The sequence below is a fragment of the Erpetoichthys calabaricus genome, chromosome 11, assembly GCF_900747795.2.
Source record: "Erpetoichthys calabaricus chromosome 11, fErpCal1.3, whole genome shotgun sequence".
NCBI classification, from domain to species: Eukaryota; Metazoa; Chordata; class Cladistia; order Polypteriformes; family Polypteridae; genus Erpetoichthys; species Erpetoichthys calabaricus.
This window is the reverse complement of record NC_041404.2, coordinates 67723431-67867609: the sequence shown is the minus strand read 5'-3', so window position 1 is coordinate 67867609 and position 144179 is coordinate 67723431. Positions and strand designations below refer to the sequence as shown.

General features: G+C 38.5%; 2 protein-coding genes across 2 annotated transcripts in view; both read left to right on the top strand.

Annotated features, from left to right (window-relative positions):
* plxnb3 (plexin B3) overlaps nt 1-20049 on the top strand; it is a 249749-nt gene extending 229700 nt beyond the window's left edge. Inside the window, exons 35-36 of the mRNA XM_051933522.1 lie at nt 3605-3679; nt 17598-20049. Coding sequence (XP_051789482.1) covers nt 3605-3679; nt 17598-17702 — 180 coding nt within the window. The 3' untranslated portion in view covers nt 17703-20049. The remainder of the gene's footprint in view (nt 1-3604; nt 3680-17597) is intronic.
* An 8478-nt stretch (nt 20050-28527) lies between these two features.
* On the top strand, nt 28528-137337 carry srpk3 (SRSF protein kinase 3). Its single transcript, XM_028813277.2, has 16 exons — nt 28528-29089; nt 29314-29419; nt 83343-83599; nt 87433-87541; nt 93090-93177; nt 93514-93601; nt 101087-101193; nt 104720-104885; nt 106033-106058; nt 120691-121006; nt 123295-123582; nt 124294-124391; nt 127575-127682; nt 135046-135115; nt 135207-135299; nt 136227-137337. Exons 1-16 carry the CDS (start codon nt 29074-29076, stop codon nt 136409-136411), a joined length of 2121 nt encoding a protein of 706 aa, XP_028669110.1. The 5' UTR covers nt 28528-29073; the 3' UTR covers nt 136412-137337.
* Nucleotides 137338-144179: the final 6842 nt, after the last annotated feature.

Genomic DNA, 144179 nt, shown 5'->3' with positions numbered 1-144179 from the left:
CAACAAATATTTTTTTAAAAAATGCCATAAAGGGTAAAGGGGGCAATGCACAAAATAACACAATGGTGATGATGGTCCTGCTTGTAGTCCCTAGCTACTTGATGTTATTTTCAGATTAAAGGAAAAAAAGGCAGACCTCAGTTTGTGAGACTCAGACTGCATCTCTGATGTGAATTTGAGCAACACTGGAGGAACCATCCTTTCTCCTTTTCTCTTTACTGTGTACACCTTGCACTATAAATATAACACAAGGACATGTTACTTGCAGAAATTCATAGATGATTCTGCACTAATGGGGTGTGTTGATAAGGTGGATGAGACAGAGTATAAGAGTCAGGTGGAGAACTTTATTGGTGCAGAAAGAATTTTGATTTCTCCAGTGCCCTCAATACCATCAAGCCATCCCTGTTAGGAGATAACCTCAGTAAACTCAAGGAACTGGATACCAACGTTTGCCACACCAAACAGCCTCTGTGCCTGGTCATTAGTGAATATCAAGGAGGTGCACTGCTACTGATATGTGGGGGTTCACATCAGTGATAGGCTGTTCTGGTAACACAGAGGAACTATATAAAAAGAGCACAACATACTTTTTTTTGTAAGAGAGACTGTGCTCCTTTAATGAGGGTAGTAACATCCTTTACATGTCCTAGAACTGTATGATGGCCAGTGTGATATTCTACACTGTGGTGTGCTGGGATGGTAAAATCATTCACTAAATGAACAAGCTGATTAGAAAGGGAGGTTCAATTATGGGATACACTATTGATCTGCTGGAAGTAGTAGTGAAGGAAAGAATGAAAGAAAAAAAAACTGAGTGCCATTATGAACAATGTTCTTATCCTTTCTCGGACACATTAGTATTAAGCACTTTCAGACAAAGGATTATTCAGCAAATGTGTGTTAAGAAATGCTACTGGAGCTCTTTTATAAGAATGACAATATGCCTTTATAATGCCTCACTATGGCTTTGGCTACTTGTTTTATCTTTGGCTAATTCAGAAGTTTTTCCATCATTTTAGCAATTCTGGTATGTATTGGTATGGGATGTTTGTTATATTATTTGTTGGACTTTTGTTAAAAAATAAATTAATAAGGGGATATCTGTCTGCATATTGCACATTTCATATCTATCTATATCTATCTATATTCCTTTGATCATCTGGGGCCTCATGTATAATACCGTGCATAGAATTCACTCTAAAACATGGCATACGGACAAAAACAGAAATATGTATACACAGAAAAATCCAGATGCATAAATCTGTGCATACGCCAACTTCCACTTTCTTCCGCTACATAAATCCTGGTCAGCATGAAATGTAATGCACATGCACGCGCCGGCCTCCCTGACTCCCCCCAGAATTATGCCTCTTTAAATATGCAAATCAGTATAAATAGCCTGAAATAAAAAAAAAAGTGGTCAGATATCAAACTGCCATGAAAAGGCAAGTTGTAGCTCACCGACTGAGTGTTATATGGAAGCGTATTACAGTACTGAGAAAAGAAAAAAAAAAAATAGGGACACAGTGGGGTAAAAAAGGTCAAAATGTCAACTTTAATCTCGAAATTTCCACTTTAATCACGTAGTTTATTCTGTCATTAAAGTAGAACGTCATAAACTTCATCTTAAAATTGTTTCATTTACTAGTTTCTCAGATCCCATTGTAACTAACGTGGCATGCTAAATGCTCTGTAATAAATGTCAAGTCATCTGTAAGCTCAGAACGCTGATTCTTCAACACTTTTAAGGAACACTGGAATATCTTTGTAGTACATGTTTTAACTTTTCAATCAATCTAAGGTCGCGCCAGTCCAAGTAAGCATACAGCGTGAGGCAGGAAAAATCCGTGAACTCCCTCATCGCTACCGCTGCGCCACTGTGCCCACATATTTAATTATTAACAGTATACATTATTTAAATGCAGTGAATTTCCCATTGGGATTAATAAAGTATCTATCTATCTATCTATCTATCTATCTATCTATCTATCTATCTATCTATCTATCTAAAAAATGTATCTGTATAATATACATACTTTACTGTATTTCATCTTAAAATGATATCAAGAACTCCAAGAAGATAGCCCTTCAAAATCTAAATTGACTTAACATCATATGTAAATATGTAAAAAATTGAATTCCTTTGTTATTGCATGGTACAAGGAGATTCAATATGCAAATCCTCCATAAATGTATTTTTCTATAAAATGATGATGATAATAATACGATAAAAAACAATGAAAAATATACAATATGAAAACATAATTACAATATACATGTACATAGAGGACAGATAGTGCAAAAGGTTCATAAAGTGGCCCAGGCAATATTACAACTGTAGTGCAAGTTTACAGTGAGGTAATTGTACTTATAAGTACAAACACTTCTACCAGGAGCACTTGATGGAATGATTGAGTGCATTTAGAGCTGTTGGGATGAAACTGTTTCTGAACCATGAGGTCCCTACAGGAAAGGCACTGAAGCATTTGCCGTATGGAAGAGTTCAAATAGACTGTGTGCATGGCTGAGGCAGCATGTGCTAGATGCTGTATCCTGATAATCCTCTTTCTGATCAGTTGCTGTAGAGCTGTGATTCCACACTCAGATACAGTGTGTTAAAATACCCGGAGTGGTACACTGAGAGTAACAATGCTGAAGCAGCTATGGCATTTGGAATAGTTTGGCCATTCCTTGGACCATTATAGTGTTACATGTTGATTACAATCAGATGCCTTAAACTAATAAACAATATCCAGTTAATTTCAGTGTATTTGATAAAGCTGCATCAGGGATATGAATCTAAAAAATTAAGGGAAATCACACAGGAACAGTAGCACTGCTTTGACACTGGGTGCCACAGTTTGCAAAATCGAGCCAAAAACTTGTGTATGCAATAGATTGAGCTGGCATGCGAATGTGCGTGGCTTTATGCCAAGTTTACTTTTGTGAGCGTGGAAACTGGCATATGCAACATTCTTGTGCATACGCACCATTTATACATGAGGCTCCTGGTTTCATTTTTGGCCTCTTTGCTGAGAATATATAAATGGAGGCAAAGGTCTGTGATACAGGTTTCATATTTGTAGCTGGAAATCCACAAAGGGAGAAAATTAATCCTGTATCTTAAACTAGTTTTTTATTCCTAAGCTTTCAAATCCTACCAGGAATCATCAGAGGAAAATAATTAGACTTACATTTAAATGTGTATGTGGTTGAATTTGTATGTGTGTAAATCAGAGACCATTGGTCTTGAAAAAAAAAAAAAAAAAAAAATATATATATATATATATATATATATATATATATATATATATATATATATATATATATAAAATATAATTTTATACTGTACAGAGCCATGTAATATTGCATGCATTTTTGTAAAACTAACATTTAACTTTCTCTGTGCTTTTAACATTCCTCCTTCCACAGACTTAAAATGTGCTCCTTTATGCAATTGTGTAGGCATATCTTATTCTAGCAGCATTCGGGAACATTTACATGAACTGGAATAGCAGAAAAAGAATCCTATGCAGGTAACCACTTTATACTCTCAGAACACCCGCTTAAATCATCTTTTTCTTTTTTCTTATATTTTCAGAATTTTGGCTCTGAAATGAACAGCCTGGTGGCTCTACATGAGCTGTACAAATACATCAACAAATATTATGACAAGGTAATAATAAAAATTAAGTTGTAAAAAACTATTCATTCATCTTTAACCTAATATTAATATTTTCAAAAATATGTGCCTTATTATAGGCAAATAATTTATTGATTGATTATAATCAACTATAATCAATGCCTGATTATTGTGCTAAATTATTAAGGTACAACCCAGGATTATGAGGTGGGATGATTATTTGCCTAAATTATTCTTTGAGCTATACAGTCTTGGTAATATTTCTCTTTGAAAACAGTGATAGTGAGAGGAGTTAATAAAACAAAATTAGACTCCCATGGTGATTATCAGTTAATTAAAGTAAACCCAAAACCAAGAAAACATACCAAAACCCAGTCCAAAGCAATAGTAGAGTTATATTCTCTAGTGAGTGCTTGGTGACCAACATAACTTGATGTAACTTACCCCAATTCCGTGTAGTGTGTTTGTTTTTTAGCCATCTGAATAGAAACGAGTTTGGTTAAAGTGTTGATGCCAGTCAAATGACAGGTCTATGTAGGATAGGGCATAGAGATACTAGACATTGGTAATAAATATTTACTTACTGAGATGTTACAGTAAAGGAGCTAGTAATGGTTGCTGAAAAATACCAACTAGACATAGCTAGACTCGGCTCTGCAGTCAACATTAATAATAATACTAATTGTAATTAAACAATTGCACATTTCATGTATGGGACCCGAAGTGCTTTATTAAAACTATATCTCTTTAAGATAAATAAGATAAAAAGATACTAGTTTTAAAAAAACAAAAGCTACTGAAATTACATATAAAAGTGAGTATTTACATCAACAAATATCCACATAGTAACTTAAAACTTGTTAAAATCATTACCTTATTTTCTTAAAAATGTATATGTTGTAGAGTCACTGATTTATTATGTTAGCTTTTACATTGAATATGGCCAGATGGCAACAGAAAAGAGAAAACCACACCTATTCTAGATTACAAAATTCTGGAGAAAATAAACATCTGGCGACTGCAGGCTAAAATAGCTTAAAAACACAAAGACTTGTTAACCTAGGTCAAATGGATCCACTACTTTCCTTTGGAATTTTGGAATATGCTACATTATCCAAATTACTGTCTGTCATGAATTCCTTGATCTCTGATAATGAAAGAGTGTCTGTAAAATTGCTGGGAAATGTGACACCATTCACCACTGTAAAAATCAGAATAACAAGAAGGAACAGGCGAATATGTTTATAGGTGATGATAATATTAACTGCGACAATGTTTTACATATAAATAGATGTCATACATTAGTACACATATGTTAAGCAAACTTTAAGCCAAAATAATTTAAGTGTTATAATTGAATATTTATAACCCTAAATATTACCTAACCATAATAATACCAAAATTAAAAAGTATATTGTTGTTGTTATACTTTTAAAATTTTATATATAAACTTTTTTGCACTTGATGTATCTCACATGGCAAAACATTCTACATTTTTGGTACATAAAATAATTTGCTTCCCCAGTCTTTTAAAACTTTTTTACTGTAAATCAAGAATGCCAACTTGTAAGGATCAGAGAGAATGATTTATAGTGCATATAGACAACCATTCTGAAATAAACACAGGTGTGAAACTGTGCTTTGTATATAGTTATCAGTACTTTAAAATCAATTGCAAAAGATACTGGAAGCCAATGAAGTGTGGCTAAAACTGTTACATACTCGAATACTTTTTTTTTTGTTATTATTGATTTAATTATTTTTTATTACAACTCTTGGAGGTATATTTTGAACAAGCAGCAACATCACATAAAAGCATGTGTCAGATTCTCAGCCTAGGTAATGGAGTTCAGCAAAAAATCAACAATAACACCTATATTCTTTCTATCTGGTTTTACACATAGGCCAAGATGGTCAAATTTTCTCAATTAATCTGTTTTTTCATTATAGCCAATAATTAGAATTTCTATTTTTTCATTTTTAGTTTTAGTAAATTTACTGTTCATTCACTCTGTAATTCTAAATAGACATTCCATCATGATGCTGTTATACAACATAAAAATCTAACAAATGAGAGAAGACTATTCAGTTCATCAAGCTGATTTATTTAGAGGAAGAGAGAGCTGCTGAATTTTCAGCTGATACTTGATGGTGAACTGGCAAACAATGACAGATTGCCTGCTTGGCATCCTGACAAGAGCACATAGAGCATCCAGAGATCTGGCAGTCGATGCATTTGATTGGGAGAGGCTCAGCTCACTGCCAAAAAACCTTCTTTAATGTCTTGGGAGTGTGTCAGGGACAGAGAGTCTGAATGGATTCTATTCAAGACCTTCAAGATTGAAGATTTATGTGTGGGAAGGGGCTAGTGATACGTCAAGGGGAATGAATTTCAGTTAACCTCTGACAGTTCTGGCAAACCATTCAACAGTTTTGTGAAATGTGGGCTGGATGCAGCTAAACCCATTTTCAATAAGAATGAGTAAATGTTCTCAAAAGAATCCTTTTCAGTGACTCCTACATCTGGAAGAAACACCTTTTTCAAAGGGAGTGAGCATCAGAAGCATCTTGTGATATTGTGTCAGATTCTGTAGATGAGATATATAGCCTGTAAATGCTGTTAGTAGATATTATAGGGTATCTTATTCAACATGCCCAATCAGTATTGCATGGAAGGGGGTTAACTACTTAAAGATGAGCACAGTATGGTGTGGGTGCCTGTTTATAAATGGCAGATCCTTTAGTTACTGGAACAACACTCTAAGCCTCCCTGGGAAACTTAATTGTTGTAGAGCTAAAACTCTGACTGATACTCAGACCAGGTGATGCAATGTACTACTCTAGCCAGTAAATAATAGATCAGCTCTTTATCTTTACAGAGATATTTGTGGGGTCAAAGTAGTTTTCTATTTCTGCCTTCGCTTGTTTTGTGGACTTTTTTTGGGGGGGGGGGAATTGTACATGAATGTGGAGTCTCAAAGCTACTATTGTGTCATTTCATTTATGCATTTGTGGAACAAGAGTTGTGTTTGCATACTTGGCATCAAATAAACCTTCTTAAAGTGAGTATAGAACTCTGCCAAGAGAATATCTCCTTTCCTATGTATTATCTTCAGATTAAGAATATATGGCCTCATGTGCTTGTGATCATAGATGTTGAGTTGCTCACAGCTAAATACAGCATTATTAGGAAGAGTTCATGGTCCTCTCCTGGAAAAGACTAGGTTACTACTTGTTGATCTTAACATGGTGATTGGGAGATGGAGCAAGGAATTGGAGCAGTGGCACTATTACTGTGAAAGTTAAACAATGCAATAGTGATAATGCAGGTACCATGTTCTTTGAATAAGCTTTTGATTTACTGGTCACTGCATGTCCTCATCTCCTCTTCTGCTCACAAGTTTTCAGTATAGACAAACATGAGTTATGGGCACAACCAGCTAAAATAATGTTCCCAAGCAGGGTTACTTGGTTTATGTTATATAACATGCTAAGAGCTTAATGGTGCTGGAGAAACAATGAGTAGAGCAACTGCTCCACTGGTTTGAGAGGAGTCAATATTTGGCCTCTAGTGAAGATGCATACTAGACAAAACCAGCTATGAGGAGAAACCCAAGACAAAGCCAGAATCTAAGATTGAGACTGACCAAAATGTCTGATGCAAACAAAATGAAATTTGAGTTTTCTGTCACATTTCTTATTTGATAAAACAAGTACAATATTTCATTTTCATGAGGAAATTAGGCATTTTATGCCGTCAGTTAAAAAAAAATATAGGGAAAAGATGAAAATGTTTTACTATTATTTTTTATACTCTGTGAAGGCAAGCAAATAATGTTTTGACCTCTGTATTTCAAGTGTCTGTTCTTTACTCTTTGCTGTAATAACTGCCATGTCATCTTAGATGTCTATCAGCCTGATTGTTAATTTTGAAAATGAAATGGAATAAGAACAAGCACACCAGGTACAATATCTTCAGGCAGACATACTGAGAGTGAAAAACTGTTTTGAGTTAGAAAAACAAGTGATCATTGGGCAACTTGAGATCAAAATGTTTTGGGTCTGACTCTGTATTTTGAATTCAGTGTTATAGCAAGATTTTGTTCATCTGCAGATACTATGAATCAGGGCTGCAGTGTCCTACTTTCTGTGTTCCAATGTATTTTAAAAACAGTAATTTTACTGGGCTTTTTAAAGATTTCTTCAATTGGGACAGCATTCTTAAATTCTTAATGATATTCTTTAAACCCCTCTGCTATAAAAAGAAAAAAGCATCTCCTATAACATGGCCCTAACTTGAACCACTTTGTAAACTGTTAAAAAATTATATTTTGTGTAATTTTCATACAGATGTATGTGTCATTATTTGCCAAGGGATCAGACTGTGAGCATGTAAAAAGTATAATTTGCCAGTATATAGTAATATTTTCTCTACATGTGCAAGGGTATCAATTTGCAAAAGCAGTTTATTTGTAATCTTCTTCAAACAAGAACATAATTAAAATGACTTTATTTTTCTTTATGTCCTTAACAATGTGTGTTGTATTTAAAAATGTTTTGGATTGATTTGTCTGTTAGATGATGGTTTAAATGAGGAAGCTGCTTAATATTGATGCATTTCTTATAGTAAAAGTAAAATAGTCATGTGGGTTTCATTCAGACGCACATGCACACACACATGCAGAAAAAAATACAGTTTTCATTCAGAGTCTGAAGATGTGAAGTCAGTTGATCTCTGAACCTTAATTTTGTTGTTTTGCAATTCATTTGATGCTACAAGACCTGCGTGAAAGTATGTGTACAACAAAAGGCAAGTAAATTAATATACTGTATATTTGTATGCAGTTTACCTTTTGTAAATCACAATTATCTTGTAAATGTGCATACATGAACACGCCTCAAGCCCTGCCTGGTTGCCAGCTTGCAACAACCATATATGGACTATGTTAATCAACCTCTTACATATGCAACCACGATAGCATGTCTTGCCAATATAAAAAGGCAATTTGCAGCAGTGTCTGGTTCTTCTAATATAATTGGAGCAATTTATTACACTTGTTAATGGTGAGAAGTTTCTTTTTTTTCTAATTTTATTGATTTTATTGTAATTATTCCATACAAACAGATCAATTTGTACAAAAATTAGGATTGAAAACATCAACCCCCACCCCTGAGAAAGAGAGCATGGCCAACGGAGTAAAACAAAGCTAGTAAAAATAAATAAATTGATGAGTTTAATAGGAGGATAAAGATAAATGGAGGAGAAAAAGAAATGGGAAGAGAATCTGCTTCCTCAGTGCTTTAAGAGCTTATTCTAAAATAGCTGTTTCATTTTAATAATGCACAAGTCATCGGTGATAATATGATGTGGCTGAGAAACGTTGTGTCTCTGTGGCCTGGGTCAGCTCATGATTCATTTATTTTGTGGCAAAGTAGCTTTGACAAGTGTGATAGTGCTGTATGTGTTGACTGGCTTGTTGATAAGGTAACTGGCTGAACCTTCAGTTTTTCATATGGCCTGTACTATTCATTGTAACTGCAATTGTGTCGTTACATGTGCCAGGGAATAAAGTTGGTTTTCTTGAAGCCTTTGGACTCCGCATCTTCCCTCAGGTACAAGACAGTGACTTGTGCTTCACAGTATGCATGAGGTTGATTAACATGCTCCATATGTGGATGTTTCAGGGTGGTGTTTGACACACTTTCCTGTACGCATATTCACATGGGGTATGTGATTTATAAAGGGTTGTGTAGAAATGTGGTCATCTTCTAAAACGCCAGGTTTTAGAAATCCATACACCCCCGTGTATTTTCCCATTTTTTTGGCATGCACAGATGTTTACAAGTTTTTTTTTTTTTTTATAAATTTGGCTCCAGGCACTTTATCCTGCCTAGAACAAACCTCAATCCAATCAGTATGACCTCCCTGTTCCTCAATGGAGGCTTTGGCCTTCTTAGACTGAAAATAAGGAACTGGCTTTCAAAGTTTCAAAACAATGTCTTAAATGTCCCAAAAATATAATATATACAAAAATACCCTCCTAGGAAAAGGAAACATAAAACCTTTGGCTAGAAAGGACTAGTCACAGAGGAGAATCATTATAAATGAGAATATTTATTAAGAAAAGGCAATTCCAGTTGAACAAGTCCCAATACACAATACAAATATCAAAAACCAAGAACAGAAGCAATAATCCCAGTAAACAAGAAAATACAATATTCACTGCAGTGTAATCGAAAGAACTTCAGTGGAATACTGAAGGATTTACTCTCAGTCACTGAAGGCAAAAGCTGTGAGTGGACCCACCTCTTGGGGCTTCACCCACAAAGTACTAAAAACATACAAGAACACATGACTACAGGTAGAAACTAAATTGCGTACTGATTAAATATTATCAATAAAACATAAAAGAACTTAATAAACATGAAAAATACTTGAATTTAAACAACAAAGGTATAAATAAGGAACTTGAACAGAAATGTAACACTATCCCAAGTTTTCTAAATCAGAATCCTAGCGATGGTCTATGAGAGCTTAATCTTTAAAAACAGAGAATGGTTGGCTGTTAAGTTATTTTCTTTTTCACCGTGTATTTTCATTCAGTGGCAGGTTGTTTCTATATAACAGGCAGAGTGGTGGCTCTGAGGCTAGGGATCTGCACTGGCAATTGGAAGGTTGCCGGTTCGAATCCCGTAAATGCCAAAGGGGACTCTGCTCTGTTGGGCCCTTAAGCAAGGCCCTTAACCTGCAATTGCTAAGCGCTTTGAGTAGTGAGAAAAGCGCTATATAAATGCAAAAAATTATTATTAAAATTATACTCATGCTTTTGTTTGTTTAGATTTTGAATAGTTATGTGTTGACCTTGAAAATGTGTTTAATAGGCTGTGCGTCTGGAGGCAACAGAATTATGTTCTACACACACAATTATGTGTAGAGCTAATGAAAATCATGTTAATCTGCTACAATACAACTTAATTTTACTATATATTTACGTGAAATGCAGTGATAGTTTGATTAAGCTGTCTTCATAATGGTCATTTAAAAATTGTTTGATAGTCAGTTTGAGGCCCCACTCACACTATTACTTTTTTGGTTAAAAAAGCAGAAAATAGTCTGTGTTTTCACCTTTCATCGACACTTACCTCTCAGCATTTTCAACCCCTGAAAATTGAAACTTTTGAAAACGCTCTCCAGGGCCTTATACTACAGCCTAACCATTATAATGAGGATGGGCTAAAATGTAGATTTTTGAAAACGCAGACACTAATCTCAAACTGATTGGTTTGTACAATTTTGTGGCCCTTCCCTGATTGGATCCTGGGACCTCATGCATAACGCCGTGCATAGAATTCACACTAAAACATGGCGTAAGGACAAAAGCGGAAATGTGTGTACAGTAATCCCTCCTCCATCGCGGGGATTGCGTTCCAGAGCCACCCGCGAAATAAGAAAATCCGCGAAGTAGAAACCATATGTTTATATGGTTATTTTTATATTGTCATGCTTGGGTCACAGATTTGCACAGAAACACAGGAGGTTGTAGAGAGACAGGAACGTTATTCAAACACTGCAAACAAACATTTGTCTCTTTTTCAAAAGTTTAAACTGTGCTCCATGACAAGACAGAGATGACAGTTCCGTCTCAAAATTAAAAGAATGCAAACATATCTTCCTCTTCAAAGGAGTGGGCGTCAGGAGCACAGACTGTCAGAAAGACAGAGGAAAGCAAACATATCAATAGGGCTGTTTGGCTTTTAAGTATGCGAAGCACCGCGGCACAAAGCTGTTGAAGGCGGCAGCTCACACCCCCTCCGTCAGGAGCAGAGAGAGAGACAGAGAAAATCAAAAATCAATACGTGCCCTTCGAGCTTTTAAGTATGCGAAGCACCGTGCAGCAGAAGGTAGCAACGTGAAGATAATCTTTCAGCATTTTTAGACAAGCGTCCGTATCGTCTAGGTGTGTGAACAGCCCCCCTGCTCAATCCCCCTACGTCAGGATCAGAGAAAGTCAGCACAAGAGAGAGAGAGAGAGAGAGAGAAAAGTAAGCTGGGTAGCTTCTCAGCCATCTGCCAATAGCGTCCCTTGTATGAAATCAAATGGGCAAACCAACTGAGGAAGCATGTACCAGAAATTAAAAGACCCATTGTCCGCAGAAATCTGCGAACCAGCAAAAAATCCGCGATATATATTTAAATATGCTTACATATAAAATCCACGATAGAGTGAAGCCGCGAAAGGCGAAGCGCAATATAGCGAGGGATTACTGTACACACAAAAAAATCCAGATGCATAAATCTGTGCGTTCGCCAGCTTCTATGTTCTTCCGTTCCATAAATCCCGGTCAGCATGAAAAGTAACGCACGTGCACTCTCCTGCTGCCCCACCCAAACTCCTCCCAGAATTATGCCTCTTTCAATATGCAAATCAATATACAGTGGGGCAAAAAAGTATTTAGTCAGCCACCAATTGTGCAACTTCTCCCACTTAAAAAGATGAGAGAGGCCTGTAATTTTCATCATAGGTATACCTCAACTATGAGAGACAAAATGAGAAAAAAAATCCAGAAAATCACATTGTCTGATTTTTGAAGAATTTATTTGCAAATTATGGTGGAAAAAAAGTATTTGGTCAATAACAAAAGTTCATCTCAATACCATCCATCCATCCATCCTCTTCCGCTTATCCGAGGTCGGGTCACGGGGGCAGCAGCTTGAGCAGAGATGCCCAGACTTCCCTCTCCCCGGCCACTTCTTCTAGCTCTTCCGGGAGAATCCCGAGGCGTTCCCAGGCCAGCCGGGAGACATAGTCCCTCCAGCGTGTCCTGGGTCTTCCCCGGGGCCTCCTCCCGGTTGGACGTGCCCAGAACACCTCACCAGGGAGGCGTCCAGGAGGCATCCTGATCAGATGCCCGAGCCACCTCATCTGACTCCTCTCGATGCGGTTGAGCAGCGGCTCTACTCTGAGCCCCTCCCGGATGACTGAGCTTCTCACCCTATCTTTAAGGGAGAGCCCAGACACCCTGCGGAGGAAACTCATTTCAGCCGTTTGTATTCGCGATCTCGTTCTTTCGGTCACTACCCATAGCTCATGACCATAGGTGAGGGTAGCAACATAGATCGACTGGTAAATTGAGAGCTTTGCCTTATGGCTCAGCTCCTTTTTCACCACAACAGACCGATGCAGAGCCCGCATCACTGCGGACGCCGCACCGATCCGTCTGTTGATCTCACGCTCCATTCTTCCCTCACTCGTGAACAAGACCCCAAGATACTTGAACTCCTCCACTTGAGGCAGGATCTCGCTCCCAACCCTGAGAGGGCACTCCACCCTTTTCCGGCTGAGGACCATGGTCTCGGATTTGGAGGTGCTGATTCCCATCCCAGCCGCTTCACACTCAGCTGCAAACCGATCCAGAGAGAGCTGAAGATCACGGCCTGATGAAGCAAACAGGACAACATCATCTGCAAAAAGCAGTGACCCAATCCTGAGTCCACCAAACCGGACCCCCTCAACACCCTGGCTGCGCCTAGAAATTCTGTCCATAAAAGTTATAAACAGAATCGGTGACAATGGGCAGCCCTGGCAGAGTCCAACTCTCACTGGGAACGGGTTCGACTTACTGCCGGCAATGCGGACCAAGCTCTGACACCGGTTGTATAGGGACCGAACCGCCCTTATCAGGGGGTCCGGTACTCCATACTCCCGGAGCACCCCCCACAGGATTCCCCGAGGGACACGGTCGAACGCCTTTTCCAAGTCCACAAAACACATGTAGACTGGTTGGGCGAACTCCCATGCACCCTCCAGGACCCTGCTAAGGGTGTAGAGCTGGTCCACTGTTCCGCGACCAGGACAAAAACCACACTGTTCCTCCTGAATCCGAGGTTCAACTATCCGACGGACCCTCCTCTCCAGAACCCCCGAATAGACTTTTCCAGGGAGGCTGAAGAGTGTGATCCCTCTGTAGTTGGAACACACCCTCCGGTCCCCCTTCTTAAAGAGGGGGACCACCACCCCGGTCTGCCAATCCAGAGGCACTGTCCCTGATGTCCATGCGATGTTGTAGAGATGTGTCAACCAAGACAGTCCTACAACATCCAGAGCCTTTAGGAACTCCGGGCATATCTCATCCACCGGTGACCTCAGTCCCAGAGATGGGGGAGCCCACCTCCGAGTCCCGAGGCTCTGCTTCCTCATTGGAAGGCATATTATTGGGATTGAGGAGGTCTTCGAAGTACTCCCCCCACCGACCCACAACGTCCCGAGTCGAGGTCAGCAGCGCACCATCCCCACCATATACAGTGTTGACACTGCACTGCTTCCCCCTCCTGAGACGCCGGACGGTGGACCAGAATCTCCTCGAAGCCGTCCGAAAGTCGTTCTCCATGGCCTCCCCAAACTCCTCCCATGCCCGAGTTTTTGCCTCAGCAACCACCGAAGCTGCATTCCGCTTGGCCTGCCGGTACCTATTAGCTGCCTCCAGAGTCCCACAGGACAATAGGGACCGGTAGGACTCCTTCTTCAGCTTGATGGCATCCTTGACCGCCGGTGTCCACCAACAGGTTCGGGGATTGCCGCCACAACAGGCACCGACCACCTTACGGCCACAGCTCCGGTCAGCCGCCTCAACAATAGAGGCACGGAACATGGCCCATTCGGACTCAATGTCCCCCACCTCCCTCGGGACATGGTCAAAGTTCTGCCGGAGGTGGGAGTTGAAGCTACTTCTGACAGGGGGCTCTGCCAGACGTTCCCAGCAGACCCTCACAACACGTTTGGGCCTACCACGCCTGGCCGGCATCCTCCCCCCACCATCGAAGCCAACTCACCACCAGGTGGTGATCAGTTGATAGCTCCGCCCCTCTCTTCACCCGAGTGTCCAAGACATGTGGCCGCAAGTCCGACGACACGACCACAAAGTCGATCATCGAACTGAGGCCTAGGGTGTCCTGGTGCCAAGTGCACATATGAACACCCCTATGCTTGAACATGGTGTTTGTTATGGACAATCCGTGATGAGCACAGAAGTCCAATAACAAAACACCACTCGGGTTCAGATCGGGGGGGCCATTCCTCCCAATCATGCCCTTCCAGGTCTCACTGTCATTGCCCACGTGAGCATTGAAGTCTCCCAGCAGTACGAGGGAGTCCCCAGATGGTATGCCCTCTAGCACACCCTCCAGGGACTCCAAAAAGGGTGGGTACTCCGAACTGCTGTTTGGTGCATACGCACAAACAACAGTTAGGACCCGTCCCCCCACCCGAAGGCGGAGGGAGGCTAACTTCTCGTCCACCGGGGTAAACCCCAATGTACAGGCTCCAAGTCGGGCGGCAATAAGTATACCCACACCCGCTCGGCGCCTCTCACCGGGGGCAACTACAGAGTGGTAGAGAGTCCAGCCCCTCTCAAGGAGATTGGTTCCAGAGTCCAAGCTGTGCGTCGAGGTGAGCCCGACTATATCTAGCCGGAACCTCTCAACCTCACGCACAAGCTCAGGCTCCTTCCCCTTCAGAGAGGTGACATTCCACGTCCCAAGAGCCAGCTTTTCTGGATTTTTTTTTCTCATTTTGTCTTTCATAGTTGAGGCAAACCTATGATGAAAATTACAGGCCTCTCTCATCTTTTTAAGTGGGAGAACTTGCACAATTGGTGGCTGACTAAATACTTTTTTGCCCCACTGTAAATGGCCCTTAAGCTCTGCGTTCTGTGAAAAGGCAATAGCAAAAGCATGGGGAAAATAAAACCAAGTGGAGGCAAGGAAAAACTTACTATTTGTTGGTTTAAACAGTGGTATAAACAACAAAAGGAAGTTGATTGAGTAACACAGAGTGTCAGAGAAACTTGAAAGCTCAAGTTCTCAAAGTCACACAGTGCCTGAAATAAAAAAGAAGTTGTCAGATATCAAAGTCGCCGTGAAAAGGCGAGTCGTAGCCCACTGCCTGAGTGTCATATGAAAGCTTATCAGGGTACAGAGAAAAGAAAAAAAAAATAGGGACACAGTGAGAAAAAAGCTCAATGTCAACTTTAATCTCGAAATTTCCACTTTAATCACATAGTTTATTTTGTCATTAAAGTAGAACATCATAAACTTCATCTTAAAATCGTTTAATTTACTAGTTTCTCAAATACCATCATAATTAAAGTAGCACGTTAAATGCTTTGTTTTGTATTTGATCTTCTATGTGCTCTATGTGTGTGAATCACTACGTGCTTCCGGGCTTTCTCTTCCTCCGAAAGGACACAGAATCCATTACATTCGTGATATTACAGCTCTCTGAATAATTAAAATACTGAGATGTATACTTGATATCATTTTCACGATGATAGGAGTTAAAGCATGTTATTAAACATGAGAACACGGTGAGGCAGTGATAGTGACGAGCTGGCGCCCTGTCCATAGATTGTTCATACCTCCCGCAAGATGCTTGCTGCGCCATGCGCGACCTTTGATGAAATAATTTATTGCAGCAGTACTGTCTCTTTCAAACGTACTAACCTCCAATTCCTGTCCTTCCTTTTCTTTCTCCAAGTAACCAATCTCCACACAATCAGCTCTGTAATAGTTGTTAAGCCATCTGTAAGCTTAGAACGGCAGTTCTTCAAAATTTTAAGTAACACTGAAATATCTTTGTAATACTCTACATGTTTAATTATTCTGTCCATCTATCCTTCCAGTGTCGCGCCAGCCCCAGCAAGAATACAGTGCAAGGCAGGAACAATCCCTGAACTAGCTATCTGTGTGCCACTGTGTCCTCACATGTTTAATTATTAACAATATAGATTATTTAAATGATGTTAACATTTTATCTGTATAATGTAATAAACATATTTTGCTGCATTTCATCTTAAAAATGATATTGTCATCATATGTAAATACGCGCTTTATAAAGTGGCTCAGGTTTTGCAATATTATAACTATCGTAAGTTTACAGTGAGGTGATTGTACTAATAAGTACAAACAGTTCTACAAGGATCACTTGATGGACTGATAAGAATGCGTTTATAGTTCTTGGGATGAAACTGTTTCTGAACTGCGAGGGCTGTACAGGAATGGCTCTGAAGCGTTTGCCGTATGATAGCAGTTCAATAGACAGTATGGCTGAGGCAGCTTGTGCTTACCTGTATGCATCTAAGATGTGTTTTGTACAGTTTTGAATGTTACCTACGTGTGCAAAACACAAATAATTTACTGGTTAATAGTTTTGTTATACATCCCATGGCCAGTGGCATTACCACCCCTTCAAGGATTTTTCTACCGATGTGCACATTCCCAGTTTAGGAAAACGTCTATATCGTGCATTTTTGGAAGTTTTAATGTGGACAAAGATAATTTTGTAAGTCATGTGAAAATGGTAGTATGGCTGGAGCTTGTTTTCATTTAAAAACACAGTTTTTAAATGAAAATGTAGTAGTGTTGACCTATTGTAACTTTGGTGCTGAGTAGTAGGTAATCTTGTAAGTGGTAGCTTCATTCCAGATTGCATATTTGTTGCTCTTTTCCTTAATGTACAAAGATGGTTTTCATTTTTGTTTTGTTTTTTAATCTACAGCAAAGCATGTATGTTTTATCATTTTACTTAAGAAGGAATTATGAGAATACATTTTTCGGTTTTAGTCTCAGACCTTTACTATAGTTATTTTCGTTTTTTTTTTTTTTTTTTCTTCATTTTAGCCATTTAGTTATTTTATGTTTTTAACTTGTATTTGGTTGAGGGAAAACAAAAACACATCCACACATCTTAGATCAGTCTGTAATCTCAAGCACAGCCAGGTCAATCAGAAATTCCCAGGAGTGCACTGCAAACTTTTTACGGAGCTAAGAGAAGTCTGGTGTGATCATCTCAGTCTGTTACACTAAGACCCACATACAAGAGGAAAAGCAAATTCCATGCCATGTTTAATGGATTTACTTGCTGCATGTTTAGTCTTTGCCTGTCCTTTCTTTCAGATAATTATGGCACTGGAAGAAGATCCAGTTGGACAGAAAATGCAACTAGCATGTCGTCTTCAGCAGTTGGCAGCACTTGTGGAGAACAAAGTAACAGATTTATGATATTACTGTTCTACTGGGACCGGTCTCTCGCTTGTACAGCCACTGAAAAGGTTAATCTGGAAATATGCAGCTACTGGAGTTGCAGAGTGCAAGTTTGCTGCTCAAAAAAGACTTCCAGTTATCTCCAAGCTTGCAATATCATCACAGAGTATTTGACTTGACCTTGAGCTTTGAAATTTGGGAACAATGTAACAAAGCAGCTGCAGTGGATTCACAACCTTTGTATCCTGACCTCTGATGTCTCATACAGTGCTCTTGGTGAGCATTTTTTCTTCCTTATAAGTGTTTGGATCTCCAGTTATAACTTGGATTTCTGTATTTGCATTCAGGGCTTATTAATGACTGCCCAGTAGCCTAGGATTTTGTACGCATTTGTGAAATACCATTGGGATTTTATCATCTTACATTAGTGGCAACACTGATCTTCAAAGTTTACAATGCAAAGGGTTCAAAAATTTCCTTTTTGTTAATATATGTATAAATATTTGTTGCAGTCTATGTCAACACAAAGTGCCTTTGTGTGTGTGTGAATTCCTGTATTTCATATGGGAGATGGCAAATTGTTTAAAACTACATTTTTAATAGCAGATTTTGTAATATGAAATTTTCCAAAAATGCCTCTTTTAAGAAACATTTTTAAAGAACTTTTGTATAAAAAAATCTATTTAAAATTATGTAGTTTCTGTGCTGGACCATACTGTGCAGCTATCTAGTGTAATTAATGTTTGTTTTTTCTCATTTTTGTAAGTGTCAGATGGCAATATTTTGAAATTTAGAAGCACTGCATAAGTACATGGTTCTATAATTTGACATAACTAAACATTTTTACTATTGTATCAAATATGGTGTAATAGTTTAATATAATGAACAAAAGAACTGTGGAATGAATTAGGGCGAGAGGTTATTAGTTGGCATCACAACTAATTCTTACATTTCTCTTCTGGTTATCTTACAGTATAATGTGTGTTTTAACAGTTGTATTCCTCCTTGAATATTGTGCAGTTATGTTCATGCCAACATCCCTTAGGCCTCCCATGTTGATTCCACAGTATATTGGACAACAATGTTTTGTCACCACATTAATTGTACTCAATTCTTTGTTGTATGGTGTGCTGTCACATTCTATGTAGTTATGTAATCCCATACTTTAAAAAAAAAAAAACATAGCTTATGTTAAAGATCTTGGATTTCTATGGAAAACTATTGAGCTTTGCCCTAAAAAGATCTTAGAGGTGCAAGTTGCTACATAATTGGAAATGTATCCTGTTTATTACCTATTGTATTCAGCTTTGGGATGTCTGTTTTTGCACATCTTATTTTTCTTCAGTCTAAGACGCTTGCTGGTCTACCAAACGGACTGTAGGCTCTAAGGGATTTCACTATAAACTCATGGTGATACAGTGCCTTTTTTCCTATAGAAAGCTGGCTTAGTTTATTGAAGACCCCTCAGAGCTTGTGCTCCATTAGAAAATGTCTAGTCAGTCCATTTATAGTAATACACAAGGATTTTGCCAAGTTGATAAATCGATGATTTGTGAACACCAGATACACATGAATCTTGCCTGTTAATATGTAAGCACTTTTTTCTTTTTAAATATATTAAGCAACCCTGATAAGATGTTTGCAAACTAGAATTGCTTTACAGTCCTCTGTTCTTTGCACTTTTTAAAGTGGAAAACATGAAATAACTTTATGTGCAAAAGAGGACTGAATGAGGAATAACTGAACTGTGTTTTTCCATTTATTGGACGGGTTAAATCCAGTTCTCTGGCATTACACTTCTGAAAATCTTTCCCCAACAAATAAGCATAGTTGTACTTTTTGCCTTCCTAATAAATTAAAGATCAATGGCAGGGAAGGGAGAAGGACTGTATTGTATACTTGTTGTAGTGGTTGGAGTCCAAAATCAGTACCTGATGCCTGTCTGTAGTGTACGCCAGCAGCATTCTAACATGGTTTACCTAAAGGTATCTACACCCAAAACTGAGACCTGTGGAATGTGAATTCAGAACTCTTTTTGTGCCAAAGCCCTGTCAACCTAGATGTGTGACTGGAGAGTTTTAACAATAAGGTACTAGTCATTAAGTGTAAAGTCAGTTGGAAATTTATGTTGTCAGTTTTTTTTATTTATTGTGTGTCTTTCTCCTTTTGATGTTGATGAGAATTTTGTTTGCTACTCTTTTACTTTGTAAATTTATGCTATTTAATTATTTTGTACAGTAAATACACCCAGTGTATAGTTTGTCTGTATATGTATGTACTGTATATAACACATTAAATTGCCTGTGTATCTGGATGTATTTATTTACTGCTAAATTGTATAATAAAGAAATATATTGTTAGAATACTTTTACAGCCTTTCTCAAAAGTAAAAAGGTAATCGGCCAAAGCCGCACACATTCTAGGTCTGTTTATTAAATCAGGTTTGGCCATGATTCTTGTCAAATAAGATGAGATTATAGTGCACAATAAGAGTAATACCTGCTAGAATTATTGTCATTGTTAAAAACTCCTACATGTGCTTAATGAAACCAGTTAATTTCAAATTTCAGTGAGTCATAAAGCTGTGAGCTTGTAGGCAACTGTCAAAATAAAGGCAGCATCTAGATAATAAAGGCAGAGGCTAGATAAATTGCAGCCCTGGGCTGCTGGAATGACCTCAGTTGTCTTCACATAGATTCTTCAACCATATGGAACTGCATCAGAAATGTGCAACACTAATCTTCCATGAGAAAATCCATTACTTGGTATTTTGATTATTTTGGGGAGTAATGTTTTCTGAGGCACTGCTCCAGAATCTCCCGTAATGATGAAGTGGATTAAGATTGGGTGAGTGGGACAGCCATATTATATGATTTACATCACTCCAGTCTTCAATCCATTTTATTAAATGTGATTGCCCTACAGATGTTGCATACTCATCCTGTATAAAATCCTACTACTATTGATATGATGAACATGATTATGGTTTTGCATTTGCCCACCTTGCCCTCTATAGAAATAGTTGGAACTAAATCATACTAGGAAAATGTATCTTAAGAGAGTCTCGAGAAACCTTCATGAATCTTCACCTTCATGGGGAGCTTGCAGATGTATTTACTAAATATCACATCCAGTATGTTCTTGTGTAGTAATTGGCAAGAAGGGAAATTATGTCTTCTTTGTGATCTGTTTATTCTCATGTCTACTTGACTTTGTATTCACCACTTTCCATAGAAATCCAACTTTTGGTGTAATTTGAGCCTTCCATAGTATCCTTCAGTGTGACACCAGACTGCTCTTGATTCTAGGTGGAGTGTAAATGAGTCTGTCATATATTTTACATTGATTACTGAATCAATGCACAGACATTGTGGCTACAAGTTTGCACCATCTATTCATTGGACCCTAGCCCATGCTGTTCTCTTCTACTTCCATTCCATCACCAATGTAGCCAGTGTTTTCTCACCAGTAAAGCACCTGCCAATGATCAGCCCCTTCTCAAAGTTTGGAAGATCTGTACTTTGAGCCATGGTATCTAACATACAGTGCATCCGGAAAGTATTCACAGCGCATCACTTTTTCCACATTTTGTTATGTTACAGCCTTATTCCAAAATGGATTAAATTCATTTTTTTCCTCAGAATTCTACACACAACACTGCATAATGACAACGTGAAAAAAGTTTACTTGAGGTTTTTGCAAATTTATTAAAAATAAAAACTGAGAAATCACATGTACATAAGTATTCACAGCCTTTGCTCAATACTTTGTTGATGCATCTTTGGCAGCAATTACAGCCTCAAGTCTTTTTGAATATGATGCCACAAGCTTGGCCCACCTATCCTTGGCCAGTTTCGCCCATTCCTCTTTGCAGCACCTCTCAAGCTCCATCAGGTTGGATGGGAAGCGTTGGTGCACAGCCATTTTAAGATCTCTCCAGAGATGTTCAATCGGATTCAAGTCTGGGCTCTGGCTGGGCCACTCAAGGACATTCACAGAGTTGTCCTGAAGCCACTCCTTTGATATCTTGGCTGTGTGCTTCGGGTCGTTGTCTTGCTGAAAGATGAACCGTCGCCCCAGTCTGAGGTCAAGAGCACTCTGGAGCAGATTTTCATTTAGGATGTCTCTGTACATTGCTGCAGTCATCTTTCCCTTTATCCTGACTAGTTTCCCAGTTCCTGCCACTGAAAAACATCCCCACAGCATAATGCTGCCACCACCATGCTTCACTGTAGGGATGGTATTGGCCTGGTGATGAGCAGTGCCTGGTTTCCTCCAAACGTGACGCCTGGCATTCACACCAAATAGTTCAATCTTTGTCTCATCAGACCAGATAATTTTGTTTCTCATGGTCTGAGAGTTCTTCAGGTGCCTTTTGGCAAACTCCAGGCGGGCTGCCCATGTGCCTTTTACTAAGGAGTGGCTTCCATCTGACCACTCTACCATACAGGCCCGATTGGTGAATTGCAGCAGAGATGGTTGTCCTTCTGGAAGGTTCTCCTCTCTCCACAGAGGACCTCTGGAGCTCTGACAGAGTGACCATCGGGTTCTTGGTCACCTCCCTGACTAATGCCCTTCTCCCCCGATCGCTCAGTTTAGATGGCCGGCCAGCTCTAGAAAGAGTCCTGGTGGTTTCGAACTTCTTCCACTTACGGATGATGGAGGCCACTGTGCTCATTGGGACCTTCAAAGCACCAGAACTTTTTCTGTAACCTTCCCCAGATTTGTGCCTTGAGACAACCCTGTCTCGGAGGTCTACAGACAATTCCTTTGACTTCATGCTTGGTTTGTGCTCTGACATGAACTGTCAACTGTGGGACCTTATATAGACAGGGGTGTGCCTTTCCAAATCATGTCCACCCAACTGAATTTACCACAGGTGGACTCCAATTAAGCTGCAGAAACATCTCAAGGATGATCAGGGGAAACAGGATGCACCTGATCTCAATTTTGAGCTTCATGGCAAAGGCTGTGAATACTTATGTACATGTGCTTTCTCAATTTTATTTATTTTTAATAAATTTGCAAAAATCTCAAGTAGACTTTTTTCATGTTGACATTATGGGGTGTTGTGTGTAGAATTCTGAGGAAAAAAATGAATTAATTTAATCCATTTTGGAATAAGGCTGTAACATAACAAATTGTGGAAAAAGTGGTGCGCTGTGAATACTTTCCAGATGCACTGTACAACTGAGTTAACCCAGCATGTTGAAGGAATCAAACCTCTTGTACAGCCATTCCTAAAATAGGGCTGCATCACAGAGAGTGTGGTGTTAAGGCTAAGGCATTGGGGCTTAAACACCAAGCCTGTTGGTTCAACTCCCACTTGTGATACATTTTCTGTAAGCCTGAGGAAGTCACTTAACCTGCTGTGTCCAGAAGGTAGCACTTGTTTCACAAATGGACCAGGTTCAAGGCTGGAAATTGCACTGTGGAAAAGTTGTTCTGCTCACAGTGCTGACTTAAAGCCACAGAAACAACACAATCCTTGCAGCATTACAAAGCAATCACAACACAAATAGTCCTTTTAAACTTTGCTTTCATTTAAAAATCTTTCTAGTATACAAATACAAACATGCTCTTTTGGGAGGCCAAAGATAAAAGTAGACAAAGACAAATGCACCAGGTAGCTAACATACTCTGACTATTATGCTCTCAAGATGTTGTAGGAGTGTGTGGAAGACTGAAATGTGGAAAGTCATGAATGAGCAGAGGCTGTGGGGCCTCAACATGCTGGGATGTGGTAGTGCTTAAGGACAGTGCTTTTTTGATACAATAAATCTGTCCGTGTCTACCTGGGAGTTTTTGTCTCTATAAAATAACTTTCTCTAGACAAGCCTCAAAAAATGCTTTCTCATGGATTTATACAGTACAAACAATGCATTAGAAAATAATAATCCTCACAAATAAGCTACGTATTTATAAGAGTACAAATCATATTAAATACTCTTACCACAAGTGATACAGTGAAAATCATTATTCTTCACTGCTGTCCACTCCTGCCTGTGAACATTTTTTAGCTGTCAATTATAGTTTGTTAAATTGTTTTTGCACTATAATTATTGAAATGTCAATATTTTATTTTAATGATAACTTGCTTGAAATTAAATTTCAAATAAAATCTTTGCTTGAAGCTTTGAAAATCTTCTCCAGAAAATGAAATACAATGAGCACCTTTGGTTCATATGTAGGAATCTAGGTCAGCAATTAGGGGACACCCAATTTCCACATTTCCTATGTGAGTGGGACAGCAGAGCCAAGAGTTGACATTAGATACAGAAAGAATGGCCAGCTAGGAAAAAGGCTACAGGTTTGTGCTAAAAACATCATCAGACCTAGCTTGGTGGATCCAGATAAAGTGCTGTTACCGCTGCTTCATATTAAGCTTGGTTTGATGACGCAGTTTGTCAAACTCCAATCAAAAGACGGAGCCTGTCTGATATGTTTGTACCAAAAGTTTCATGTTTGTTTTGAGACTAAATTGAAAGAGGTGAAACCGATAAAGCTGATTTCTGATGCAGAATTTAATGGTGCAATAAATAAAAAGGAACAAGAGGCTTGTATATCATTCAAAGAAATTATTTTTAAGTTTTCAGGTAAGAAGATCCTAATTATAAAGCGAAAATTCTGAATTAACATAAAATGCTCTAATCTGGGGTATTCATATGAAATGTAATGATTTACTGTACTTCATGAGGTAGAAGTACATAATAAAGAAGAATAGTTGCATCATATATTTGAAATACTAAAATGTGTGATTCAATGTAAATGTTTAAAGGTCCTTAGAGGGCTAGACCCATAGTAACAAATCAAAAATAACACTATATTTGTAATCACTGACCTTAAAATATTCCACGTCCCAAGAGCCAGCTTCTGTAGCCGAGGATCGGACCGCCAAGGTCCCCGCCTTCGGCCACCACCCAACTCACACTGCACCCGACCTCCTTGGCCCCTCCCATAGGTGGTGAGCCCATGGGAAGGGGGACCCACGTTGCCTCTTCGGGCTGTGCCCGGCCGAGCCCCATGGGTGCAGGCCCGGCCACCAGGCGCTCGCCATCGAGCCCCACCTCCAGGCCTGGCTCCAGAGTGGGTGACCCGCGTCCGGGCAAGGGAAAACGCCGTCCAAAATTGTTTTCCATCATAGGAGGTTTTGTTTAACCACTCTTTGTCTCATCCCTCACCTAGGACCAGTTTGCCTTGGGTGGCCCTACCAGGGGCATAAAGCCCCGGACAACAGAGCTCCTAGGATCATTGGGACACGCAAACCCCTCCACCACGATAAGGTGGCGGTTAAAGGAGGGGATGGTAGCGAGATCCTGCCCCAAGTGGAGGAGTTCAAGTATCTCGGGGTCTTGTTCACGAGTGAGGGAAGAATGGAGTGTGAGATCGACAGGCGGATCGGTGCGGCATCTGCATCGGTCTGTCGTGGTGAAAAAGGAGCTGAGCCGCAAGGCGAAGCTCTCAATTTACCAGTCGATCTATGTTCCTACCCTCACCTATGGTCATGAGCTATGGGTAGTGACCGAAAGAACGAGATCGCGAATACAAGTGGCTGAAATGAGTTTCCTCCGCAGGGTGTCTGGGCTTTCCCTTAAAGATAGGGTGAGAAGCTCAGTCATCCGGGAGGGGCTCAGAGTAGAGCCGCTGCTCCTCCGCATCGAGAGGAGTCAGATGAGGTGGCTCGGGCATCTGATCAGGATGCCTCCTGGACGCCTCCCTGGTGAGGTGTTCCGGGCACGTCTAACCGGGAGGAGGCCCCGGGGAAGACCCAGGACACGCTGGAGGGACTATGTCTCTCGACTGGCCTGGGAACGCCTTGGGATTCTCCCGGAAGAGCTAGAAGAAGTGGCCGGGGAGAGGGAAGTCTGGGCATCTCTGCTCAAGCTGCTGCCCCCGCGACCCGACCTCGGATAAGCGGGAGACAATGGATGGATGGACCTTAAAATAGTCTAAAATGATACCTCACAAGCTTATGTTTGGAATTTGTCATTTTTAATCTGCAAGTGGCTCTTGGGGTGCAAGGACCACCAGTAAAGAATCAAATATCAAAAATATTTTCACATTTGAAATCGGCAACCTCAAAGTAGAATAAAATACACGCCACAGGCCTATATTACCAATCAAAAGATGGAGCCTGTCTGATGTGTTTGTACCAAAAGTTCCATGTGTATTCTGGGACAAAATTGAAATGTCTTTTTTTCAAAGCTTTGTGAAAAGGAATAACTTTGACACCCAGTATTCCATTAGGAGGTGAACCTTCTGATCAGTTTGGCTGAAGACACCTATTGGTTTATGCCTTATCATGAGGGTGTAATTTCTTGCACAAAATGTGGTCCAAAATGGATTTTCCAGATCTACAGAGCCAAAAATATGGGGGAACCTCAAAAAGCTTGAAGTATTGCATAATGGGGTGAGAATTTAATTCTCAGAACAGCTGTGTAGTGTCACCTGTGCTACAAAATGCTGCTAAAATGTTGGAGATGTTGAAAGTGGCACATGGTGAGAATGTTCTGAAAAAGTCCAGCATCTTTGAGTGGCATAAAAGGTTCAATAAGGCATGAGAAGATGTGAACAACAATGCCAAAAATGGATTATCTATCATGAAAATACACCAAGCCATGATGAGCTCAGTATCTACAACTTCCTGGCTAAAATATCAGTTACCAAATTGGTTTATCCACCTAGATCACCTGAGATTTCTGGCTCATTTGAAAAAAAAAAAAAGACTGCTATGAAGGGACACAGGTTTTCAGGCATTTCTGACATCCAGTGTAATGTGGTAAAGGAACTCAAGGGTATTTCAGAAACTGAGTTCCAGATGCATTATGTTTCTAGAAATGGCAATGTGGTCTAACTAAATGCAAAGCTGCGAAAGAAGATTACTTTGAAGGTGACTGGCAGCTAGTGCACAGGTACACACACATTTTTTCTACAGGTTCATTCTGGGAATTAAACTATCAAATCTCATATGTGTGGATTTTCTTGTACTGGTGAGTTAGGAGACCCTGGATTAAAACAAAAAAAAAAACATGACATTGGAGTGTTCATAAGTAACTCAATTAATTTTTTGTGTTCCATTGTAGTGGAATATAATTTTAAAAAATGAATTAAAAGGGTAAATAAAATAGTAATTTGTTGAACAACATGCCGTAGTGAAATTTCTTTGGGCAGAGGCAGTGAAACCTGCTAAAATTTACCATAGGATGTTGCCTCAGTATGCAAGTGAAAACAGCAATACTCAACGAAGCATTTATGAATGGCTAAAAATTTTTAAAGATAAGAAGCTCAATCTGGTCCACCATAAACACAATGCACACCGAAGTCTGCATCAACATGGCAAATGCCTTGAGTAGACTGACAAACTACTTTGTCCGCTATTCCTGCATATTTGAATATCTGCTGGATCGGCACATGCCATTGTGACTTAGGGTACAGTAAAGATTGCACAAGGTGGATACCCAAAGAGCTTACTGATCTGCACAAGCAACAATGTGTGGAGGCTGCAACCAAATTCCTGAAACAGAAGATCCAAGTGTTTTGGAAGGAATTATCATCAGAGATGAGACATGGGTCCAGCACTGTGAGTCAGAAAGCAAGAGACAAAAGCATGCAGTGGAAACACCTGTCTTCTCCAGTAAATATAAAAGTCAAATGGCAGCCCTCTGCCAAGAAAATCATAATCGGCTTCTTTTGGGACATGAAGGGTCCTACTCTGGCACATTTTCAGGAACATGGACAATCAGTGATCAGTTTGGTGTACTGCGCTACACTTAGAAAGAAACTGAAACATGGAATTCGTAGAAAAAGAAATGCATTACTGCTACATGACAACACATATCCCCAATGCAGCAACCACAACAGCTGTGTTTTCAACATCTTCCACATGCCCCTTACAGCCCTGATCTAACACCATCCACGCAACTATCACATCCACAGTCCACTTAAAGAGGCTCAATGCGGTTGCAGGTTCAGCTCTGAACTTTAGATTAAGGTAGTGGTGCAGACCTGGATTTGGAAAAAGGTTCTTCTCCCAGGGAATAAAGAAGTTAGTGGAACCATATAAGACGTGTATTGACCTGCAGAGAGACTATGGAGAAGTAATAACTTATGTTCATGTGTTCACAACGACTGGTATTAAAGGGTAAGTTGCCTTTACTTTTTTATTCTCCCTTGTAGTTAAATTTAAGGAACTGGATTGCAATATGTGTCTCAAAGTTCACTTTTTGCATTTGTACTTGAAATATTTCCCTTAAAAATCTTGGGAGCAGTGGGTAATGAACTGGTGAAAGATTCCGTCAAGATGTCAAGGACATGGAAAGAAGGTACCAGGGATGTTGGTTAGTGATGGAGGACTACTACTGGATGATTCATGGGGACACCAAAAAAAGTGTATAAAGGAAGGGCCACCAAACTAAGTTTTGGATTAAGAAAAACTAAAAAGTGGCAAGAACTAGAGAAGTTAAATACAAGTCAATAAATGCATATTGTTGTTTTCTTTACAGTCATTCGTGTTGAATTAACTAAATATTTTCATGTTAATTTACAATGGTGTGTATGTGAATAAACTTATTTAAATTTTAATTAAATTTCTTTTCAGTTTTCAGCTGACAGCAAATGTGTCGTGATGGAAAAATTATAATTTCATTTTTATGTTCATAAATGCGAACAAAAATAACAAAAAAAAATTATGAAATACATTTTTCAGACCTCTGTTATATAAAGATGGACGAGGGTCAGGGCGGCGCAGTGGTTGGTAAATGCAGTCGCGCTCTGCGTGGAGCTCCCACGCTCTCCATTAGGTCAGATCTGGGCTGCGAGTCTTGTTCGTGAGTGACCAGATGATGAGATGGCAGAGGATCCTCGAAGCGAGTCGTTTGCCTTTCACCAACAGCCTCAGATAGACGACGGCTCGAGTTGAGGTTCCGACGCAGGGGCTGCTGGGTCACTCCATGGAAATTCCAGTACCTCGGGGCTCTACTTGAGGCTACATGGACGTGCGGTAAGGACTGGCAGCCAACTGGGAGGAGATGCAAAGGCAACCCCATCCCACACTGCACGGATTATAACGCAGTGACACCCTGGGAATAGCCAGAAATAACCGATGAATGCTGCTGGGGGTTTACACCAAACCCGGTGTGCGTGCTATCTAAATTCGACGAAAAATGAAGAGGGACTTAATTGTCTATACTAGAAATACGAAACTTAATATCGACGTCCGCAGCACTTGCAGATTTGGAGGAGTAAAATAAATAAACCGAGCCGGTAAAAACTTGCTCTCCTAGCCAATGGGATTTTTTTTTCGCCCTCTACCGGCCTTCCTGAACGGACTTTGTGCCCACTGCGCATGCGCCCACCGTCAGCCTCGCACGGTTAGCAGACAGCAGGCGAAATGATCTCTGTGAAAGGTAAGGGAGTTTAATATTAAATGAAAAAGAGCGTTAAGGGAGATCGAAAATGTTTATAGCTTTCTGCTTAATTTAACAGTATTATCTGTAACAAAACAAGCCGACTAGATGTCAGGGATGAGGTGGGTTCAGAGGGTCCGGCGTGGTGCTACACGGAGGCTAAAGCAATTGCACCAGATACATGCCTGCCTCATTTACTGTTCTCTCTTTCCCATCCACTGTAGTTTCTGCTATCCCCAACTCCAACCCTAACGGCCACGGCAAGAAAACCAAACGAAAAGGCAAAAAGGACCGCAAGACAGTGGGAGACCTCTCGAACCTTCAGCCTGAGTAAGTGTCAACCACCCATTATAAAACCTGGGGGGCGAAAGGAATGGGAGTGGCGGGGTTACTTCAGAAGAATACAGAAATGAAAAGTGACAGTCCGCGTCCGCGTGTGCGTGAGTGAGAGGCTTGCTGATTCCGGCTAAGTGCTGCGCTAAAAATAATATATAGGCGACCTGCTTTCAGAGCTGCTGGTGACTTGCTTTTTCCACAAATACTCACGACCGCTCGGCAAAGGATCGTGTGACCTGGGGGGAAATGTGCTGCCAGCATTACACAGACGACCGGGTGTTTGCCGTTCTTTCGGGTTTCATATTTATGACACCTGCAATAAAGTTAACACCTGGAGCTTCTTTAAGGTCACCGTTCTTTAAATAAATAAGCTGCCCTCTGAATTTAGAGACGCCTTACTCACCTCAGTGGACGTGCCACGAGACACTGTCGGGGTCCACGTCGGTTGGTTATGAGACCCCCCCTCTCATCGTTTGCCAGGACAGTCCAGCGCCTTCTGTCTAGCTGCATGAAACGTTTCTTTTTTAAGTAATGATAGCAAACAAAATTAACAAAAAATGTGTCACCTCAGTAAAATTGGACTTTTTCCCTTTGTAAGTATCCTTGTATATATTTTCCTCTCTCTCTCTCTCCGTATAGCTAGACAGATGAATACAGTCTTCAAAGCTAGCAACACTGGGTGCATGGCAGGAAGAAATCCACCACAGGTCCCACACCCCCATACACTGGAGGTGGCATGGATAGTTAGCCTAACATGCACATATTTTGGAATGAGGGAAAATAACATACTAATCCATAAATTGAGGTTTCTCACCAGGTTGTTGTTCTTTACGTATCCCTGTCTGTCAGAGATTTGGTTTGCGTACTAATGTCTAGGTTGAGTATTTTAAGGTTTTATCCAAGGGCACCACACTTTGGCCCTTACTGTTGGTTTCTCAGTTTTATCACATATACAGGTACAGCACCACTGTCCTCCCACAATGGTTTGCAGAGGTCCAGTCCAGGAAAGGTTTTCTTCTGGACCACCTGTATCTTGTTGTCTGTTTAGCAGTGCCCGTAGCAGCAGGGCAATTTTAATTTTGTCCATATGCGAACAAATTATATGTTTCCATTCATTATAGAAGAGATACTGAAAGCATTTGTCTGCAAAATGAAAAAAGTGAAGGCTAGACAGGAAAAGATTCAGCTGTGTAGCCTTCCTCATCATAACCTTCACCGCTTTTTTCCTGTACTTCTATACACTGTTTCATCCCCCTTATCAATACACCCCATAAGTGCAGAATCATCAGAGAATTTCTGCAAGTGACATGACCTTGTGTTATATTTATTGTCTGAGGTGTACAAAGTGAAGAGAAATGGAGACAGGACTGTTCCTTGTGGTTCTCCAGTGTTGCTCACATCCACATCAGAAACACAGTTCTTGAGTTTCACAAACTGCGGTCTGCCCGACAGATAGTCCATTATCCAGGACACCATAGGTTCATCTGCCTGCATATCTCTGAGTTTACCCCTTAACAGGGATGGCTGGGTAGTATTCAAGGTGCTGGAGAAATCAAAATACATAATCCTCACAGTGCTGCCAGCTTTGTTCAGGTTAGAGTAAGTGTTGTGGAGCAGATAGATAATCTTTGTCTAATAGGCAAACTGCAGAGGGTCCAGGTGGTCTACCACCAGAGGACGCATACAGTCCGGGACCATTCTCTCAAGCTTATGCAAGTAGACACCTTATATAGTTTATGAATACAGATGGGTCTCAAGTTACAAAAGTCTGTTCCTGTGGACATTTGTAGCTTCATTTTTTTGTATTCAAGTTACTTTAACTTTGATTTTTCTAAGTTGAAAATATATAGGAAAATGTGCATTAATGGGCAATTGCCAAAATGCCTACTGTTTTATTACTTATTTAGCAGAAGAATGTTTTAAATCTACTCTGTATATATAAAAGCGTTAGCTAGATTGTGCAACATTTTCATGCAATGCTCATTTTATGTCATATACTGTAGTATACATCTATATATCATTTTTTTGTCTTCATTAGGAGAATACAACAATAATATTCTCAAGTCAATACAACAAAGTTAAATATATATAAAAAAAACAGTAGAGGTTAAGTTGTGTGTTAGTAGTCGACAAGCCACATAGATAGCGCAATGATAGTGCAGCTGTCTCACAGTAAGGAGATTTTGAGTTTGTGTCCTGGGACTCACTTGTGTGAAATATTGTTAAAAGGCTTTTTTTTCTCCTTGTTTAAGATAACATTCTACTGTGCACTTATCAACAGGGGAGGGGGGCACACTACTAGCTTAATAATAAAAGACTGAAGAAATAGTATTATACTTTAAATCAACTAAGAGTCTGAGCCACAAGTAGGCCTATGTACTGTATAATATGTTGACCTTCTGCTTAAAAATCCTACAGCTTTTGATAATGACACAGTACCTCCTCATACTGGAGTTACAAAAAGCATCACTAACTGAGACACATGCTGTACCTGCTGAGGAGTCTCTCAGAGAATCATTCTAATAATAATAATAATATTCATTATTATTATTTCAGCTTATTATATTGTTATATACCATTATTTCCTTTCTTGGCTACATGCTTTTGTGAATTTGAATTTCTATTACATTACCTTATCTTGTTTTATCCAACAGAAATTTGATAAGATGCAGTTATGCATTTTTTGCTATTTGATAGAAAGTGCAAATCATTTATTTAGTACTACTTTCTTGTTCAATGACCTTCCCATATATATTGTATATATACACACATGCACACATAGAACAGAATTAATGAATTCTTGCCATATTCTGAAAAGCTTTGGACTTTTATTGTAAACTTGGGAGTTTTTCCAGTGTTTAGATAATATAAGACATAACTCTTATTGTTATTGAGTTGTGGCAGGTGTGTTATATTAAGGTATATGAGCTCATTGATGTACTGAATTGGGTAAGTTGACTTTCAAATCTTGTCAGTTCTTAACAGTTTTTTTTATTATTATTATATAGTGTTATCCCAGCTGGTGTTATTCTGTATAATATTGTATAATATTTAAAGGTGACACAGTCAAACCTTCTATTTGTTTTATGTGAATTTCAGATTTTATTTGAAATGATCTATAAAGACCACATAACAGTTGAGAGATTTACAAAATATGCCAAGATATGGTGGGCCCTAATTTAGCTTATGTACTGTTTATAGTAATTTGAAGGCTTTGTGATCTATTTACTACGAGCTCTTTAATCCAGTTTTAGCCTCACGGTTATCTGGTCCCATTCTCAGCAGTACTGGCTTCTAAGTAGAAAGCAGCTGTAGGTAGGGATGCCACTCTAAATTTTAACACTTATATTATTTTATTTTATTTTTTAGGAGTCAATTGCTGTTTAACATATGAATGTTTTAAATAAAAGGCAAATGAGAGAGGCATCTCACTCAGCTCTGCACATCTTTCCACGTAGTCACCTCTTATATTTCATTCTAATGTGATGTCACCGTTTATAGTTGTCCTACTCCGCAAGGGTCTCACCACTGGATTTTTTGTGTTCCTCATTTTAAGCTATTTTCCTAGTTAGATTATACATAAAATCACATTGTTAAAATACTTTTTCTCCCCTGAAGCTATCTAGACACCAAGTTTTGTTTCACCTTCTATATCTCTATATAGTCCTCAGTAACAGGCAACTTGGAGTACACAACAGGAAGCATTTTGAAATCCCTGCTCTAAGGCCATAATGGGGAGAAGTCCTTTAGATAATGCAACCTAAACTCTCACATGGTTTTCTTTGACTCATAATTTACATTTTATCTTTAAACATTTACAAATAAGTGTGTTAGTGTGTGTGTTCTGTTCCTGAATATTGGCTTTGAGTCATCACTGAAAAAAAAAATAACGATTTGCTATACTCTGTTCAAGCTTTACACCCCCTTACTTATTAAAGTTTTTCATAACCTTTTCTGTTGTGTTCCTTCACTCATTTCATCTTGTCTAACAGTTTCATGTCCTGTTGAAAGGCTGTCGTGTTTTATACTGTAGTTTTGATTAAGTAAATAAATATGACTGCCACATCCTTTGGCTAGATATGTGATAAGAATACAGAGAAAGGAAATGTTTGATGGTTGTTAAGGTGGAGAGTACAGTATGTGCTTGGTGTTGTAATGGCAGTGATTTTTATGTTTCACTTTGTCTGTAGACTTACACATTTTAATTCAAACCAGTGCACCAAGGCAGTTGGAAAGACACATTGTGTGGCAGTGAATATGCCTGAGCTGAAATTAGCAAGCTGACATGCCTCCGTGTGTTGCAAAGAGGAGGAGGGGATGTGGTGACATGTTAGCCAAGGACAGCATATGGTTGGAGTTCTGATGAGAGCATATGTGTACTTTTGTATATAAACTGTATAGGTATGAGAATGTGTGGGGGTGTGTGTTTATGTATATGAGTAATGACCAGCTTCCACAATGTTCCCTGTGGATCAAGTGTATGTAAAACACAGAGACGAGCGAGCATGTATCTGTGTGCGTATTTGTTTGTATATTTATAGTGCATGTACATTATAACCTAGAGGTGGGTAATGTCGGTCCTGGAGAGCTGCAGTGGCTGCAGGTTTCCATTCCAACCCAATTGCTTAATTAGAAACCAGTCCTTGCCAGTCTCGGACCTTATTTAATTTTACGGCTTATTAGTCTGCATTGTTATGTTCTTATATTGTAGATTTTTTCTTTTCCAAGGATATAATCCAAATGATTTGAAGCCTAAAATAGATCATTTTCAGTCTGTCACATTCAGTTTAATAAAACACTTAAAAGAAAAATAGATCAAACAGTGCACAATGTATCCACCCAGGTGTAAATGGAAACAAGTTAGATGGACAACTGCTTATTACTAATACAGGGCCATTAAAAACAGTGAATACAACTGTTGAAGACTGAAATAAGCAATTACAGTGGTGTGAAAAACTATTTGCCCCCTTCCTGATTTCTTATTCTTTTGCATGTTTGTCACACAAAATGTTTCTGATCATCAAACACATTTAACCATTAGTCAAATATAACACAAGTAAACACAAAATGCAGTTTTTAAATGATGGTTTTTATTATTTAGGGAGAAAAGAAATCCAAACCTACATGGCCCTGTGTGAAAAAGTAATTGCCCCCTTGTTAAAAAATAACCTAACTGTGGTGTATCACACCTGAGTTCAATTTCCGTAGCCACCCCCAGGCCTGATTACTGCCACACCTGTTTCAATCAAGAAATCACTTAAATAGGAGCTGCCTGACACAGAGAAGTAGACCAAAAGCACCTCAAAAGCTAGACATCATGCAAAGATCCAAAGAAATTCAGGAACAAATGAGAACAGAAGTAATTGAGATCTATCAGTCTGGTAAAGGTTATAAAGCCATTTCTAAAGCTTTGGGACTCCAGCGAACCACAGTGAGAGCCATTATCCACAAATGGCAAAAACATGGAACAGTGGTGAACCTTCCCAGGAGTGGCCGGCCGACCAAAATTACCCCAAGAGCGCAGAGACGACTCATCCGAGAGGTCACAAAAGACCCCAGGACAACGTCTAAAGAACTGCAGGCCTCACTTGCCTCAATTAAGGTCAGTGTTCACGACTCCACCATAAGAAAGAGACTGGGCAAAAACGGCCTGCATGGCAGATTTCCAAGACGCAAACCACTGTTAAGCAAATAGAACATTAGGGCTCGTCTCAATTTTGCTAAGAAACATCTCAATGATTGCCAAGACTTTTGGGAAAATACCTTGTGGACTGATGAGTCAAAAGTTGAACTTTTTGGAAGGCAAATGTCCCGTTACATCTGGCGTAAAAGGAACACAGCATTTCAGAAAAAGAACATCATACCAACAGTAAAATATGGTGGTGGTAGTGTGATGGTCTGGGGTTGTTTTGCTGCTTCAGGACCTGGAAGGCTTGCTGTGATAGATGGAACCATGAATTCTACTGTCTACCAAAAAACCTGAAGGAGAATGTCCGGCCATCTGTTCGTCAACTCAAGCTGAAGCGATCTTGGGTGCTGCAACAGGACAATGACCCAAAACACACCAGGAAATCCACCTCTGAATGGCTGAAGAAAAACAAAATGAAGACTTTGGAGTGGCCTAGTCAAAGTCCTGACCTGAATCCAATTGAGATGCTATGGCATGACCTTAAAAAGGCGGTTCATGCTAGAAAACCCTCAAATAAAGCTGAATTACAACAATTTTGCAAAGATGAGTGGGCCAAAATTCCTCCAGAGCGCTGTATAAGACTCATTGCAAGTTATCGCAAACGCTTGATTGCAGTTATTGCTGCTAAGGGTGGCCCAACCAGTTATTAGGTTCAGGGGGCAATTACTTTTTCACACAGGGCCATGTAGGTTTGGATTTTTTTTTCTCCCTAAATAATAAAAACCACCATTTACAAACTGCATTTTGTGTTTACTTGTGTTATATTTGACTAATGGTTAAATGTGTTAGATGATCAGAAACATTTTGTGTGACAAACATGCAAAAGAATAAGAAATCAGGAAGGGGGCAAATAGTTTTTCACACCACTGTAAGTGTTGGCAACCTTAACAAGTGAGACCACTAAAATGAAGCATCAAAATGTCATTTGAGCAATAAGTGCTTCATAAGCAATAACCAATTTCTCATTAAGTAGTAGGGTTGGAACCAAAATTTGCAGCCACTGCGGCCCTCCAGGACTGATATTGCCCAACTCTGGTATAATTTGTCATCATGTTATAGGAAAGACATGATCAGCCACCACACTGTACCAACTCCTTGAATTCACATGTATCAGGCTGGCATTAATTTGTATGAGAGGCAAGTCAGACTTAAGTATACAGTCTATGCGGCTTAACGTTTAATGAAATGGCCATTCAGAAAGTGAAGCAGACACAGGTTAGAATCTGGGGAGCCGGACAGAGACCTGCATCAAGCTAAACTGAAGTGGTTGAGTCTATGTCTGCTGTCAGGATCAGCATCTATTTATGACAAGTGTGACACTTTCAAGTGGGAGGTGCCATCACTGCATTTGGCATTTTAAGCACCATGTTAAAGAGTTCTTGTTTAAGGTTAAACAGATTTAGTATCAACAGTAGACATTCCTTGTTTTCAGTCCAGCTGTGACTGTTAGATGCATCTGAAAAATTAAATCTTTCTGAAAGTGTTAGGTCTATATTGATTAATTATTTAAAATTATTATTTAATTGGTGTAGCCTAGTGTCGCTGTGGCTGGTTCTGCTGCCACTTTACAGCTCTAGAGTCTTGGGTTCAAATCCTTGTCAACATTACTGTGTGAAATTTGAATATTCTCCCTGTGTCTGTATGGGTTTTTTGTCCGGCATCCCCATAGATGTATAGGTTTGGTTATTTGGCAATTCTACATTCTCCCTATATAAGTGGTGTCAGTGCCTACTTTAATGTGCCCTAAATTTAAATGAAACGCCCCATCTAGGCCTAGTCCCAGTTTTGTGTCCATTGATATCAGGGGAAGTGGATGGGTGTATCATGTAAACAGTTACATTGTAAATGTACTTGCATGCTTTCAAATGCTTCTAAACTAACCTATTTAAAACTAGAAATAAGATAGTTAGAAAGGGGAATAATTACGCGTCTAAGTAAGGAATCGGTTAGAATGAGAGCACCAATGGATTGTTGTTCACCAGGAGCTCAATTTTGGAATTTCAGAGAAAGGACCCCATAAGTTCTGAAAAATTCCCTTTTTCCAGATGCTCTCTTTAACAAGTAGTATAATTAGTTTTGTTTTCTTTCATCCATTTTTCAACATTCAGTTCATTTCAGGGTTGTGTCCAGAGCCTTTCTTTGAAGCATCAGACTCTGTGCTCACACACAACTGGCCTGTTGGTCTAACCTCCACCAAGAAGTAGAGAGTTTGCTCCAGCTGCACTTTTAGCTGTTTTGAGGTTTTCTTTGTGTCACATAGAAATGTTACTTTTATTACTTTATCGTAAAGTCAAGCCTGTTTGTTGTGATAGCATATGACAATATAGCTTAGGACGTTGGGGAATCCATTAGCAGTGTGCAAAGTGCAAGCTTGAAATTGCATCATGAAACCACATATAACTTTTATGGACAGAATTTCTAGGCGGAGCCAGGGTGTTGAGGGGGTCCGGTTTGGTGGACTCAGGATTGGGTCACTGCTTTTTGCAGATGATGTTGTCCTGTTTGCTTCATCAGGCCGTGATCTTCAGCTCTCTCTGGATCGGTTCGAGGCTGAGTGTGAAGCGGCTGGGATGGGAATCAGCACCTCCAAATCCAAGACCATGGTCCTCAGCCGGAAAAGGGTGGAGTGCCCTCTCAGGGTTGGGAGTGAGATCCTGCCTCAAGTGGAGGAGTTCAAGTATCTTGGGGTCTTGTTCACGAGTGAGGGAAGAATGGAACGTGAGATCGACAGGCGGATCGGTGCGGCGTCTGCAGTGATGCGGGCTCTGCATCGGTCTGTCGTGGTGAAAAAGGAGCTGAGCCATAAGGCAAAGCTCTCAATTTACCGGTCGATCTATGTTCCTACCCTTACCTATGGTCATGAGCTATGGGTAGTGACCGAAAGAACGAGATTGTGAATACAAGCGGCTGAAATGAGTTTCCTCCGTAGGGTGTCTGGGCTCTCCCTTAAAGATAGGGTGAGAAGCTCAGTCATCCGGGAGGGGCTCAGAGTAGAGCCGCTGCTCCTCCGCATCGAGAGGAGTCAGATGAGGTGGCTCGGGCATCTGATCAGGATGCCTCCTGGACGCCTCCCTGGTGAGGTGTTCCGGGCACGTCCAACCGGGAGGAGGCCCCGGGGAAGACCCAGGAGACGCTGGAGGGACTATGTCTCCCGGGTGGCCTGGGAACGCCTCGGGATTCTCCCGGAAGAGCTAGAAGAAGTGGCCGGGGAGAGGGAAGTCTGGGCATCTCTGCTCAAGCTGCTACCCCTGCGACCCGACCTCGGATAAGCGGAAGAGAATGGATGGATGGATGGATGGAAACCACATATATCATCAGAATGCAAATCTTTGTAATGTGTTTGAAGCAGTGTCAGAATTAAAATATCAGTGAATCAGTAGCAGTGTAGAATTAAAGTATTAAAAGAGAGGAACTCAGAGTAATTGTTCTTTTGATGGTAGAAGGAAGGCAGACCTTTTATTTTTTTCTCCTCAGTGTTAGATGCTAGTAATTTATTAGAAGAAAATTAAAAATTAAAAAAAAAAATGAAAAAAGAAAAGTTAATTTTGGGACTGGGAGTTGGCTGTATTAGTAACAGAAGGCTAGTATGGCTGTTTTATGATGGGTTTACTCAACAGCAACTTGTCTTGCAATCGTATGTAGGTCCTCTATGTGTGAGCAGTGTTTGTTTTTGCAGTAATCCTCCAATATCAAACATAAGTAATCAGACTTTATACTGTATATCACATCAAAACCTGCTTTACAAAGCACACAAAATCAAAGTGCTGTGTCAGAATGGGAATTTAAACAGAGGGGTCTCTTCCTAGAAAGAGTGAATTAAACCAGAGGTGTAGGTACTTTGTTTTCATGCACAATCAGGCTCAGTGATTTGTAGTGTAATAATGAAATTATTTTGGATTTTATAATGTTGATTTTCAACCAGGATACTCCCACAAGTCTTTCAGATAGCATTTCTGTTCCTAGGTGTTTTGCTGCTGGTCCTGTGGCTTGACAACCAGCTCAAAGAAAGAAAAATACCAACTTTCCTGCCTAGTTATTTGGGTGTACCCTATAATGGACTAGCACACCACCCAGAGTTGCTCCCTTCCTTGCACCCACTAGTTTTGGAGAGGGCTGTGTCTTTGCTCATGAAATAACGCTTTATTCAGTCATTCTTTTATTATTTTTAATTTTAGATCGGAAATGAAGTTGCATTCAAAAACCTCATTATCTGCATGTAAAAGTGATGATTCCTGTTTAGCAAGTGATCACTGCATCTCTTGTGAGTCATCCAGACAATCCTGCCCACCCCATCCCCCAACACTACACAGCAGTCCACTGAGTCACCGCTTTTCAGAGGCTCAAGCTTGAATGAGCCCGTTCACAGCCGCCGTCTGCTTGCACTTGGCACCTAATCACTGGGCAAAAGCAACAGGTGACTGACTGACTATGACTCATTCCTGGCAGCATTGCCATGTCTTTTAATTGACTGCTAATGTTGTTCTACTCATCCTGTTGTTTTTGTTCAGGTGAGGTCCTGTAAAAAGAATGAGTATCCAATAGGGTAGGCTGCCTTCAGTTGTGTTAAGCGCTAACAAGAAATACTTTAGCTTGTATACTGATATTTGCTTCATTTTATCATGTTCTAATAACAAAATGTTTCCTTGGCAGCAGTTTGTTGATATGCAGACATTGGTCAAATGTGCCATTGCATTTACTGCTGAGATTTAAATTCCATAATATCCAGGTTTTATGCATTTGACTTCAAGTTGGCATTTCCAAATAGTATGGAATAGTTCTAGTTAGGCAACACATTTTTACAGATCCTGGAATGCAGGAATGTTTCAAGCCTTTTTGGTGCCTTAAGTGATATCCTGTTTTGAGTCCTCAACTTTTCAGCCACTAGTAATGTTCCTCTAACCAACAAAAAAAGAACATTATTAATAAATTCACATCACAGAAACAAAGTTTGTGGGCCTAGTCAGATTATCATGGTGATTTGCTGGGTAACTATGTCTATATCTAAAAAGAACAGCTCTGTATTTTAAGCCACAGATGTGGAGTGTGGCAAACTGCTGCTACTTACTGTAGTCAGGCCTTTGATATACAACTTTAATCCTTGGAGGTTGTAGGGGCAGCTTGTGTTTGGAGTGAATGACAAGAAATACTACTGTGAAATACCACCAAGTGAGCTGTGATGGGGATGTGAGGATTAGCATGCTTGCCTTTCAACCAACAAGTCATATTTTAATCCCTGTCCATCACATTTAACTTTTCTTATCAAGTATTTCTCTTACTATCTTTGTCATGGCTTCAAGCCACGTCAGGTGGTTTGAAGCAACATAAATCAGGCTTTTGATATACAATTTTTTGCACCCCTGAAGAGCTTGTCATGGTCAGAGTGAGTGGTCCTCACCAGTGTATGAAATACCCACTGGTAATCAGGGGTCCTGCTAGGTTCTCCAAAATTGTTTATTGAAATTTTCAGTTTTTGCATTAGAAGGGGAAAAAAAACTATGGTATATAAACGAGCATTCCAGTACTAACAAAAGTTATATACTGTACTATGTATAACAAGTTTAATTGTAGTATATATCAGGGGTAGGCAACGTCGGTCCTGGAGTGCCACAGTATGTGCAGGTTTTTGTTCCAACCCAGTTCCTTAACGAGAACTCAATTATTGCTGATGAAGCACATATTGCTTAAGTGACATTTTGATGCTTCATTTTAGTGGTCTCGCTTGTTAAGGTTCTCCAACCTTAATTGCTTATTTCAATCTTAAACTGCTGCATTCAGTGTTTTAATTGCTCCTTATTAGCAATAAGATGTAAAACAGGGGAGGCAATGTCGGTCCTGGTGAGCCACAGTGGCTACAGGTTTTCATTCAACCCAATTGCTTAATTAGAAACCAATCATTGCCAATCTCAGACCTTATTTAATTTTATGGCTTGTTAGTCTGTGCAATGTAAGGCTTTTATATCGTAGATTTTTTTCCTTTCCAATGATATCATCCAAATGATTTGAAGCCTAAAACAGATCATTTTCAGTCTGTCACATTTTTCTATTAAGTGTTTTATTAAATCAAACCGTGCATGATGAACACACACAGATGTAATTGGAAAAAAGCTAGCTGGAGAACTGCTGGCTGCTTTGTCTTTTACATCTTATTGCTAATAAGGAGCAATTAAAACACTGAATGCAGCAGTTTAAGATTGAAATAAGCAATTAAGGTTGGAGAACCTTAACAAGCGAGACCACTAAAATGAAGCATTAAAATGTCACTTAAGCAATATGTGCTTCATCAGCAATAATTGAGTTCTCGTTAAGGAACTGGGTTGGAACAAAAACCTGCACATACTGTGGCACTCCAGGACCGACGTTGCCTACCCCTGGTATATATCATTTGTAAGAACTATTTTACATATCCACCTTTTTAGTTTCTTACGCAAGAAACATTGGGTAGCTCAGCTACTTTGTTAAAGAAAAACATTGGCATACAGGTGCTGGTCATAAAATTAGAATATCATTACAAAGTTGATTTATTTCAGTAATTCCATTCAAAAAGTGAAACTTGTATATTAGATTCATTCATTACACACAGACTGATGTATTTCAAATGTTTATTTCTTTTAATGTTGATGATTATAACTGACAACTAATGAAAGTCCCAAATTCAGTATTTCGGAAAATTAGAATATCAATTAAGACCAATGCAAAAAAAGAATTTTTAGAAATGTTGGCCAACTGAAAGGTATGAACATGAAAAGTATGAGCATGTACAGCACTCAATATTTAGTTGGGGCTCCTTTGGCCAGGATTACTGCAGCAATGCGGCGTGGCATGGAGTTGATCAGTCTATGGCACTGCTCAGGTGTTATGAGAGCCCATGTTGCTCTGATAGTGGCCTTCAGCTCTTCTGAATTGTTGGGTCTGGCATATTGCATCTTCCTCTTCACAATACGGGGTTAAGGTCAGGCGAGTTTGCTGGCCAATCAAGAACAGGGATACCATGGTCCTTAAACCAGGTACTGGTAAATTTGGCACTGTGTGCAGGTGCAAGGTCCTGTTGGAAAATGAAATCTGCATCTCCATAAAGTTCGTCAGCAGCAGGAAGCATGAAGTTCTCTAAAACTTCCTGGTAGATGGCTGCGTTGACATTGGACCTCAGAAAACACAATGAACCAACACCAGCAGATGACATGGCACCCCAAACCATCACTGACACTGACACTGAAACTTTACACTGGACCTCACGCAACGTGGATTCTGTGCCTCTCCTCTCTTCCTCCAGACTCTGGGACCTTGATTTCCAAAGGAAATGCAAAATTTACTTTCATCAGAAAGCAGCAGGTCCAGTCTTTTTGTCTTTAGACCAGGCGAGACGCTTCTGACGCTGTCTCTTGTTCAAGAGTGGCTTGACACAAGGAATGCGACAGCTGAAACCCATGTTTTGCATACGTTTGTGCGTGGTGGTTCTTGAAGCACTGACTCCAGCTGCAGTCCACTCTTTGTGAATCTCCTCCACATTTTTGAACAGGTTTTGTTTCACAATCCTCTCCAGGGTGCGGTTATCCTTATTGCTTGTACACTTTTTTCTACCACATCTTGTCCTTCCCTTCGCCTCTCTATTAATGTGCTTGGACACAGAGCTCTGTGAACAGCCAGCCTCTTTAGCAATGACCTTTTGTGTCTTGCCTTCCTTGTGCAAGGTGTCAATGGTCGTCTTTTGGACAACTGTCAAGTCAGCAGTCTTCCCCGTGATTGTGTAGCCTGCAGAACTAGATTGAGAGACCATTTAAAGGCTTTTGCAGGTGTTTTGAGTTAATTAGCTGATTAGAGTGTGGCACCAGGTGTTTTCAATACTGAACCTTTTCACAATATTCTAATTTTCCGAGATACTGAATTTGGGACTTTCATTAGTTGTCAGTTATAATCATCAACATTAAAAGAAGTAAACATTTGAAACACATCAGTCTGTGTGTAATGAATGAATCTAATATACAAGTTTCACTTTTTGAATGGAATTACTGAAATAAATCAACTTTGTCATGATATTCTAATTTTATGACCAGCACCTGTATATAACCTGCTTCTTCTCAGGGGAATCGCAAAGTTGTCGTAGCTAAGTGTTCTTTTCTTCTTGCAGCTATACACTAGCAATGTAATGAGTGTTTACTGTCCTCACTCCTCACATGTGGGTCATTACAAAACACCATTTTACAAGAAAGATTTTTATGAATTTTATTTGTTTATCCCATTCACTAAAGTACAATATTTATTTTGTCTTTTTTTTTGTCAGTTGTATGTGGTCCCCTTTTAACGTCCTAAGATGTGAATTTATAAGCAAAGCATTGCTTGAGGTGGATATACATAAGTGCCAGTACCCTACGTTTTATGCTGACATGTCACTGTGAAGCACAAGGAGCGCAGAGCAGTAGCTTTGAGCACCACAACACAATTTCTTGGGCTTCCGTATTAGAAATTCAAGGACCACTATCTAAGACCAACATTTCTCCCATAATGTTTTAAGTGCTGTGATCAAAGAGCAGGGGTGGGATGTAGGGTTGATTTTCAGCAACACAAACCGATAACTAAGGTAAGAGCCGGTACACAACTAAAAGTGCTGGTGGTCAACAGCAAAGAGTGCTTGCTAATCGTTGAGCTTTGCATCTTCTTGAGCTTCGATTAAATTTCACTTTCTGTTTCACAGTATGATCGTGTCTCTTTTTTCCTGTCCAGGACAACGACCTGTCTTCAGTCATCTGTCCATCCTATTTCTTAGTGGTGTTATCTGTGTGGCCTGTCAATCACTTCTGCTGTGTCCTTCATATACATAAAGCATGCATGTAAGATAGCATTATATTAATAAATATTGACAAATAAAAAATCTGGAGTGGTCTCCCCTAGACTTTCTCGTATACTCAGATATGGGGATGAATATTTGAGAAGTAAACTGCAAGACAATGATTATATTTTTATATTATGTACATTAAAGAACCATCAACAACAAATCAAATTAAGAATATATCGAACAATTATTATAAAAGTAAAAGTGAATAAATCGGACTCTGTAGCTGCATGAATAAAAGGTAAAGTACCACTTCCGGTTAGTGGAAATAGGTCAAAAGTTGATAGAAATCTATGTTTTGTACCTAATACTTGTATACATAATTTGGTTGACCTAAGTGAAAGTGTTCTCAAGTTATCGTGTTTACATATACACACACACACACACACAGACATAATTCTAAAAGTGGTATTTTTGGACTCGGGGAGGCCTAAAACATGGAGATTCATCAACATCTCGAAATGGAATTTTTGGACGATTACTATACTTTCCCTATACTTCATATATGAGAAAGTAGAAAAAAGAAAATTAACAGACATGCATTTTTTGTGTCACCAAATTTCAATTAAATCTCTCAAGACATACAGTATGTGAGATTTAGGGGTATTTAGTTTTTCTGTTGTGGTTGGGACATTATACCTCTAAATATTGATGTATTAACATGTCCTTTCATAGTGGATACCTACTGGCCTCGATGGTACCATCCTGACAAATTTCAACTTTTTAACTAAGCATGAAATTGTGTTTTTGTTGATGAATGAGTAAATGAGTCTGAATTTTCTCATGCTTCATTTTGTTTTCTTTTAAGCCAGTGATCCTCAAACTCAGTCCAGGGGACAACATGTAGACACTCGTATTTATTCTAACCAAATTCTGAATATAAGTGGACTCCTATCCAAATTAAGCAATTATTTCCCAGTTTCTATTTTTTGATGTCAATGTAGAAATTATTAAATGAAGTTTGATATTTTTTATTAGAAAGAACAAAGCATTTACTGTATGTATGTTAAATGTGGATAATTTAATATTTTTTTAAACTTGGTTTATAAATTTTCAAATCATTTTGCTTTTCCTGGTTTTATGGTTATTTAATCCATTATTTACTAATGAGCATGTTAGTTAGGCATTGATGCTGAAATAGTTAATAGCCATTCAGCATTTAGTATTGTTTGTCTGGCTATCTGCTCTTTTTGTTGTTGATATACACATTTTTAAATGTTGTAAATTTAAAATCGCATTGTTGTGCTTTGTTGAGCACAGAATAAGAACAGAGAAAAATGTCCAGCTAAATAATCAAGATCAGCTAAAGGTAAAATGACTGATTGTAAAACTGGTTGGAACAAAAACCTGCAACCATAGGAGGGTTCCAAGTTTGAGAACCACCACCCTATTGTCTTGTGTAGCAGTTTTACAATCATGACACTGTTCACTATCTTCTTTTTTATTTTTATTTTAAAAATTGCTTGTATTGTTAGTGCTCACTGTACTGCGGCTTGGGGTTTGCTGTGCATGAAACATTCTGGTACAAGACAAGAATGTAGACTTCCACTTTTACCTCTCCTTTTTCTGTTGTGCAGTAGCCCATATGTGATTTTGTATAAGGTTTAACTCAGAATAAAAGGTTTTATTGTGCATAGATAGAAGGTCAAGGTGGTGTGTGTTGGTCTGAATTTGAAGTGTCAGTTTCGTATTAACTTATTTAAACAGAATTGTGTAGGTTATGAAGCTGGACATTTTTCCCCTACTTGAATTTACACTTACTGCTAAAGGGAAAATTTCAGGAAAAAGGATATTGTTTTGAAAATGTATAGGTATATATTTTTTATATGGTCTACTTTCTAAAGATGGCTTTTTTGCTTTGCACCCTCCCCCACCATAACCTTTTGTCTAAGAGTTCTCTGGTTTTCAATGGATGTCAACGTTTTAGGGTCCCCTGTTACCAAAAACATTGATACCTCGATGATGGGTGTGTGTCTGTGTGTCAATTTCATGAGGATGGTCTAGAGCTAAAACGGCTGGATGGAAAAATACCAAACTTGAAACTTAAGCCTGTTAATGAGATGACGATGTGCTGATTAGTTTTTGAGCCAAATCATGCAAGAGAAAGAGGGATTGTATAGGAACCCTCAAATACTGCAATTCTTCTTATCAGTTACTATTGTAATAACCTATTTTATGATCAGAATTATCAGCATCAGAGCCATAAATGATTACTGAAATGTTACAGAATTGTTCCGGTAACTTGGTTCTTAGGGCACAAAGCCTACTCGACGCTCCTGTCCAAACTTTTTTTATTATTATTTTTTTTTGTGAATGTAGACATTTTGTATACTAATTTATATCAAGCTAGCTGTTTTAACAGGCTTTACCTGAGAAATTTAAGCCTTGGTTATAAAGCTGTTTGTTAATTGGGTGACTCAGAAGTACTGTGAAACTAAGTAAGTACATTTCTGTTTACATTTTTTTTTGTTCTTGATATTTCCTTTTGCAAATATAACAGCCTCTAGACGCCTCCTATAGCCTTTGATGAGTGTCTGGATTCTAGATGGAGGTATTTTTGACCATTCTTCCATATAAAATCTCTCCAGTTCAGTTAAATTTGATGGCTGTCGAGCATGGACAGCCTGCTTTAAAGGTTTTCAATGATATTCAAGTCAGGGGACTGTGACGGCCATTCCAGAACATTGTATTTTTCCCTCTGACGGCCATTCCAGAACATTGTATTTTTCCCTCTGCATGAATGCCTTTGTAGATTTCAAACTGTGTTTTGGGTCATTGTCTTGTTGGAATATCCAACCCCTGTGTAACTTCAACTTTGTAACTGATGCTTGAACATTATCCTGAAGTATTTGTTGATATTGGGTTGAATTCATCCGACCCTCGACTTTAACAAGGGCCCCAGTCCCTGAACTAGCCACACAGCCCCACAGCATGATGGAACCTCCACCAAATGTGACAGTAGGTAGCAGGTGTTTTTCTTGGAATGTGGTGTTCTTCTTCCGCCATGCAAAGCGCTTTTTGTTATGACCAAATAACTCAATTTTTGTCTCATCAGTCCAAAGCACTTTGTTCCAAAATGAATCTGGCTTGTCTAAATGAGTATTTACATACAACATGCGACTCTGTTTGTGGTGTGAGTGCAGAAAGGGTTTCTTTCTCATCACCCTGCCATACAGATGTTCTTTGTGCAAATTGCGCTGAATTGTAGAATGATGTACAGATACACCATCTGCAGCAAGATGTTCTTGCAGGTCTTTGGAGGTGATCTGTTGGTTGTCTGTAACCATTCTCACAATCCTGCGCATATTCTGCTCCTGTATTTTTCTTGGCCTGACAGACCTGGGTTTAACAGCAACTGTGCCTGTGGCCTTCCATTTCCTGATTACATTCCTTACACTTGAAACTGACAGTTTAAACCTCTGAGATAGCTTTTTGTAGCCTTCCCCTAAACCATGATACTGAACAATCTTTGTTTTTAGATCTTTTGAGAGTTGCTTTGAGGATCCCATGCTGCTACTCTTCAGAGGATAGTCAAAGGGAAGCACAACTTTTCTCATGATTGGACACACCTGTTGTGATACTGGTGCTTGGTTGGCGCCTGCCCTACACAGACTGACAACGGAGGCACGGGTAAAATAAACAAAAGAACTTTTAATTTCTTCTTCACCTGTGGGGCACGTCTTCCCCATGAAACCCACAGGCACAACACAGTCCCAAAATACAAAGAAATATCACCTCAAACCACACTCTTCCCAGGGCAGCTTCGTCCTCCTCCTCCTCTCAAAACTGGTGCCCTGAGTAGTGTTTGCAGATTCCCTTTGTAGCCCACCCAGAAGTGCTTCAGGTGGTAATTAACCTCAGTTGGGCTGCACTTCCGGGTGTGACTGCGTTGCTGTCCACATGGACTCGGGAAGCCTTGCAACTCCCCCTGAGGGTTGGCCACGGAGCCCAACCAAGATGAGCTCCGGTGTTCCATATTACTGGCCCCGATGCAACCCGGGGGGGCTGCCATCAAGTGTTCCGGGGATCGTAACGTGCATCCCGTGGCTGCTCCCCCAGATCCAGTGTTGAAGGGGCGCCACACTATGAAGTTCAAGGCTTGACAAGCTAATCCAAGCAATTTGGTGTTGCAAGTAATCGGTATTGAGCAGTTACATGCATTCAAATCAGCAAAATTACAAGGGTACCCAAATTTTTGCACATTTGATTTAATTTCATACAACTAAATACTGCTTCACTAAAAATCTTTGTTTGGAAAACAACCCAGTACTCAGATGTTCCTAGGAAATGAAAGACATAGCACTGTTATCTTTTTTTGTTGAAAGTAGAGTAAATTATTATGCAGGCTGAAAGGGGTTCCTAAACTTTTTCATATGACCGTAAAGATTTCGCCTTGCAGCACATCCTCTAAAAATGGCAGTTTCAGTCATTTAACGCTTTGATCTGTAATCTTTGTACCATTACAAAATTTTGGAGGGTTTAGATCAAAAACAGTTTATGCTGGATCATGGTTTATTTTGTTACTACATACAGCATTGATGTGTGCAGGCTAGCACATTTACGTGGCCTATGCAATAAATAGAACATTATGATTATGGTACAAAATGGAACAGGTAAAAAAAAATATTGTTGTGAACTATGTACAATGTCTACCCTTCTCTGTGTTCTGTTCTTGGAGGATTCCTTTTCTGAGCTTTGCATGCATTTAGGTAAAGGGAGTTTCAGTTTCTGTTTTGTGAAACTGAACATAGCACAACATTGTGCTCTAAATTCTAAGTCGACATTCTAGTTCTCTGCAATATTATGTTAATTTTACTTCCAGTGGAGAAATTAATTACAAAATTACCCTCTTCATCTTCTACAGCACTGGTTCTCAAAGTGTGGTCTATGAGCATGTGCCAGGCGGTCCAGGGTCTGACCTAATCATATTTTTTTTAGAATAACTTTCTCGCTGATAAGGCTACATGAAAAGGCTTTGAGACACTGACCACTAGCCCCAGTCTGGGTTTCTTGCAGACAATAGCATGTTTTATTTCTACACTACTCCTTCCTGCTCCTGTGCGGTTATACAGGTGCTGGTCATAAAATTAGAATATCATGACAAAGTTGATTTATTTCAGTAATTCCATTCAAAAAGTGTAACTTGTATATTAGATTCATTCATTACACACAGACTGATGTGTTTCAAATGTTTATTTCTTTTAATTTTGATGAGTATAACTGACAACTAATGAAAGTCCCAAATTCAGTATCTCGGAAAATTAGAATATTGTGAAAAGGTTCGATATTGAAGACACCTGGTGCCACACTCTAATCAGCTAATTAACTCAAAACACCTGCAAAAGCCTTTAAATGGTCTCTCAGTCTAGTTCTGTAGGCTACACAATCATGGGGAAGACTGCTGACTTGACAGTTGTCCAAAAGACGACCATTGACACCTTATACAAGGAGGGCAAGACACAAAAGGTCATTGCTAAAGAGGCTGGCTGTTCACAGAGCTCTGTGTCCAAGCACATTAATAGAGAGGAAAAGGAAAGAACAAGATGTGGTAGAAAAAAGTGTACAAGCAATAGGGATAACCGCACCCTGGAGAGGATTGTGAAACAAAACCCATTCAAAAATATGGGGGAGATTCACAAAGAGTGGACTGCAGCTGGAGTCAGTGCTTCAAGAACCACCACGCACAGACGTACGCAAGACATGGGTTTCAGCTGTTGTATTCCTTGTGTCAAGCCACTCTTGAACAAGAGACAGCGTCAGAAGCGTCTCACCTTTGGACTGCTGCTGAGTGGTCCAAAGTTATGTTCTCTGATGAAAGTAAATTTTGCATTTCCTTTGGAAATCAAGGTCCCAGAGTCTGGAGGAAGAGAGGAGAGGCACAGAATCCACGTTGCTTGAGGTCCAGTGTAAAGTTTCCACAGTCAGTGATAGTTTGGGGTGCCATGTCATCTGCTGGTGTTGGTCCATTGTGTTTTCTGAGGTCCAAGGTCAACACAGCCGTCTACCAGGAAGTTTTAGAGCACTTCATGCTTCTTGCTGCTGATGAACTTTATGGAGATGCAGATTTCATTTTCCAACAGGACCTGGCACCTGCACACAGTGCCAAAGCTACCAGTACCCGGTTTAAGGACCATGGTATCCCTGTTCTTGATTGGCCAGCAAACTTGCCTGACCTTAACCCCATAGAAAATCTATGGGGTATTGTGAAGAGGAAGATGCAATACGCCAGACCCAACAATTCAGAAGAGCTGAAGGCCACTATCAGAGCAACATGGGCTCTCATAACACCTGAGCAGTGCCACAGACTGATCGACTCCATGCCACGCCGCATTGCTGCAGTAATCCAGGCCAAAGGAGCCCCAACTAAATATTGAGTGCTGTACATGCTCATACTTTTCATGTTCATACCTTTCAGTTGGCCAACATTTCTAAAAAATCCTTTTTTTGCATTGGCCTTAATTGATATTCTAATTTTCCGAGATACAGAATTTGGGACTTTCATTAGTTGTCAGTTATAATCATCAACATTAAAAGAAATAAACATTTGAAATACATCAGTCTGTGTGTAATGAATGAATCTAATTTACAAGTTTCACTTTTTGAATGGAATTACTGAAATTTAATCAACTTTGTCATGATATTCTAATTTTATGACCTGCACCTGTAGTACCCGGATCTCCTGGTAGGCAAGAGTTTCAAATATAGACTGTATGCCACCCAGACCTAAGAGAAGACACCATGTGAGAGATGGGGACATGCAGGTAAAACCAACAGAAAAAAAAACTAGCATGTTAGCTCAGAGACTAGCAGTTTGGGAATTAGTTTGCAATATAGAAAGGGCTTGAGGAACAGATTGAGTTTGACAGAATTTTGTTAATGTATGTTTGTGTTGTCAGACTTAGATTACCTTCCAAAGGCATACCATCTGGATTAGCACACACACTGAACGTAAGAAGGTGCTTTCCAATAAACAGCCCATTAGGCCTACTAACTCAGTATTTGAGTCTGTGTACCAATTATTATTCTCTGTACATTTGGTCATTATTTTTCACAAGTTTCTATAGAGTAAGGAATGTGATCATTGTAATGCAAAATTTATGATAACGAATGGCTGTTGGCCTTAGGTGGACCAACATTTCTTTTGATGTTTACAAATGGGCTCCTTAGGCCAAAAACATTTTGAGAACCACACTACAGAGACTGTGCTGTTGGAAAGTTCTGCAAGTAACAGACAACATCTCTACAGTATTATGGCAGCATGTACAAAAAAACAACTGACTTTAAATCTCACTGAATTAAAGATGAAGGGAATATCTTGTCTCATAGTCACTGACGATGACTGGAAAGCCACTCTTTGAAGAATAATTTGCTTTTTATTTTATAGCAGACATGGATTTATAAAGTGACATTCTCAAACCCGCCTAATCCAATATAGGTTTATAACTTTGCATACTGTGATATTTTGTAATTTTTTTTTTATAGCACACTGGGTGCATCAGTAAAAGTGCATTAATACAGATCCCTGAATTGAACAGGTTCAGCCAGTTTAGAATGTCTGGTTGACCTAATCAACATGCCTTTTTAGAATAGGAAGAATACTAGAATATCCAGAAATAAACATATAGGCTCATACAGGCTTGGTGAGAACATATAAATTCAACACAGAAAGTGACTGGATATGAATATAAATTTTAGACAGGAAGTGACTGGATGTGAGATTCAAATGCAAGACATTCAATATGTGATTTCTAAACCTGACTATCAAATGTTGACTTGATCATGCCTATGAAAGGTATCCTTAAGCTCCAGATACCTTTAGCCATATATTTTAGCTTTACTGTATTATGAGACTTGACTAGACATGTATTTTTACTTCACTTTTGGTGACTTTGGTATTTCAGTAGACACTCATCCTTTAACTGTATGTTTTAGAAATGCACTTGTTGAAGCAGCCCTTCTCCATAATAATTCCAATGTACTGCCCTTTCTCATGTTGTGAGCGTACCATCAACTGGAAGAAAAGTACACAGTCTGGTTTGCAAAGACTAAATGATGTGTTACAGTATCTGGTGTAACAAAAATTGATCTCCCAATGGGATCTACTCGTTTTCTCTGTAAAATATGGCAGCATTTCTTTGACAAGATCCAGTTTCTTTCTCCTTACAGTTTCTCTAATATATAGTATTTATATAGAGGATATCAAAAGAAGGAAATTAATATTGTGCATCATGTAAGCAATGTAATGTGTTACTGTGACGTTTTACTATTTAAGAACTCATGAAATTTAATGAAGCTTAACAAAAAGTAAATATACAGTGGTGTGAAAAACTATTTGCCCCCTTCCTGATTTCTTATTCTTTTGCATGTTTGTCACACAAAATGTTTCTGATCATCAAACACATTTAACCATTAGTCAAATATAACACAAGTAAACACAAAATGCAGTTTGTAAATGGTGGTTTTTATTATTTAGGGAGAAAAAAAAAGCCAAACCTACATGGCCCTGTGTGAAAAAGTAATTGCCCCCTGAACCTAATAACTGGTTGGGCCACCCTTAGCAGCAATAACTGCAATCAAGCATTTGCGATAACTTGCAATGTGTCTTTTACAGCGCTCTGGAGGAATTTTGGCCCACTCATCTTTGCAAAATTGTTGTAATTCAGCTTTATTTGAGGGTTTTCTAGCATGAACCGCCTTTTTAAGGTCATGCCATAGCATCTCAATTGGATTCAGGTCAGGACTTTGACTAGGCCACTCCAAAGTCTTCATTTTGTTTTTCTTCAGCCATTCAGAGGTGGATTTGCTAGTGTGTTTTGGGTCATTGTCCTGTTGCAGCACCCAAGATCGCTTCAGCTTGAGTTGACGAACAGATGGCCGGACATTCTCCTTCAGGATTTTTTGGTAGACAGTAGAATTCATGGTTCCATCTATCACAGCAAGCCTTCCAGGTCCTGAAGCAGCAAAACAACCCCAGACCATCACACTACCACCACCATATTTTACTGTTGGTATGATGTTCTTTTTCTGAAATGCTGTGTTCCTTTTACGCCAGATGTAACGGGACATTTGCCTTCCAAAAAGTTCAACTTTTGTCTCATCAGTCCACAAGGTATTTTCCCAAAAGTCTTGGCAATCATTGAGATGTTTCTTAGCAAAATTGAGACGAGCCCTAGTGTTCTTTTTGCTTAACAGTGGTTTGTGTCTTGGAAATCTGCCATGCAGGCCGTTTTTGCCCAGTCTCTTTCTTATGGTGGAGTCGTGAACACTGACCTCAATTGAGGCAAGTGAGGCCTGCAGTTCTTTAGACGTTGTCCTGGGGTCTTTTGTGACCTCTCGGATGAGTCGTCTCTGCGCTCTTGGGGTAATTTTGGTCGGCCGGCCACTCCTGGGAAGGTTCACCACTGTTCCATGTTTTTGCCATTTGTGGATAATGGCTCTCACTGTGGTTCGCTGGAGTCCCAAAGCTTTAGAAATGGCTTTATAACCTTTACCAGACTGATAGATCTCAATTACTTCTGTTCTCATTTGTTCCTGAATTTCTTTGGATCTTGGCATGATGTCTAGCTTTTGAGGTGCTTTTGGTCTACTTCTCTGTGTCAGGCAGCTCCTATTGAAGTGATTTCTTGATTGAAACAGGTGTGGCAGTAATCAGGCCTGGGGGTGGCTACGGAAATTGAACTTAGGTGTGATACACCACAGTTAGGTTATTTTTTAACAAGGGGGCAATTACTTTTTCACACAGGGCCATGTAGGTTTGGATTTTTTTTCTCCCTAAATAATAAAAACCATCATTTAAAAACTGCATTTTGTGTTTACTTGTGTTATATTTGACTAATGGTTAAATGTGTTTGATGATCAGAAACATTTTGTGTGACAAACATGCAAAAGAATAAGAAATCAGGAAGGGGGCAAATAGTTTTTCACACCACTGTATATTGGGGACTCTTCTGGTATGGTTCATTTTTGTCACTTAGGCATGACCTTCATGTACAGTATCCTTGATTTACCTTATTTTAGTAAAAACTGTACATGTCAAAGACAGTAAGCTAGTTGAACACATTAAATTAATGGGTTTTTGTGAGGCTTTAGGCTTGATATCACTAGTGTTACAGGCTCTTTCTTGTGTCTTTTCTCCCTTAATGTCTATACCTGGGTGTATGAGAGCTGTCCTAATGAACTTTGCATCTGTCATGTTTCATCAAGTTTTGGTTATTTTTGGAAATTTTTGACTGACCCTTCCCACCATTAAACCAAATCAAATGGTTGGTTTGTGTGAGAAAACCAGAGCGAGCTGGCCCTGAGCCCAGCCCCCTACCCAGGAGCTGTCACAGCTGTACCCTATAAATAGCTTCTCTTGTTACAGCTCTGTCCAGCCTCTCTGTGTTGAACAGAGCCAGATCAGGAATGAGATCAGGGCATAAATAAATAGCTGGCAGCCACCCGCACAGAAATTGGTGTGGCGTGTGAGCTCTCATTCTCCTCCAGGCCTGACACTTGGAATCGATGAGACACGGCTTCAGCTTGTCAGGAATCCCTGAGTGAGGAAGGAGACTTTTTTTTTTTTTTTTTTTACCCTCCCATGGCAGAGCAGCTGCTCATAAAAATCAAGCAATTAAAATAATGAAGTGTGTTTAATTTCTTTGGTAAAATTTAAGGCTCAATTAATTTAGATTTCAGCAGCATACCATACAGCAGTTGAAATCTGTCTGTGTCTAATTATTTTTTACTGTTCATTTTGTTATCAGCATCATTGTCTTTGGCAAAGTGATTGTCCTCAAATCTCTGCTTTTTCAAAAACTTAAAAAAAAAAAATCAAAACTGTTTGTTCTGCTGGTCTACCCAGAATTACAAATAGCTACTTTACAAACATTTGAATAAACAAATAAGGTCATTTTAATTCGCCTTCTCAGTTTACATATCACAAAGAAACAGAATTTTTGCAGTTATAAAAACCGAAATTGGGACAATTATGAAACGTGTGTGCTTCATAGTCATTATAAGTACACCTCACTGCCAGAAGAATGGAGTGAGACTGGATGTTGGTTACATGCAAAAACAGTTTTTTTTTTTGTTTTTTTTTTATATCACAGTTGATGCTCAGCTTGTCAGTCAGCCTGTTATGTGCTCACATCTCTTCATTCTTTATCTTGTATATCACTATTCTAAAAAAGATCATGGAAAAAGTTATAATAATCCCAGGAAAGGCTTTTCCCTTGAATATTGACCCTGAAGTGATACAAAATAAGAAAACACCTTTATTATTCGGTATTTAATGAAGAGAATTGTCCTGATGGGGTTTGTTTTGATGAGTAGTTATTAAACTAATTCTATCAATTTTCATGTAGTTTTGGTGATATCTGAGCAACAATGGAGGTCATTTTTGTGCCACTTCAAATTTTCTTACCATTTTAATTAATCAAAATTATATGTTTATATAATTTAATCTGTGCAGTTGTATGAATTACTATATACCATATGAAAATATGTGCATTTTAACAGTACTTTACAATACAATGTGGTTAAAAACATAGTCCAGACATGCTTATGGTGGCATAATAGTTTTCATAGACAGCAGAGTCCAGCATCAATTGTTGTGTTGTTTTTAGTTGTGGGGAGCATGTGACTATTGTTCAAATTTCTTAAAAATAACATTTTTATAAGGAGTACCGAAAGTCTCTGTTAAAGCCTCGAGATAAAATTGTTGACTGCTTCAGACGGGGAAGGAGAGCAGATCTTGAGCTTTGCTGATAATTTGTAGTGTCAGAGAAATGTAGTGTGTGTGTGTGTGTGTGTGTGTGTGTGTGTGTTTTTGTTTTTTTTTTTTTTTTTTATAAATAACAACAAAAGTAATCCCCAGTAACCACCCCAGTAAATAGTGTGGTAAATACAATCCCCTCTTTCTAAACTTTAGTAATATCTCTCTGACATTCTCTGCTCCTGACGGAGGGAGTGTGAGCAGAGGGGCTGTTTGCACACTGGCCTAGAGGATACGGACGCTCCTGTAAAAAATGCTGAAAGACAACCTTTACATTGTACATCCTTGCAGCTGCTTTGTCCGGCGGTGCTTCGCATACTTAAAAGCCAAACAGCCCTATTGATTTTTGTTTGCTTTTTTCTCTCTCTCTGTGACATTCTCTGCTCCTGACGCGTACTCCTTTGAAGAGGAAGATATGACATTCTTTTAATTGTGAGACGGAACTGTCATCTCTGTCTTGTCATGGAGCACAGTTTAAACTTTTGAAAAAGAGACAAATGTTTGTTTGCAGTGTTTGAATAAAGTTCCTGTCTCTCTACAACCTCCTGTGTTTCTGTGCAAATCTGTGACCCAAGCATGACAATATAAAAATAACCATATAAACATTGTGGCACCCGGACGGGGCTCACGCCCGGCCGGGACGCCCAGGAGGACAGGAGGAGGGCTCATTCCTCCTCCAGAACGCGAGGGGGCGTCCGCCCTGGTTGTATTGGGGAGCTTGGAAGCTCTACCCTGTAGGGGCCCGTGGCCACCGCCAGGGGGTGCCCTGATGCCTTGGGGACCCTGGACCCCAGCGCTTCCACCACACCCGGAAGTGCTGGGGGGAAGAGAAGAAGGGACACCCGGAGTGCTTCCAGGTACACAGCCGACACTTCCGCCACACTGGGGAGTGCCGGTGGAAGATTGCCAGGGAGCACCTGGAGCACATCTGGGTGTGTATAAAAGGGGCCGCCTCCCTCCAGTCATTGACAAGAGTCGGGAGGAAGGAAGATGATGTCGGGAGGACGGCAAGGAGGCGGCCTGAAGAGAGAGAAGGCATTGTGTTGTGGCCAGGACTTTGGGGTTTGTGAGCACAGTAAGACTTTACATAATAATGTAAATAAACGTGTGGTGGGTGACATGAGCGTGTCTGCCTGTCTGTGTCCGAGCCAGTTTCCACAACATATTGTTTCTACTTCGCGGATTTTCACCTTTCGCGGGGGGGTCTGGAACGCAACCCCCGCGATAGAGGAGGGATTATTGTAGTCAGTTCAGCATATCAACAATAAAAAAAAATTACCAGAAGAAATAGTTATACATGTAAAATGACCAACATTAGAATAAAATCACAATCAATATTACTCCATGGAACTAGAGAAGCAACTTCACAAAGGTCCCCATCTAGTTATTACTATTAATAAAAACCCAGTAATTCATTAAAAGTATCTAAAGCAACTAAGCACTTGGAAATGGGCTAATTTATTGTATAATTGATATACCAAAGGAGACACTGTTCTTAAAGATTTTAATTTCATTCTCAAGGTACTCAGAAGCAAAAGCATCTCTTCGGGCACAAATAAACTGTAACCCCAACTCAGTCTTGGTCATACTGTCCTGACTCAGCAGGAAAACAGGAGGGCTGATTTTTTGAGTAAACCAGGAGAAACAGCAAAAGGCCAAAACAAAAGAAAATAAACTGTAGCAACCGTAACACAGATGAGAGATAAAATCAAAGGCAAATAACAGGTAGTAAGTTGTAACCAGGCAATACAAGAAAAGAAAGAACACAATATCAAAATGAAAGTAAGGAATTCTATCTGCAGATCAGATAAAGTGCCAAGTGAAAGGTTGACCTTTCATGCCAAGTATTGACCAAGTCAAGGTCATGACCCTGGATACTCTAGAGATGAGGGAGATGACCCTGACAACGGTACACAAATGGCTTCTCTTAAAGAAACAAGCTATGAAGCATCAGTTTACAGCCTAAATCACGACACATACATTTTACCACTAGGCAGCTCTTTCAGCACACTGAGATCACTGTAGTTCTCCCCAGTCCTTGTTATTTGTACAGTTACAGTACAGTACAGTTTATTTTTGTATAGCCCAAAATCACACAGAAAGTGCCGCAATGGGCTTTAACAGGCCCTGCACCTTGACAGCCCCCCAGCCTTGACTCTCTAAGAAGACAGGGAAAAACTCCCAAAAAAAATCTAGTAGGGAAAAAAATGGAAGAAACCTTGGGAAAGGTAGTTCAAAGAGAGACCCCTTTCCAGGTAGGTTGGGCGTGCAGTGGGTGTCAAAAGAAGGGGGTCAATACAATACAATACAATACAATACACAGAACAGAACAAATCCTCAATAAAAAAATGTAAAAAATTTTTTAGAAGTACGGAGCAGAATTTAACAGTAGATGATATCACATAATAAGATTTAGATAATTTTAGACTCCTGGAGACCTCATCCATCAAGCTGCCTCCCCCATTTGGCCATTCCACGGCTGAAACAGTGTTGGGCCATCCAATCCGATGAAAGGACCCCTCTTTCTCATGATTCCTGCGATCCTCCATCAGGGATGACTTTACCTTAGGCAGGCAAAACAACTTGGCAGGTGGGCCGTGGCACCAAGTGCCACATTTGAGTACTGAGAAGAGAAACGGAAGAGGTGAGGGTTAGTATCCAATTCTAACTATCATGTTACTTATGTTTTAGTGCTAATGACTAACAACAGAGATGCAGTATGTACAGTTAATCAGCAATCTTGAGATCTTAATGTGCACTCTGGTTTGTAAGTCATGATAAGTTCAGACAAGTAAGCTGGACCTCGGCCATTTAATTCTTTATATGTTAAAAGAAGGATTTTGAAATCTGCCAGTGTAAGGATTTAAGAAATGGAGTTATGTGTTTGTATTTTCTTGTTCTTGTAATAATTCTTGCAGCCACATTTTGTATTAACTGGAGGCAGTATAAAGAACATTTCGAACATCCAGTGAACACTGCATGCAGTAGTCAATCCTACTAGAGATAAATGCATGAATTAATTTCTCAGAATCCTGTTTATTTAGAAAGCGCCTTAATTTCCTAATATTTTTAAGATGGAAGAAACATGTTTTGGACAACTTTGTAATATGCGCTTTAAATGACATGCTAGAGTCAAAGATAACTCCTAGATTGATTCAGTAAAATTAATTGGGATTCCAACTGAGTTAAAAGATGACAGAATATTGTTATGATCAGCGTCATTCCCTCCAACAATTAACATCTCTGTTTTATCTGTATTTAAAGACAAGTAGTTCTCCTTCATCCACTCCTTTAATTCGCTAACACAACTAATTAAAGACAACATCGGAGAAACTTCATCTTATTTAAATGAAAGATATAACTGGGTGTCATCTGCATACGAGTGAAAATTAACATTATGTTTCCTAATGATAGATCCCAGTGGAAGCATGTAAAGTGAAAACAGTAGAGGTCCCAGTACCAAGCCCTGTGGGACACCATATTGAACTTCTGTGTATAATGGAGTACTGTCAGCACATTTCTGTACATATTGGAATCGATTTGATGAATAAGAACTAAACCAAGCGAGCACGGTGCCTGTAAGCCACTACATCATTTTCTAGCCTGTGTAGTAAAATAGAATGGTCGATGGTGTCAAATGCTGCACTTAAGTCCAACAACATAATTACAGTGGAGTTTCTTTCATCGGAGGATATCAGAATGTTGTTTACAACCCGCGTTAGTGCCGTTTCTGTACTATGACCAGTGCGAAAACCAGACTGGAATTTCTCAAATAAATTGTAATGCATAAGGTGTGACTGAAGCTGATTGGCGACTACTTTTTCTAGCATTTTAGAGAGAAACGGTAGATTTGAAATAGGCCTATAATTATTTAGTATGTGTGGGTCTAGGTCTGACTTTTTAAGTAATGGTTTAATGACTGACACTTTTAGTGTATCAGGTACTGTGCTATGCAATAATGAACTACTGATAATGTTTAGAATAGACGCTGCAAGAACATTCATTGCACTTTTTACTAGTTTTGTTGGCACTGGATCTAGGGAACAAGTAGTGGGCTTCATTTTAGAAATTAAAGTTAAGACTTCCTGCTCAGTTACAGGATTAAAATTACTAAAGTGCTGAGTGCAATGTGAGACAGGGTCTGCTACGCCAGTGTTTGGTTTGTAGTGTGACCCACTTAGCCTCTTCAAGAACCATAGAAATTGTACATCACAGCACAGTCCTTGTTGCATGCTCCATCTAACCTTCTGACTGTATATCAACTGCAGTTTCCTTTGTAAACCCTTCCTATGTTTATAATAATTAGGAGAGCTGCAACTTCCCCATGTAATTAATTAGTTCAAACACCTTTTATCTAGAGATAGAGGACCCCCTGTTTTTGCATTTACATTTAATTTACTCAAATCAGGAGGTGTTGAGCTGATGTATGTGTGGCTTGTGTAAACACGCACCTCCCTTGTACTGAAGAGCTAGTCTGACTAGTAAAGGAGAAAAATTATACAAAAGAAATGTATTGAATAAACCTCTTTTTACATAAATTTGAAACAGAAATCTAATCTCTAATTGAAGTTGCACAGAATGTTTCTCTTTTTTTAAGATAGACAAGTCTCAAATTCACCACTACTTTTCAGTGGGAGGTTTTGAAATTTCAAAACTTTGTACAGCATGCTCTTTTCTTAACAAAAATTGAACTGCCCTTACAAATTTTTTTTCGAAGAATAAGTGTGCCAAATGTATACAAAATTATCCACTGGAAGACCAGGAGTTTCATGAAGAGGAACGGAAAAACAAACAAATGGACAGATATAGCTATTACAGTAGGTGTTTTTCCGTTATATTAACACACCTAAAATTTTTAAAATTTTTAATGTGACCCATTTTTGTTCTATGAGTTTGCTTTCCAAAGGAAGGTCTGAACACATTTGTTTTCTGCCCATAATTCTTGTGTCCAGCACTATAGCCAACAAACGCTAATTTATATATGAATATTTATTTTAAAGCAGATGAATTTGCAAGCGGTCTAGAATGAGAGGTACAGTGGAACCTCGGGTCATGACCGTAATTCGTTCCAAAACTCTGGTCGCAATCCGATTTGGTCGTAACCCGAAGCAATTTCCCCCATATGATTGTATGTAAATACAATTAATTCGTTCTGGACCATACGAGCTGTATGTAAATATATTTTTTTAAAGATTTTTAAGCACAAAAATAGTTAATTATACCATAGAATGCACAGTGTAATAGTAAACTAAATGAAAAAACATTGAATAACACTGAGAAAACTAACATTGCAAGAGTTCATGCTAATAGCCTTACGAACCAATCGCTGTAAACACTTTTTTTTTAAGTGAGTTTTAAGCACAGGGGAAAAAATCAACATTTGAAAAATCCGTAATTTATACAAAAACTAACCGTGCATGAGTCGAGTTCTGGCATGAAGGAAATGAGGAGGAACTGGGTGGAGAGGAGGTTACAGTTTTGAGGGAGAGTCTGGCTCCGCAATGGAGGGATGTTCTCCTTCAGGTGTTTTCTCTCTTGTGATTTCTTGGATTTCTGGTGTTTTTAGCTGTTTAGCTGGTGGATCAGACTTCACGAAATAGCGGTCTAATATGACTTGCCTTTTCCTATCCATTAAAATTTTGCGGAAATGTCAGACGACATTGTCGTTCATCATATTTATCACTCTGTTCGTAACCGCTTTGTCAGGGTGGTTCTTCTCGAAAAAATCCTGGCACTCGTTCCATTTTTCCATGATGGCTTTTATCGCATCACTTTTTATAACAGCCCTTTCCTCTTCTTCCCCTGAGGACTGCTCCTTGGTGACCAACCTATGCTGCTCCTGCTGGAGTTAAGCGAGTTCCTCCGTCATTAGCTCCTCCTTGTGATCAAGGACCAGCTCCTCGATGTCCTCATTGTCCACTTCAAGACCCATGCTCTTGCCCATGGACACAATCTCATCCACAATAGGAGGCTCAAAGCTTTCTAAATCCTGTTCAGGAACGCATTCAGGCCAAAGTTTCTTCCAGGCCGAGTTCAAGGTCTGGTATGTGACGTCTTCCCAGGCTTTATCACTGAAGTTGATGCAATGAACGATATTAAAATGGTTCTTCCAGAACTCTTTCAGGGTCAAAGACGTCTCCTCAGTCACATTGAAACACCTGGGGCCTCATGTATAACGCTGTCCGTAGAACTCACACTATAACATGGCGTAAGCACAAAAGCGGGAATGTGCGTACGCACAGAAAAATCCAGATGCAGGAATCTGTACGTACGCAATCTTTCACATTCTTCCGCTACATAAATCCCGATCAGCGTGAAAAGTAACGCACATGCACGTGCCTTCTGTCCCGCCCCAACTCCTCCCAGAATTACGCATCTTTGAATATGTAAATCAATATAAATAGCCCTTAAGCTCAGCCTTCTGTGAAAAGACAATGGGAAAAGCACGGGGGAAAATATAAGGATTTCAGCGAATACCAAGTGGAGGCAAAGGAAAAACATACTATTTGTTGGTTTAAACAGTGATATAAACAACAAAAGGAAGTTGATCAAGTGACAGAGTGTCAGAGAAACTCGAAAGCTCAAGTTCAAAGTCGCACAGTGCCCGAAATAAAAAAAGAAATCACATATCAAAGTCGCCGTGAAAAGCGAGTCGTAGCCCACCGTCTGAGTGTCATATGAAAGCTTATTAGGGTACAGACAAAAAAAAAATAGGCACACAGTGGGGAAAAAAGCACGAAATGTCAACTTTAATCTCGAAATTTCCACTTTAATCACGTAGTTTATTTTGCCATTAAAGTAGAACATCGTAAAGTTCATCTTAAAATCGTTTAATTTACTAGTTTCTCAAATCCCATCGTAACTAAAGTAGCACGTTAAATGCTTTGTTCTGTATTTGATCTTCTTTGTGCTCTGTGTGTGAATCACTACCTGCTTCTTAAACGGGCTTTCTCTTTCTCCGACAGGACACATAATCCATTGCATTCGTAATATTACAGTTCTCTGAATAATTAAAATACTGAGATGTATACATGATATCTTTTTCATGATGATAGGAATGAAAGCATGTTATTAAACATGGGAACACGGTGGCGCAGTGCTTGTTCATGTCTTACGCAAGAGGCTTGCTGTGCCATGCGTGACCTTCGATGAAATAATTTATTACAGAAGTACTGTCTCTTTCAAACGTACTAACCTCCAATTCCAGTCCTTACTTTTCTTTCTCCAAATACCCAATCGCCACACAATCAGCTCTGTAATAGACATGAAGCCATCTGTAAGCTTAGAACGCCGATTCTTCAAAACTTTTAAGGAACATTGAAATATCTTCGTAGTATGTTTTTAATTATTCTATCCATCTATCCTTCCAGTGTTGCGTCAGCACCAGCAAGAATACAACGCAGTGCAGGAACAATCCATGAACTTGCTTAGCGCTGCGTCACCGTGTCCTCACATGTTTAATTATTAACAATACAGATTATTTAAATGAAGTTAGTTTTATCTGTATAATATAATCAACATATTTTGCTGCATTTCATCTTAAAAATGATATCGTCATCATAAGTAAATACGCGCTTTATAAAGTGGCTCAGGTTGTGCAATATTATAACTGTAGTGCAAGTTTACAGTGGGGTAATTGTACTTATAAGTACAAACAGTTCTATAAGGAGCACTTGATGGACTGACTCAGTGCGTTTAGAGTTCTTGGGATGAAACTTTTTCTGAACCACGGCTTGATACAGGAAAGTCTTTGAAGCGTTTTGCCGTGGTTGAGGCAGCGTCTGCTTCATGTTGTATACCGATAATTCTCTTTCCGATCAGCTGCTGCTGTGATTCCCCACTCAAATACAGTGATATAAATACTCTGAGTGGTGCAGTGAGAGTAATATGGAAAAAGATGATCTGCTATGGCAAACCTTAACGGGAGCAGCTGAAAGAAGAAGATGATGCAGTGAGAGTAACAATGCTAAAGCAGTTATGGTATTTAGAATACTATGGCTATTCCCTGGACCATTATATTGCTGCAGGTTAATTACAATCAGATGCATTACACTAATAAACAATATGCAGTTTGTTTCAGTGTATTTATAAAGCCGCGTCAGGAATGTGGATCTAAGAAAGAAAGGATGACCACACAGGAACAGTAGCACTGCTTTGACGCTGGGTGCCGCCAGTCTGCAAAACCAAGTGGAGAAATTGCATACGCCAGGGAATGAGGTACCGTGGAAATGTGCGTGGCTTTACGCCAAGTTTAGGTTTTATACATCACGATTTGAGCGTGGAAACGTTCGTACGCAACATTTCTGTGCGTACGCACTGTTTATACATGAGGCCCCTGGTGAATAGTCCTTTGGTGTACAGCTGCTTAAAATATGAAATAACCTGCTGGTCCATGGGCTGCAGAATAGGAGTTGTGTAGGGGGGGGGAGGAACACGACCTTAATAAAGTCGTACTCCTTGACCATATCGTTAACCAAATTTGGAGGGTGTGCCGGTGCATTGTCCATCAGAAGAAGGCATTTTTTAGGCAGATTATTCTCTTCGAGATATCACTTCACGGCGGGAGTGAAAGCCTCGTGCAGCCATTCCAAAAACAAGGTCCTTGTGACCCAACCCTTCGTGTTTGACCTCCACATCACAGGCAGTCTGGCTTTGTTTACATTGTGCTGCTTGAAAGCACGAGAGTTCTCAAATTGGTAAATGAGTAGCGGCTTGATTTTTACATTGCCACTAGCATTAGCACACAGCAAAATGGTTAACCTGTCCTTCACTGGTTTATGGCTGGGCATAGCCTTCTCTTCCTGGGTATTGTAGGTCCTCTTCGGCGTCCTCTTCCAGAACAATCCAGTCTCGTCGCAGTTGAAGGATTGTTGCGGGATGTAGCCTTCGTCCTACACTAATTTTGTGAAATTTTTCATGAATTCTTTCGCAACTTCAGCGTTGGAAATAGCAGCCACTCCATGCCTTACCACACTATGAATGCCACTTCTCTTGCAAAACTTTTCAAACCATCCTCTACTGGCTTTAAATTCCTCACTTTCGCCACTCGTAGAAGGATAGTTTTGCAGCAAATCGCCATGAATCTTCCTGGCTTTCTCGCATAACATCGCCTCTCTTACGCTATCCCCTGCAAGTTGCTTCTCATTCAGCCACACTAGCAACAGTTTTTCCACCTCTTCCAGCACTTGAGGCCTCTGCCTGGTTAACACTGTAACTCCTTTTGAAACATCAGCTGCTTTAATGACCTCTTTCTGCTTTAGAATAGTCGAACGTAGATTTTGACTTTTTGTACTCCGCGGCAAGATCAGTAACACGTATGCCACGTTCATACTTTTCAATAATTTCTTTCTTTAATTTGATTTAAATTTTTTTCGAACCTTTCTTCTCACCACTCTTCACTTGCTTAGAAGCCATGGTTAACTGCAAAATGAATGCAAAAGCACACGAAATACTGTAGAGCACAAAGAGTTCACAGCGAAAGCACGCACGTCTGATCAAGAACAATGCACAGGGAGAGACTGAACACGTGAGGTACTTATCGGCACGTACAAACAGGAAGGGAAACGAAATAGAGCACAAAGAGTTCACAGCGAAAGCACGCACATCTGACCGAGAACAATGCAACACGTGCGGAAATCATCGCCGCGTACAAACCGGAAGGGAAACTGACTTGTTCGTCAACCAAGTGTGTGGTCGTGAACAGATGCAAAAATATGGCAAACTTTTTGGTCGTAACCCTATTTGTATGTGTTCAGAGACGTTCGTGAACCGAGGTTCCACTGCATCAGTTTTAGAATATATTTTACAGAAACTTTGTGATTATAGTGTAACAGTTTACCAACAGTATACATTTAGAGCCAGTGGGTTACACAGAATGGTACCTTCTATTGTGTAAGTAAGCCAAGCACTCACATTAAGCAGTTTCAATCTAATGTGCTGTCTTACAAAAATAATATAATAATAATTAATTACATTTATATAGCACTTTTTCTGACTACTCAAAGTGCTACCATACAGAGGGGGCCCAGGAACCCATGATCTCCTTACAGTGAGGCAGTAGTGCTACCACTGCGCCACCTGTTATTGGCAAATGGTGACAAAGACAAACCACAAATTTAGAATTATGAATGTACCAGGAGATGATTAAAACATGGGCAAAAGGCTAGTCAGTCAGTCAGTCATTTTCCAACCCACTATATCCTAACACAGGGTTACGGGGGCCTGCTGGAGCCAATCCCAGCCAGCACAGGGCGCAAGGCAGGAACAAATCCCTGGGCAGGGTGCCAGCCTACCGCAAGGCGCACACATACCCACACACCAAGCACACACTAGGGACAATTTAGGATCGCCAATGCACCTAATCTGCATGTCTTTGGACTGTGGGAGCAAACCCACGCAGACACAAGGAGAACGTGTAAACTCCACGCAGGGAGGACCCGGGAGGCGAACCCAAGTCTGCTTACTGCGAGGCAGCAGCCTAAGCTTAATACACAATCTCAAATCATCACAAAAGGTGTAAAATCCTGACTTAAGTGCTAGTTAAAGCCACAAATCTACAGTTTTGGACGCCAAAGACTAAAGCACTGACATTTTGTCCAGTGTAAAGGTAGTGAGATCACATACTGTACGTGATCACCATTAAGGAAAAATTATAATGTGAAAATCAACAATGTTAAAATACAACATGCCCATCTTGAGCAAATAGCTAACTGTGGGTAGCCAAAAAAGTATCCAAGCCATAATTGTAACAAGCAAATGTTTGATCTAAGAAAAGGAGGAACTAACTAACAAGGGCAATACAGCCAGAAACATTAATGTTAAATGTATTAGTATGGAAGAAACATTAGGAATCACAAAGCTAGACCAGAGGTAAACTAAATGCAATTTTCTTAATTGTCAGGTTAAATAGAAATGCACAAGCTTTGTCAACAAAAGCCTGGGTGTACAAAGGGGAGTCATTTTAATAACTGGCCTTGCTTAATAAAATTGAGCACAAATCATTACCCATCTCTTCAAACAGAATCTTCAAATGCTCTGATTCCTTTTGAATGAGAAACATTAATGAAAGACAGGAAAAAGTAGGGGTGTAAATAAAAAAAAAAACTGTAGAATGTGTAGAATCAACAAACAGTATACAGGTAGCACTGCAGTAGAACTAGGTAAGAGATGCCATTAACCCTTTGCAGAGGTATGAATGATTACTTTACTGTGCATGTTAGCCCAAAAAGTAAAGTGTAAAAAGAGTGAGAAGATCAGTAATGACTCTCAGTGCTCAGTCCAGTGCACTCAGAAACTCTAGAATGAATTTCCTGAATAGATTAATTTGTTTTACTATATGGTCGTCAATAATGTGGGGACTCTTTGAACAGGTGTATTTTAGAAACGGATACAGTATGTGACACAACTAAAGTAATTCTTTGTAATGGAAATACAACAGAAAATGTTTCCTTTAAAATGGTTTCCTTTAAAATCTTATTTCCTCGTTTCAAAAATGTTAATCTCATTAAATCTTAGTACATTATTAATAATGGAGAAAGTAATAGCATGTTTGCAGAAGAACAAGTGCAGCTGGCAATAGGCAGAGCGGCAACTCAGAAAAAAAGTATAAGCCTACTGTTCTTTATCCAAAATTTATTGCATTTGTTGAAGTAGTTTGTGTTCATCTTTCAAACTTGGTATGTGACACTTCAGTTTTGCCAGTAAACAGAAGTTAAAGGAAAGTATGCATATAGTGGATTTTAAAGGATTTCAGATATGTTCACTTTTTCACTTTTTGCTATGTTGCAGCCTTCTGCTAAAGTTTTATTTTCCTATACTAATCATTACTTTATACCTTGGAATGACAAGGAAAAACAGAGTTTTAAAAACATTTGCAAATGTATTAAATATCACACTGACAAAACATTACTTGGTACTTAGTTGAAGTACCTTTGGCAGCGATTACAGCCTGGAGTCTTCTTGGGTATGACAACACAAACTTCTCTCACCTGAATTTGTGGATTTTTCTGCCGTTCTTCTCTGCATATCCTCTCGGGTTCTGTCAAGTCGAATGGAGACCATCAGTGGACAGATACATTCAGGTCTCTGCAGAGATGTTTGATTGTGTTCAAACCTGGAATCTGGGTAGGCAACTCAGGGACAATCCTAGAGTTATCCTTAAACCAGTCCTGTGTTGTATTTCCTTTCTGCTTCATATCATTGTCCATTTGGAAGGGGAACCATTGGCCTAGTCCAAGGTACAGAGTGCTAGCTTGTAGTGCTGTAGTTTGTTCAGTTTAGCTTTCCCTGAAACGCATCTAATCTCCCAGTCCCTATCACTGAAAAACAACCATGTAGAATGACACAGCCACCGCCATGCTTCACTGTTGGAATGGTATTGCACAGGTAATGAGTGGTGCCTCATTTCCTTCTGACATTATGCTAATATTGTTTTCATCAGACCAGAGAATCTTGTTTTTTACAGTCTGAGAGTCCTTTCGGTGCCTTTTTGTAAATTCCAAATAGGCTTCCATGTGCATTTACTGAGGAGAGACTTATTTTTAGTCACATCAGTGGAGTGTTGCAGTGATGGTTGTCCTGATGAAAGTTTGGCCTATCTCCACACAGGTTCTCTGCCATTTAGCCAGAGTGACCATTTTGGTCACCTCTCTTTTCCCACAATTGCTCAGTAGGAAGAACTGTGGTTGTTCCAGACTTATTCAGTTTAAGAACTAGGGGGCTCCGCCCCCTGCTCGCTTTGCTCGCCAACCCCTGGTGTTGGGAATGACAAAGAGCGTGATGTATGAATGAGATATAGAATAGTGTGAAGGTGTAGATGATGCAAATAGAAAGCAAACAATAAAGTGTGTGGCACAGTGTAAAGGTTTATTTGAAAATTTCTTTGTACACGCCGTTTAAGTGTAAAAGGTAATTCCAGCTCAGAACTTGTAAGGTCATTTAAGATGGTTATTGTTGTGATCAGAGTCAAGTTTGTCAGAGCTTAGAAAGAGTTGTGTCTCTCCAGGAAGTAATGGAATGACTTGGGTATTAATGTTTTCCACATTAATATTTTTTGGACATAATATAGTGCGTTGTGTTAAAAGGGGCATTTGGTCTAATGAGATTGCTGTTCCAAATGTCTCTGTAACTAAGTCGTCGCAGATAAAGGCTTGAGGAATTGTAATAATATGTGGCTGAAGTCCATCTGTATTGGTGAGTGTACCATCTCTCAGTTGTAATAAGCAATTGTTATGATCTGGTTCTGGACATCGCATCTTTTTTACTAACTGTACCTTTTGAAAGCAATGCCAATTGTCTGCGTATTTTAAGGTGCACTGAACAATAGCTGAGTGCATGGCATCTGGAAGAATAGCTAATCACTGTCTAAAATCTCCTCCTCATAAAAGTACCTTTCCTCCAAATGGAATATTATTATTCATAAACGTTTGTAGAAGTTTATGAATGGTGTTGAGTAAGTGACTTCATGCCATTGAACATTCATCAATAAACAACATTTTTTCAAGACGGATGTCACGTGCAGTGCCACCGTTAATGTTCATAGTGGATACCGATTTGTAGGATCTAATGCAGTTGTTAAAGATTTCACTTTCAGGTACATCGTTAGTTAGAAGCTTTTGTAGATATTCAGTATATGAATGTAAAGGAGGCAGTCTAATTTGACCCTTTTGACAACAACGTGTAAATGTATAACTTGTATTGCCAGTTGTTTCTTCAGGGAAGTGAACTGAATGACAATTATTGCAAATGACATTCATTAATCCGAATGAATTTTCCTGGTGTATGTTTTCCTTGTGTAGTTTGAGAGGCGCGTTGTTGCATGTGTAGTATTTGGGACGTGTTGTTTTGGAGCTGTAATCGATTTGCCTGTGCTGTGTGAGAAGCCCGTTGTAGCCTTCGCTGCCATTAATGTATGTCTGAGACGGGAGGTGTTTCGTTTTGAATCCGTGCCTTTTGTGATGCAGCACTTTGATTGATAGTTTGCGTAATGTGGATCTAGGATGTAGATTTGTGCATATTTGCGTTGTTGATTTGTTTCATGGTGCACTGTTCCAATGCGATGCAGTATTTGTGCACATATGCGAAAGCAGTATGGGCCATTGCCTTTTGGTGGCCTGATATTTACTCCGGTATATGCAAAAGCAAATGAACTATTGTAGGATCTAATGCAGTTCATAAAGTTTTTACTTTTAGGTACATCGTTAGTTAGAAGCTTTAGTTGAGCTTTGCGTTTTTGGAGTCGAGACATTTTTTCTTTTAGAAATATGGATAAGTAATAAGGAGTATTGCACTCACTGTTAATATGGAGCCTTTTCTGTGGTTGAACGGTTAATAGTGCCTTATTGTAATGAGATCCACCTATGCTGCATAGCCGTCTATTTTGTTGTTTCTTTCGTGTTCGTGTGTTTGTTCCTGTTATCATTTCCTTTTCGTTTTGTACCCGTGACCGTGTATTCATGACTTGTTTCTTTCTCAGCATGCGAAATATGGATAAGTAATAAGGAGGATCGCAGTCACCGTTAATATGTTTCCTTTTCTGCAGTTGAACGGTTAATAGTGCTTTATTGTAAGGAGATCCACCAATGCTGACACCTATGCTGTCTAGTGTGAAGGTGTTGATGTTCACTTTAGAATATGTGGCTTTGGGTGTCACTTCTTATGGATGTGTGTGTGTGTGGGGGGGGGGGGGGTTGAGGATTGTTGTTGCGCGAGCGTCTTCTTTCTTTTTGTGTTCCTGTGTCTTGTTGAATCCCCCTCTTTGTGTGTGTCCCGTCCCTTGCTTGTAGGGTCTGTGGGGTGGTTTTGTGTTCTTTTTTTTGTGTTCCATGGGCTTGTTGAATCCCCCTCTTGGTGTGTGTCCCGTCCGGTGCCTGCCTGTGGGGGGGGGGGGGGGGTGCCTTGCTGTTGTGCGCGAGTTTCGTGCTTTACTTGCGTTTGAATACTTTTTTATGTGCCTTTTCCTTTTTTCGGTGCTCTTTGCGCCTCATTTCTCCATTTTTCCTGTGCTCACTCCTTTTTTCTGTGGTCTTGTCCACCTCTCGCGGCCCCTCATCCGCCTCTCTTGCCCTCTTTTGTCTGCCTTTCTCGGCTCCTCAGCCGACTCTCGCGGACTCTTTTTGCGCCTGCGCAGTACGTCTTTTTGCAGCTACGGCCCATTGCCGGATGTGCCTGCGTCCATCATCCGGTTTAGCATTCTCGGTTAGTAATATGGATTACCAAGGCTTCTGTGCTCTTGGGAACCTTCAGTGCTGCAGAAATATTTTTATATCCTTCCCCAGATCTGTTCATCGACACAATGTTGTCCCTAAACTCTGCAGGCAATTCCTTTGACCTCTGGCTTGGTTTTTGCTCTAATGCATATTGTCAGCTGTGGGACTTTCTGTGGACAGATGTGTGCCTTTGTTAATCATGTCTAATCAATTCAATTGACAACAGGTGCACTGTTGGAGATCAATGGAATTGGATACACCTGAGCCAAATTTCAAGTTTCATAGCAAAGAGTTGGAATACTCTATGTCAACGTGCTATTTCAGTTTTCTTATTTTTAATATTTGGTATTTTCAAACATTTCTACAAACCTGATCTTGTTTTGTCATTCTGGGATAAAAAAAGGTCTTTGATGTGGGGTTGGGGGGGGCACAAATTTAAATGATTTTAGCACAAGGTATCAACATAACAAAATGTGAAAGGGTATGAATACTTTCTGAATTCAATGTATTATACTTGAGTAGCTTGAAGCCTGTTCAAAATATTTTTTTCCAAATGATATACAATGATAACATGATAGTAGATTATATCAAAAAGTAATGGAGAATGTTGTGAAAAATGATTTGGAATTTCTATTGCACTATTTTTGTAATTTTAATATATGCCTAAAAACGTTAAGGCTAACCATCATACTATTTAAAAAAAATTTTTTAAATAGTACAGCACATGACATCTATATTAATTATTCAAGGTTGTCTCTCTTGTGATGTTCCTCTCCCCCCAGTGATTATCCACCACAACAGATAACAGGAAGTAGAGAACAAAAGGAAAGGGCATCTGACTGCTCTGGGGCTGAAAATTGAATGGTGTTTTGAAGAAAGGTCACTATACTTTATAGAATAGCTTTAATGAATTTCTTTTAGAAAATTAATCTTTTCTCCAAGTTAATATACGTAATACAACATACCCTTGAGGCAGTGCAAAGTAGACGTCTTTATTGTAGTTTTCCAGATTAGCAAAATTAGGTCACAAGCTAACAGTATAAAAAAGACAGTTACATTAGACTGAACATTGAACAAAATGCAGTTGGTATTTGTGGGAGGTTATATGTCTCATATAATATATTGAGACACACTAAAGAAGATCCTGCTTCCAGCTCTGCATTCAGAATCAAGTTTGTCTGGATGATGTATTGTAGCCTAATATTGTTTATTTTTATTATGGGGTTATTTTGTAGCAACATCTCAGTAAAAGAGAAGGAAGGGGGATAGATGGGACTGGAAACTAAGTGAAAAATCACTTGTTTGCAAGTAATGGAAAATGTATTTTTGTAGCAACTTGCATTTCTCAGAGACTAGTTAGAATGACAAGAAGTTGTCATTCATGAATAAGTCTTCAAGTGTCTCAAAGGTATACTTTTCCCAAAGATTAAATTCGGAAGTTGCTTAATGAAGATCCCTGCAACTAATTGCAGTGACTTAAAATGACACAAAGTGAGTGTTCACCGTCGTGGAGGTCAGCATTACACATTCCTCTGTCATGAATATTTTTTTTTTCCTTTGGAAAAGGTTGTTTCTTATTTCGAATGAGGATTTAATTCCATCCAGAATCTTAAAGATTAAAAAAAATGACTGTATTATAATTAGTACATTATTTTTCTAAAACAAATGGAATTTGGCATTTACTTCACAGCTTCAGGACATTTAGTTGAAATACTGACTTGGTCAGTGTTTGCTGGATGTGTTGAGTTTATGAGTTTCTGCATTCTCCACATGACATTCCAGATTTCATTGCAAAGAAGTGTACCCAAGAAATTCCTTATACAGTATATCAGTATTCCTGCAGTGCTAGTTTTGAAGTGAAAATATGGACTCAGCACTGTTCCTCCCACCTTTTATTTATTTTGAAATGGATTGTCATGCACTCATGGGCCTCCTATGCAATATCTGCCTTTAGAATGTGGATATAACATTACAACCTATCACTTTTATTGTGTAGTTATATGTGCCCTGTCCTGTTTTCTTAAATAATAAGATATTTTGGGGGTAGTATGGTAATATAGTGTTAAATTATCATTCTGTATTTTACAGCTTTTAACATACTAAAAGAAAATGAAATGTCTTCTGTGATAACATTCAACACAGATGTGCCTATAACAGTACGCATTAAAAACATTAATACTGTTAAATAATGAGTGTGTGTGTGTGTATATACATACATACATACACACTAGGGGGCTTTGCCCCATGCTCGCTTCGCTCGCCAACCCCCGTGTTTGGTTTTCCAGATACACACTTTTAAGATTTTTTTGCTCTTTAAATTGTTGCTATTTCATTAGTTTCACTTTTATTTCAGAACTTCGTTAAAAACAATATTTGTGTTTAATGACTTTGTACTATAATTCAGGATAGGTTTCTCTGTTTGGAATTTCAGCACAGACAAAACAATCTACATCATCAGCAGTTAATAATTTTTTTTGCGAAAATAACCAATAAATGCAGGTGAGGTAAACCCCGTTTTTGAAATACTCTGACTTAAACTTCAAAGCCTTACAATATTTACGTACTTCTGACATATCACCTATGTCCATATATTCGGTCTCCATTCACCTTTTCGTTATTTCTCCAAGTAATAATTTCTCTTTGTTTACGCTAATGCAATGTTTACTTTCTTTGTTTTGACACTTTCGTTTTTTTTCTGCTTTCATATTCTGTATCTTGCTCTGCATTTGTTTCGCGCCTAAGTTTTTTTTTGAGTCTTTTGAATTCCACTGTTTTCATGATCTATAACCTGCTCTGCATGTGTTTGGCCCCCTTGTTTTTTTAACATCTTTATGACATTTTACTTTTTTTTCTACTCTTTGTCTTTTATTTCTGAACTTGCTTTGTCCTGCTTTTTTTTCAATGACACCTGGTGATTATTTTCCTTTTTTTCGAGTAATAATGTCCATTTGTTTGCGCTACTGCAATCTTTACTTTCTTTTTTTTGATACTTTCTAATTTTCCTGCTTTCATATTCTTTAACTTTCTCTGCATTTGTATCACACCGTTATTTTGAGCCTTTCGAATTCCACTGCTTTCATAATCTCTAACATGCTCTGCATGTGTATAGCGCCAACATTTTTTGACTGTCTTTATGAAGTTCTACTTTGTCTTTTACTCTTTGTCTTTTAATTCTGACCCCGATTGAATGTGCTTTTTTTCAATTCCACTTGTTCTGGGCTGATTATTACTTTCCTTATTTTCTGAATTTGCACCTAGATTATTCTTTTTCCTTTTTGCATTTTTTTCTGTCCAACATTTTTGAGTCGCTTTTGTCCGCGCTGCTCTTTCTTGTTTGCTTAGTCGTCAACGTTTCATCTATAACTTATTGTCCTTATACGCTTTACATGCATTGAGAGCCCTGGATCTGTGTGTGCTCAAATCCTTTACACAACTGAGTGTTTTGCTGCCCATGGTCTTATTTGATATTGGTTGTAAGTAGGGCATGTCTTGCAAGAATCTCATGTTCTACTTCCCCGCGAGATGGTCCTGAGTCAATCTCTTGGCACAAAGTCTCATGTTTAAGGTCCCCGTAAGACGCTCTGTGGCCAATCTCTTTTGCCTCGTGGGTCTTTTAAGTGTCTTCCGTGATCTTCACGTGAAAATCACGTCTCGTCTCCCTAGTCTTTCTCTCCCAGGATTTTTTAAAATTTTATATATATAATATACTGTTTATGATGCAACGTTGACAGACTCACTCATTAATAAAAAAACACAATTTACCTGTTTAGCTGGTAAATTGTAAATTAGATGGTACATCCAGGGCAGTAGTAATCCACTAAGAAAAGATATATATATAAATCAATATACAGTATATATTATATATCAATATTTAGGGGTAAACGGACAAAATAGAAAAATTAAATCCCCAAAATCTCAAAAATTCCTTGATGGATTTGTATCTATAGAAAAATGAAAATTAGCTGACGTGTTTTTTTTTTTTCTGGTTGTTTACATTTGTTGTTAGTAATGCTCTAGTAAGTGGGACATTTCAACACACCACTTTTTCCCATTTTACCACATCACTGACAGCAATTGCATGGAGAAATGGCGATTGCTGGTTTATGCAAATGAAGACTGTCTGTAGAGATGAAGTGAGTAAAGTTCAGTGAAGCTCGAAGAAGATGCATTTAACAGTGCTTGCCAGGTGCTGTGGCTGTGAATGAATTTAATTTTGCATAACTGATCCAGTAAGAAAGGTGTTTAATATGTATTACCCACCATCCCCTTCATCTTATCTGCAACCTTGTGAAAATATCGAAGTGGGAGCAACAATTTCCATTAGCCAGTGTGCTGCTCCAGACGATTTGATGAGTAATCACAAAGTTTAAATAAGAGCTTTGATAAAAGCATCATGTCATCACAGGTGACAGCTGTTGCATGTTGCTGTTTTGTTGTTTTTCAAACCAGCAATATCCTTGTACTGGTGTATCTTCAGGGACCTGGCTGTACAAATGTTGCTGTTCACAAAGAAACTATTTTCAGTGATCACAGCATGTGTTATTTTGCTATAAATTATAATTATTGCAGAATGATTCAGAAATCAATATTAGCTATCTCTGCAGTTATTTTAATTTCAACAGAGGAATCTCATTTGAATGCAAGATCTTCACTACAGTCTGGGAATTGAGGATTCAATTACTGTTATACAATATATCAATGTTCCCCTCTGCGTTACACAGTAAAAAGAATTTCCTCCTTGTCTTGGAGAAGGATCAGTCATACAATATTTTGCCTTTCTGCCTGATTGCGGACTTGGACCATAAGAATTTTTGACCCTGAACCATCTTTGGGCTTTCATTTAAAGAGTCTCCTGGCATATAAAAAAGGGCTTCAAAAGTGTTAAGCTCTACATTGTTAAAAATGCCCAAGGACATGCACATTCTGTATCCATTTTTTTTCCTAAAGTGATTTGCTTTGGGGCAGCCCGATTTTAGATTAAAAAGTCCAGTGTGATAAACCTACTGTCAATATTTGACACAGCTTGTTTCAGCTTATTAAAAATGGAGTGTGAACTTCCTCTTGTTTATCACCTTTGCTACTTAAGTACTCATTTGGCTTTTGGATCACTTTTGAAAGTGATAGTGATGTGCTTCTAAACTGGGTTTTGCTTCATTAAGACTCATAGCTGTCTCCTTAGGGTTCTTCATCACTCTCTTCTGTTGAGGTATAAGTGGGCTTTTCTGGAGTATGATTCATTTTTCTCTTAGGTGTAAATATTCTGATTCTGATTTAGATATAAAATCTAAATTTGACCTTCTTGTTATACTATTGTTTTCAGCACTTCTTTTAATGAACAAACCTGTGTTAATAATCTAATGAGCTAACTAATAATCTAAATCTTAATAATCCACACACACTCTATGACAAAAAGATAAAATAATATTTTAACCAGTGAACTCAATAATTTACATAACTTCACAATGAACTGCACCCCTCATTACTAAACCACATTTAATAAAACTTTTAGCCACATGCTAAATCGCTGTGCTCTTTTTCCCTTTATGGTTAAGCTAGTTATTATCAAAAACACACAAGAACTCGATTGTTTAGTTTAACTGTATGAACTATTATTTACATACATGCATCACATACAAAATCATAAATTCAGTAAGATTTAAGTTCAGGACAACAATTTTAATGTCTACCCAACAGTTCTTTCTCTGAAAGCATAAAAAAGTCCCCTTGTTAAATCTAAGATGGCAAAAAAACTAATAGAAAAAAAATCTGAATTATTTTTTTTTTCTCTGGTAGAAATGCTTAGCTGCTTGTTCTCTATCGGAGGGCTGTATTTCTCACAGGGTATACACATCCACATTACTAACCGAGAATGCTAAACCGGATGGACGCAGGGACATCCGGCCATGGGCCGTAGCCGCAAAAAGACGTACTGCGCAGGCGCCCCAAGAAATGAGGCGCCGCGACCACAGAAAAAAGGAGTGAGCACAAAAAAAAGGAGTCAAAGAAATGAGGCACCGCGACCACAGAAAAAAGGAGTCAAACGCAGGCGACGCACACAGTGCCGCACGAAACTAGCACACAAAAAAAAAGAAGCCGCTCGCGCCCCACGAATCCCACACCCACCTCCAAGCACACCCCCCCCCCCCCCCCACAAGCAACGGACGGGACACACACAAAGAGGACGATTCAACAAGCCCCTGGCACACAAAATGAAAGAAGACGCTCGCGCCCCACCAATCCCAACACCCCCTCCAAGCAACATCCCCCCCCCCCCCCCCAGACGCCGGCAAAGCACACAGCGCCGCACGAATCCCATTGCACACGAAACGGGACGCACACAAAGAGGAGGATTCAACAAGCTCCTACCACACCAAAAAAAAGAAGCCGTGACCGCCACACCAAGCCCATTAGAGACGAAACGGGACAGACTACGGACATGGCACATGAAACGTTCACAACAACGACGATTCAGACCCACAAACACACTAACATCAATAAGAAGTTACACCCAAAGCCCCATTTCTAAAGGAACCGTCCGCAGACACCTGCTAAACGATTGTGCCACTTAGCTGACAACGCGTTCAATAATGAGTCCACTATTGAGGAAAATTCATTGGGATTAATGAATGTCATTTGCAATCATTGTCATTCACTTAACTTCCCTGAAGAAACAACTGGCAATACAAGTAATGAATTTACACGTTGTTGTCAAAAGGGTCAGATTAGACTGCCTCCTTTACATTCATATCCTGAATATCTACAGAAGCTTCTAACTAACGATGTACCTGAAAGTAAAAACTTTATGAACTGCATTAGATCCTACAATAGTTCATTTGCTTTTGCATCTACCGGAGTAAATATCAGGCCACCAAAAGGCAATGGCCCATACTGCTTTCGCATATGTGGACAAATATTGCATCGCATTGGAACAGTGCACCCTGAAACAAATCAACAACGCAAATATGCACAAATCACGTCGGCACCTACAAAGCGCTTCTGAAACCGCGGAAGAAAAAACGTCTCGGCTCCAAAAACACATGTCACTCCTTATTCCAAATACCGGTCCCAATCACAGAAACATCGCTATCCACTATGACAATGCACAGTAACGAATAATAATATTCCCTTTGCGGGAAAGGTACTTTTATTAGGAGGAGATTTTAGACAGTGCTCAACTATTACTCCACTTACAATGCGCTCAGCTATTGTTCAGTCCACCTTAAAATACGCAGACAATTGACATTGCGTTGATGAATAATAATATTCCCTTTGGAGGAAAGGTACTTTTATTAGGAGTAGATTTTAGACACTGCTTACCTATTGCTCCACATGCCATGCGCTCAACTATTATTCAGTCCACCTTAAAATACGCGATGACGTCATACATAGACAACAAGAGACCGAACTACAATACATATACAAGCGCGAGACCTGATTGGTGATAATACGAAGAAACGAACAGTCCGCATATTAACAGTGAGTTCGATCCTACTTATTACTTATCCATATTCCTTACGATAAAGATCAAACAAGTCATCAATTCACGATCACAGATACAAAACTAGACGGCTCGAGTAACAGGACCACAAATACGAACCCGCATCAAAAAAAAAAAATTCACCTCGGCGCGCTTCTAAAACAGCGGAACAAAAAATGTTACGCGAACAATTGGCATTGCTTTCTAAAGATACACTTGGTACAAAACATACGATTTCCAGATCCTGAATTTAACAATTGGTTATTACAACTAGAACATTGTACACTCACCAATACAGATGGACTTCACCCAGATATTATTACAATTCCTCAACCCTTCATCTGCGACGACTTACTTACGGAGATATTTGGAACAGCGGTCTCATTAGACCAAATGCCCCTTTTAACACAACGAAGTATATTATGTCCAAAAAATATTACTGTTGATCACATTAATAACCAGGTCATTTCATTACTTCCTGGAGAGTCACACCTCTTTCTAAGCTCTGACAAAGTTGACTCTGATGACGACAATGACCATCTTAATTTCCCCTTACCATATTTCAACACTATTAACCCAGCCGGATTACCACAACACAGTCTTAGCCTTAAAAACGGAACAATACTCATGCTATTAAGAAACCTTAACACTAAACAGGGTTTATGCAATGGTACACATTTAGTCGTCTACACCATAACACACAATGTTATTCAAGCAACAGTTCTTACAGGATCACATGCTAACAATACTGTTCTAATTCCTAGAATTGACCTTACAAGTTCTGACCTGGAATTACCTTTTACACTTAAATGGAAACAATTCCCCATTAAACCTGCCTTTGCCATGACCATCAACAAATCACAAGGACAAACCATGCACAAGGTTGGCATCTACCTATCTGAGCCCGTTTTTGTACATGGACAACTTTATGTGGCCTTCTCACAACTTCGACGTTCATCTGACGTTAAAGTTAAGGTCATAAATGCTCCATGCCAAGGAAAACTCATTCAAGTACAAGACACCATCTTTACTACTAATGTTGTTTACAAAGAAATTTTCCAATAAACCTTTACACTGTGCCAAACACTTTATTGTTTGCTTCCTATCTGCGTCATCTACACCTTCACACTATGCTATATCTCATTCATACATCACGCTCTTTGGAATTTCCCAACACCAGGGGTTGGCGAGCGAAGCGAGCAGGGGGCGGAGCCCCCTATTTGTTATAGAAATCTTTATAGTCTTTTCAATTACAGAACTTATGATTGGTCAGATTTTGTATGTTTTGAATAAAGGTGAAGTGATTAGAAATTAAATGCATAGTCCTAACAATGCCCTGTATATAAAGCAATCTGAACAGAACAATGTTTGCATAAACTGAAATTATTAGCATGTATATAAGATTAATGCAGATTTTCACAGAATAAGTCATGATTCCTAAATTAAAGCTAAAATATTCAATGATCTTGGTAATACAGGACCTCTATTCACCCTACTTTTTGTTCATTAGCTTTCATGTTTCATATATTGCCTGTAAGATTTTTTTATTTGATTTTTATTTTTTTTTATTTTTTTTACCAATAAGACACACAATGCTTTTCTTTTCACCTCTGTAAACATGGTTTTACTCATCTCCTTTTGGCATCCAGTTAACATGAACTCTCATAGTCATCCTAGAAATTGAGCAACTGCCTATTAGGTATTTGTAATACATCTACAATCTCAAACCATCCTTTTTACTTTCTCGTATACAAAGTATAGGGAAAGTATTGTAATCGTCCAAAGATTCCATTTTGAGATCTTGATGAATTTCGATGTTTTAAACCTCCCTGAGTCCAAAAATACCACTTTTGGAATTATGTGTGTGTGTGTGTGTGTAAGTAAACATGATAACTTGAGTACGCTTTCACTTAGGTCAACCAAATTTTACATACAAATATTAGGTACAAAGCATAGATTTCTATCAGCTTTTGAGCTCTTTCCATTAACTGGAAGTGGTACTTTACCTTTTATTCATACAGCTGCAGAGTCCGATTTATTCAACTTTACTTTTATAATAATTGTTCAATATATTATTAATTTGTTGTTGATGGTTCTTTAATGTATATAATATAAAAATATAATCATTGTTTTGCGGTTTACTCCTCAAATATCCATCCCCATATCGGAGTATATGAGAAAGTCTAGGGGAGACCACTCCCGAATTTTTTTATTTGTTTCTCAAATGAACAGATATATGTTGGCATCAAAATTCCACATGCCCTTCATCCATTTACACAGTCTAAACAGTCACTTTTCCTTGTTTTCACCCTTGTTCTCCAGAGTTTGTGTGCATTATATTCATGGCATTGCTGATTTATCGCTTATTGGTTATCACCTCTCACATATACAAGTCAATTTTTAAGAATAGCAACTCACTATGGTAAATTCAAACACGTTTATTTATTTATTTTTTTTAAGAAAGTCACAGTCATCACAACTTAATCATTTGGGGTTGTCGCACTACCTGTCTGGACCTGAGCGCGTGCTGCAACTGTCCATGAGAGCTGTGATTTTCCTAAGGTTATGTAAATGAAAGCTTGGTTTTTCAGGGGTACCTGGTTGTAGTTTTCTTTTGTTTGTTTGTGGAGGACTGTTGTTTACCTAGTAATTTGCATCTTATGTTAAGATGCCCCATTTGACCAGCTGTTTTTTGTATGTGTGTGTGTGTTTACACTTCAGTTTTGACCCTCACTTTTTTAGTCAATCCAAACTAGAAGGTGGAAATAAAGTATTATGGTATGTTTTCACCTCAAGCCTTTGTAGCAATCAGTGTTTAGATATTTGCACAAATATTATATCTGTATAAGTCTGTATCTTCATTGGTTTCTAAAATTCAACAACTTGCCAAGATTGCTAACTTAACCAGCTTATTAGTTGCGTTCTTCTCCCAATTCTTTATGTATATTATAAAGAGCAGCGCTCCCAGCACTAATAACCGAGGGACACAACTTTTAACATCACTTAATTCTGGAAAGGTCCCCTCACCATCTTCCTTTGCTTCCTGTGTTTGGGCCAAATTTGTACCTACCTACATACTGTGCACTGATTTCCCACTTCTTTTAGTTTGATCACCAACTTTTCATGTGATACCTTATCAAAAGCCTTCTGAAAATCAAGATTCTATTAATTTACCTGTGGTGCACATTAAGCTTACTGGCCTACTTGGATCATTCCCATTACCCTTTTTATTTTGTATATGCTCACTATCTTAGAGGATAAATATTATCTTGTTCTAGTGATTTGTTAGATTTCAACCTATTTAATAAAAACAGTATTTCACGCTATACAATTTCCAAGTCACTAAGTGTCTCCTTAGTAGTCCCTGAAATATTTGGGAGGTAAATGGCTTCTTCATAAGTATAAACTTCAATAAAGTGCAACTTCAAAGTTTTTGCTGTTCCAATGTCTGTATGTTTTAACTTGCCCACACTGTTCCTACTTTCTAATACCCTTTACCTTCTTCTTGACCTGTCTTTTAATGCTAAAATATTGAAAGAATCTTGTTCGCCTTTCTGCAATATTTCTCTTCAGCTGTATTTTACCCTTCCCAATATCCTTTATAACCATTGCTATCATAATCTCATATGCCTTCTTAGTGCAGGAATTATTAGTCTTATATTTCTTATACTGACTTTTTTCTTTATAATTTCTTTGTGACTGTTTTCTTTAATTTCTTAGAGCTTCTATATTTTGGGAAACTGCCATAGGCAGCGCTGGGCTGTGGACTTCACAAATAGAATAGTCTTGGCTATCTGATGTCTTCTATTTTAAATACCATAACAGAATGGAAAAAGAAATAGGGGGCAGAGATTGTTGCTGGACTTGCTGTAGCTGTTAACCATTCATAATGTAAATTAACATGCAACAATGGCATCAGAGACTTTGGCAAATCTGACATGCCCCACAAAAAAAAGTTGCATAATGTGACATTGACTTTAGTTATCAGCTGTTGTGTCTTTGCTTGTTTTTGTACTCTTCTGCTGAAAACTAATCTAAAATTCCTCTATTTACACTGTGAAAAAAATTTTGGTACACACTATTGGTTATATAGAATTCCTGTATTGAATAGCAGTGGAATTACTGGCATATGTTGAATAAATTCACACAAACTATATTTAAAAACGAACAACACCTTTTTATGAGTTAAATGGATTAAGTCTGAATTTTTGCATCTTTTTCGTTAAAATTAACTTACCAGATTTGGCAGGAGACCGGACACATAAGTTTGACCTTCCCTTGTGGATGCCATTGTATACAATATTATAATATGTGTCATTTAGAAATTTCAATGAGTTGAATGATGAAGGGCTCATTAAGTAAGGAGTATTTTAGTGATGAAATATACATCTAATCAAGTGTCTGCTTTGCAGCTTTAAAGCTCTAATTATACATATTTCCTGCACTAAAGTCTGCTTTTTTATTTAATTTAATTAATTAATTAATTAATTTCTGCATTTTTAATCGTGTCACTGGCCCGTGTAACAGATGACCTGTTAAAGCTGGTATACAGGATACATTTTAGTATCAGTCCACAGGGCAGAGTAGTACTGATCTCAATAAAAAACAAAGAAAAATGGAAACCTGCAAAACAGGGCATGGTAACTACAGAAGTATCATGTGGATCATGTGAATATTCAGAATTGCTCAGCATTAGGAGACCTTCTGAAGTACTGCATTTAACTCTCCAAAAATCTTGTTTAAATATATGGAGAAACATCCCATACTTAATAGATGATAGAGACTTATCCAGCAGTTCAAATCAAGGCCCCCATCTCAAACTTAAAGCTATGAAATAGAAAATTGTACCACAGTGGATATTCAAAGAAAGTGGCTCTATTTATTCCTGTCCTTCTTGAGCTCACTACCAAAGATGTCATGCTTTTAGCTATTGCTTGATTGTCTTTTGAATTTTCCTCCTTAGACTCCAGAGCCCAAACAATGAGGACCTATTTGAGATTTTCAACCTTCCACCTTCCACTACACCACCAGCCTCTCCCCCTCCTCCACCACCACCTCCACCTCTTCTGCCAATACCTGTTGTTTTACCACTTCCACCACCCTCTCTGACCCCTCCCCCTCCTATGCTAACCCCACCCCCTGCCAACTTTACACCACCACCGACAGAACTTCTTGGATCAGATGATGAAGAACAGGAGGACCCATCAGATTACTGCAGAGGTAAGGCAGCATTTGCTCAAATTTACTTTTAAACATTTGGTCATCCTATGGGATAAAATATTAAGGCTTCGTTCTTTATGTGAAGTAAGTTTCAACCACTTCAACCAGTCTATTTTTGTAGGTACCGTCACTTAAATTTTCACCGAATCAAGGTTCTGCAGGTCTGATTGAGGGAGTACCCATGCCAGAGTGGGAGAGTTTGGATGGGAACATCCTGCTTTTTGCTGCTCATGTTTACCTAGGCAAGTTTTAGCAGGCATAGTTTATATAACTGTAGGTACATGTCTTAACAAATTTTCTGATTCATTGAGCTCCAGTATAGAGTTGAGGAGAACTGCGTCAGGTTTAAGTCAGGAACCAACCCTAGTTGGGACACCTGTCCAACTCGGGGTACACATCCACACCAGCATATATAAGGCAACCAATTAACCTTAATCACACACATATAGAGATTCAGTGGGAAAACTAAAGTACTGAGACAGAAGCACTGGAATTTGCAAGATGACACCAAGACAAGAACTAATCAGGGGCTCAAGCCCAGTCTCCTGGGGCCAAGAGGCAGCAGCACTAATCACAGCAACACTGTACCACTTCATATCTGAAAAGTACATGGGGCTCCTGGCATAAGAAACCACACTGTGCATTGTTTTGCATCTGTGATGGTGATTATTGCAGATACTGTTCTGTTTTTGTTCACTGGAAATACATTACTAACTATGACAAATGTCACAAATCCCTTATCCTGAAAAATCAAGATGGCCTCATCAAAGTAAGAATAATAATTTGACAGTTATTAATTAACTGCCATTTATTTATTACTTAAATGTATTACTTTACTGGTGCATTGTTCTTTATTTTTAGTTTATAAAGTTGTATCAAAGAGGAAATTACTGACACATTAACAACATTTTTCATTGTTTATTATGTGAGAAATTTCTTTGTTATCTGTTGTGCTTTTTTTAGTTTATATTGACATTGTATATTGAAGACTCCCTTTATTTTAAAATTTGTAATCATGTTCTCTTAGTAACAATAAAATATAAAAGGAAATATATTTAAAGTGAAATTTCATTCATACTGGTTTTAAGCACTGGGAAAAGAAATAAAACTTGCACTTCACAAAGTTAAAAGTTTAGAAACACTGAATTTCAGCTTTTGAGATTTAAGACTGATCACACTGCAAGATTTCCCAGTGATTTTTCAATCAGACTTCATTTACATAATCTTAACAAGTTTGGGTATGGTTGTGCCACACTCCAGTGACAGCATGTTGTGTAATTTGATGACCCCAGTTACTTAGTCAGACAGCTATGTAACTTGCCCTAACAAAATCAAATTGGTTCGATTGTGTCTTAAGTCATAAGAGTTGTCTCTGTGGGTATGAGAGTTGACAACAAAAGAGCGCTCATCCTGATTTACAATATGTAGAATTCATCTCTGAGGAATAAGGAAAGCTGATGTTTTGGACCACACAAAAAAAAAGAAGAGAGTCTCCTCTGTCTTGTGTTTTGACATACCAAGATAGAATTGAAAAAGGAAAAAAAATGCTGATAATTCAGCTAAATTCTCCGTGCCTGGAAAGCATTTATATAGGCTTTAGCACTGTCAGGCAACATGTTAATTGGCTGTCGGCATATGGTGAGCTTGCAATATTTGGGAAATTTGAAAGTGTGCTGGAAAGATGTCACAGAGTCATGTAAGCTGACAAAGAGTTTCAGAAACTACAGTTGTCAACATTGTCATCTATTCCTACTAGAAATTATATAATGTGCCACTGGGCTTGACGGAATATTCCACCCAAAAATGATATATATGTGTATGTGTATATGTATGTACCCCCATGTAGCTTGTAGTGGTTTGCTTAAGACTATTTTAGTAAAACTGCTTGCGCTGGGGATGTTGTGAGCATTAAACTGGATGACTTGATATGTGGATTGCAATACGAGTAACATTTGTACTTTTTAATATTGTTTGCTGTTTGTCACCATAGACCCCAATTATACCTGAAAAACTGTGTGTATTTATTCTGCATGAAAACTTAAGATTAAAATATTTTCCCTGCTATCTCTACAAAATACATGGGGTAAGTAGAATTAAATTTATTTTTGGGTGAGTTATTCCTTTAATAAAGTCGATGCCTAAAGTGGTTTAAGCAGATAAGATGCATGGCTGAAAGAGGAGTGGGCTAGTAAACATGCCTATTGCAAGCACCTGTTTAAAAAAAGAAATAACATTTCTGAAAAGGCTAGAAGCCCATTTTGTAATATTAAAAAACACAAAGAGACCAAATGCCCCAGTATCTTAATCATGGCTTTTCTGATATATCTGCATGTGCTCTATCACATGGAGTCAAGGAGTCATAATGAACAGAAAAATGAGAAAACGTTTATTCTTAATCTTTCACATATTTACACAGACCTGGATGATCACATAACCATACGACTTCACTCCTGATTTTCTCAGATGACTGGTGTGGTAACTGGCCCGGGCACTGGCAGGCAGACACCGATAGTTCACCCAACACACGTTTATTGTACATTCTATTTACAAATAAGTGACACACACAACCCCAAAACTCCCCCAAAGCTCAGGCCTCTCACACAATGCCTCTCTTCAGGCCGCCTCCTTTCCTCTCCTCCCAAGCTCCGTCCTTCTCTGCTCCCGACTCAAGCCATCGAATGGAGGGAGGCGGCTCCTTTTATACACACCCGGATATGCTCCAGGTGCCCCCTAATTAGCTTCCGCCGGCACTCCCCAGTGTGGCGGAAGTACTGGCTGTGCACCCAGAAATACTCCAGGAGTCCCAGGTATTCTTCCCCCCAGCACTTCTGGGTGTGGCGGAAGTGCTACAGGCCAGGGCTCCACAGGCTGGTGGTGACCACGGGCCCCTATAGGGTTGAGCTTCAAAGCTCTGTTCCCGTGGTCCCCAAAGCCACCAGGGCGGTCGCCCCCACGTGGTCTGGAGGAGGCGTTAGCCCTCCTCCGGTCCTTCTGGGTGTCCCGGCTGGGTACCACCCCCAGCCACTCGCCACACTGGCTTACACATTCAGTTTGGCCTTCCACCTTTTTTCTTCTTCTGTCTTCCTCACCTACTGTTCTTCACTTACTCCACTTGAGAAATGACTGATGAAGGCTCAGGTTCCAAAACATAGTTTTTCATATATTTTTCTATTTTTCAGCTAATGTTTACCTATGTATATATTTTTTTCTTCTCGGGACAGAGGCAGATGTTGCACTTTTCCAATTGTTTATGTTTATAAGCCTTTCTATGTCCCACCATTTAACCTTTGAAAATGTCATTTAGATGTTTTAGCACTCTGTCATTAAACCTACAAACCAAACACATACTCAAAACATTTTGCTCTTAGACTCCCCCCTCTCTCTTTAATTATCTTACTGCAGATACTGTGGCGTCAGGGTCATGCAGAAGTTTGGGATATTGCACATACCAGAGCAACATGAAAACATTCCTTTCCTGGTCCCATTGCAAAATTAATCTGAGAACGAAGCTTGTCTGACTTCTTCTGACAATAATCTTTGCAGTCTCTGTATCATCTAAGCTTCTCGTTTCATAGATTAATATTCATTCCTCAGGAAGATCCTCAATTTGTCTTTAAGAACCTGGACACCATTCAAGTTAATATTGACGTTGGTCTCTTTTTCTACAAGATTATGTCAGTGCACACTTTAATGATGTGGTTTGTGCTATATTTGGCTATATGGTAACAGATGAAAGTGAAAATAATATGGCTTTGATACTGTTACCATCAGTATGGCTGCTAGCAATGTTAAATTAGCAAAATCACATTGCTGCTGCTTCTTTTTTTTCCTAGGGGGCTATTATCCTGTTAAAATTGGGGATCTTTTCAATGGTCGTTACCATGTGGTTCGTAAGCTTGGATGGGGACACTTCTCAACTGTATGGCTCTGCTGGGATATCAAGTAAGATAACACTTATTGTCAACCCTGGAGAAATCATTTACAATTGTAGCTTATAGAGCTATTGATGTAGTCAGTTTGATGGGGTATAATAATGTGTTCAGTAAACTCCATCCTTTGCTTTGCTTTAGATATTTATCCTGTGTAAGACTGAAGAAGTTGCTGTTATCCTGCGCACAACATTCTGTAGCCAAGTGCTACATACTTTACCACCGTACTGTGTAACACATTTAAAATTTGACATAGCATTCATATGTAAACATAGAATATCCTTGTATACCACAACATATGAACGAGTGCACTATGTGCTGTTAGATCTCAGCTTAATCTCTAGATTATTACTATAGATTGGACATTAAATCAAAAACTTCCTATAATGTTGATTTTTCAGTCCTACATTATCTGTGGTACTGGTGCAGTATGGTTAAAATAAAATATGCTGACTTATAAATCAACAGCAAAATAAAACCACTCACTAGTACTACCCATGATTTTTATCAGATAAAGTTGCATATTTACCCTGATTGTTAACTTGAATTAAATAAGTTGAATGTTTGGTTAGATAAATGGAGTTGCCCCACCAAGGCTTACCTGGAGGATTTTACTAGGTTAGCTGAAGTTATTGTACTGACTAGCTGATAATTTTACTTTTTGCATTGAGGGGAATACTAAAGTACACATACTGTACATTTTTGGCTATCTTAAGACATGTGAGGGTGAATTATCATATTGAAGTTGCCAACAAAATATGGTGTCTGCATCTCTGGTCTCAATTTTCTGTGTTTAAGACTGAACACATGGTGATAAACATGCTTTATTCTTATTATGATTATTTTTTTGCCTTGAGCTTTGCTGAACAACCTCAACTAGTTAAAGGTTTATGCAAAATGGCCAGACAAATGTATTTGGTGAAAAAATATTCACTCTGAGTCAAATTAGCTTTAAGACTGAGAAGACTTTTTTTTCTTAAATGTTAAACATGTGCTGTTTCAGTGCAAAAAGAATTGACTTTTGAAGGAATGAGAAAAAAATGTGAAAAAAAGTCACCGCTTCATGAGACTGAACTATATTAGCCCATGGCCCTTAAGCAAGACTGAATTCTATACACTTATCCCAAAGTTACCTGTAAAGTGTACATTGCCAAATACGGCTGCCCATTTGTGGACATATTCATTAATATTTTTTGAAGACAAAGTGGATTTAGAGGGAGAGGACTAGTATCTACACAGTTAAAACATATAGTTTTTGGCTAGACTTTGCACATTATCCCCATGTTTGTTAGGGTTTTCTCCTGTTAATATGGATTTGCAACCCAGAGACATTCAGTGAATTCAGGAAGTATTCAGATTCTTTCACTTTCTTCACATTTTGCTGTTTTGCAGCCTTTTACTAAAATCATTTAAATTGTTTTTTTCTCCACATCAAGCAACACTCAATACCTCAAAATTACATCCATCCATTTTCCAACCTGCTGAATCCGAACACAGGGTCACGGGGGGTCTGCTGGAGCCAATCCCAGCCAACACAGGGCACAAGGCAGGAACCAATCCCGGGCAGGGTGCCAACCCACCGCAGGACACACACACCAAGCACACACTAGGGCCAATTTAGAATTGCCAATCCACCTAACCAGCATGTCTTTGGACTGTGGGAGGAAACCGGAGCACCTGGAGGAAACCCACGCAGACACGGGGAGAACATGCAAACACCACGCAGGGAGGACCTGGGAAGCGAACCCAGGTCCCCAGGTCTCCCAACTGCGAGGCAGCAGTGCTACTCACTGCGCCACCATGCCGCCTCAAAATTACAGTTTATTCAAATTTATTAAAAGTAAAATTGAAATATGACATTGGCACAAATGTTCAGAACCTTTGCAATGATACTTGAAATTGGTTCAGGTGCATTCCATCCTGTTGATGATTGTTAAGATGTTCCTACACATTGTTTGCAGTCCACCTGTGAAATTTGATTGTTAAAGCTTAAATTTATGTAGTTCAATTCTTGTAAAATATATTTAGGATCTGTGTCTTACGGCAAAGAGCAAATGGCAGAAAATTTAATAATTATTTTTTATCATTTGCATCTTTTTTTCAATGCATTTATCATTGTATTTAGCTGCTTTTCTAAAAGAGGGAAAATTTCAGTGGGCAGAATTTGTCCAAAGGTTGTAAAATCCATGCAATTTGTACCAATGCAGGCCGACTTAATGTGCAGACTCAAAAAAAATAACTACAAATAAACTGAAGACACAAATCAGGCCCTTATCATTTTATCATTCCTAGATGTACAGTCTACCAGTTAAACTACTTTAATATGTAATGTTGGAGCTTCAGTTAAACATAACATTCACTAACCATACAAACATACAGTTTTCTTTCATTTTAATTGCACATGTTTTATTTGCAAAAATTGTTCAGTTTATGGAAAATGGAAAATGTGGCATTGCTTTGAGATCATAACTGGAAATAAAGCCATTTCCTGTCAGCTAGCCTGTAGCCTTCCTTGTAGCTTTCTACTTCCTTCTGTTAGCTGAAAATCTACAGTACTGTATTTTCTTTCGATATGGCATCTAAATCTGCCAAGAACACCCTATATGTTTTGCATTTGTTATGCCCTTTTTGCAGCTTGGCACACTCCTGCATATATGTTGTTCACTTGGATTAACTAAATAATAATAATAATAATAATAATACATTTTATTTATATAGCACTTTTCCTATGCTCAGTGACATCTCTGGCAGTATATTTTAAATAATTTATTGGAAAAATGCCATACCTGGAAGCTGTTGAAGACACTGGCCTGCTAAGTGTCAACCCTTTTGATGTATTTTTTTTAGGCTTGTGGTCACGTGCTCCTAGCTGATGAATAATTTGATTTGTTCATTTAGTTGGTATTTTTATCTAAAGACTTACAATAATCATAGGTGGTTTGAATGACAACATGACTACTGGCCACCATTAAGTGGTGTACAAGTAAACAGAAGCACATAAAAATGTCATTTCTGATAAGTAATTGCATTTTGCAAATAGCCGTTGGGCTTGAAACATTGTAATAAAATATAATACATACATGTGCAGCCAGTGTAACATAGTGGTTAAGGCTTTGAACTTCAGATGTTGATGTGGTGGGATCAAGTCTCATTATTGACATTGTGAGACCAAGTCATTTCAACAGCCCGTGGTCCAATTAGGAAAAAAAAAAGAAATAATTGTATCTCAAATGTTGTGAGTCACCTTGGATAAAGGTGTCTGCCAAATAAAGCATAAATTAATTGAAATACATTTGGGGAAACAAAGAAAAATGAGTGGTATCTAAAATAAAGGGAAGCACAGTGGTATAGAGATTAACACTGCTACCTCATAGTTCATGGGGGTTTTCCTCCAAAAACAATTTGGCCCAGTAAAATTGAGCATGGATGGCTGTTTGTGAGTGATCACTGTTACTGTTAGGATAGGATCCACCTTCACACAACTCTGAACAAGATTGAGGGGATTTTATAATGGATGGATGAATCTAATATAAAATAATTGACAGCAACTCTTTGAAAGCAACATGCTTATTCAGTCTATAGAGTCTATAGCTGCCTTTTCCTTTTCAACTAATACAAGAAAATGAAATCTATTTACAGGATTGTGTAATACATATCATTATTTACTTGGACTTAACTTTTACAGGACAACTAGATGCAAATCAAAGGCCTTCCACAGAAAAATCCACTGATTGGCCTGAGCTTGACCATTTCACCACCTGATGATCTTAAGTGCCCTTCTATAACGAAATGATGGTGTCTGTTTTTGTCAGTATCCCAGTCCTGTTAAAACAGGTCTAGCATTTCTGAGGTTAATGTTATTAAGCAATTATTTAAGAAGTGGGCAAGCTGAAAATGTAAATAAATTCATGACAACTTCCCTCACATGAAAATGCTCCTATTCAGGATGTTTTGTGCCTTTTTTTAAGTGTCATTTCGCATATCTCACTTAACTTCATTGTAATATTCTTTGAGAGAGATAACATTGTATAAAATAGGTAAGTATGGCTTCAGTCACATACACAAGTGTTTGCGGTAAATGACAGCATGCCAGTTTTGTCATTAATTTCCAAAATATCAGTCCTGTCCTTTTAATATACATGGAAATCCACAACAGAAGAGGTCCTAGAATGCTATGCCAGAGGCCAGAATATTCCCTACTAATACATGATGATAGCAGCATGAAACCCAGAAGGAAAAACAAAAACAAATGACGCTTACCTCCAGTACAAGTAGCTCAAGTGTTGTTCATGGCTTAAATGGATGGCCAAGAAAAACAACTACATTTGTGCAAAGAACATCTTAGATTTGAACCACAGGAATGTTTACACAGTATTCTTATATATTGTTATGAATGCTCATTTTTTATAAAATATCTCTAAAAATACATAACTTCAAAATATCACTGGTCTGCACCAAAATCCTCCTTTGCCAAGAATGTGTTTACTTTATTGGTTATGGTATGCTGAATCCATTTCTGAAATCAAAATTTCTCTGTTGCAAACCATTTCTACAAGATATCAGATTCAAAAAAATTGTTTTTTTAAATAAGTTTTTTTGTTAAAAGCTTTTTTTGCAGACCAGTGTAATTAATGTTGTGCTGTCCTAATTTGAAAGGGCAGATATTTTCAGGGCTGTCCTGATGGTGCTTTCTTGTTGGGTGTGACATGAAAGCCAGCACTCTCCACTGCTCAGTGTCCTGTTGACTTCTTTATTTTAGACTCGCAGATTTCATGTGTAATGCAGTTTGGACTATCAAGTATGGGAGACAGCCGTGCTCAGAAGAAGCCTGTACTGAAGATTAGTAAAATAAAGAATTTCATTAAACCATGGTAATAAAGTTACTAAGCTGCTCACAGTGTTCCAAAAGAGCATTTGAGGGAGTCTTGGGTTTCTTAGTCCTGCTCCCTCTGGGATGAAGCAGATGAGGCTGGATTTCACACTGACCTTTTAACACACTTCTAAAACTTCAAAACTCCTCAGATCATTTGCATAAATGCATGCCTAAACTGGAGAGTAGTGCCCAGCTGTAAAGAAAGAAAGAAATAAAGAAGAAAATGAAATAATTGGACTGGCCTGCCTTTCCTTAGAGTTTCTCATCTTGTCATTTTTAATGTTGCTGGAATGGAAAAGGGTGCAGAATTTGGATATATGTACAGGTAAATAACTTTTAATAATAAGTGTAAAAAATTATTTCAGTGGTGGTACCTGAAGATCCCTCAGCCTTAGTTGTTATAGCCTCTTACAGCTTTTAGCAAACATGACTGACGTTGATTCTGTTCTCTTGTCTGTCTAACGCTCCTTGAGCACTTGCAGGGCTTTACAGCCGGTCAGATTGGATTATGTCTGAGTGATTTTGATGTTTGGAATATAGTGAGTTTTGTCATACAGAAATATGTTTTGAGATGACCAGTAAGACAGACTTGTTTTAATCAGATGTAAGAGTTCAGCTGCTGTTTGATCGAAAGTAGTTTTGGCAACTGTTTTTTATGTGTGAGTGACTTTTTTGTTTTGTTTCACAGTCGGAAACGCTTTGTTGCACTGAAAGTGGTGAAGAGTGCCCAGCATTATACTGAGACCGCACTGGATGAGATAAAACTTCTGAAATGTGTAAGTTCACCTTTACTTTTATGTAAAAAGTTAAACCCCTCCACTGCTGACCAGAGTATTTCCACTCAGTTGCCATACTCTTGCAGCACAAGCCAGGGTAGGCTTCCTACTTTGACTAGATGAATTTAGGTAGGAGATGCCACAGAACACTTACTTTTGACTGGATGAACAAGGCAATGTTTCCGTTTTCATGTACTTTTTACCCAGCATGACTGGCACACTGCAATGTTCATAGAGTGCTCAGGAGCCAAGCATTCATGGTCCACTGTGCATAATCAGAGTAAATGTGAGCACTGTTGTTCACTCAAGTCTGCGTTCTTTCTGTTTGTTGTGCAGGTAAGAGATAGTGATCCTACAGATCCCAAACGGGAGAAAGTTGTACAGCTCATCGATGACTTCCGAATCTCTGGTGTCAATGGAGTGCGTATCCTTTTTCACTAATCCTCTTGACGTTTAGATTCACTTTCTTGTGTGTCACTTGCTTGACACTCCAAAGTTAATCCATCTTTGTTTTCAGTGTTGTATTGAAATGAGGTTTGAGTGTGCAACTGGTAGAAGCGCTTCTTAAAAAAATCTACTATGAATATAGATTCTACAGCTGGGCAATATTGACAAAAAATCATATCTCAGTATATTTTGGCTGAATGGCCAAATATCTAGATATTTGTATGAAGTAACTAAAATTTTCATTTGTAAGCTAAAGCCATATAAGAAATCACAAGAATTTATTTATTTGTCAAAATAAAGGTTGAAATACATAACAAATGAATATATAGTACTGTGCAAAAGTTTTAGGCAGGTGTGAAAAAATGCTATAAACAAAGAATGCTTTCAAAAATGGAAGTGTTAATTATTTATTTTCATCAATCAACAAAATGCAGTGAATGAACAAAAGAGAAATCTAAATCAAATCAATATTTGGTGTGACCACCCTTTGCCTTCCAAACAGCATCAATTCTTCTAGGTACACTTGCACACAGTTTTTGAAGGAACTCGGCTGGTAGGTTGTTCCAAACATCTTAGAGAACTAACCACAGATCTTCTGTGGATGTAGGCTTCCTCACATCCTTCTGTCTCTTCATGTAATCCCAGACACACTCGATGATGTTGAAATCAGGGCTCTGTGGGGGCCATACCATCACTTCCAGGACTTCTTGTTCTTCTTTACACTGAAGATAGTTCTTAATGACTTTGGCTGTATGTTTGGGGTCGTTGTCCTGCTGCAGAATAAATTTGGGGGCAATCATACACCTCCCTGATGGTATTGCATGATGGATAAGTATCTGTCTGTATTTCTCAGCATTGAGAACACCATTAATCCTGACCAAATCTCCAACTCCATTTGCAGAAATGCATCCCCAAATGTTCAAGGAACCTCCACCATCCTTCACTGTTGCCTGCAGACACTCATTATTGTACTGCTCTCCAGCCCTTCGACGAACAAACTGCCTTCTGCTACAGCCAAATATTTCAAATTTTGACTTATCAGTCCAGAGCACCTGCTGCCATTTTTCTGCACCCCAGTTCCTATGTTTTCGTGCATACTTGAGTCGCTTGGCCTTGTTTCCACATCGGAGGTGTGGCTTTTTGGCTGTAACTCTTCCATGAAGACCACTTCTGGCCAGACTTCTCCGGACAGTAGATGGGTGTACCTGGGTCCCACTGGTTTCTGCCAGTTCTGAGCTGATGGCACTGCTGGACATCTTCTGATTTCAAAGGGTAATAAGCTTGATGTGTCTTTCATCTGCTGCACTAAGTTTCCTTGGCCGACCACTGCGTCTATGATCCTCAACGTTGCCCGTTTCTTTGTGCTTCTTCAAAAGAGCTTGAACAGCACATCTTGAAACCCCAGTCTGCTTTGAAATCTTTGTCTGGGAGAGACTTTGCTGATGCAGTATAACTACCTTGTGTCTTGTTGCTGTGCTCAATCTTGCCATGACATGAAACTGTCTTTCACAACCTCACCTTGGTAGCAGAGTTTGGCTGTTCCTCACCCAGTTTTAAGCCTTATACACAGCTGTTTCTGTTTCAGTTAATGACTGTGTTTCAACCTACGTGTGACATTGATGATCATTCGCACCTGTTTGGTATAATTGGTTGATCATACACCTGACTATAATCCTACAAAATCCCTGACTTTGTGCAAGTGTACCTATAAAAATTGATGCCGGTTTGAAGGCAAAAGGTAGTAACACCAAATATTGATTTGATTTAGATTTTTCTTTTGTTCGCTCACTTTGCATTTTGTAAATTGATAACAATAAACAAGCATTATTTATATTTCTGAAAGCATTCTTTGTTTGCAGCATTTTTTCACTCCTGCCTAAAACTTTTGCACAGTATTGTATATTTAACTTACATGCCCACAGTACCTAAAAGAACTATCTGCTTTCAGGTTAAGAACATAGTGTAAATGTAAATAAAAAATGAAAGGCCTCAGTGTTCTGAAATTGTATTTGAAATTATATATTAAAATAAAATAATAACAACAATATAAATAAATATCTGACCTGTCCCTTACTTACTCTCCCCTGTTTTAACAAACAAGGTAATAAACTGTAGCCAATAACAAGTGCATTTAGGTTTTCCTTAACAAAAATATTGTACACAACTGTGCAAATAACACTAACTTGTTTAGCCACTTATCTTGAAAAGTACTTTTTGCTGAGGTAGCCTTATCTAAGCATTTCATCTTGGTGTAAAGGTTTTGAGGTAGAAGTACCAGCCTATCAACCATCTCGGGGTTCAAGGATGCCAAATGACAATATTGCCACTTCAACTAAACACATTCTTTGATGGTGAACTGGTGGCAGGGACACACAGGTATTTTTGTGCCAGGCAGCTTAAAGTGGGAAAGATGATTGCATGTTCCTGCCACCATGCATTGGGTTCTGTTTTGTGCTCTTCTGGCCCTGAATCTATGTAGTTGGACAGTTCATTCTCAGTTGTTTGCCTCTTTGATTCTGTGGGGCAGGTGGGGGTTGTTGTCTGAGTGAAAAAGCTTGCAAGGGATTTTTTTCTTTTAAAGTGGTGCCCCTCTTTGCTGGTCTGCTGGCTTAGACATAGAGTTGATCTCAGCTGAGTCACTTGTGCTGCAGCAACTCCGCTCAGAGGCCAGCAATTCCATTTCCAATTCAGCTCTGAGCTTTAGTGCCTTGATCTTGTCAGCTGCAATATAAGTGGATTTAAATCATGTCCAACAGGTCACTAGATGATGGGTCAGCATACTTTTCATTCATGTAACCCACAATGGCAGATTTGATGGATTTGTCAAGCTCAATGTCTTCGTCATCATGTGTCAGGATGGTAGAGGTGAAAATTTGGAGCACTGGTTGGGCATATGAAAGGGTAACATAGTCCTCCCCATACAAAACATCTGTGAATTCCTGAAGAGGTTTCAGAGCTTTTTGGACCACTTCAAGCACCTCTAAATCTTGATAGGTAGGAACAGGAGGACAGGACTTTTGAAAGTGCTCTCTCCTGCCCTAGAACCCCCTCAATCATTTTCTGCCTTGATCCATTGAGTGTTGGCATCTCTGTGATAAGCTGGTGAGCAGGCAGACCCAGCTGCATCTGAAATTCAGCCAGCTCCCTCCTCCTCCTCCTCCTCCATCAGCTGTAGGAGAAGCCAACAATTCTTTTGCTGAAAGAAATTGCCAGGTTACTCTTGATCGTCATCCATGTCATGTTCTGTAATAAAACATGCTTTTATTTTTTAATATTTTACATTTACTGTATGTTAAAAGGAAGCTCACTTAGGCCTATTGAAATGTGATTAACACATGGCTACATATGCATTAAAATTGTTTACAATTTTAACTTGCACTTGTTTTTTTAATGAATAAATCTTTATAACACATTTCGTTGAAAGTTTTTTTTACTGCTTAATTCTGGCTTTGATAAATATAACACATAAGCAGTTAATGTTAATTTTTTTTTTTAAATTGCACTAACCAATTGCTAGATAAAGTCGATGCCCAAAGCACTGCATCCTTTGCCACTTTAGCAGTTGCACTACAATGTTGCTCCCATTGTCACTTCTAGTAGCAATGAGCCTCTTTTCATCCAGCTTCCAGGGTATCTTGCAGAATTTCTGCTATGTGCTCCCCAGTGTGATTTTCAGGGAAATGGCTTATTTGCAGACACAAAAGGTTAATCTCCCATTCTTCAAAGAAATGAATAATCACATTTAATATGGGTCGCAGGTGTGGATTGAACATATATCAGTTGTCAATAATTGTTTTAGTTTAGCGATCAGATCGGTAAGGGTACATCTGACTTGAACGTACATGTAGCATAGTAGTGAATCCTGGAGCAGGTAGTGAGGCATAAGATAAAAAGCTTTCCACAGCATTAAAACAAAACTTTAAACTCTGTATCAACGATACTGCCTCAATCCTTATCCCGTTGTAGTTATATCCCAGTATATTTTAAAATCTCGATATATCGCCCAGCCCTAATAGATTATTTACGTTTCAGTTTTATGTATGAGTGTCAATAATACCCTTTGCACATTCATTTTTATTAATTTTCTATGCCACAGACAAGTGATTATATAATAAATATCCTGCAGTTTCAAATTAAATATATGATTGCAACTGATTTTTTTAAATAGCATTGCAAAATACTGTAGTTCTAAAAGTTTGTGTATGTTTTGTTTTAAAGTCATATTTAATGAGAGATTGCGGTCTTGTAACCCTTAGTCTGGTGGTTCAGTACTCTACAGCTGACTTTTCTGTCAGTGTGCCAGTTGCTGCAGAGCCGGGGTGATGGCTGTGCATCTCCTAGTTTGCACAAAAATAGAACAAAGAAATGTTGTTTATTTTTTTATTTTTTTTTTTTTTTGGTGAATGAAGATGTACAAAGAGTCTGTAATTCACAATTCACACCAGTTTATATGTTCAGTTTAGAGACCTTACTTATATATGGTTGGACAGAAATTTAAGAATGGTCAGAATAGTATGATAACAGAGTGTTTGGAAAGCCATCAACCATAAACCATTTAACCATAAAAGAGAAGTGCCGGTAGGCTATGACCATCATTCTGAACAGCAGAGGAAAATGCATTTTAAGTTGAAGAGTTCCTAGTTGTAATGCTTTTTGAGTAATCCTCATATTTTACTAAAAATAAATAAATGCAGGAGGTGTATGTAAATATGCAGTAAATGTTTATGAAGGATGGAGTGTCTTATTACTCAGTCAATTAAGTATCAGTTTTACTTTTGGCAATGCTGGAAATGTAATTAAAACAGTCAATAAGACTATCCCCAAGGGGACCAAGTTAAGTAAAGGTTGAGTGAAGGATCTCTGTTTTACTTTCCAGCATTGCGATGTTCTTGTATGCATGTTGCAAGTTTTTCAGATATTTGACCCACATATACAGCTGGGTATGCACTGCATGGTATACTGTGGTATAAATTCCATATCTCTGATGCAGATTTCTTGATTTTGTTATTAAAAAGAACTGTCTGTAGAGTGTTTTCAGGTTTATGCACTATTTTTATGCCTGATTTGGAGAGGATGTGTGCTGTATTTTATGATCCACCATTGTTATAGGGAAGGGTGTGCCAAGTAGGACATGAGATCAGGTTGAAGTCAATTGTTTGCTGAAATCATTTATTTATATGTAATATATATGGTATAGATTGTCACGGATGGCCAGGGGCCCTACCCAGTCGGGATGCCAATAAGGAGTGGTCAGGGCATTCTCTCCCCTGGGTCACTAGTATTTGTTTCCCATTGTATCACCATTTAAGAGGGGGTTTCAGAGGACCGACCACATCTCCTTGGGGTCCGTTCAGGCCCCCTCATCACAACGCGAGCGGCAGAGACGTGAAGTGGCTGGGGCATAGCACAGGCTGGAGGGGTTGGCGAGCGAAGCAAGCAGGGGGCGAAGCTCCCTAGTATAACTTTAATTCAATCTCATGGCTTAGGTCGATCTTTTTCTAAAGGACTTATAACTTATGCATTCTGGTCTTTCAATACATACAGTATGTTCGGGGTGGATACGTTCTTTAGCTAGTTATTAAGCTTTTTGTTTTTGCACTGTGGCGTTCATTTGCTTATGGCTTGTCTACGCTGGCTTACCACCCCCTGTGCAGAGGTTTCTCTTTGTTTGTGTAAAATACTGCTCTGTACTTTCTTAGTGAATTTATAGTACTAGGGTGTTGTACCGTGTTAGCCAATATGAATGTAGAGAAAAGCCAAGCAAAATGACACCTTTTATTGGCTAACTAAAAAGATTACAATATGCAAGCTTTCGAGGCAACTCAGGCCCCTTCTTCAGGCAACTCAGGCCCCTTCTTCAGGCAAGATCTTGCCTGAAGAAGGGGCCTGAGTTGCCTCGAAAGCTTGCATTTAGTGAATTTAGAATGAGAAACTCTTAATACTGTAATCAAAAATGTATCCATCACAAGGTTACCACCTTTCAGTTACAGTGACACCAGTAGCATAACATATGAACTGGTTTTATCCTATCTATTAAATTACAGCAAATAGTTCTTGAAATCAAAGTAGTTGTACTTATGGTTTAGGATAAGCATTACTTTGCTCCTTTCCTGGTCAGTGTTCTCCAGACATTTGTAAGAATCTTCAGTGTGCTTTCTCTCTTTTATTTTGGGGACTCCTCTCCTCCTCCTGGTGGTTGTGGGTGGTACTGTAAGTTATCTTCAAAGTTTTTACACAGTGTCATTGATTGCTGCCAAAATTACACTTTCTGAGCAACTGGTGATCAGTCATTGTCACTGTCAACAAGACAAATGTGGCCTCTCATATGTTGTCTGTCTCTTTCTCTCTGCGTTTGCACTTGCTGTCCTTCAGCAAGCAACGGTTGAACTAATGGCACCCTTGTCCATCCCCAGTTCCAGACAAGTCTTCCACCCTTGCATTCTACCACAGCTGCCATTTGGAGTAAAGGGATTGCTCCAACTTCTGTTACAGCCACACCCTATCAGCACTGGGTCTCTGCTGAACAGCAGAATTTACAGCCAGGTTGAGAGCTGTAAGTTGTTGAGAGAAGAACAATGAGTTAGGCTGTGTTTGAGGTTTTTAGAGGAAGGAGTGGAGGTCTTCTTAATGGTTTCTTGGGTGCATAAAAGCCCATCATTTTGGTTGATCCTTGGTACAGCATTCCCAGTTCAATTGCAGAACCATAGTGCCTATTCCTAAATAAAATACAGTAGCCAGTTTTTTGTGTTCATACAAATTTGGAATAGCCGAATTGAAAATGTCTTTACAATAACAGTCTTTTATCAGGCGACTATTCAGAGGGACCTACTAAGCTTCTGTCCTTTATTTAATGCCAGATGTAATATGCTAGCTGGGATAATCTCCGGCAACACCCCACGACCCTGTTCAGGATTTAAGCGGGTTAGACAATGACTGACTGAATTCCGTGTTGAATTTTAAAAGCAATTTATTTCTTTCATCACATTTGTGTAACTGTTTCTGCTTTTTTCAGCAGGGTGGAGTATACATCCTATTCACTTTGAGTCTACACTGGCAAAAACATACCTGTAAATTACATTGTAAAAAAATAAATTCTGGTGGACATCTCTTAAGTATAAGTTGTTTTTCTGTATGCTAATATAAGTGCTTTTTATTCCAGGCAGCACTGAATTTTATAAATTTAATCTGCAAAAAATATGTTAATACATGGACCAGGGCAACAACCAAGCAAAATGTTTTGCACAAAGGACAGCCATTACATTTTGTTTAATTTCTGTATTCTTTTGTGTGTGTTTTTATTTTTATTAAAATAAAATTGTTAAATGGTTTATATTTACAATAAAGCTCTTTCAGGCTAATTTGAAGAAAGGTGTTTGTCCCAAGGAAAAGAAAATGTTCATTTTTATTCACATGTCTTGTTTTCATGGTACAGAATTTTCTAGACCTTGACTTTTGTGCGCAGATGTCTGTATGGTGCTTGAAGTACTAGGCCATCAGCTACTGAAATGGATTATCAAGTCCAACTATATGGGGCTGCCAATTCCCTGTGTGAAGAGCATCCTGCGGCAGGTAAAAATAATTACTTGATGTAATTATTACAGTGTAGACATTGCCAATGAGACTTTGTTTAAAATTGTGTTATTACCACCCCAGTTGTAAATTGGCCCAGTGTGAATGAGTCAGGGTGCATGGATGAGTGTCAGTCGGCTGAGATGGACTAGAGTCCCATCCAGCGCTGGTTCCTTCCTTACACCTACTGCTCCCTAGATAGGAATAGAATGGCTGAAGCAAAAGTTGCCTCAAAAAGATCTAGTAATAACTCTGTGCTCAGGAGAGGTAGCTTTATATTAAAGACCTACTGGTAAGAGTTTCTTGATCTGTATGTGGTGTACTGTATTGTAAAAGAATCATCTTGGTGGTATTTAATCTGCTGTACACTTTTTTTCAGAAATTATGGGTTCTGTGCAGAAATGCATTCTCTTTGGTTTCATGGGAATTCTTTATATTCTTTATCAATCTGTTGTAATCACAAAACTTTTTTGGGAAACTTTTATTCAAGATTTAACTCCCATATTGCTTCACTTAGAAATCTGTTCCTAACATGGGCTTTTTGTTATAAGTTAAAATCTGTAAAATTACCTGTACATTTCTGGAAAATACCACTTCATGGTAAAACCCACAATTTTCTCTGAAATAATTTGAAACTGACTGAAGTAATTGGCACCCATCATTGTGTTTTCTGTATTTAACAAAAATCAGACCCTGTAACATAGTGGCTGTAGGATTTTGTAGGATGTCTTGGACCCAGAAGGAGATCTGAGGGTGGCCCAGGAAACTAAATCCAGGAATACTTCACCCAAAAAATATTTTTATATGTTACTTAATCCATATAGTTTGTAGTGCTCAAGCCCTCTCTTGCTCATGACACTTCGGACTGACCAGGCATACCATGAGCAAGTCACAACTTTTTTTCAGGTTTTGTTCAGTTGTGTGTCCGATATGCCATGGGGCTAGCTGGCTAACGCGTTTTTGAACTTAATATGCCAGGGTACGCCCTGCGGTTCTATTCTGCTCTTGGATTTTCTCTCGGTGGATGAAGTGGGAGGGTCGGAGGAGTTAACTTAAATATTCATGTATGATAAAGACCAATCAAATAGACCATGAAGCACCTTCAGATGGCTCAGTGAACATGGCCTTAATGACTGTTCTGTCCATAGCCAATAAATCTTTTATTTTAAATGCCTTTTTTACCTTCTGCAACCTGGACTTTCTGTTTATGTCAGAGACTTTAAGTGCTGGCAACTCTGTTACTCTTCATGATCTTTCTCCTCCTGATTATAACTTTTTTAGCTCGCCTAAAATCGCTGGTCGAGGTGGTGGGATAGCTACTGTTTTTCTGAATCGTTTTAAATGTAGACTTTTGACTGTAGACAGTTCTCCAGTTTTGCGGCTCAGCTGTTTAAAATTGATCTTACAAATCCTGTACTGTGTGCACTGGTTTATAGACCACCTGAATATAATAAGAATTTTGTCCAAGAGTTCTTACCTTTCCTGGTGTCATGCACTGATAGAATGCTGATTCTAGGAGATTTGAACATTCGTGTCTGTTGTCCGACAAAACCCCTGGTTAAAGAATTTCTAGGTCTTGTGGACTCTTCATTTTACTCAGGTGGTGTCAAGTCCCATACATCAGGGGACGTATGAGTTAGTTCTAACATTTGGCCTCTCTGCAAATAACCTGGATATCTCTGATGCTGGCATTTTTGATCACTTTGCAGTTATTTTTAAATACATTTTTTGTGTCCACCCATCAATTTCACTAAACCATAGCGCCATGATTATTTGTATTGTGTTTATTTTAATGCTTCTTTGTACAGCACTTTGGTGGAACTTCTGTTGTTTTAAATGTGCTTTTGTAAATAAATAATCTAATCTAGTAATGGCCAAGTAAAGTTTTTAATCTCATGCTTCGTGCAGAACAGAGATGTCTATTATATCAGAAACTTAGCAAACAATATAAAAAAATTATCTAAGAAAAAAATCTTACATTACTTGTGTCCAATAATCCACAAAGCAAGTTGTCCACTAATATGTTCACAATGTCCCAAAGACTTTATTTTTAATAACTAGGGGGCTTTGCCCTCTGCTCGCTTTGCTCGCCAACCTTCGGAGGTAGGTGTGCGCTATCTCGCGGCTGAGTCACTCAAAGAGCGTTGGGGCTGTTATCCTTTGGAGAAAGCAATTGTATTTAAAGAGATGGTATATAGAAGAGTATGCTGGGTGCAAGAGGAAGACAGTTTGGTGCTTAGTTATTATAGACAGGAAAAAAACTCTCTTAAATACCAATGAATAATAAAATGTAGTAAAAAGTAAAAGAAGTAAAAAAAAAAGTAAAACATATTAAAAAGTAAATTAAAAAAATTAAATTACAATAATGGCTTATCAAAAACAATATTATGAATTACATTATTCTCTTATATTCTATAAACATAGTTTTTTTGTATTCGTGTTCATATATATTGTTTGGGATATTTTTCTCATTTTCATTTATTGGATGGCTCATTGTTTTTGATTTTTATTATATGTAGCTCTTTTTTGTTCATTTTATTTTTTTCTATGTTCATTTTGAGCTCTTGCTACCCTTTTTCTATCGTGATCTAAAATTCAATGTTCATGAATAGATAATTTGCTTTTCTGCCTTGCCATTATAACCAACTGTGTTGACGGGCGAGTTAGCACTGAGAGTGTCATGGGATAGTAAGGAGAGAGGATGTGAGCAGTAGGAGTAATGATTAGGCAAGCAGTGTGGAGGGAAATGGTCAAGGCTGAATAATGCAGACACTTTTTTAGTATAATAGACAGAAATATTGTTAAATAATCTACTTCAAGAAAATTATCTTGTGAACAAAGATGGAACTCGCTACGGTGTGAACAAGCATTTAAATTGTAAACTCACCTCTGGTTATTACTTTTTATATTGTAGTACCTTGATATTAATTTGTAACAATCTGTGCATAGGGTGAATTTACCTGCTTTTTGAACCATCTCAGATATGCACAGTTAGTAGGCATATTCTCTTCCTGATAATGTTTTCACGCTGATTTTTTTTTCTTTAACTTTGAATCTTTAGTTTTACATGTCTCTAAGTACATGCTTTTTGTTGATATCACATGAAGCATAATTGTAGCCAATGATTAAGCTGGACACTTGACCAATGAATGAGCTGGAAAGGCGGATTCAACTTCCTGAGCCATCGCCAAAATTTCTGTGACCTTACACTGGTTCGCAAAGTTTGCATTTAATCTGTGAATTAATCAGGATCATTTGATCACTGCTGGCAAAGCTGGATAATGGAATAGGATTTGTTTTTTGTCACTTTGTATTCATCCCATCCTTATTTGAGCGAGAAGCAATAACACAAGTAAGGGGGAGGTGCCCCTCCTTACTTTGTACTGTATTTGTGTATGTGGTAATATTTCATGTATATTTTATGCACAGTGCGAAAGTATATAAAAATTCCATTATGTTGGAACATACCACAAATAATTTTGAATCCAGCTATCTTTAAATGTACTTAACTGTACTTTTCTTGCAGGTTTTGCAAGGCCTGGATTATTTGCACACCAAATGTAAAATCATTCACACTGACATCAAACCAGAGAACATCCTCATGTGTGTTGATGATATCTACATCCGCAGGATGGCAGCTGAGGCCACTGTATGGCAACAGTCCGGAGGGCCACCACCCTCTGGCTCTGCAGGTAAATGCAATCAGCCTCCTTCAAGTTTTCCCTGTTTACCTTTATATGTTGTCAATCTTAGTTTCCCAGTTTGATAACAATGGATCAGTGCATTCTAGACATGTACATGCTCCAACTGTGGCCTTGAGTTTCCATTTGCTACTTTGATTTATATTGCTGTTTTAATAAAATAAAATAATGTAAAATTTATTTAAAATAAAATAATTGCTGTTTTAATAAAATAATTTTACACATGCTAGTATTTATGCTTATTTTAGTAAAAGTAACTGTATTATACTAACTTGCAATTATCGTTTGCTAGTTCAATTTTATTCACAAGTGCACTTCAATTTATGAGCCCAATGTGGTATACAGTAATTGGAATTATAAAAAATTAAAACATAGAGAAACACTGCAATATATGAAAATCAATTACATCTATACTGTATATAAACATTTTTGTCCAAATTGCAACTTTCTCAGGTTAGCTACATTCTGAAAAGGATCATTCCATAGGCAAATGTTGACAGATTCATTTGGATAGAAGATGTTTTATTTTCATTGTTTTGTCAGCCATTTAAGTGTATGAATGAAATGTCAGATCAATACTGACAATAATGGCTTTGTCTTTCTGTTAGTAGCACTGATATGTGATGAAATGTTGAAAGTTATGTAATAAAAGGATGTGTTCAATGTGTAATTTTTTTTGATCTCACTAGAATTATTGGAGAAAAAGGCCTAATGTTTTTTGAAAAGCAGGTAATTAAAGTAAGAAATATAACTAATGTATATATCATAATGGTAAAATCCTCCATTAAAATCAGTTATAAGGTTAACTCAAAGGTTTATGTATATCAGAAACGAAAATTGATTTACATTGTCAGTTTTAAGATTAATTTGGTATGTTTATGATGACAGCCTAAGTCACTAATAGGAACTGAACATTGAGCTTAATGGTTTCCAGTCTAGTTTCCTACCCACTTCATCACACTGCTAAGATCTCTTGAGCTTTTTAGTGTGTACATTAGCTGCTTGTCCATCTTCTTCTGCCCTATAATCCATTCAGCTCCCTATACTCATGCCTTTTCTGCCTGATCTAACGGTGCCTTTTTATTTCCTGTCCATTTCTTCCTGTTTCCTGTCCTCTTACTTCCTGCTCTGATTCAAGTAAGCTCCGCCCCTCAGGAGAAGCAGGTATGTCAATTCAAAACCTAATTATATACGTTTGCAGTGTGGGAGTGAGTGAGGCTTTGAAAAAGTGTAAGCGTGTTGCTTATTGGTCAGACATACAAATAAACATGTCACTTTATTCTATACACATGACAATAATTTGATCTTGAATATCTAAAAGTACAGTATATTTAATGATTTAAAACAGTTTAATTGTTATATGAGCCAGTCCGATTTTTCTACACTAGTATTATTTTGTTTTTATTGTACATTGAACAACACAAATACAATGTTAGTAACTATAACCTAAAAAATTACATAAATGAATCTGATGTGTTACAAGTTAGTTATAAACATTTTCATGACAGAGGCACAAATTCTTTCTTAATGTAATGTCCTGATTGCATCAATGGATAATCAGTGTCACGAATCCCAGGAATCTCAAACAGTTTTTTGGGTTGAGACCTAGAAAAATGAATGTACATTTCTCAGCAGGAATATGTATGTATATGTATAAAGACAGAAAAGTTCCAGGTAAAACATTCAAAGTGTCACTGTGCCCTAACCATACGTATGTTGCCATTTTTGCATGTGAACCAATTGTTAGGACTCAAGAAAACAATGCAGTCATTTCATGGAAGCTTGGTTATATTCTATGTTCAGACAATAAGAAAGTGTCTGTAAATAGTAAAGTAAGGGATCTACTCTCAGTCCTTACCAAGAAGGTAGCTGTTGTGCCAGTTACCACCAGATTTTTTTTTTCTGGCTGTACTTGTGCCCCATGAATTCCAGTATAAAATGTCAATGTGAGCAAGATACTTTTTTTTTTATTAAATTTACAGGAAATGCTGAACTTGGAAATATAATTTCACAGGGCAAATGCATAAACATTATATCATCTTTGTGAAGAAATAACTTTTGACTTGAAAAATAGTCAGAAAATCAATAATGTCTTATTACTAATTTGTATTATGATGTGGCTCAAAATAAAAAAAAAAAACTTACATTGAGCTATTGAGTTGTTTCTGTTACATAAAACTTTTCAATAAACTAACTGGAATAATTTAATATACAGTACCTAGGAAAGTGGTTATTATAACTTTCTTGAATGAGAAAGTAATTGATTTATTTCTGCTTTACAGACCAATATTATAATGCATGGAGGAAATATGTGAAATTTCAATTAATATGCAGTTAATTTTGATTAAAAATTTTAATTGTGTGATTATTGCATTTACATTTTTGAATTGAACTGCAGCCCTAGTAAACACTGAATTTGTGTACCTTCTTAGAACAGTAAAAATAGATTAACACACACACATGTTTGGTTCCTTGTTGCTTTCTGTTCATCCCTGTTGTTCTTCAAGTTCGCATCCAAGGTAGTGTTTAGTTCTCAAATGCATGTTTGTGAATACACTATTCATAATGATAAATACCACAGATATATATATAATATATAATTTTACCAAGAAAAAAGTCTCTTAGCCACAAACCTTTAGTGCACCATTCAGATCCGCTCCCAACCCCAAGAAGGCTATGTCTTTCATGTGTAAATGTGAATGTTATCACCTTTGAGGAATTACAAGCTTCTCCTGGTATATTTGAAGGAGTAAATCCCAGTAAATGCCTAGGATAGTTAACCTAGGAATTTCCTGTGCCACATGTGTGAAAGGAGCTTAAGTTGTTTTCTTAGCAATCAGTTAATATTTCTTGTTGGACTATTCTGAGCTGAAGCTAAAAATAAAAAATTTAAGAGACTTATTTGGTTATCTTTTATGTGCTGGAAATAATATATCTCAAATATGATCAAATATGAGATACTTTATTTCTGAGAAAATGTGCAGCAGTCAGTTCTGAAAACTCATGATTGTGAGGATAAATCCTGCTTCTTAAAATAAAAATTCTGAATAAATTAAAAATTTCTTCTGAGAGTAACCAAAAGCAATCTCTCTTCTCTTTAAATTTACAATGTTGTGAAATTCTGACAAGATGGAGTTGGGTATCCTTAATAAGGGAGGTAATTTCTTCATCCCATCCAGAGATGGTTCCCACATTGTGCCCAAAGTTGCTAGGATTTAGCACTAGCTCCACTCAGCCCTGAACTGGATAAGCAGGATGGGAATAAATGGATGGATGTTTAGGTATTGTTTACTAACTGGTGTATAATAGTCCACTAGATTCCTAAAGTTATTTTGTTACTTCAGTTCACACCCCAACCTCAGTGATAAATGTAAGCGAAATGGGTGCTAAATATTTCTGGTTTGAGCAATCTGGGATGTGATAAATAAAACTTGTTTTAATTATTTTTGTAAATGTTAACAACAGGTTCAACTTAAGTTAGAGAAGGATGAAAAGACCTCTGTTTGAATATTCATATAAATAAAACTGTTTTCATTCCCTAAACATTTGTGGCCATTTGTGAAGCTTGATATATTACCATATTGTGTTTTATTTTCAGTGTGAATGCTCTATGTAACAGACTAATGACCTAACATACAGTACAGTTGATGTCATAAGTTTACATACACTTGGTGTAAATTATTTAAAACTTCGTTATAACCCCTCCACAGATTTTATATTAACAAACTATAAATTTGGCATATCATTTAAGACATCTGCTTTGGGCTGGGCAAAAGTAATTTTTTCCAACAATGTTCAGAGTTTTTCACTTTTTTTGACTATATCACAGTTCCATACATACACTTTAATATTTGGTAGCATTGCCTTTAAATTGTTTAACTTGAGGAAAACATTTTGGGCCTCCTTCCACAAAGTTCTTATAATAATTTGCTGCAATTTTGTCCCATTCATTCAGAGAGAACTGGTGTAACTGAGGCAGGTTCTCAGGCCTCCTTGCTCACACACACTTTTTCATTTCTGTGTGATGGCCACTCCAATACCTTGACCTTGTTGTCCTTATTAAGCAATTTTGCCAAAACTTTGGAGGTATGCTTGGGGTCACTGCCCATTTAGAAGACCCAGCTTCAACTGAGCTTCAACTTCCTTGCTGAGCTCTTGAGAGTTGGTGGGCAATCTGTCTTGTGAAGTGCACCAGTCCCTCCTGCATGAAAGCACCCCCACAGTATGATACTCCCACCCCCATGCTTGACTGTTGGAATAGTGTTCTTTGGCTTGCAAGCCACACCCTTTTTCCTTCAAACATAACGATGGTCATTATGGCCAAACAGTTCGATCTTGGATTCATCAGATCAGAGGACATTTCTCCAGACGGTAACATCTTTATCCCCATATGCCATTGCAACTGAAACCTGACTTTTTTATGGCATCTTTGGAGCAGTGACTTCTTTCTTGCTGAGCAGCCTTTCAAGTTATGTTGATATAGGACTCATCTATTGTGTATACAGATACTTGTCTACCTGTTTCTTCCAGCATCTTCACAAGGTTCTTTGCTGCTGTTCTTGAATTGATTTGAATTTTCATACCATAGTACGTTCTTCTCTAGGAAACGGGATGTGCTTCCTTCCTGAATTGTATAATGTCTGTGCGGTCCCATGCTGTTTATTCTTGTGTATTATTGTTTGTGAACATGGAACCTTCAGGCATTTGGAAATTATTCCCAAGAATGAACCAGATTTGTGGAGGTCAACAGGTCTTGGCTGATTTCCTTTGATTTTCTCATTATGTCAAGCAAAGAGGCAGTGAGATTGATGGTAAACCTTAACATATATACACATGTTGACTCCAGTTAGGCTAATTGGCTCTAAGAAGCTAATCATCTAATTGCCTTAAGGTTTTTCTGGAATTTTGCAAGCTGTGTAAAGGAACAGTTAACAAAGTGCATATAAACTTGTGACCCACTGGAATTGTGATATAGTCAATAAAAAGTGAAATAATCTGTCTGTGAACATTGCAGGAAAAAATTACTTTTGTTGTATTAAATCTGTGGAGGGTTATAAAGTGAGTTTTAAAGACTTCACCCTGAGTGTATGTAAACTTATGACTTCACCTGTATATGTGGGGTCAAGGCTACTGTTTTAGATTCCATCATCTGTAAAGTTCATATTGTAGATGGTGCTGTTTACAATGGCTTTAAATAATTGGGATAGATGCTAAAATATACCTCCTGTCAGAAGAGAACTGAAGGACAGAAATGATCATTTTATTTGCCAAACTCATCGCCTGCATTAGAGTGCTACCTGGGCATTCCACGTTACTTAAGACCATGTCACATTACATGGCTTCTACAGTGATTTTCAGTCATTCATTTACATAATCTTAGTGAGTTGGAGGCAGTAAGCAGCGTGTGTCCTTGAAACCAGTGATGTAATGTGACATGCCCATCAACTCGGACCAACTAGTCTATGAATCACTCCAACGAAATCAAACATGATTTAGTCTTCAGCCATAGGGGTGGGCTTGTGAGCATTAGAGCTGACAACCAATGCTCATCCAGAAGTACAATGCATAGAATGCAGCAACAAGATACAAGGAACATAAGTGTTTTGGACCTCACAAACAGAAGAGAAACTTGTTTGTTTGATGAGAGCAAAAAGGGTTGATATTGCAGCTGAACATTTTGTAGCTGTTAACCCTTTATACAGTGCCAGCTCTGTTAGGCGTCATAATGTTGGCTGTCACAAAAACTGCCGAGCTGGACTGTGCGGGAAGGTCGGCATACAGTTGATTAATTACACATGCCCAGTGATTTTTAGTCATTTAAACTAACAAGGTTCAGTGGCAAGATTAGCTAACCAAAATTTGTACTGCTAATTTTTACAATGTTGTTAAAATGGTTCATATTCTTAATTCTGAGGTTGCCAAGCCAACATATAAAAGCAAGTGTAACAACATATAAAACAAAGGACATATAAAAAAAGTGTTATTATGATTTTGTCCTCTTTAAACAGTTGTTTCCTAAGAAAGGAAAGCTGTGTCTGCCTCTTCCTATAAATTTGCTGTGTGTTGAGATCAAAGATTAGTCTGTTATCAAAGAGTGTCCCTAGATATTTATAGTGCTTTACCATCTCCACTGTCTTTATTTAATTAAAGTTGAGACTGTGAAAAGAGGCATGCACCCATGATCTACAACCATATAATTTGTCTTAGAGATACTTAGCTGTAAAAAGGAATGATCACAGCATTGTACATACTCATCAACAATAGATCATTGGCTATCTTCCTTATCTTTTAAAAAACTCACAATAACAGGGTCATCTGCAATTTTAGTCCTTTGTAAATATGCTAGTTTAATTGCCTTGTTCCTTTTTGTTTAAAATAAAGCTACAGCCTACTTGGTTATATATTATTTTTCACTTGGTCAGATTGGTACTGTGGCGGTAGGGCCTTTTTCCTGGCCAATGCTGGTGCAAGATGTGCATGGTGTGAAAGTTTTTTCAACTTTGATTTTATACATTACAGTGTTTCTTATATTTTATACATTATTTTACCATTGGTTATAGTAGATCAAAAATCAGTATTTTCATTTTAGAGTCTTACTCTTCATTTAATCCTTTTATATTACCAGAAATGACAGTCATTTTAATTAGGCTTTTATTTGGTTGGCTCACTGGACAAAATAGGAGAAGTAGCCTACGAATGTGCAGGGAATTACTTGAGAATATACCATATGATCCGATTAGCCAGTAGCATTGCTTATCTTATGATAATATTCCTAGCTTGGAACAGATTTAGGAGATCAGCATGGATTTGAGGTGAAAGAGTGTACCAGTTTGTTCTGAATGATTGTATAACCATTTCCTTTAGCCAACAGTGTAGTCAAGCCATCCATTTCCTGGCAACACTTTTTTTTAATGTGTTTGGTGCCAGTTCCTAGGCTGACCTCATTAAACCTGATGCAACAACTAACCCTGGACCACCAATGTAAAAACTGGTAGGTTACAGGACAGATGAGACATCACTAAAAGAAATACTGATTATCTTATTTTTAGTGATTATTTTGACATTTAATGGGTGAATAGTTTGGCTCAAGAAATAAGGTTCACCTTTGAGCACTTAACCACATTATACATTCAAAGAAAAATATTTAAGTATGATTTCCCGCCACCCTTTATTCCATTGTTATAATTTGAGTTTCTTAAATCTTTTCTGAAATTGAAATACAGCATATCATTCCCAAACCCACTTAAGCCATTTCGGGGTGGTAGTTGTCGAGAGCATCTCCTGGCATTGGCTGAAGTGCACTTTAAGGTACTGTGTGTCCAAGGTAATCTGTATACTGCGTGTCCAGGTACCCTGAACAGGATGTCACTCCATGACAAGGCCCTGTAATGCAAAATACCCGTATGGATCCAATATAGAGCTTACAATTAACTTGACGTACATGTCAGAGAGACGTGGAAGAAAATCCATAGTACCCAGGAAAAAATTTAGACTTGAGGAAAACATACAAGTCCACAGAGACACAGAACATGATCACAGTGAACCGAGGATGTGGAGTCTGTGAGGCTGCAGTGCTGACCACTGTGCACTAAACTTTAATAGAAGTTTAATCTATATGCAAATTTGTTAAATGCTTGTTTGGCCAAGTTTCCATTATTTCAATACAAGAGGAAATGGGTTGAGTATGTTATAGTCCTCTTGTCAGTTTTTCAAATTGTGTTTCCTGGTAGCAGTAGTATAGGAGCAATCTTCTCTCCAGTGGGACGCCAGTCAGTCTTCTGCAGGGCACATTAAAGTTTGTATATAAAATAAATTTATTGACACTTGCTCTCCTGCCACCAATTCAAAATAATATAAACAAATATTTGAAATGAGCAGTATACACTTTCAGAATTGCCGATGTATCTGTTAAGCACGTGCATTGTGTGTGGAGTCAGGACAGTTCAATCTACATATTGTTTAACTTCTGATAGGTTATGTGTACAGAACTACTGTACTCCTATATCTTTAGTTGACTCTGCCAAGAGTGGATGAGACTTTAACATCACTGAAATGCAAAACCTGAAGGTACACAAACTGTACTTGGTGTTTTCATTCTGGGATGTGCTGTTTTTTACTGAACTCCTGAGCTCTGCCTGATCTCGTAATAGCTTCCAGAATTCACTGAAGGAAAGCAAGATTCTTTTCATTTTAATTGGAAAAGCTAGGAACCCATGCATTACGGCAGCAGTAGTGACAAAGGTACAATACAAAAGCTGGATTCGATTTCCAGGAGGAATATACACAGAAAACTGTAATTTTGTGTGGTAAATTAAGCAAAGAATCCCAAATGTTTTCGTCCAGTATCCTATGTTGCGCTGCCATCTCACCCAAGATTAGTTTAAGTTTTAGACTTTTATGATGATGTATTAGATGGAGCAAATTCAGTAAATGGATAGATGAGTTTCTCATCTGCTGTAACCCTGCTGCTGTACATAGTACAACTGCATAACTCCATAATGTAGGATGATTGCTGCCCTCTAGTGATGAAGAGTATTTTATTTAAATATGCAGAGATTAGGCATCTGTCAGGTTGTTTTGTGTGTAGTAGCTCCACATTTCACTTTACAGTCTCTGGGAAGGCACATTTGCCATATTTAAGTCTCTAAAGCTGTTTTCCCCTCAAATCAATAGAGTTTACTGTTGAGATTTCAGATGCTGGATATCCGAGGCCTTTTTCATGCACTCTGGGTAAGACAGTGTCGGTGTTGTTTTCTTTGTGGCCCTAGGCATCTTTTTCTTCTGGGTGTTGTTGTTTGTCTCTTCCTGGGTCAGGGGGGTGAACAAATGTGAAAGCCAGTGTGTCCACAGGACAACAATCTGAGGACCTGCTGAGTAGTTCAATGTAGTTTTTATGCATGGGTGCCTTGTTTTGATTCAGGATTGGTTGCTGAATGAAGTGCTGTTCTAGGAAGATTTTTGTTTTCACTTCAATGAGGTCATGATGAATATTATATGAAGAACAACAAAATTGAGACCTTGTTCAAGTTTGGATATATAAAGGTTGGGTTTATCTGTTGTTGTGTATTGTAATGCCTCCCCTCTCCTACTCCTTCTGGGCATTGTTATAGATTACTTTGAAATAAATATTCTGAAGTTGCTCTGCAGAGTGCTTGGTGCACAGATATCTATTTATATCTTCAACTGATCTATTGGAGAGCAGTAAGAGAACAACTTCTTTTACTTTAGCTGCTCTAACTAGACAAATAAATCCCTAGCCTAACAGACATGCATAGAAGTAAATAAAGGCAGAAAACAAGTGGAATTTCATCCTATAGACTGTGGAAAGTTACTAAGCAAGTTAGAAATTTAATGTTCACAACTTATCATGCTATGTTCTGTTTGAGGTTAGCTTTATTTATGAGAACTAGGGGGTTCGTTCCCTGCTCGTTTTGCTCGCCAATCCCTGAGGCTAGGGATCTCCACTGGCAATCGGAAGGTTGCCGGTTCGAATGCCACAAATGCCAAAAGTGACTCTATTCCATTGGGCCCATGAGGAAGGTCCTTAATTTGTAATTGCATTGACCTGGATATGACGCTAACCTGAATCCAGGGAAAACATGGGGTTTGGTGGCAGGATTGGCACTCCGGCCAAAAAAAAAAAAAAAAAAAAAAAGAACTTGCATTGTTCCATTTGAACTAATGAGGTGTCACCCATTTTACAGCTTCACTCGGCTCCCTTGCTCGGATCCTGAGGTGGTTTGTCATGTGGTGGGTGTGGGAATGCGCTGTATCATCACATGGTCCCAACCTCTCCTCTCTCTTTTTTAACAGCATCATAGACCTGACAAGATAGAAAACCAGTTAGAATCTCAGATTTCTGCCATCCTTAATCTTATTACTGTTAGCTTTATTCTGTGTTTTATTAAAATGTTATTAAAATTGTATTACATTTTTATTCAGTTATTAAATTTACTTAGAATTAAAATTATTATGATTAGAATTATTTTTTTAAATTGCTTATTATTAAAATAATTTCCTTAACAGCATCTTAGATCTGACAGGACAGAAAACCAGCTGGAACCTGACATCTCTGCCCCTTTATCTTATTATTCTTAGCTTTCTTCCATGTTTTATCTTGTATTCATAATTTAAAGAGACACATGAAAGAAGACTTAAATCTTGTAAACAGCATTATACTTTTTGTTTATCTTTTTCATTTTTTAAAACATAAAATACATGACACTGTGCTTAATGAGATAGAAATATCATGGAAGTGCCACCTGAAAGCACATTGCATCTGTGACAGATTCTGTCAGAAGCTGCCGGGCCTTACTGATGGTCACTATCTGTATGTCATGGTGGGCCTCGCAAGATAAAATAGTTAGGTGCCAGTGGTGTTGTATGGAGAGCACTAGGAGTTGTAGGTCTGAAGTACAGAATAACAGCAGACTGTCATGTTCTATTTCAGTGTTATTTCTTTTGTTTATTGTTCTTGCTGCGTTGTGTGCTGAAACAATGAGTTTGTTCTTGGTTTAGATTAAATATCTGTCTGTCTGAACCCAAGAGTAACAGGTGTAAGTGATTCTTGTTCATCTTCCATATATATCTCTCGCTCTAGTCTCTTTTGGTTTGGGTTTCTCCTACACTCTCTAACTCACCTCCTGACATCACATATCTCACTATAAAGCTTGGAGTTTTTATTGGATACCATTTAAACAGTTCATGAAGTTGAGCAGTATTGTAGCAACATCCCAACTGAGAACAGAAGGGTGCATATAGGAAAAGCTTTTTAAAAAATTAAATAAATAAAAGGTCTTTAGGGTCTTATACAGCTGAAGAAGAGTCACAAAAATAAGGTTGTTTGGTAATGGCCATTAGGACCTACCACCGCAGTCCTGGATGAGCAGGATAACAAAGCCTTTTATGAGTCTGGTGAATCATGCAGAGTTTTGTTGATTTATTCTTTGTGTACTGCGTCTTTGTTATTCTATTATGTGAATTCTTTAAGTGTGTGTGTGTGTGTGGATTGTAAGTTTAAAATACATAAAATGTAGTTTTAATTTAGTGGTGTATCATGGCTTCCACAAAGAGCCCTGATTCAATAGAAGGATTAGTCAAGTGTAAGGTTAAGTAAGACACAGGACTGGAGACTTCAAAGCTGTTGATTTACTTCAAGGTGATCTCTCCCCTGCTTTTATAGCTATTTCTCCTCATTACAACCACAACAGAAGTGCAAAAAGTCACTCGGTCCTGATTCTGTTTTACCTGCAACTATCAAACAGTGCTAGGCAGCTTACTCCTCTCTTCATAGACATCTTTAACCAGTCTGTTGCACAGTGTACCATACCAGATTGCTTTAAGTCTTCTATTATTGTTTCCGTTCCCAAAAGCAATAAAAATAAGCTGATTCGGTGATTACAGGCCTATTGCACTTACATAAGTTCTAATAAAATATTTGAATGGCTTGTTCTAACCAATCTGAAGTTTGCATATCAGGCAAATAGATCTGTGAAAGATGCCATTAACATTGGCCTTCACTTCATGCTGTAGCCTCTGGACTGTAAAGGAACTTATGCCAGAATACTGTTTTATAGACTTCAGTCCAGCTTTTAACACCATTGTCCCTGAACTGTTGTTAACTAAATTTCTGCAGACTGATCAGAATCCTTCCATCTATAAATGAATTTACATTTTTCTGACAAACTGGAAACAATACATTTGTGTGGGCTCCCTCCTCACAGACTGTCTTCGTATTGGCACAGGTGCCCCTCGAGGCTGTGTACATTCCCCCCTACTTTATTCCCTGTACACCAATGACTGTAGGCCCACTGATCCTTCAGTAAAAACCATTAAGTTCACTGATGACACCACCATTATTGGTCTAATTACTAATGGTAACGAAACAGCTTATAAAAAGAGGCGTATTGTCTTGTGTTTCCAACAACCTAGTCCTTAATACCACCAAGACAGTGGAAATTGTCACTGACTTTTTCAAACAGCAGTTATGGCATGTCCCACTAGAAATTAATGATGCTGCAGTCACTATGGTGGAATCTTTCAAATTTTTGGCCACAACTATCACAAACACACTCAGCTGAGACATTAACACCCCTTCTATTACTAAAAAGGCTCAGCAGTGGTTGTACTTCTTATACCAAGTAAAGAAATTAGATACTTCCCAGCCAAACCTAGTTCAATTTTACAAAGCCATAATTTAAAGTGTACTCAATTGTTGTCTGGTTTGTTTCAGCAACTGCACACTCCAAAAATAAATAACAATGTTGTGAGGTCTGCTGAGAAAATAATTTGCTGTGTTCTTCCATCTGTTGCAGATCTGTATACATCTCGTGTCACTAACCAAGACAAAAGGATTACCACAGACTCATCTCACCCAGCTCATTACTTATTACAAAAACTCCCCTCTGTTAAACACTTTAGGTCAATTAAAACTAAAACTAACAGACACCTCAGTAGTTTCTTTGTCAGAGCCGTAGCCCTCTCAAACCAGTAATTTAGACTGTCTTCTTTGTATATTCATGCATTCTGTCAAATACTGTATGAAGGTGTGTGTGTGTACAGTATATGTACATGTATGTGTGTGCATGTGCATACACACTACACACTCTCACTTGCACATCATCATTTTACATGTCCTTTATGATTGTACTATTTTACAACTTTGTATGAAGTTTTTCTTTTTAACTTATGCTATTTCTGTTATTTGTATTTGAGATGCTCAGTTATAAGCAGCTCCAAATTAACCAAGTCAAATTCCTGTACTTTAAGTACTGGTAAATAAAAGTGATCCTGTTTCTGATAACTGAGGAAGACAAACTGCGCTTTGGGATCCAAATTATTGTTAAATGTTGATAAACTAGTAGAAGTCAAAATATTAATCCTCATTTTTAGAGCTTGAAACCCAAATATTGTTGTAACCTGCTAAAAATGTGGTATTATGGTATGGTTTCTCGGGATTTGGTTAATGCAGCCATATCTGGCAGGCATTTCCTGTGTCTGTGTGAACAATTGGGTTTGGATTTGCATGAAGCAAGATGAAGGTCAGCCATGTCCTTAGAATCTCCATCTTGGTCACACTTTGGAAATGACCAGGGGAAAATTGTTTACATGATCTACAATAATATCCCTGGGGAAAAAATTAATTGAGTTACCAATCCTAATCAAAACTTATTTTTTATTATGCTTTTTATTATTATGCACTATACATTAATTAATTGTTCATTCAGTTTTCAAAGTTAGAACATTTTATTACAACTGAAGGTCTAATTTTTTTCAGAAACCTAAACTTTATTTATTTATTTTTTTTTGAAAATAAATGAACACAAATAGGACTACATCCATAAAATATATTGATCATTGAAAATCTATAGATAAATTAATAATGACTGTTTTGAATTCGACATCTTAATGCATTAACTCAAAAGAATGTAATTGAGCGATAGCTTCTTTTGTTTCCCTCTATGTAGTGTTCTGCCAGTCTGAGTGCTTCATGGACTTTACTCATTCAAGTGGCATTCAAGTTTTGGGGTCGCTGCTTTGTCTGAGGAGGGAGGTGATGCATACACTTGGAATTTGATATTACCCAACCTGTGAACATATTGCATTCAAACTTCACAACTCCTTAAGATAAAAGACAAGATAGCTGTGGCCATGGGCTTTATGCTTATTCAGTGCCCTCTGATTAGGGTTTGGCATATGTGGGGGTTGCAGTGCACTTTGAAATTTTGGGGTACTAGTGGAAGTAATGGGATTTAAATAACTGGCAGATCAGTGAAGTTACCATTGCAATTGTTCTGGAAGTTGTCTCTGAAACAGTGTTTGCTGACTGCTGGAGGTCTGGCATAACTAACTGTATATGGTGGCCACAGGTCTTCTGCAGTATAGAAGTCTGTGGTATATTATTCTCTTATGCCTATGGAATCTTTAATTTTGTGGCTTTGCATTTGTAAATGTATCCTAGATTGAAGTTTGCTTAAGACAGGAACTGTATCTTTTGGAGCTGCAATAATAAGCCAAAGGCTTCATTCAGTCAGCATCCTTTCTCTCCTGAAGCAAAAGCATTGCTTTAATACTAAAGAATTTTTTTCTTTTCTTCTTCTCATTCAACCCTCATTTTCTACATATATACCTTATTCCCAACTGGCCTGCAATGGATTGCAAACCCATGTAGAGTTAGTTTCTACTTAATGCTGAATACTGTGGTGAGACCTGGCACCTGTGGCACCAAAAGGTGTTAAGTCCTGTACTAAAACCATAAATTCTAAGGTAGACTCATGAGATTTGTTAGTATGTATTTTCTGTGTAACTTGAGAGTAAACATTAAATAATGTATTTCAACATTTTTGAATGTGCTCTTGTACTGCTCTTTGTGATTCTGGTCACATGCACAGTCCATATTCATACTGAGTAATACATTCATATAGTGAGTTATCCACTATATATAACCTTTTTTTTCTGTTGTTCATTTTTATTCATAGTCATCAAAACTTAACCTACATTTAAACTCAGCACTGTAGTGCAAACTGCATTTTCAAAAATATGAAATAAAGTAATAGTAATTCTAGAATTCAGATCTAATGAGGGGAAGGTGAAACAAATTTGAAGCAAATTTCTTGAGGACCAAACAGTGTGGCGTACCATATCTGAAAGAGAATTGGTTCCTGCTATTTTGCACTGCTGTCCTTAAAATTAAACCTTGCATTATACAATTAAAATGAATAAATCTTAAAAAAAAAAAAAAAAAAAAATGTAGCCATGTTATTGTTGTTCAATACTGTCCTTCTTTGGAAGGGTTGGTGGCGCGTCTCCATGTCCCTCGGACTTCTCTCGCACGGACCGCTTCATTGATTCCCATCCTGGTTCAGTCAGAAATATTCGCCTTCTCCTCTGTCATCCTCTACGGCATTTGTCTTCCGTGCAACCCTGAATGATGTCTTTCTCCATATAGCTAGTTTTCCTTTTAATGTGCCCAAAGTAGCCAACTCTCTTACTTTATGAAGTAGTTCTTTGGTTTCGTTCAGTTGTCCAAAAACCCATCTGTTAGTGTGGTGTTCTTTCCATGACACTCGGAGCATATTGTATATTGTCTTTGAAGTTGAGAATTCACTGTGAATAATCAAAAGCTAATTGGAGCGAGTTTTGTTTATATGTGTAATTTTTTTCCCTCTCTTTGAGGCCTTGTCTTATGTTTAGAGTTTTTTTGTTTCTTGATAGCATTGAATCTTCATGGCAGGTTTTATCCCTTTGTTGTCCTGTATGTATGGAGGCAATGATGTCACTGGTTTGTTCACCCTTCTTCACTCACTGTCCACTATGTCTCTCTTGGTCATTCTTTGAAACAAGAAACCCAGCTTTATAAAAAGTGTACGCTGCTTTTTTTTCCTTTTTTTATTTCTTAAGCACGGAAGCTTTCTTAGTGGAATGGCTTTTTGTATGCATTTTATTTCAGTTGTTCAAGGCGGATTCTGGTCTGTTTTATTAAGCACTTTGCATTTGTGCTTAGCCATGTCGTCCATTTCTATTTACTGGTCTACTACTGACAGCTGTGTTATGGGGGGGATAAAGAGTGACTGCTAGGTTCAAATTTCTGTGAAGGTATGAGTCAATTTTTAAGTTTCCCTTCTTTTGCTACTTAAAGACAAGTCCTAAATCTGCCACTATTTGATTTGTCTGGTCTTTTCTGCATGGACTTTGTTGGTGAATGTAATGAATGGTGTGAAATTTAGCCTCCTGTATCTTAAGATGAATTTTATTTTAGCTGGCTTTAAATTCTGATCAGAATTTATTTTGTTTACAGACAGGTAAGATTTCAAAGAATAAGAAGAAAAAGATGAAGAAGAAGGAGAAGAGACAACAGCGACTACTTGAAGAAAGACTTCAAGACATTCAGAAAATGGAGGAGTTAGATGGGTCTTCCCTACCCTCTCCTTCCCTCCCACTGTGTACTCAGAGCCCACCTCCACCACCACCTTCCCTGACCTGTACTACCTCAGGCAGCAATGGAGTCTTGCATTCACAGAGAAATTTCTGTCCTGTCTGCTCTCCCGTAAGAGGAAGCCTTCTATTGGAAGAACAGGAGTTTGAAGGTGGGTTGGAAAAGCAGCCTATTGAGAGTGAGTAGTTCATGTTGAGAGAGACAGTATAAGGAAGGGAGCTTGTAGCACAGATCTTTAGGACTATATAGTGTGCTTACGAGTTAAAGATGTTAAGATTTGCATTGGGTGTGATGAGGACAGGATTAGAAATTAGCACTTTAGAGGGTCAGCTCAGGTTGGTCAAAGTCAGAGAGGTGAGATTGCATTGGTTTGGATATGTGCAAAGGAGAGATGCTGGGTATATTGGGAGAAGGATGGTAAGGATACTACTGCCAGGTAAGAGGAAGGCCTAAGAGAAGGTTTATAGATGTGTTGAGAGAGGACATGAAGGTGATGGGTGTAACAGAGCAAGATGCAGAGGACAGGAAGATATGAAAAAAGATGATCTGCTGTGGTGACCCCAGCTGAAAGAAGAAGTGTGCTCACATTCACACACATAATCGGTTTAAGGCAGAAACCTGCTTTCTTAAGATCTGTGTTTATGTGAGCAAGTAATCTTCAGGAGTTCTTCATTGTCAAAATTCTCTGATGTCATTAAACTGCACAAACATAGAGTTAAGTATTATCATCAGCCACGGTGAATCCAAAAATAAGCATGGCGTCTCAAGTAATTTTGTTGCGTCTTATACATATGTATAGTCAAACTGACACTCTGTTTATAGGGTCTATTACCAGAATACATATTGCACCCTCTTTTTCTGCTTGCTGTGCAATTGAGCCCTGAAACGTGCTGATTTTCTTGCCTTACACCCAGTGCTGCTGGAATAACAATAACGCAAGTATTTTTACTTTAATAACAGTAGTGCTTTAGCTTACTTGTTACTTTACATACTATCTTACTGCTCTCAAGATTGTGTAGTTGAGTTTAACACTGTACATTCAGCTCATCAGCATATATTTAGTGATTTCTGAAGCACTGAGACAATTTATTTCGGCTAGAATAAGGAATAATGCAATTGCCTAAGCATTTGCCTGTGGAAATGTATGTTAGACACTTATACCCATGACTGCTGAAAGCAGATGCAAGGCTAACACATACACAAGCTGCCAGAGTGCAACGAACATGTGCAGACTGCGGAATACTTAACAGTGACCCAGTTACGGGTTTACATGGCCAAATAATCATATTTTTTGCAGAAAAATCTACCTCTTGTTATCAGGTTTCTCAGAGGCTGAAAACTCGGTTTTTCTAACCAGAATAAGAGTTTAGATAGCATTTTAAAAACTAGTTTCTGTGTGATCACTGGGTTATTGAGGCCATGTAAATGCGCTTACTGTGTTATGTCATCAACAGGTCAAATCTGGGCAGCACTAGTCATAGTATGGTCACATCTCAGTTAAGAGAGGTCAGAAATCAACCAACTCAGCTTTTCAAATCCTGTAATTGTTACTCATTAACTTTCCTCGCACTGCTATTTTTCTTGGTCATCCAAATGTTATAAAGGCTATTAAATTCAGTTAATACCAAATAGTTTGTTGAGCTGACTGCGTGAAACAAGAACAGTTAGAAAGAACCGGGTGGACAGACAACATGAAAGCTGTCAGCTGAAGCAAGGCACACAGGTGGTACGTTGCCAGAATGAGACTGTATGGTTTATGGTTTGTCACTTGTGTTTATAGACTGTTTCATGTTGGACTCACTTTCACCCCATCCAGAATATACTGAAGATGTGTTTACTAGACAAAATCCTTTTACAAAATGGATTGTCTAAAGGTGAACTTAACACAGAGGAAAAAATACCTCTTCAGCACAAACTGAGCGGTCACAGGCTCACCTTAGCAAAGATCCAACACATGCTTACATGGCTTTCCCAATAGATGTTCCCTTGCACTTTGCATATTTTTCATGAATATATTGACTTTCCTTTTCTTATAAATTACATATTTAAGAGTCCAGGAACAGCTTTCAGTGCTGCTGGTCGATCAGGCTAAGATACGTTCCTATTGCCAAGAGTACTGTGTGCCCAGTACCTGAGTGTAACACATATGGTAAAAGAACACATCCACACATACTGGCAAGTGAACCTCATTCAAAGGTGGAAAAATATAATTCCATTGTTATGCAATACATTTAGTTCACATAAAGTTACATAACAGAATGTATTAGATTTGTTTTGAACAGTTATGCTTTTAGGGAAATTCATTTTAGTGTCAACTATATTTCAATGAATTAGGCAGTGATTCATGTCATTTACAGAAACAAAGTTAATTTGATAACAAACTGTAGTTGTAAATATTTGTCAATGGTGAGGGGTAATAGTCACATTTCTGCTTTTTTTTTTTTTTTTAAACCCCCACTCTTACAGATTCAAATCCTCAACACCTTCTATCCTCATTCCCTAAGACATGCAAAATAAATGGATGCCAAACTGGAAGCTTGGAAAGTGCTGCCTGTAGTCCGTCAAGCGCTACTTCTTCTGGACTAGGTTATGAAGGTTGTAATGGCCACACATCTTCTGGGTATGGGCGTTTCACCAGCCCCGAGTCTCAGCTTTCAGAGATGTCTGGGTCTCTTCTTTCACCTACGTCAGGCTCAGCTTTATCTGGGTACTCCACTGAACAAGACAGCAGGAGAGGAGTCCTTTCACCCAATAGTAAGCTTCGAATTTTATTGCATCTACATGGCAAACAAAAAAATTGGTCCATGACTTCAAACTTAATCCACTGACAGTTAAAGGGGGAGCTGTTTTTTGTTCCTACAATTAAGTTAATTAAAAACACAATTATTTCACAGTTTCTAATTTTATTTTGAGTCTACAAATTTCCAACAAGGTTTATTCACATTTTTTAAATGTGATAGCAGATGTTCTTGTGACAGCCATCTGCGGCCAGAAATACCTTTAAGGATACAATATTTAAATTATAGCAAATTTATTATATGTAGGAATGAACAATGGAAGAACATGAGGTAAAAAAAACAGCTGCCATGCTTTGTATTGGAGTCTGCCATGCCCTGTTTAAGTGATTACTGAATCCTGTCAATTAGATAATGTACTGTAACTTGTCCACTCCAGCACCTAACCAAAGTACTCTCCTTCTCACCTCCTGTCTCCCTCTAGACACAGAAAGGTTGGAAACTGGGAACAGCAGCATGTTTAATTTAGAAAGGAATAAAAATACAAGAGGGCACTGGTTGTATCAAATGCCTTTACCCCCAGTAGTCCTCAGTAGACTTTGTTGAGCCAATATGCCTTAGATAAACTGTTAATAATTAAAGGAGTACTAAAACCCTAATGGTTCGATTTCAGCAGTGCTGTTTATTCATTTCTCTGAATTTTGTAGCCTCTGACTCTCTTCTGTTTTAGCTTTCAGTGCTGCAGATTTTCTCTTGAATCCACTGGATCCTCAGAATGAAGATAAACTTAATATCAAGATAGCTGATTTAGGCAATGCTTGCTGGGTGGTAAGCAAATTTTGAATATCCTTGAAAGGGGTGAAAAGCATATTTGTTTGTAGGTAACTAAAAGCCTAAGGGTCTGAAGACTGCATTACAGTGTCCATTTGTCTAGATTTTCCTTTCCTGTCCACCACAACATGAGGTGCAATAACTAGGAAAAAAATAATAGTCCACATTTTCAAATGACAAATTCGCCCTCTTTAACAGATCAAATCAATTTGCCACATATACATACTGCATTGCAGGTATTGTACAATGTAATCTGTCTTGTCCATAACAACCATGTCATCAATATAAAAAAATCTAATCATATTTTTGGGGGGCTATCAGTGAAAATGTATTTGGTCATCTGCAATGAATAAAAATGGGTTTCGATTTACTTATGGTTTAAAGTATAGTGCAGGTCTATGTGTTAGTGAATGTCAATGCTATTCACATACTATATAGGAACATTGAAAGTGATATGACCTGCCTGAGTAAAATCTAAAGCAGAGGGAGCATTTAATGACGAAATGCATAGAATAAAAATATTTGTAGGCAAGTTTTGCTATTAGTGTAGAGGAAAAGAGCTACAATTTTACAGAAAGTTACCTCAGTCGCACCTTTCTCTTTAATGCTGAGTAAATATACAGTGGTGTGAAAAACTATTTGCCCCCTTCCTGATTTCTTATTCTTTTGCATGTTTGTCACACAAAATGTTTCTGATCATCAAACACATTTAACCATTAGTCAAATATAACACAAGTAAACACAAAATGCAGTTTGTAAATGGTGGTTTTTATTATTTAGGGAGAACAAAAGATCCAAACCTACATGGCCCTGTGTGAAAAAGTAATTGCCCCCTGAACCTAATAACTGGTTGGGCCACCCTTAGCAGCAATAACTGCAATCAAGCGTTTGCGATAACTTGCAATGAGTCTTTTACAGCGCTCTGGAGGAATTTTGGCCCACTCATCTTTGCAAAATTGTTGTAATTCAGCTTTATTTGAGGGTTTTCTAGCATGAACCGCCTTTTTAAGGTCATGCCATAGCATCTCAATTGGATTCAGGTCAGGACTTTGACTAGGCCACTCCAAAGTCTTCATTTTATTTTTCTTCAGCCATTCAGAGGTGGATTTGCTGGTGTGTTTTGGGTCATTGTCCTGTTGCAGCACCCAAGATCGCTTCAGCTTCAGTTGACGAACAGATGGCCGGACATTCTCCTTCAGGATTTTTTGGTAGACAGTAGAATTCATGGTTCCATCTATCACAGCAAGCCTTCCAGGTCCTGAAGCAGCAAAACAACCCCAGACCATCACACTACCACCACCATATTTTACTGTTGGTATGATGTTCTTTTTCTGAAATGCTGTGTTCCTTTTACGCCAGATGTAACGGGACATTTGTCTTCCAAAAAGTTCAACTTTTGTCTCATCAGTCCACAAGGTATTTTCCCAAAAGTCTTGGCAATCATTGAGATGTTTCTTAGCAAAATTGAGACGAGCCCTAATGTTCTTTTTGCTTAACAGTGGTTTGCGTCTTGGACATCTGCTATGCAGGCCGTTTTTGCCCAGTCTCTTTCTTATGGTGGAGTCGTGAACACTGACCTTAATTGAGGCAAGTGAGGCCTGCAGTTCTTTAGACGTTGTCCTGGGGTCTTTTGTGACCTCTCGGATGAGTCGTCTCTGCGCTCTTGGGGTAATTTTGGTCGGCCGGCCACTCCTGGGAAGGTTCACCACTGTTCCATGTTTTTGCCATTTGTGGATAATGGCTCTCACTGTGGTTCGCTGGAGTCCCAAAGCTTTAGAAATGGCTTTATAACCTTTACCAGACTGATAGATCTCAATTACTTCTGTTCTCATTTGTTCCTGAATTTCTTTGGATCTTGGCATGATGTCTAGATTTTGAGGTGCTTTTGGTCTACTTCTCTGTGTCAGGCAGCTCCTATTTAAGTGATTTCTTGATTGAAACAGGTGTGGCAGTAATCAGGCCTGGGGGTGGCTACGGAAATTGAACTCAGGTGTGATACACCACAGTTAGGTGATTTTTTAACAAGGGGGCAATTACTTTTTCACACAGGGCCATGTAGGTTTGGATTTTTTTTCTCCCTAAATAATAAAAACCATCATTTAAAAACTGCATTTTGTGTTTACTTGTGTTATATTTGACTAATGGTTAAATGTGTTTGATGATCAGAAACATTTTGTGTGACAAACATGCAAAAGAATAAGAAATCAGGAAGGGGGCAAATAGTTTTTCACACCACTGTAAATGTTTGTTATTTAAATAAAAATTCAAATCATAATACATCCTAAAGTTCTTTGATCATTTTCGATTTTTGTATCCCTGTTCCAAGTTTATTATCTGTAGAGTCTGTAGCTTAACAAGTGCATTTTCTACTGCTGCTTTATCTTTAAGTCAAAGGAAATGCCAGTTTAATCATGGTGGCTGTAAGGATCTCTCCTTCCTACTTGAAATCTTTAATAAAATAGAATTTAAGTCCTCATGCTGACATTTTGAAGAATAAACAGCTTATGTTTGGTCTTTTCTCCAGATTTCAACTCAACACTTGCAGTCTAATGAAACAATAATTTAAAGAATGATAAAAGATTGCAATTTTGCTCATATTTAGCTTTGTCTTGCAACAACTAGTCTGCAAACCTAATTGGACATCACTATTTTCTTAAATTCATACAAAAGTTAACTCAAGCACAGTGATGACGAAGTTTATAACTGCATCATTTTGAAATGCAAGAACCATCAAAGTACATGGATAGTTCACGAACGATAAATGACTTGAGGTGTAGTAAGCATAAGTAAGAAATGAATATATTCATGAATATGAATAGAAATTAATATATAACTGTAATAGTTAGGCTGGACTTGAGTGAAAATGAGGTGACACAGACACCAGCAAGAGATTAAGGGGGATTTTAGCTTGGTAAACAAGTGAGCAATGTCATTTGCTTTTAGATTATGACACAAGTGAAAATTTGATATCACTGATGAATTAATCACATCATACCCCAGTATGAGATTGACTTTGTACTGCATTTGGAATTAATTTTTGATAGATTTCCTTACAAATTGCATTAAATATTTAGAATTTGTTTAATGTTTCATTTGTTTTTTTGCATTGTGCATGAGTTATTTACTTTACAATAACTGCTCTTGCTTCTCATAAGTTAAAGAATTGTTTTCTTCTTCTAGCACAAGCACTTTACTGAGGACATTCAGACACGGCAATACCGTTCTATAGAGGTTCTGGTTGGAGCAGGGTATAGCACTCCTGCTGACATCTGGAGCACAGCTTGCATGGTGAGAAATATTCTATGTAGTGATCATGATTGGACAGGAAAGTCTGGGCCAGAGACAGAAAAGTGAGTGATTTTTCATTAAGTGAGTGAAGGTCTGCCCATCTTGAAGGTGTTTCAACACCTGCTCTACTTGGTCTTATATGGTTCTCCAGTGATGTGAAATAGAAAATGATGCACCTTCTTTCAGTTTTGTGGTTTTACATTTCAGGACATAATCAACACACATTATGTCCTTGCTGAAGCTTAAAATTGGGTAAATCTAACGTCAGACAGCAGAAAATATGTAATGACAAATTAACCAGCAGTTCCCCATCTAACTTGTTCCCATTTACACCAGTGCATACCTGTATTCATCATGAACCATTTGGTTTAATAAAATATTTGGTAGAAATCTTAAGAGGAGAAAAAAAAGGAATAATAATTATTCATTCGCTTCAGGCTACATGTTATTTGGGTGACATCCTTGGAAAGGAAACCAAAATCTACAATATAAAAATTACCAGACATGGCAGAATGAAAACACAAGCCATACAATTAAATAAGATCTTTTGTTGATAGTCTGGTTGGAACAAAAACCTGCAGCCACTACAAACCTACAGAACTGCCTTGGCATTTGAGAAGCAATTGTTTTTTTCTTTAGTAGACAGGGAAGAGTTGTACCATTTCCAAACATTTTGGAAGTCCATCTTTTTATTGTGATAAAGATCATATATATATATGGAGACACCTGTAAACAGTTCCCAGTCTTCCATGGGTTTGTGGACTCAGCAGACTTTCTTAAAATCTGACCATATGATGCTCTAAGAAATGACAATACCAACATTTTGAGCTTACTGTCAACAAGGTATATGTCACAGATCCTCAGAAGGCAACTGAATAACTACAGCTTGCATGCAAGGATATCAAGGAAAAAATCAATCCATCAAATCTTAAACATCCCAGCTCAGCATAGGTTTTCAAATTTCCATCTGAACAAACTTCAAGACATTTCATCTGGGATCATGTCCTCTGGAGAAGTAAGACCAAAGTAGATTTGTTTAGTCGCTATGAACAAAATCAAACGCATTGAATCGCCACCAGAACCTAATCCCAGCCATCAAGTTTGGTGGTGATGGAGTGACAAATTTTAAATTGTGTTGAAAAATACTTGCGTTTGTTGAGTCCACAATGAACTTCTGTTAATCCCAGAGCTTAGTAAAGGAAAAATTGCCTCCATATATCTGAGAACTTGAAGCTTGGGCAAAGATGGTAATAGAGAAAGTTACCTTGAACTGTTTTGATTTAAGAATATGAACTTTACCCAAAAAACTAATAAGTTCTATAATGAATACATATTCTTTTTCATGGTGCTTCTTACACAATCCAATAAAATGTGAAAATCCTTAAACTTAAAATGTTCCATTAAGTTCATTGTCACACACGTGCGAATAGGAGGCAGCTAAAGTGCTTGAGTAATTGTAATACCACACCAGACCAGGGGGTGGCAGGATGTGCTGACTGTCTTTCTCAGTTCCATACAAACCATTCCCGGAAAATCCCACCAGGTTCCGGCACCTTGGATGATGTCACTTCCTCTACAGGCCTTTAAAGCCGCCAGCTTACCTCCAGTCTGGCAGTTCTATTTTCGACTTGGTCTTGTGAACATCTCTGTTCAATTATTTAAAACTTTTGCAGCCAGGATACAATATATGGGTGGCTGCCCCAAACCTTTATGATGTCTGGAGTAAATTCCTTGTTACACCATAAAAATGAAATGTTGCAAATCAGTCAAAAATCATTTTTAAAACATACAGCTTACCAATGACTCCCCTTCAGCAATTAAAGATAAAAACACATCTTCTGACTCATTGTTAAACTTAGAAAATACTAATATAATTGGGGGGAAAAAAACTTATGAAAATTTTAAATGATGTCTCTTTAACCTGTTTTGTAATATAGTACATCACAGGAATTGTCATACTAATCACCAATTTGTTATCAAACACTGCATTCCAAAAAGAGAAAGCAAGGAGGGAAGAATTGGAGTTTGCATGCGTATATATTCTTCATATAACTTTTATTACATTTATTATCCTTGATTCCCACACAATCCAAAACATTGTTTGTACTGTAGCGCTGCAGAATCACTCCAGTACATCTTATTGCTGGCTACAGTGCTGGGTGTTTATATGGCACCTTGTGTGTGTCAGCAGCTACAGCCTCGTACATTACACATCAGTAAAATCCAGCACTACATTGTTTATTCGATGTTATTTTATGACAGGCAGCAGAAAAATACAGCTTAAAAACAATATTAAAAATAAAAATTGAAGCATTTTTATATCTGTCCAGTTGAATTAGTGAATTCCAAGACAAGTTCTTTAAAGCTGTTTTTCTGAAAACATCATTTTAAAATCTGATTTGTTAGGGAATCACTTTGCTAATTTTGTAATATTTAGTATTGTAAGATTTATATTTGCATCATTAGCTGGCTACAAAAGCTTACTAAAGAGTAATATTTAATGGATAAGTCAAATTAATTAAAATTTCAATTACCACAAACCCCTGGTTGTTGAATTGTCCAAATCTGTACCTCTTTTTTTTTTTTTTTTTTACGTTTCTCCAAACTTTAAGGTTTCCTTTGTGAAATCAATCTTGTCAGTTTTACATTACTCCATTATTTCAGAACTCATGTAAAATGGCTTTTGTTGCACGAGTGATCAGATTTTGTTATTGCTTAGCCTTAGTACAAATCTGGAATGAAAACATTAACCGGACTGATGTTCCATCTAGTTAATTAATCTTTACAAATCACGTATATGCCATACTGTCTGAACTAGCTCCATAATGAAATGAAAGTGAAAATAGCGAAAGCCTATGCATGTGTTCTGCAGTTTGTTTTTTTTTCATGTCTTCTGTATTTTTCTTTTCAATATGTTTTGATTCAGTGCTGTATCATCAGCAGTGTTTGACATTTTGTATGTAGTTTTACTCCAGTCTTTCTTATATATTATTGTACCTTCCAAAGTAATTTGTCTATTTCAGTCGTACATTAGTGCAGTAGCGACATTCACTATCGGTACTGTTGAAAAGTTAGTATCTTTTATGTTTTCAGAATTTTGGTATTGTGACATCCTTAGTGAGGACAGCACACTGATGACTGTGATTTTTGTGGTTATTTCTGGGGAAGGAAGCCGGCCCAGTTCATGCTATTGCAGGATGTGCTATCAAGAGGTTTTATTGTTAAATGCAAAGCATGTATAGGCTATTGTGTTTTTTCCTGGCTTCCAGCTCTTCGCATAAAGCATGCTAATCCCGGCCCAATATGTAGTATGTACTGTCTACTCCACTATTATAATGACGTTATTAGGTTGTTGTTGACTTAGTATAGATACAAATATTCTTCCAAATGAAGATGCTTAACACACTTATTCAACATGTCAGGGGTTGGGGAAAGTGGGCCCCTTGGACTTGGGATCTATCTCTGGCAACGGGTACTGAAATGTTGCTGAGTAAATAATGACAAGTATAACATATTTTGTGGTTTTTGTGACCTGTGATAAGAGTTATCTGATTTGTGAGGCCTGCGATAACTAGATTATTAATGCCCTAACATGTAAAACCATAACATTGAAATAAAATATACTTTTTTTCATTTTTAAACATCTCATTCATGCGCTAACATCTCATTTAAAAGAATTGCTGATATTCATTAATTATATGATCAATAACAACTTTTCTGCACTAGACTACAGTTGTGCAAAACAATTCTAAATGAAACGAGAAACCTGACATTTGATAGACTTTGCAAAGACTCATGATTATCATTACAAGTGAGATATAGTAAAGCTTATTTTATTAAGTGCTTTCTATATCTATGTTTAGGGTGTGTATTGTGAATCTTTCCATGTCTAATATTTTCAGGATGAATGTCTGAGCATATTTTTTATTCTTCTTTGTTGAAGAGTAGTTTCTAAAGTCTGCAAAGCTAGTTCATCCTTGAAGCATAGCCAGATAACAACTTTGCTTACTCGAGTTCCTAACAGTTTACAGTTTTCATTTGCCATGCAGCCCATGTTTTAACATTTTACCTGCTCTTTTGTTGAAGCCATACTTGCATCATTCATCTTGGTATGGGATGGGGAAAGCTCCGCATGGCTGTTTTGGGGTTTTACTGACAATACTTGGGTACAAGGTGAGGTATGGCAGGATAGCCATAAAGTTTTAAGAGTCACTGTAATTTACAAATCACATACAATCTGTGAATAAAGACATACATCCTATGAAATATTTTTTTCTTTCTTAATATATATGGAAATATCAAGATTGATCTTTATTTAAACAGTATCTACAGATAGCAGACACCATGTAACATTTACACTTTGTAGTCTGTTGTATAATTTAAATAAATTTCACATGTGGAGAAAGTAAGTATACCTCTACATTTATCACTACCACAGATACCTAAAATTAGAATCTGGTGCATCAGATCAGGTGCACATGATTAGAACATTATTAGAGAGGATTTTGGAGGGACCTGTCTTATTTAACTAACATTTAGTTTGGTTTGCACTTTTTGTTGAAGTGTGTGTTTATTACCATGACTAGATTGAAAGTGCTGTCTGAGGCCTTCAGAAAAAAGGTTATACATGCCTATGAATGTGAGAAGGGATTTAAAATAATTTCCAGTTGTTTGGAGATCAACTGTAGAAGATCATTTACAAGGTAAGATTTTAAGCAACTGCCAGCTTATCCAGACCAGGCTGCCCAAAGCAAGTTCAGCTCAAGAGCACAATGCACGAAATTGAAATAAGACTAAGAACTCTAAAATTTAATCACAGGACCTATCGATAGCTCTTACCAGTGTTGACAGCAAAGCATATGAGTCTATCATTTGAAAGGGGCTGCATAAGTTAGATCTACAGGAGGAAACCTTTGTTGTTCAAAAAAGAACATCAGGATAAGACTAATGTTTGCCCATGAACACCTAAGCAAAGACCAGAAATTCTGGAGCAATGTGCTCTGAACAGATGGTTATTTGGCCACAGTAACATATTTGGTGAAAACCAAAGTTAGCATTTGACCGGAAGCACCTAATACTAACTGTAAACCACGGTGGTGCAAATGTTATGGGTTGGTGCTGATTTGGTGCATCAGCTCCTGGGCAGCTCAACACCATCGAATCTGCTACAAATTCTTCATTATACCAGAGGATGCTTGATGATATTGTGAGACCATCTGTCAGAAGATAGAAGCTTGGCCAAATGTGGATCTTATAACATGACATGAACCCTAAACATACCAGTAAATCCACAAATGAATGGCTGAAAAGATAGAAATGCAGGGTTCTGGAACGGCTAAGTGCCTTGATATTAATCCCATTGAGATGCTATGGTAGGATTTGAAATGAGCTGTGCACACAAGACATCCCTCCAACATCACACAACTTAAAGAATTCTGTATGGAGGTGTGAGAAAAAAGTCTCGGCCTCCTATTTGTGGTTGTTTCAGCCAAAGGGGGCAATGGTAGCTATTAGAGCCAAGGGTGTACTTGCTCTTTTCATAGCTGGAAATAGGATATTTATTTTTTTCAGTTGAATAATTTATTGAAAAGTCCATTTTTTTTCCACAATTACATCATCAGCATCTAAAGATACTGTCTAAATGAAGTTCAAATGAGATGTCCACATATGGACTTCATAGGACCATGTGGTCATAATGTTGCTGTTTTTGAATTTATAAGTTGGTAAGGATGTAGCATGAAATGCACAGCATGGTGTCAGTCTTTTGCACATTCAGCAGCAGGTGACCTCAGGGTTGTGCAGTGTCTGTGGTGAAGCAGCTGCTGGCTAACTTGTATAATAAGGAAATGGGTGGTCAATGTGAAACTAGCAATGTTCAGTGGCAGCTGAGGTCGTGGCATCTGGAAATCCCAGCAGTGACAACTGTATGCTTACATTTTGTGAAAACAGCTCAAGGTTGCTCCATGGAATAAAACACAGAATGCAACTTGACAGTCAATTACAAGGGCCACTGGATTGCTCTGTTGAAAATTTTGAGTTTGTTTTGTTTGCTTGTTTGTTTTGGAATAAATGAATATATTTTAAATATTTTTAACATATTTATCTGAAAACTGTTCAGACTGTTGGATTTCTCTGTTCAGTCAGTGCTTACCCAAATGCTTTGTGCTATAGCAGCTTCCACTGTCATGTATCTTGAGCACTGGGGCTCATTGCTTCTAGCACAGAAAACATACCTTTCTTACAGAGAAGAAACAAATCAATTTTCGAGCTGGAGAGCAGTTACTAAACAATTCATATTTTTAATATACAGCAAAACACGAGTTTATTTATTAAAAAAATTAAGATGGAACAAAGTATGACTGTCAGGAAATGATGATACTTAGTTCAACTATTCAAATACATTTTTGACAGTTGCACAGTATTCATGTGGGTCTAGAATAAACACAACTGAATGTTCTCTGTTATGCTCAAAATATTTTGGACTTAAGCTTAGATTTAAATTAAATGATTTAATAAACTTGTACTTCCTAATATTTTTCACCATTCTTCTCCATGTTAAGAGATGCAGTAGAAAACAGTTAAGATTAGGAAAATGGTAAGGAGTACAGATCAGCTGTTGGTTTTAACATTAGTTATTCAACAAGAGCAAAGAGTCACAGAGAGAAGCTAGTTAATAGTAAATTACATGCAAACATTTAGAATGGTCCCATACATAACTTTTCAATCTGGTAACTTATTCCATTTGACAGGTGCACTTGGGAGACAAGCTACAACCTTCCAGTTCAGTCCAGCCAAATCCAACAACAAAGTACTGCTTTGTTGGCGTATACTTCACACATGTACAGATAGTCTGTGACCTCAAGTCTTAAAGGGAAGCAGCACATAGAGCACGTAGTGTACTGTACTGTTACTTTTTCATGGGACAGTGGCACGCATGTACACGGCCGTTTCAAGGAACAGTAGCACGCGTTCCTTGGCTACTGGCACACTCCCACAGGTCATTGACTTGCCTTGCAGTGCAGGTTTTTGATATGCCTTCAAACACTCCATGGAACACCAGGCTAAAGCACAGTATGGGCCCCCTAATGGCATGTAAAACACAATCATAGAATAATAAAGAGAGGTGACAGCATATTGTACTGTTAGTTTTGGCCTGCTTAAATGTTCTGGCTTCCCCCAGGGGAAAATGCCCATTCCCACCTCAGAATCAGAAAAAGTTGGTTGCAATACTAGAAAGTTTGAGAAAACACTGCAGTATAGGATAGCTGAATACTTGAATTCTTTGTTTGTTTTCCACATATCCAAAATATGCCGTCAGGGATTCTGCTAATACTTCACTTTTTTTTTTTTTTCTCCTCTGCAGGCTTTTGAGTTGGCCACTGGTGACTACTTGTTTGAGCCTCACTCTGGTGAAGACTACACTCGAGATGAAGGTATGCCATGTAGACAGAGTCTGAGGACATTATTTATAGTTTGAAAAACAGTCCTTATTCTGTGCAATGGTGTCTTTATTTGTCTTTTCAGATCACATTGCTCATATCATTGAACTTTTGGGAGTGATCCCACCTCACTTTGCACTGTCTGGAAAATATTCTCGAGAGTATTTCAACAGAAAAGGTAAGAGCATCAAGACACACATCATTTATGTACTTTGCTTCCCAAAAGTGGTATTATACACTCGGTGGCCACTTTATTAGGTACACTTGGTCATTAATGCAAATATACAAATGTAACTCTGGATACTGTATGTAGAATGCAGGGGGATTAGTTTCTGTTCAGCCATACATTAATATTGACAGGACACACAACTTAAATGACTTTGACCAAGGTATGATTTTTGATGTCAGACCCAGTGATACCATATTGCCTGATTGTTCTCTTCTCTAATTTCTTGATTGGGAACGGTACTAATCAGGAATAAAGAAGAGTAACTGTTTTCATGTCACTTGAATTTGTGCCTGCATCTTGGGCAACCCAAAAACTGTCCATTACTTCAAAAAGGTTGGGTCAAACTTAATGAAACTACATGCATAATAAAGCTGAACCAACTTTAAATCCTGGCTACTGAGCGATTCAAAAAATTAATGGAAAACGGTGGAACATGGGGGCCATGGCAAAAAATACACAACTACAAAATGGCCAAGTCAAAGTTTATAAACGTTTGCATGCATATTACTGTTGCTACAACTTAAAATGCAGAATTTAAGGCCTTTGAAAAGCTCCATCAATAAATAGTAATGTTCATGGTTCCCACACAGTATGGATCTACCAAAATTATGGAATTATACAGATACACTCGGGCAATGGTGGGTATTTCAGCTACTTTTAAGTTAAGAAGTAGACTTGTGTTTCTGGCCTGACAGACTTGTAAGCTCTAAATAGCTGTCTCACAATTTCAGAAAAATTCAGGAAATGCCTATTTTAAAAGTTAAGCTACTATAAAAGCAGACCCGAGAAATGAATCTGTAGAGTGTCACAGTAAGAGTGACTTTTTCAAAAATGAATTCTAATAATGCCTTGTTCATTCCTCTTCATTTCACACAGGAGAGCTGCGGCACATCACAAACCTAAAGCCCTGGGGCCTGTATGAAGTACTACTGGAAAAGTATGAATGGCCACTGGAGCAAGCTGCTCAGTTCAGTGATTTCTTGCTACCCATGATGGAATACATCCCTGAAAAACGAGCCACTGCTGCTCAGTGCCTCCAGCACCCTTGGCTGAACTCCTAGCCTCAGAGACAAAGGCTCTTGCCAACTTCTGCTCCCTGTTTTGGTTAACCAACATGACCCTGTCCTGCCGGAGACATATGGGGAGGGAAAAATCCATAATAATGTGACTCTTTACATTTGAATTAAGAACCTGATACCTCACACCCTGTGAAAAAGATTGAGATTTTCTGCAAGAAACATTGCCTGCTACACATTATTTCAAGTTTGATTCTTATTTTTTATTAAAAAATGGATGTTTTCACCTCTGAGAGACTTAACCAGTGCCTTGAAAAAAATGTTTTTGACTTCAGCACAAAAGTGGATTTTATTGAGCCTCCCCTGGAATCGGTGTATGCCATCCCAGCCATAGGAGCTGTAGGCAGGCCAAGACTTCACTAAAAGTGGAGCCCTGACCCATGGTGGCCTAGGAGATGTCATCAGGTGAAAGAAAATGAGTATTTAAAGGACTTTAAATGGAAGCGGGTTTTAGCAGTTTACATATGAGAGAAAGCTCTAGTAGGAAGAAGCAAGGTCAAGAATCATGCGGTCAAAGTTGGTCATCTGCAAGGCTCTGGAAGCTAATGTTGCAGTCAGTCAGTGGAAGTTCAGCAGGGATGGAATGAAAAGAAGGCTCAGAAATTAACAGAATCATGACTGAGTTGTTGTAGTAACCTCACAGCCCTGTGGTATTTTTTCCGGACTGGCCACCCATCTTTTATTGGAGTGGTACCATGTTTTATGTAAACCAAAGTACTACATACATTGTATATGTGTAGTCTTCAACAAAATATTTTAAGGAAAATGCACTCCGTCTCTCTCTTTTGTTATTATTTTTTTAACCAGTTTCCATTGTTCATTTATTGTGGATCGCAATACAAAGCTGTGCTACTCGGCTCCAAAAAACAAATCTGGGAAATTATGTTGGGCCAGTAAACCAACAAGTATAATAATAATAAATGTTTCAGGCCTATAAAATATTTAAAATCTTTAATTTGTGTTGACTGCAGTATTTATAAAAGTCTGTTTTTTTTTTTTTTTTTACAGTGTATTTTAGAAATTGTGCAATACAAACACTTTTTTCAGTCTTGAAAGTAAGCATGGATGCAGGCAAAGATTCTTTGTGTATTCTTTACCCTGCAAGCTGGTAGAATAACTTGTGTACAATATCACAAAATCACCATTTTTAACTTTTCTGACTTGTCTGTTCCCATGGACATCTGTTGGTCCTGTTAGTTTGTTTGTCGCCTCTGATTTGGCCCACTTGTGTGTGATTGTCTACTGCAATGGATTGATATCCAGATTTTGGGCCCAAACGTCTGAACAGGGAACATTGTGAAATGCACAAGCAGTCTTGTCTCAGTTGCCAAATTTACCAGCCGTCCTATTTTTCTACACATTTTGCTGTCCAGAAGGTTCACAGCCATGCGTGAAGAAAGGCTGCTTGGAGTGCTGTTGCAAAATTCTGAATGTGTCAGTGCTTTCAGTTTATTGCTGTGGTCACTTTTGATGTTGGCTATTAAAAAGCAAGTGCAGCAAAGTGAGATTTAATAGAAGAATGCTTGTTTTAACTCCTACCTGTGATACTCATTTGATCTAGCTGAAGGTGTGTGAAGAGTGGCACAATCTAACCAACACATTGGTTCAGGAATTAATTACTTTGTTACGCTGTGGGGCATCTGTTGATGAAAAGAGATTCACTCATCTTGACTTTGCTGACGATGCCATGATCTGTCATGGAGTCAATGGTGGTTCTGATCGGTGCTCTTGAGAGACTGAGCGAGGAGTCAGAGTGTCTGGGCTTGTGACTTTCCTGGACAAAAACCAAGATCCAGGCCTTTAATGACCTCTTGGGCACAGCCATCAGCAGTGTGTTTGTCTGTGGAGAGAGTGTCAACTGGTCAAGAGGTTTACTTACCTCGTCAGTGACATTCATGTCTCTGGTGACTCTTTCTATGAAGTCCCATGAGGGCGCTCCCGATTTCTCTGCCAAAGGATGAAGGTCCAAGTCTTTGGAATGCTGGTGCTTACTGTTTTGCTATATGGTTGTGAGACATGGACACTATCCAGTGACCTGCAACGAAGACTGGACTCCTTTGGTACTGTGTCGCTTCGGGGTAATTTTTGGGTACCACTGGTTTGACTTTGTGTTGAATGAGCGGTTGCTCATGGAGTTCCGAATGAGGCACATTACCTGCATTGTGAGGAAGCGTCAGTTACGACACTATGGCCATGTGGCACGATTCCTTGAGGGTGATCCTGCTCAAAGGATCCTCAATATTGGGGACCTGAGCAGCTTGTCCAGGCCAAGGGGATGCCCACATAACACCTGGCTGCAGCAGATAGAGGGTCATTTCCAGGGGGTGGGACTGGACCACATGTCTGCCCCTTTGCCAGCTGGGATCCCAAGCTGTTTCATTGTGTGGTGGGTGCGGCAACGTGCTGTACTAGTGTATGCTCCCCAACCTGACCTGCTGTCAAGCAGGCACATGCTTAATAAGAGAATGCCATGTAACAGTGTGTTGTAAAACAACACATTACATAACTTTGCTACGTATAAATTTGTATATTGCTGTTTGTTTAACCAGTCAAACCAATTACAGTATTTCAGGTTGTCAGTCATCTATAGATAAATATGATGGGTAAGGTTGTAGGGTGGCTGTAATTTTTTATTATTTAAAAAAAAAAAAAAAAGCTGCATTAGCTTTTTGGGGCATGAAGATTGCACTTTTTTACATCTTTACAGTCTCGCTGAAATAAAAATTACGGGCATGGGCAGTGTGGTGAAACTAGCCGTCGGTACACAAAGATTTCGTCTTCACAATTTCTGGTACTTCAGACTCCTCTGTTTATATTTCAACTTATATTTACTAGTTTTATTGAAAACACATAACCAAGGCATATACAAGGCATTTACTCACTGCCCCCATGAATTATCAGACTACCTTTGAGCACCCAGCCTGTTAAAGTTTGAGTTTAAAGGCTGTAGTGTGTCAATGACTGGATGCTAGGTGGCACTATGGCCCCTTTTAAACCCACCAAACAGACACTCTGGACATAGGTTAAAAGCACGAAGAAGACTTTTAATATTTTTTCTTCTTCAAAAACAGTAACTCCAAAGCTCCACAGCCACAATAAACACACTATTCTTTCTCCTCCATACCTCCCAGCAAGCGTTGTCCAGCCCCTCCCAACTCAGGCTCACTTGCTCGGTTCACTACAGTCCTTTAAATAGTCCTTGACCTGGAAGTGCTTCTTTCCTTCCATCCACGTGACTTGTCAGCACTTCCGGGTCAGATGGAGAACTTGTAATTTCTTCAGCCTTCTGTGCTTCCGTCCTTGTGACTTTGGAGTACTTCCAGGCTATGCAGACAGTAGGGACTCCCCAGTCTCCCTGCAGCGTCTCCTGGCGGTACCCAGCAGGGCTGTGAAGTCAAACTCCAGATCCCATGGTGCCCTGCGGGGCAAGGAAGCTGCCAAGTAGCGTCCTAGGGGAGGCAGTGTCCCAAAGCAGCTGCCTTCCCCCATCCTTCTATTTCGGGGTGTCCCAGCCGGGTTGAGCTGCCGGCCAACTCCTACAAGTGATATTGTTATGACTGGCAAACACTGACTAACATTAGACATAAGACTAAACTTACAAATCTATTATCTAACTATCTCTCTAGTATATAGCAGTGATATTTCCATAATGAGAACTAGAACTAAAAATATTGTTTTTCGTTATACAAGAACGAGAACTGAAATTAAGACAAACATAGAAACTAAAACTAAATAAAAATTTTTGATTTGTGAACGAACTAAAACGAGAACGAAAATTGAGTAAAAACGAAAAAACAGCAATAGCATTTTCGTTCAATCCGGTTCAGTTGTGCAGAGGGGTTGTTTGTACTTCACCCTGAGCATTCAGTTACGTTGCGCTGTTTACTATGCAGTGATCTTGTAATTTGGGCTTACTATAGTCACATGGTGCAACTTCCGCAAAGGACTGTTGTTTGTTTGTTGAGCACATTTAGCTTGTCGGGTTGTGTAATAGCTTGTGGATGACGATAGCAAGTTTTGCACAGATGTTTTCGGGTAGAAAGCGAGAAAGTAACGTGTGCAAATACTTTCATTACCACACAGATGACAATAAAAGCAAATGTAGCGTGCGAGAAGAAGAAGAAGAAAAGAGTCTCGGAGGTTCAGTGGAGGGCCAGCATCATGAGTGCTTAGTGGAAAGCCAGAACTTCTCTGGCACCATGACTGCACTTCATGAAAAGATGACTGTCATCATGAAAAGTAAAAAAAATAATAATGATAACCACTGGTCTGTGCTATAAATTTAATAAAAATGAGATCAGACTTAGAAAAAAATCCAATATTTAAAAACTAAATTTTGACCTTAAATCAAATATCCTTTTGTTGAGCAGTCTGTATTAAAATTGATTAAAGCATCAGAATTAAAAGCTTTTAAAAACAATTAAATATTTCAAATAAGGTCAAAATTGAAATCTGTTTTTTTGTACACCACTCTGTACTTTCTTTTGTTTTGAATGAGTTTGAATTGTGGAATTGCAACGGCAAATTTAGAACACATGGAGGGTGTGGAGAAAATGCGCTCTCTCTGCTCTTTCTCGCCGCTATAAATGTAACGTTCTTTCTTTGTCAAACATGTACCTTACCTATCTGTGTGTAAAGAACGCTGATGAGATATGAAACATTACCAGTAGTCAATGTGCATGCTGCCAACTGAATAGTAAATAAGCTACCCTTTTGGGTTCATATGTTTGTAAATCTGACTCTGAAGGAGTCAGTGCCTCACCAGCCATGAACCTCACCGCACATCACTGCTTCAGTACCGGCAGCAGAAATCGTTAACGTACAACGCCGAGGTCTGTGCACCTACATTACAGGCACTCGTCGAGCGAATATTTTCACTGTGCGGCTGTCTGTGCAATGGACGTTGTTGCAACATGAACAGATCTCTCGAAATGCATGCTTGTTTAAAGCTTAAGAGCAATGTGCTTGTACAGACTGGTATCTTGGGTTGAAACATTTGATCTTGCTGACTGTACTCATTAGGCCACTTGATCTGTTTGATCATCGATAGTCAAGCTGTGTTTAACAGCATTACTGTGAACTGTGAGTGTATTTTGTTGACTGAAACATAACTTGCATTGACATATGTGTAGGCCACCATTTGTGGTCTTGCAACAGAAAAAAACTAAAATTGTACTAATATTATGTAAAAAAGCCAGAACTAAATAAAATAAAAACAAAAATTTTAAACCCAGAACTAAATAAAAATCAAAATTGTTGACTCCACTGAAAACTAGAACGAAATAAAAATTAATTTTATAAAATAAAAACTAAAACTACAATTAATATCAGAACTGAAATATCACTGGTATATAGTTCCTTTCATATAAATTTATCTATCATTTATATAGAAAAAAAATAGTTCAATTGAATAACTATATGTGAAATTGGAAATTTTAGCACATTATATTACAATTTATATTTAGTCAGAATTGGAGTCTGAGTCTGTACATTTTTACCAACTGTGACTCCACAGCCCTGGCTGACTTCAGTGTGAACCCCCCCCCAAACCCCCCCCCCCCCCCCCACACACACACACACACATCAAAAATGCAGAGGTTAGGTAGGTTGGTCCACTGGGAGTGTGCACTGTAGTGGCTGACATCTTGTGGGTTGGCTAACGCCTTGCTGCCCCCTGTGAATGTCTAATGGTCCAAAGTAGATTTGGAAAATAAATGACTGCATTTTTTTTTTCTCATAACAATGTACAAAGATAGTTTTAAATACTTTCTTGAATGTTAAGTGCTCTGCGGTGGGTTGGCACCCTGCCCGGGATTGGTTCCTGCCTTGTGCCCTGTGTTGGCTCGGATTGGCTCCAGCAGACCCCCGTGACCCTGTGTTCGGATTCAGCGGGTTGGAAAATGGATGGATTAAGTGCTGCATTAATCCAAAATTGCTCTAAAGCACTACTCCTCCCTAGAGCTGTATGTTATCTCTGCTAGACTTGAGTATCTACTAGAGATAATCTGCACACAATATATTATAATGGCTATAAATACTGTATTAAATATACTACATAAACAGTAGTATTATTTCACCCAGCAGACCCAGCAAGGCCAGAGCAATGATGGAGGCAGATGACTGTACAGCTCATAACAGATGAAGAGGAGGCCAACCGAGGACTGCCTGAGTGACGTTTGCACGTTTTTGCTGTGTCTGCATGAGTTTATCTTCCAATTCCTGAAGGTAAGAGTGACAGATTTGTGACTATGTATTGGCTCAGTGCAAGCAAGTGAATCCTGTGATGGACTGGCATTCATTCCCACCTTCCACCCAGTGCTTCTGGAATAGGCAGCTGATTGTCACCTTCAAGTGGATAAGCAGGTTTGAGAGTTGACATATGAAATGAATGCGTACAATGTGTCAGACCACAAGTGAAAGCTAACCAAACAGCATGGAAATTAGACATCACTAGTGTGGAGTGAGCCTCCCCTGACACCCATGTTAAATGTTCAAAATCCTGAAATCTTTTTTTTTTCCTCTTTGTTTTGCCATGTATGTGTAGGTTGTATGCTGGTTTGTAATGGTATGTGGTCAAAGTATCAAACATAAAGTATGGCCTGCAGTTCCCTGTACTTTGACATTTAATTGTGCATTTCATAGACAGAAATACCTCCTAAAAACACATATCAGTCCTGGGGGATGCTTTGAGTTGTATAAGTGGGCTCCTACCAAACTTGCACAAACACATGGAGTCCAGGTCCTGGTAAAGACTGGTTTCTGTGTCTGGGGTGTCTGCTATTAACACGTTCCTTTAACTTTGGCTTTCAAATGTCTTTTGCTGATTGGTGATATCATATGAATCCCCACTTATTTTGACGGCTTGTCCAGTTGTTCTTGAAGAACACTCTGTCTTCCATTTCAAAATCCCTTCAAACAACTCTGCTCTGCCCAAATCTGATGCTCAGTTTAGAAATATGAAGCCTATCAGAGTGTGAATTTGGTATTGAAGGGATTTGAACCCTGGCATTGAGTTGAAGTTTAGTGCAGTGAAGGTGCAAGAGAATCGAGTCAATTCAAGTTTAAATAAATGGTATTGTTTTTTAACTGAAGACATATGTGCTGTTTCAAAATACTTCAGTGAAATGGAGAGGGCCCTAACTATGAAATAACAATATGGATTAAAGATCACCATCTAACATAAGCATGACACATTCCCTTCAGTTGACTGGACAGAAGGTGTAACTAAGTAATAATTTTTCAAACAAGCCTCTGTTTATTAAAACTACATTGGGAGGTGGCAGGGCTAAACGCTGTGCCACCCCAGGTATAATCAGATCATATTTACTGTAGGATTTTGACAATATGCAAGAGAGCCCAAGGGCAAAATCATAATACAGTGTAACATTTCATATTGTTCCACTGGGCTTAAAAAAAAAAAAAGGTTATAATAATATTTTTCTGAATATTACTTATATTCCAATTATACTTTTTCAGATATAGATTACAAATAGATCTTAAGGTCATTATTATAAAACATAATGCAAAATATTACTAACAATATTTTCATACTTTTGGGTCTAAAGATTTCAGATGACTGCAAAACAAAATATTTTATGAAGTGTATGAAAACTATATTTACTAATTTTGCTCTTTGGATAGTCTTAAACATAATTCATGCAGTAATGTTAACAGTCTGTAAGTAACATGAATTTGAATACTGCTGAATCTCTGGGTTATTTTAAGGACGGTGATGTGTAGCTGAGCTTCTGTG

Coding starts and splice junctions, on each gene's coding strand:
- srpk3 (XM_028813277.2), top strand. Junction 121,007..123,294: donor GGAAAAGCAGCCTATTGAGA/GTGAGTAGTTCA, acceptor CCACTCTTACAG/ATTCAAATCCTCAACACCTT. Junction 127,683..135,045: donor TCTGGAGCACAGCTTGCATG/GTGAGAAATATT, acceptor TCTCCTCTGCAG/GCTTTTGAGTTGGCCACTGG.